This window comes from Dermacentor andersoni, chromosome 7, assembly GCF_023375885.2.
Source record: "Dermacentor andersoni chromosome 7, qqDerAnde1_hic_scaffold, whole genome shotgun sequence".
NCBI lineage: Eukaryota > Metazoa > Arthropoda > Arachnida > Ixodida > Ixodidae > Dermacentor > Dermacentor andersoni.
Window position 1 is genome coordinate 136,348,244 of NC_092820.1, and position 118,540 is coordinate 136,466,783.

A 118,540-nucleotide genomic window follows, 5' to 3' on the forward strand; every position below is an offset into this window, starting at 1 on the left:
GCAAAGCGGCTACCGTATCAACGCCAACTTCCACAAAGACCGGCAGTGCGAAAACGAAGACTGGGGCAATACTCTCACCTCCTGAAGAGTGGCCTACACTTCCACGAGCACAACCTGCCTCGGAGTCACATCAAATTGCGCCGCCCTCAATGACCTCACGAACCGCGGATGGGACGACGACTGAGAATCGCCAAGTCATAGTGATGCTGAAATCACTTATGGACGTCATGCGCATTCTACTGAGCAGCATAAAAACCCCGTCGGCACAGAGCGCACTGCAGGTGCTGGACACCTTGAGTCCGGTGCTTGCGGCTCTAGGGTAAAACCACGGCCCGAGAATTACCGTCGTTTCAAGAGGAGGTCAAGAATGCATCTGTATTTCAGTGGAACGCCAGAGGGCTTAAGTCACGCATGTCCGACTTCAGACAGTTTGTCTTTGCCCACCAGTTCCCAATTATCGTGATTTGCGAGCCCAACCTGTCAGCTCCCATCAGACTGTCCGGGTATGAGTGCTTCATGTCCTCTACCCACGGAGAGTGCAGCAAGGTTGTTGTGTTTATACGCCGTGACTTGACTTATATACATCACCCAGTGCCTCCTGACGAAGCAAATCAATACGTTTGCTTAACAGTGAAGAAGAAAAAGCTCGCGTTCACAATTCTTGGAGCCTATTTATCTCCAGCAAGCCGCCTAGATTGTGAGCGCCTTCGAGGAATTTTAACATTGACTCCACAGCCGTGGGTGCTCACTGGTGACTTTAACGCCCACCATTACCTATGGGGAAGCTCCAAAGTTAACTCTAGAGGCAGAACATTGGTGTCCTTTGCCTCTGAACGCGAATTTTGCTTGTCAAATGATGGAAGCCCTACTTATCTGCGTGGATCAGCGTATAGCAGCTGCTTGGACTTAACCTTCGTTTCACGTTCGCTTTCGAGAAGGGTGCACTGGTTTTGAAACACGGGGTAGCGACCACATCCCAACCTATTTGAAGATCGAAGTTTTGACTAGCTCCAAGTCCTTCAGAACCATCCAGTGCACCGATTGGCCTAAATACAAAATAATAATGGAAGACTGTTGTCGTGACGGCACCTCCTATAACCTACAGGGCGCCATAAAGGATGCCATACAAACAACCACGCATTTGCTTTCGAGGAGTTCTTCCCGCACCGATTTCGACATCGAACTAGCAAAAGTTCGAGCAATTCGCCGTCGTGCGGAGCGAAGATATAGACGCACGAAGTCCAATCATGACTTGAGATTGGCTAGACGAACACAAAAGAAAATACAGCGTCACATGAACAAGCTGGCTTCACGACAATGGGCATCCTTTTGCGAGTCCCTGGATCCGCGAAAACCTTTGTCGCTTATATGGAGGACTGTTCGTGGCCTTCGCACAACCTTTGGTCAGCGCCACCCGTTTAAATCTCTGGCACTTTATCTACAATGTAGAGATATTGATGTCGCTGAATCTTTCTGCAGAAAGATTGCTGGCGAGGCAAATTCCGATGAAACGGGTACAGGAACGCTCGACTACCCACTGTTCTCACGCGATCCCCGCATGGAATGCCCTTTGTCTATGGAAGAACTAGAAGCTGCGCTGGCTTCGTGCAGGCGTTCTTCAGCGCCAGGACCTGACAGCATTACATACCGTGCCCTGTGTAACCTAGGAGATCAAGCTCGGAAGGCACTCTTGCTCCTCTACAACGACTCCTGGCAGACGGGTACGGTTCCGCAAGAGTGGAAGTCAACTCGCCTCATTCCACTTCTCAAAGCTGGCAAGTCGCCTTTGGACATTTCCTCATACCGTCCGATCGCACTTGCCAGCTGTGTCGGAAAAACAATGGAAAGAATGATTTTAACACGTCTAGAATGGTACTTAGAGTACAATGAAATCTATCCACATGCCATGGCCGGATTCAGACGGGGCCGTTCGTCAACAGACAGCGTTGTTGACTTGATCACATTTGTGCAACACCAAAAGGCCTGTAAGCGACTATCTGCTGCTCTGTTTCTAGACGTTAAAGGAGCTTATGATAATGTCACCCATGAAGCCATCCTTAGCACGTTAGAAGCCGTCGGACTGGGTGGTAAGATGTATATGTGGGTGCGCAACTACTTACAGAGGAGACCATTCTACGTGCACACAGAAAATGGCCCGACGTCCGAGCATTACGGTAGCCGAGGAGTCCCTCAAGGAGGAGTGCTTAGCCCGACTCTTTTCAATCTCACCCTCAGTGGATTAGTTTACAACCTGCCAAGCACCGTACGACTTTCCATCTATGCGGACGACATCTGCATTTGGGCATCAGGTGTGACACGACTTCAGCTTCGTGCTCGGCTTCAGAAGGCAGCCACAATGACATCTTGCTACCTTCGTGAACAAGGACTTGAAATTTCATGCGGAAAGTGCGCAATGGTGGCATTCACGAGGAAGCCAATGTCTGGTTACGGCGTATCTATTAACGGACAAGCTATACCATACAGCAAATGTCACAGATTCTTGGGAGTCGTAATTGACAGAGACCTGTCTTGGACTCCGCACGTCAATTACGTGAAAAAGCGGCTAACTGCTATCTGTCACCTGTTCAGGTTCCTTGCAGGAAAAAGTTGGGGAGTATCTATACACGCTATGTTACAGCTGTACACGGCGTTGTTCGTTGGATTCCTGCGATACAGCCTGCCTGCAATATCCAACACCTGCAAGACTAACCTGCGTACGATTCAGAGTATTCAAGCCCAAGCCCTTAAGATATGTCTTGGCTTACCACGCAGTGCATCAACGGCTGAAACCATTGCCCTTGCGCAGGATTACCCAATCACGACGCACATTACCGTTGAGACAATGCGTATGCATCTCAGGCATTATGCTAGGACCCCTTCCCATCACTTGGCGAGCCTCACTGCTGCAAGGCCCTGCTCGAGATTTAGTGGCATTGTCAGTGCACATCGTGCGTCGTTTACTTCAGGGTACGCACCTGCGGCCAAGCCAGCATTTCCTCCGTGGTGTTTGAGCCGTCCACAAGTACGTATCATGATCCCGGGACTACAGAAGAAGATAGATCTACCGGCCCCTGCTCTAAAACAGCTGAGCTTACTTCTTCTGCATGAAAAGTACAGCAGCCACGTGCACATCTATACCGATGGATCGACTACGTTATGCAGTTCTTCTGGTGCCGTGGTTATACCAACGCGAGGAATGACACTGCAGTTCAAGACATCGCATGTCACGACCTCAACGGCGGCAGAACTAACGGCCCTGCGTCGAGCACTGGAATTCATTGATTCTGAAAGACCTAGAAAATGGGCTGTGTTCTGCGATTCGAAACCGGCATTACAGTGCACGCAGTCAGTTCTCCGACACGGATGTCATGACCAATTGACATACGAAGTCGTGAAACTTTACCATGATGTCCAACCATGATTTGAGAGAGCGGAACCCTATCAGGCTCTTCGAAGCCATTAAAGTACTGCTGGGATCTGCCCCGATTCGCAGCCGCTTCACAACGCAAGGTGCTCTTTATTTAGATATCGCAACGGAAGAGCAAGTTGACATTCTTCTCCGGTGCTCTCAAATTGGTGATATAAGAGTTAAAGCCCGGCTGCCCCACTCCTACATGACTAACACATGTGTTATTAGGGGAGTACCAGTGTGGTATTCGGAAAGCGACCTTCTGGACTACTTGAAACCGCAAGGTGTTCTGCACGTGAAACGTCTGATGCGCCGGGTGGAAACTCAAGAAAAAGAATGGGCAGCGAAACCTACTACTTCTGTTGTGATAACGTTTGCTCCCAACACCGAGCGCCCTGAAAAAATTGACCTCGGCTTTACCAAGCATGCAGTCAAAGAATTCGTTGAACCTCCTCCCCGATGCTTTAGGTGCCAACGCTTTGGGCATGTAGCCAAAGTTTGCATCAAAGATCAACGTTGCAAACGATGCGGTGGCGCCCACGATTACAAAGCCTGCAAGGCAGATTTTGCTTGCGCTAATTGTGGTGGTGACCATCCAGCGAGTTTCGGTGGCTGCCCCTTCCGTGTAAGCGCCTTACACCGCCGAGTGTCCTTCATTAGTGGTCCCAAACCACAACCTACTGAGAAGCGGATACCTGGAAGTGACGAGTTCCCGGCGTTAGATTCGGAAGTTGAGTTCCCTGCGTTAGAGTCGGAAGTTCGTTGCATGGTAACAAGCAACGTCAGTGAGCGACCTGAGCCTAGCAAGACGGCAAAATCATCTGTGGGTGAGTCGGTTGTTCGATCTGCTGCAGCAAAAAGTGCCCAAGTTCCTCAGCGACCAGATCACAGCCAGACTCGACAACATGGAGGACATTCCCTCGCCTCAAAAGGGATGAAGAAACCAGAGGCAATGGCCAAGAGTGGGTCCCCATCCGCAACTTTTGTTGAAGTTGTGAGGCAGTGCGTACAGCAAAATAAGGAGCTCAAAAATCAGGACCTGTCCGACCTTCTGCGAGTTTTGTTTGAAGTCCTGCGTTCATTGGTTCAGGCAATGCAGACTGGCCCCTTAAAGAACTTTCTACAGCTCGTTCTTTCCTTTGAGTCAATGATTACCACCTTCGCAGCGACCTTTACCTTATAATATGGCTAGTCTTCTTCAACCTCGTGCAACTAAAAATCACCGAAAAGTGCCGTTTGTTATGCAATGGAACTGCGCTGGGATTATAAGTCGATTAGCAGAACTTAAATTATTTCTGAAAGATACGTGTGTTCCAGTATTGGCCCTCTCGGAGGCTGGCCTACCAAGCGAGAGATCTCTGACTGGATATGTCGCCCATAAGAATTGCAGCAAAAAGTCATTTCCCGCGGGAAGTGCCGCCCTTTACATACGAAGAGAGATTCCTCATGTGGCTTTAAACGTCACCGATCTTTGCACCGATAGTATTGAGGTAGCGGCTGTGAGGATACGTCTTGGCTTCCGAACTCTTTCTGTTGCATCCGTATACGTGTCTCCGCGGAAGAAGGTAGCAATGGACTTGTTTCTGCAGCAGCTTTGTGACCGTTGTCCAGCGCCCCGAATTATCTGCGGGGACTTCAACGCCCACCACTCTCTCTGGGGTGACAGGAACACAGATTCCCGCGGACGCAAACTTGTAGAAGTTATTGATAGTTTGGACTTGTGCGTGGCCAATGACGGAAGTCCCACTTTCTTCCGGCCTCCAGCCTCAGCCGCATCTATAGACCTAACCTTGCATTCATCTGACGTCCGCGTGAAGTGGTCAACTGCAGCTGACCGCATGGGAAGTGATCACTATCCAATTTTTGTGTTTACTGCCGACTTCCACATGCGCGACTCTAAAATTAGCCATGTTGTTAATTGGGACAAATACAGGGAGAAACTTGCATATGTTTCTGGTGATGTGATTGACAAAATGATTTCTGGTAAGATGGCTGCTACCACAGCGGTCAAGTTGCCTAATCATTTTCCGACTCCGGATTTAAAACTCAGGAACCTTTGCGCAGCGCGCAGAAGGGCGGAGCGACAACTGATGCGGAAGAAGGACGACAGATCCTTGAAGACGACCTTCAATAGGCTTAACTCTGCCATTCGACGCCATACGAACAAGCTCTGTAGGTCGCAGTGGGCGTCCTTCTGCGCTAGCTTGACGGTTTTCTCACCGATGACGAGAATTTGGCGAGTCATTGGCAGTCTTGCTGGTGATTCTCGTCCTAGTAAACCTTTCGAAGCGCTTGCACTGCGCAAGCAGAAACCTCTCGTGTGCTTGGCAGAGGAATTTGCAGATGCATTCGTAAGTGCAAGTTCAGGAATTCATCCCTGCGCTCCACCTGCAACATCTACGTCGGTGATGGACGCCCCGTTTACACTTCGAGAGCTACAGACAGCACTCAGCAGCCTGCGGCGTCGATGTGCGCCAGGTCCTGACGGCATCACCAATCAGATGATGCAGAACCTACCTCTGGAACACCGGAAGATGCTCCTAAGCTATCTCAATCGAGTGTGGGAGACTGGCGACGTTCCTCCTTCATGGAAGGTGGCTTGTGTTGTGCCAGTGCTGAAGCCCGGCAAAGAAATGACAGACTTGACCTCGTATCGTCCTGTATCACTGACGTCGTGCGTGGCTAAACTCATGGAGAAGCTGGCAAGTAAGCGTTTATCTTGGTGGCTCGAAGATAGAAGGGCTCTACCAACATGCATGACTGGATTCCGAACAGGTTTAAGCGCGCAAGATAGCGTCTTGGACTTGATAAGCCATATTGAACATCATAGAGCTTTCGGTCTTTCAACACTAGTTATTTTCCTAGACGTATCAAAGGCTTATGATAGCGTCCTTCAGAGCTCAATACTAAATAGTTTGCAGGCCATGGGCGTACAGGGCTATCTTCTGCGATTCATTCACTCATTTATCAGTGATCGTAAAATTCAAGTGCGGTTAGGAAGTACCACAAGCACCGAAAGGGCGGTATCACGAGGTGTACCTCAGGGAAGTGTTCTTTCCTCAACGCTCTTTAACGTTGTAATGGCTAGTCTTCCCGCTGAAGTGCAAAAACATTGCAGGCATGTCCATATGTCGATATACGCGGACGACATTTGCCTTTGGTTAACCGGATATCAACACAAGCGTTTAGCTCTGATAGCTCGACAGGCATTACTTTTAGTTCAAAATTACCTTCAAGGTGTTGGGTCGACTCTCTCGGTGGAAAAATCTGGCTTCATCATGTTTCCAGGTAGAGGAAGAAGGTATGCGCGGCTGAAGATAGACCTTGATCAATCTTGCCTTCGACAATTGAAACACAAGCGCTTTTTGGGTGTCATTATTGATTACCGACTACAGTGGCGACGAGCTGTGGACTCGGTTGTGACATCGATATCTTCGCGTCTCAATGTGATCCGTAGAGTTGCGAGTGAGCAATGGGGAAATCACCCTTCCTCAATGATCAGGTTGCACGATGCACTAGTGACGAGTCGGATAATGTATCAGCTCCCTTTAATTTCCCCCTCGATATCACAGCTGGAACGACTTGAGGTTCTGCACAGAAAGGGCCTGAGAAGGGCTCTTGGCGTTCCGCAGACTGCTCCTAAGAAAGCAGTACTTTGTGAATCTCTATCGAGACCTCTTAGGCTAGTCGCTTCACAAAGGTTATTGATGCAAATTGGCCGCCTCAAACAGACGGCAGCCGGCCGAGCCCTTCTACAGCGCCTTCGAAAGAGATCTGAGTCCCGAGCGTACTTGGCACTAAATACTCTTGGTTACCTGGGTCTTGGCACTAGAGGTCGAACTAAGAGGTTGAAACCACCTTGGTCATTCGCGAGCCTCGATTGTTCGTTGACAATTCCTCACGTACGCGCTAAGCGGAATTCTCCTCTGGCGGCAACGCGTTCGCTGGTATTGGAACATCTTGAGTCTGAATATGCACGTCATCTTCAAATCTTTACTGATGGCTCTGTGGACAAGGTCAAACGATCTAGTGCAGCTGCTTTTCACATTCCCTCTTTGAAGTATGATTGGTCTGTTCGCTTCACTGCAGTCGTGTCCTCCACAACGGCCGAAAGCGTTGCCATTGAGGCAGCTCTAAAGAAACTACGGTTTTGTACGCCTCAACCTGTTGTTATTATGAAAGCAATGATATTGAAAATGCGTCGCGCAAATCTTGAAGCACTTCTGACTGAAAGTGTGATAGAAGTTTCAGTAACATGTGCAAAAATGATTCAATAAAACGAGTGGGAAGGTAGACGGTTGCGCTTTTTGCAAGGTATCAGTATGTTGCTATATGTAGCAGGCTCACTACTTTCATTGTTTTTCAGAATGGCTTGCACCAGGCATAAGCTTCAAGTGGCAGGATAGGCACTTTTCAAGTCTGCTAGCCACAAGATAGTTGATGTTCTCATGCATATTTTATGTTATTGCAGGGAATTTTTCTCGTGGAGTACACCTTCTGTAAACTTGGCAATTAAAGCTCACTGAACAATTGAAAATTTCTAATATATTCTTCAGTTTTAGGCTTGTTCTTCTCAATATGGGCGAAATGCGCTAAAAGCAAGTTTTCAATCAACAGAATAAATTGGCGCCTGAATGGGTTTAAAATTTTCCGCGCGTTGCGCGGAGTCGAAACCGCGTCATATATGTACAACTTCGTAGGATATATATTCAGATGGCACCAGGCTCAGAGTTCGCGGTGACGCCCAGGCTAGGCGACTATCTTCAAAGGCATAGAGTCTCTCACTACATTACCTAGAGGGAAATCTGGCGCTGCTGTGCTGAGGTATGCATGGGAATGCCGGTATATTGTGACTTCGGATTGGCATTGTTCTCGGAGAGACAGGACACCTTGAAGAAGCGCTTGGCAAGCACCGTTCCGTCTGTCAGAATGATTCATTTTCTACTAAAACACCACGTGAAAAGCTGTTTTGGCTAACTTTATTACGCAAAAATCTGTTTTGTTTGACTATGAGAACTTGTTATTGCGTGTACGATTATGTTACGTAAAATGTATCAGCGGGCCACTGGAGCGTCTGGAGGACAGACGACAAGGTTCGCGTTCGCTTTGAATCAGTTTGTCCTCTGTTCTTGCTTTTCTTCGCTTGGTCATGCATTGTAGGTGAGTAAAGATGTAATATGCGTAAATGGAAACAATTTATGAAGATTTTACTTAGAGAACGCGATATTTATGTAGCTATCTCCACGTTTTAGACGAAGCCTCTCACAACACCAGCCAACAAAAGCCTCGCAGACACATATACCGTCATTCCCTTGACGGCACGGTGCCCCATTAAGAAACTCTCATAGACGGTGGCGCCAGATTTCCCTCTAGGTGTTATAGTGAGAAACTCCATGTTCAAAGGGGAACGTCAATAAAGATCATAATCGTTGACAGTTGGGCCAGTTGACGCATCATGTTGTGTCGTTGAGCAGAATAAAGGCGGCAAGAAACGATGTGGACAGGGCAGTCTATCATGTACACATCGTTTCTTCCCGCCCTTATCTCGCTCAATGACACGACAAAATAAAAATAATCATCAATATCGGAACGCGAGAGGAGCTCCGTTGCATTACAAGCCTCATGCATGATGCGTTTCGGAGGCGGCGGCACAGTCTGTCGTTACATTGCTACAATGCTATTCGCGTTGCCGTCATCCTGAGATGGTTTCTGCTGGAATTTGTTTTCGCCTGCAACAAAACCGAGAGCGGACACGTAGAGTTTAAGGACAAGTTTTAAAGCAAGTAGCTTTATTGGGCTCTTTCGGCCGTTTTAATGGTTGTTCAGTGGTCGGTAGTTCATTGGTCGGCCGATGGTCGGTGGTCGGACTCGGCGAGAAATACCTTCGTTCGCTCTTTCGCTCTCTTCTCTCTCTCTCTCTCTCTGTTTCTCTCCCGCTCGTTCGTGCGGTTGCTCTGTCCCTAGCTAGCACTTTTGCTCGCTCTCTCGCTCAGCTTCACTTGTTCATTCGCTCGCACTCGTTCGTTCGTTCGTTCGTTCGTTCGTTCGTTCGTTCATTCGTTCGTTCGCGCTATTCGCTTACGTTGACAATCATAATCGATGGGTTTGGGAGGTCTTTTTCTCAGCGAAACTGGTAGGGCACATGTTTCGGCTGGTGTTGAACAGAGTGGCTGGTAACTACACTAATATCAAAAGCCGCAGCGTCGCTTACAGCCACACCTCCGCGAAATGCGAAGAAATGACGCAAGATGCGGACGGAAAGCCTTTCCGATTGACGTTATTCACACAGATTATTACATTGTGAAAGCGACGAGGACAGTTACACTGTGACGCAGTTCGGTAGATGTGTACCGGCCTCGCAACTTCCTCTTTCAAGAGTGTCAGGCTTGCCTCTGGTTCGAAAAAGAAAGCAGTCTGGCTTATTAGTAAACACCTTTAATCCGCACGATCTTCGAAAGTATGTGATTGTAATGGGCGCGCGCGCATGCACATGACGCACGGAAGTGATCTTATACAGCGTTTTTAGACCTCCGCGGGCCGAACGAAAGCGGGTCCGCAAGGTCATACCATGCGCGCCTTCCGCTCGCGCGAACCGGATGACGCAGGGCGTTCTCTTTATCGCCCTCCAGGCCGCCATTCCGTTCCGTCGGAGCACTGCGAAAACGAAAGTCAGCCGCCCGCAGGGTCCATACCCCTTCCACAGCCACCGTTGCTCGCCCTCGAAAACCGCACGCCACATTCCCTCTCACCGCTATTGCAACGGAATCTTCTTCCGAAACCCTCTTTCTCCGCACAGTCACCCCCTCGACCGCGCCGAAAGCTCCCCACTCTCGAGATACAGTGATTCCAGAATCGATTAAACGGCGCGTTACGCAAGCTCTTGAGGCGAGTGCGGGGCTGGTGGGCTGCGAGGTGACGCGCGTAGGTCACCCCCTTCCCGGGTAAAAAGGAAACCTTTCGCCTTTGTACTCCAACGACCAACCAATGCCAACCACACCTATACCCCTGTTGCACATCCGATACGGCTCGTTGACGTGACGTCTCCTTTATGCATTGGCTTTATTTTTTATTTCTCGTCGCGTCGCTCGGAGAGGGAAGGTACTGCCGAGAGAAGGAAACCGACAGGAAACCAGGCGGCTCGAGCGACGACTCGCAATAAACGAACCAGAATGGTCAAGGTGAACCGCAATAGCCGCAGCGCTCGCGCTAGACGAGAGCTAGCGTCTTCTCTGCGTCTCGCTCTTTCTCACGTTGTACTGCTTCGTGCTCGCCGCACGCCATCTACCGCCATTCTGCACACAAACACCACACACGCACAGACACACGCTGACACGCTCACACACTATCCTCTCTCTCACATTCTCTTTCTCTCGATCACTACTTGGTCTTCTCTCTCTGCTACGCTGCTGACTCTGTCGACTCCGCACGGCTTAGATGTTTCTTTTCAGTTATGCCTGTTATCGTTTCTTTTTCTTCCAATATTCGAGGGCAGAAAGGAAGCGCGCCGCTCTCCTTTTTTCCTCGTATGTAGGGGCGAGGTATTAAAATGAATCGCTCTTCCGGATCGGCACTCATTGAAAGTTGGATACAGCCGGCGACGAGGCGAAAAGAAAGGCGACAATGTCGGCGGCTACGAGCACCGTGATGACTTTTGTGTTCCTCCTGGCTTTATCGATCGGTAAGTACTGGGCCGAAATCAGCGTTTACGTATGCAACCACTGGCACACATTCATGCAGTGTAAACGAAGCACGAGGTGTAAGACAAGCTTAACTGACCAGTGCACTACTTTCCGGGGATTTGGGCTCAAAATCAACGTACATGTGCGTGTTTGAGTTTAGGTTCAATCTATGCGGGGCACCTGCCTCTGTGTGCCTTCGTTATGTTGACGCTTCCAAGCGCTCTAATTCGCGCTCGTGGTGCGGTTTAATATTTTTTTCTGGTCGCGAGATACTCCTTATTATAAAGGATGTGATGAAGGTAAGAAAATGCCTATAAGCGCATTAGGCACTGCGAGGCGTTTCGACTAGATTTAAAGCAAAATTGTTAAAGAAATACAAAAGGAGACGTGCTTGCTGTAGCCTACAGCCACAGACCGTCTAACGTGATGCGATAAGGTGATGCGGTAAGTTGACGCCGTAGCAGATTACTATAACGTAGGTTGATGTAGATTGATGTTGTGTGAAACGCGCTAAGGAACTGTGGTGTGATGACGCATGTGCACTTTTCGGTGTTCGTCGTACGTATCTTCCTTTATGTAGATACCGCTGTCCATATGCGTAGGAGCTATGATGTAGTTCTTGTTTCGGAAGGAGAATTGTTCTTCCTCGAAGACACGTGATCGTCAGACACAACGCGACCTAATATTCATTTTTTAAATTCTGTTTCTCCATTTACTTTACCTAGCAGGCATTCTTCGCATATCGAAACCTTGAGTTACTCGTAATAAAATCCTTCAGTTGCTAGTACAGGCTTGCGTTTTCCCCATCATTTCTTTGGCTTTTGTGTGGTGTCAGGTCCATGTCGGGTTTCTTTCGGATTCGAGACCACCTTCTGTGGTCTCGAACGAACGAGGATTTCTTGAAAAAAAGTTTTTGTGTAAATCACGGCACGAACGGCTCTCGTGCGGCTCTGAAAAAAAAATGGTTAATTTAATAGAAGTAAGTCATTGAAAGACACATGTCGAAACAAGATTGAAGCATTCAGTTACGCGAGCAACGCTCAGGTATTTGTTTACGGGACAAACCATTGTGCAGCTTGTATATGTGAAGCAGTACTACGTTGGTGCGCTAGCGATGCAAATGTACGTCACTCGTTTGCCTACTATCGTTTTCTACGTTTACCAACCTCTCCACCAAAGCATGCTGAACGACATGTTTAAAGTATTTAAAGAATAACATGGTTACAATGCTGACAGGAATGAAATCTGGGGCTATTTCTTTCTACTTGCATCAGGAATGGCAAAGCAACGAGTAAAATGGAAGGTAGTGTGTGCCTGCGTTTCTTACGCCTTTCTGTCGGGCAATTCTTTCCTGCTGCTTTACCATTCCTAACGTTCTTTTTAAATGTTTCCAAATGGCCTTTGTAACTTATTCTTGTTGTGCTGATAGTTAGCTTGTTCTGTTTATTTGCGGTTTCTAAACATGCAGTTCCTCCTCAATGAACGTCACAAAGAACTAAAGTGCGTGTCACAAACCTCAGCCTAATAATGAAATTCATTATGCGAAAACAAACATTTTCATTAAGCGCCTTGAAAAATTTATTAAACTGTGACCTTTATGTGAAGCTAGCCTAGAGGTTGTCTAAGATTCAAGTTAGCCGATGTCGTATAAGATTCAAGTTTGTGAATGACTTCAAAGAACGAAGACGGACAGTTGTAACAACTGCGTTCCGTCTGGCTCACAGTAGTGATACGATGTCCATGTGTCAAGCTAACTTAAAGTTTCGTGCTCAGATTTTGCGAGTGTTGGGTGTTTCTTGCAAGGCCGCTGCTTTTGTCAGCTTTGTGCACTACCATAGAGAACTGCAATCATTGCAGGAGAAGAGTGTGAAGATCTGCCACATTACACACGCAACTCCACTTCGTTTGAACCCGCCGTGGTTGCTCAGTGGCTATGGTGTTGGGGTGCTGAGCACAAGGTCGCGGGAGCACAAGGCCGCATTTCGATGGGGGCTAAATGAGAAGACACCCGTGTACTTAGATTTAGGTGCAGGTTAAAGATCCCCAGGTGGTCTAAATTTCCGTAGTCCTCCACTACGGCGTGCCTCATAATGAGAAAGTGGTTTTGGCACGTAAAACCTCATAATTTAATTTTTTTTCCATCTCGTTTGAGAAATATATAGAGCTTTGTTTAATGGCATATGCTTTGTATGGGTGCTTGAACTCATACGCTTCTGCTCGTAAAGCTCTGCATAGCAGTTACTCAATAAGCATTACCCAACTACCTTCGATTTCACGCATGGAGTACATTGTTTGGGCTTCTACCACATCCAACAGGAAAATTCAGAACATTCCGAATATGTTGGCAATAACATGGATTATTAGGCTGAGGTTGTTATTACACGAACGTTTGCTTGGGAAGGTTTATTTGCAGGCCGTCACAGACAGGACACAATGCTTGTCCTGTCATAATGTAGTGTTTGAGGCAATCTTATTCCCCTCAGTGCAGACATATGGAAGACTGAGTGAAAGGCGCTAGCCCGTTATAAAGCAAGCGCTTTGGAATATTGGTTTCGATTTCCAGTTTACGAAGTCCATGAGAAAACCACGCCGTGCCTCGCCTTTGCTTCTATCACTGCAGGTACCTCCCATGCACAGTTGAAATCCAGCTGCAAGATAGAGCAACTTCGTGACTGTGGCTCGGACTACGTGCCCTTCGTGACGCGCACATACCTCCACGAGGGAGGAGAAAAGTTCAAGGAGGCATGCGAGTGAGTACAAGCGGCTCTAATGTATCGTCCGCGTGCGCGTGGTTTGTTGTGTGACACTCGATTTCTGCCCGCGCTGCCGTGGTGTCTCGACGATTGTCTGCGCTTGTGACTGGTTTCTCGTATCGCACGGTTTTTCTTCGACGTGAGCGTTGCTCTTCGCCTCTACGGTGTGATTACCTCGCTGTGTGTCTAAACCCATCGACCACACTCGCACGGCATCTACCGCATCGATGTTTTATTTTTGTGTTCTTATTTGTTGTGTCACTTTTTTTCCCCATCTGACAATCGAGTATTGTGAGAAAGCCGCTGACAAAAGGGTACGCATTTGGGCTGGTTGGTTCATGATTGCGAGCAGTAAACATCGCTAAACAACAGGTCGAAGAGAGGAACAGCGCTGTGGTCTGTTGTTCTAGTGCTGTTTACGGCTCGTAATCGCTGTCAAAAGTTGTCAACGTTTAAATATCGTCAGATGTTTCAATCAGCCAATTAATCCAGCGTTCCTAGGCTTCTGCGCTGCTTTAATATCACCTCGTAGCGGCATTTGGGGAGCCTTAGCGCCAAGTTGATACCCTGCCCTACACACCCGAAGGCATGCCCTCGCGCTGCGCTGAAACTAAGCGCAATATGACTCGTATTATACGACGAGCTGTCCTGCTCCGCTTAGCCGCTGTCGCGAGTGTCTTGGCAGCCACATAGGGGTGAACAGATAATTTGGCATACATGTGTTTCGAAGTGTCGCGAAAACATAAGGGCGTTTCGCGGCTATCGGAAAACTAGGCGAAATATTTGAAAGAGAAGAACAAAGCGGAGAAAAAAAAGAAAAGAGTGCTACTACTGTACCAATGCAGTCTAGAGGAGCTTAAGTGTCAATTATCGCTAGTGTTACAGCCTTGGCTGCTTAACCGTGGAGATCGCAAATGGTTTGTCGTAAGTGATCGCTGTTAGTGTTGTTTGAAATGACCTCGAAATGCCCGTATGAAACAGTGATGACTTTCGAGCGCCTTTTGTTCCTAGTCAACTGACGCAAAGCAACTGACATCCCCGATAATTTAGTCTTGCCTCCCTTCGGTTTTCTCTCAAGTCCTCGTGCATATTATAGTACTGCTTTCTACATCGCACTTCGTCGATTTATATTTCGTGTCATGGTATTGCTGCGCATATGTGAGAAACTTCAGGCAGCAGGTGCACTAAGCACTTATTGAAACATCACTAGAGCCTCTGTGTATGAACGAGCAGCAACCCTTGTAGCACCGAGCTTGAAACAGGCGCCAGAACACTGTGTTTCGCGGATATTTTGTCATTGAGGCAATAAACTGAATTGTAGTCGCGAAACTGGCTTCTACGCGGGTACCTAGACGTCAGACATGCAGAAGCATTTTTTAAAAGACACAATTCTGTGAGGCGTTCCTGGAGTTTACAGAAATTCATATGTGGACAAGTCGATTCGAGGGCAAATCGCTGCAGCTTGATTCCGAAGGCAGTGACTTCAAATGAGGATAGTGACACTTGACTTGAATCTACATGTCTGCTTTATCACGTAAGTTTAAAGTGTCCGCCTTTATTTCCTTCATGCAGTACGCCTCCAAACTTTTTCCGCCGTCACAGGTTTGAAAGCATATTCTTGAGCTTTTCCGGAATCATTGCCTATCCGTGCTTAGAGATTTGAGCGCGCTCGGTGGCAAGGTGGTTCTGAATTGGCATTAGTTTTTAGTTAAAAAAAAAAAAAAACGTCCTTTTTATTTGAATTCAGACTCCTGCCTGAAACATACCCACCGCTTCAATGATGAAATTTCCTGATTCGTCGAATGTAGTAATCCGTACAACTGCTGTTTTATTAAAATGAAAATAAACACAGAAATTTTTGCTGCTTTCTTTGTCAATGGCTACTCCTTTTCACTTTGTTAATCATTTTATGAATTAAACAATAAATAGGACAGATATACCACTTCTTGCAGCGGGTATTATTCAGTAATGCAGAACATGGGTAATATTGGGTAATTTAATAATGACAAGAGGTTGCCAGACTAAGTATGAACGTCTGCCGCGAAAATTTTCAGTTGAAACAAAGTCCGCGGTTGTTGGAGGTCAACATAAATGTCTCACGCGAACGCACGAATGAGATACAATTTCACACGGTGCTGTGAAACCAACGTTCACACATGCGAGTGTCTTCTGAGAAGCATCGAAAAACTCTCATTGCTTTCTCATGTACTGCGGTTGGATGGACATGATCCTAGAGCTTTGGGAAGTGAGAAGTGCCGATGCAAATTGCACCAATGCTTGTGGTGCAATCCAGTCGAATGCTGAGCACATATTCTCCCAGGTTTCACAGCGAAAACTCTATATTCCGATGGTTACACGCCATTGCGAGAAAATTCGGCCTATAGGCTAAGTGCCTCTTTCAGAACTGACGGCCCAGCAACACTGTCGTCGACCATTTCATTATCTTCTCAGTTCTTCAACAAGTGATGAAACTGTCGTATCGTTGCAACCAAAATGTCCTCTCATTCAAACGAAAAACAATTCGTTGCTTCTATCCCGTTATCAATCACAGAAGTAATCAAGCAACATCAGTGCTCTTGAAGAAAGACAGGTAAAGAATATTATTACTTTGTCGTTCGTTGGAATTACCTGCCTCGGCCGCTATATTTTGTTGAGGGAGAAATGCACAAAATAAGAAAAACAAGCACTGGTTTGGCGCTAAAATTAGTACAGGCTGTCATGGTGAATGCGGAGCCCTATGGCGTCTCCATAGACCAGATGCCGCTTTCAGAAGTTTCAATCAATCAATCAATCAATCAATCAATCAATCAATCAATCAATCAATCAATCAATCAATCAATCAATCAATCAATCAATCAATCAATCAATCAATCAATCAATCGATCAATTGCACTCGAAAACACGGCAAAGCAGAATCAATAAAAAAAACTCAACAGAACATACAGAAAATAAGGGACGAAAACTTACATGATTGAAAAATTTGCGGCTACGTCCCAATTTGGAACCGACCTTTGCTTTGTTGTATTGGAATGTCGAAGCAGAAATTTTTGAGATGTTACGATATTGACTCATATGATGTTATTGACTCCATATGATGTTACGAAACTGCTCAAGTGCACTACGCGAAGGGATAGCTGTGTTAAGGTGATAAAAATAGAAATCTTAGGCCGCGAGAAGAATTTTACGACAGAGCTGTAACAGGAAATGACAAAATGGAACCACGTTTCATTCTTTGTTTCAGTAAGAGTGAATGAATGAACAAATCAGTAAATCAATCCACTGTTGATGAACTGTCTCGCGCAGGCTAGACAGCAAGCAGATCGCTTGCACGCTCAAGTTCGTCGAGGAATGCCTGGAGGGTCTGCCTCGGGTCGCCGCCCAGCTGGCCATCAAGGCGATGGAGGAGAGCTACGAGGCGACTTGCACCGAGGGCACCGACCAGAACAAACGTGAGTGCCGTCTTCGGCGCAAGCAACGCCACTCCCTATAACGAACGAAAATACTCGCAAACAAACGTTCACGGGCTTGACACCTCTCCGCCGCCAGCTCCTCGTACACGGCACCGCGTTTCGGCATTCCAATTTTTATATAATCATTAAACGCCCAATGCGAGGACCTTCCGCCCTCTTTAACCGAGCCTTAGGGTGTCAGGTCACAGTGCCGCAATATTTTTCGTCCAATTGACTTTTGTTTGGAAATCATGCGCCTTCGATTAGCATTGGATACCGGTAATATTTTACTTTTAATTAGTTTAAACCATCTTGAACTTCGTCGCTACGGGTTCTTTTCCGACGTTTATTTTCGCCTGTGGTCTCACTAATCAGGAAATGAAGCTTACCTTGGTTGACACCTGAGAAAGTCGGCGCTTTTCCGACCTTTATTTTCGCCTGTGGTCTCACTAATCTGGGAATGAAGCTTACCTTAGTTGACACCTGAGAAAGTCGGCGCTTTTCCGACCTTTATTTTCGCCTGTGGTCTCACTAATCTGGGAATGAAGCTTACCTTGGTTGACACCTGAGAAAGTCGGGGCAAGTACGTCGATACGAACTGCACGACAAGACGGTGCACAGGGAAAGAGGGGGAGCGATCGGACACCGAATCGCAACTCTGTTTATTAGAACAGAAAAGAAAACCCTGTTGTATGAAACGCCAAAATCCCAAGTGACAGTTTCTGCTAAACAAAAGTGCGAGTCAAGCGAGAACTGTAGCGGAAAAGAAAATAGTGACAGACGGCCCACTTATGCGAGTTGCTGCCCTTCCAATGTATGAACCTTATCCAGGGATCGAAGCGCCACCATCGCGAAGGCCGACTTAAATAAGCGTTTCGGTTAACCAGTGATAAGAAGACGGGCTAACTGATTGGCCAGCGGGTTGAACGTGCAAAGCTAGAGGGGGTCTGTGAAAGACGCCTTAGTGGAGGGTTGACCACTTTGTGCTGTTTAATATGCACGCAAACGTCAGTACACTAGCGTTTTTGGCTGCCGTGCCCAACCATGAACGGTCGCCTCCTATGTGATTCAATCTTGGGATTGAAAAGGAGCAAAGAACGAACCATGGTCGTAGGACCCCGCTTTCCGATCACACAACCCGAAGCCGCACAGAAGCGATAGTTATCAAAATATGCTTTTACACATTCGTTCCGTTTGTGTGACGCTCGTCGATTGTGAATAGTTCTGGCCACAAACTATCCCAGTTTTCCTCGTTGGCACAGGCCGACTGAGCCCGACACACTTGGCAAACTGCAGGTAAACACGCTCAGGGCTGTTCGGCGATGCGCAGCGAAAAAATAAGGCACTGGAACCTCGCTTTTTTTTTACGATCGATCGGCGCCCTCGGCTCGGTGCCCGGTATGCCGCTGCAACCTTGCCTGACCAGCAAACAAGTTGATGGAGACGCCATCGTGCTGGGTTACGTAAACCTGATTCCTGGCTCGACGCGTTCGCGTTAGGTACGTGTAAACGATCGCGCGGCACTGCAAAATGTGGCAAAGAAAATTTAATGCTAAGACTCTCGCTATGTAACTAGCGTAACGCGTATAAAAGTGTGGATAAAAAAGGAGAAACATTGAGCTGGCCTATGAGACTTAGCGAAATGATTGGCCACGCAAGCTGTTACGTTTTTTTCCGCCATGGAGGATGACGTAAGCGTGGCGTTATACCTCGCACTCAGCATACAATTATTTTCCTCGAGTACACGCGCTACTCCCATGATTTCTCGTCGCCCCCACCGCTGAAGCTACTCACCCTGAATCAACGCATCCAACTGTGTTACTTTTCCCGAAGCTGTTTTGAATTCCGACAGAGGTTCTCACAAATATTCAATCATGCCTGCAAACGTGTTATTTGGGTGTCCTACTCTCTTTATGGTCGAGCTACAGACAGTGAATATAGCTGGAATGCATGACAATCTACACATAATATAAGAGTGACACAACGCACGTGACATGTCGTAATGCGTTTTTAAAACTTGTTTCACATTTTTGTGACCAAAAATGAGAAGGTTTGAACGTTAAAAACCAGCCCTTTCTAGTGCTCAAACGCCACTGCTGACGCATGTAAATCCAAACAAGCCGTTATCTTCGGTCTATGTATGGGAAATGCATTACGTGTGCCTATAGACATACAGACATACAGCTTGCAGAAAGGAACTGCAGTGTGCTGAAGCCACTATTCGAAGAGGAGGTCTATTTTGCTCCAAATCGAGTGAGTTGACAAGATCTAAGTATCTGGCCACTTTCTTCCCGTCAATTTGGACAATTTAGGGCCTTCTAGCGCACACACAACGAAAAAGGCGTCAACATTAAGCTCGGCACGAGAAAGACGCACCCATTGAATGTAGAACTATGCACGGAGACGTAATAACGCCTAATTAGCTATAAAATGCCGAAATGACACCCAGTTGTACAGGGTCAAACTGCGTGCGCCTAAAATTGGAAACGGAATTGCGGCTTTATTCGACGTAAAATGCGGACCGATCCCAGCGATAGCAGTCTAAACAACAAACCACATTGTACACTAATTTGTCGAGTAGACGTTGTCTTTCTTCGATTTAAACCGCTGCTGACTCGCCTTTTAATTCTCAAGAGCTAGTTAGTTAAAAAAAAATCAAGTACGAAGTTTGAAACTGCGTAATCCTGCACCAAAAAGAGATTAAGCTGTCGTATAAACTGCAACATTTAGAACATCGAAGACTGACACCTTTTTAGCTGTAAATCTGCCAAAGCGCCGAGAGAAAGTCAATCACTGTCACAACTGTCCCTCTCGGTTTGATGTATCTGAGAACGACCGGGCACCCGGTCTGGTGTCTTCACTATCAGGGGCGAACTGCCATTTTTTGTAAACCGTGATAAACATCGGTCCACCGATCGAAACTGTTGAAATTAAATACTTGTTCTATTTACCTTGTGGCACCGCTCAAGTTCTATATATATATATATATATATATATATATATATATATATATATATATATATATATGCAACTGATGGTGGTCCAGATCGAAGTCAGCACACCGCTCCGTTGAGGCAGGACATGTGGCAAGTGAGCCTCTGAAGCGACCTTTGATTTCCTGAACGCGGTTTAAACCATGGATCGGGATCTCGAAGAAGTGCGACGTAACGTTAACGCGTTTCTCTTGCATCTATCGCAAAATCGCCACTGAAGTTTTTCCGTCGCATCGGTGATCAAGTTTATAGGCTGGCCAAACACGGAAACCTACGTGTATTGTCACGAAGATAACTCAGACGAGCTCGCCGAAACACAACAGCCTTCTTTAATGATGGCTGAAACCCCAAGAAACTCCAGCGTACAACTGCGCTTTTCGTCGTCTTCTCTCTGGCGATTGGTGCCCGTAGTGGGCAGCTGACTTCTCGCGATCAGGACTCGTTGTGGGCAGCTTACTTTGCGTCATTACTCCCCTTGTAAAAAGCGACCGTCCCCGTCGCTGACCGGAAGGAGTAAAGGGGGACAATGGGCGTGGGAGAATGTCTATCAGAGCGACACTTCTTCGCGGGCGTAGTACGGTTTGATCCGTACTACGCGGACAATATCGGGTCTTGGCCATCGTCGGCTCGAGCTCATAGTGGCACTCTGACGGAAGACCTCCTAGTTCATGTCGCTGAGTCTCCTGACGATCTTGTACGGGTCAAGGTATCTGTTCAATAATTTTTCCGACAGCCCCTGATGACGGATGGGTGTCCACAACCAAGCATAGTCGCCGGGACGTTCGTTCGGCCACTGTTGTAATGGAGGGCATTTGCGAACAAGCTGTTGAGCTTCTTCGCGTTCTGGACGATGTCGTCAGCACTGTTGCTTCTTGTTTCGTTGTCGACCGGGAGCATGGCATCTAAAGGTGTTGTTACGCAGCGCCCATAAACAAGTTCAAATGGTGTGAATCGGGTGGTTTCTTGAACAGCCGATTGTATGCGAATGTCAGGTATGGTAGAATTTGGTCCCATAACTTGTGCTTCACGTCAACGTACATCAATATGATATCTGCGATAGTTCTATTGAGGTGCTCTGTAAGTCCATTAGTTTGTGGTTGATAGGCCGTAGGTTTCCCATGATTGGTGTGGGTCAGTGTGACGATCTCATGGATTAAGTCAGCAGCAAATGCAGTACCTCGATCAGTTCTTAAGACGGAAGGGGCCCCGTGACGTAATAGGACGTAGAGGTTCCGCGGGGTAGAGCTTTTGTTTCTGCGAACTGCGTTAGGTACTTTCGTTGCGATGACTATCCATTTGTTGCCATCGGAGGACGTAATGAATGTACCGAGAAGATCCATTCCAACCTGTTGAAGCGGTGCTGGAGGAGAGTCTAGGGGCTGCAGAAGACCAGCACGTATCAAAGGTGGAGTCTTGCGCCGCTGGCAATCACGGCGGCTTCTCACGTAGCGCTGAACGGACGAGAACAACTGTGGCCAGTAATAATTCCGGCGTATGCGCGCTAACGTCCTGGCGAAGCATAAGGGTCCGGCACATGGGTCGTCATGACACGCTTGCAACACTTCTTTGTGCAGTGAAACTGGGACCACGAGAAGGAACGTTTCTTGGTGGTTTTCGAAGTTCGCTTCGTAGAGAACGTTTCTGCGGAGGCAGTAAGAAGTCAGTCCTCGTGACATCAGTCGTGGGACAACAACGTCGGCTCCCTGGAGATATAGCATGAGGGGAAGCAATGTGCTGTTTGCACATCTCGACAGTGTCTACTACACCAAGAAGCGGGAAGTCTTGCTGTAAATAACTTGGCTTCAAAAGAATAGATGCAAGCGAGAGGCACTCGGCGTCGCGGTGCTTCTGTCCGCATCGATAAACCACTGTGATGTCGTACTCTTTAAGGCGTAGGCTCCAACGAGCGCGGCGGCCTGAAGGGTCTCTAAGATTCTCCAGCTAGCACAGTGAGTGGTGGTCACTTACTACTCGAAAAGGTCGGCTGTACAAGTATAATCGGAACTTGCCGATGACCCAAACGACGGCGAGACACTCCTTTTCTGTCTTGGAATAGTTGACCTCCACCTTTTTCGGACTACGGCTTGCGTAGCCTACAGCCCGTTCGGCGACGTCTTGCCACTGGACGAGTGGCAATGGCACTGAACGCCACGTTAGTGGCGTCTTCGTGGATTTCTGTGCCAGTCTTGTCGTCGAAATGCGCGAGTAGGGGGGCTGTTTGCAGTCGCTTCCGCAATTCTGTAAATGCTGCTTGTTGCTCGTCAGTCCACTCGAAGGGTATTTCTTGGCGTGTTAATTTTGTTATTGGTTCGGCGATCCTTGAAAATCCTTCGACAAGACGACGGTAGCAAGCACAGAGACTTAAGCGTTGAACTGCCTTCTTGTCAGTTGGACGCGGGAACTCTGCGACGGCAGCTAGCTTCTCGGATCTGACCGAACACCGTGGGGGCTGACTACGCGTCCTAGAAACTTGAGCTTCTCAGAGACAAAATGACATTTCTCAGGCTTGATAGCGAGATTTGCTTTGCTGATTGCGATGAGTACGTATTTCAGTCGCTTTAGATGTTCATTAAACGTTCTCGAAAACACCACAACGTCGTTTAAGTAGACTGAGCACGCCTACCATTTTAGCCCAAAGAGAACAGCGTCCATCATCCGCTGAAATGTGGCAGGTGCGGAAAACAGGCCGAATGGGAGGACTTAAAATTCATATAATCCTTCAGGCGTCACAAATCGTGTTTTTTTGCGGTTACCCTCATCTGCTTCGATCTGCGAGTACTTCGACTTAAGATCCAAAGAGGTGAAAAACTGGGGGTAGCGTAGACGGTCCAGAGAGTCGTCGATCCGTAGCGGCGGATAAACGTCGTGGTTGGAGACATGGTTAAGCCGTCGGGCGCCCACCAGTCGACGAGGAGCACCTGGAGGGAACCCATGGAGACCCACGAGCCGATAAGGACACACCTTGTAGACGTGGCCAGCCTCTCCGCAATGAAAGCATAGGGGTGTAAGGTCAGACGCCTGCGAGACATCGCTTTTCCGAAGCCTCGACTCCTCGATGGACGATGGACTGTGATGCCTGAATGCTACTTCTGTCTGTACAGTGGGGAGCATGATTTTTTCGGGGCCGTACAGTGATGGTTGCCGTACCGCGTCCGCATAAGTCATTCGGACTGGCTCCCGCCGTTGTGGTACCCCGTATCGTTCAGGAGCTTGGATGACTTGCCTAATCTCGTCGCGCACTATCTCTTCCACAAAAATTCACGCAATCGGCGCGTCGGTTACCTCCAATTTCTGGAGCTCTTCTCGTACTACAGCCCTGATCTATTCGCGCAGGTCCTCGAGGTGGTTTCCCGAAGTCATGGTAGGGGGGTTGTTCGAAAGTTCCATCATGTTGGGGTCGTATTGTCTGGCACGCTGCCGAAGGGCCCTTTCCATTTCTGTCGCTTCAGCAAGGAAATCCGCAAGTGTAGTGGGCGGATTTCGAATACGCCTACTAAAGATCTCTTTCTTCACACCTCGCATCGGGTATCGGACCTTCTTGTCTTCGGCCACTGAGGCATCCGCAGGTCTGAAGAGCCGAGCCATGTCTTTGGTGTATGTGGTGACACTCTCGTTCGTGGCTTGGAATCTTGCCTGTATTGCCAACTCCGCTCTCTCCTTCCTGTCTATGAAGCAGTATGCGGCGCTCAGCTTCCGTCCAAATTCGTCCAACGAAGACAATGCCGCTTCGTGGTTATGGAACCACCTCCTCGCAGAGTCTTGGAGCGCGAAGTACACGTTGCGCAGTTTGCGGTCTTGTTCCATCAGTTGCATTCGGCGACCCACTCGAAATGGTCTAGCAATCTTCCACGTCTTCATTAGCATCTCATTGGAATGCCATCGGCGTCTACGGCTGGTTGATAATGAACTGTGCCACCAGAACAGCCGCAGCAGAAGGTTACGGGCTCAGGTTCATTGTTCGGATACGATCGGGCAAGAGGTCGTGCTCAGGTTGGTTGGAGCCCTTGCAGACGGCGGCTACTACGTACGTGTACAGGGGTAATCTCTCCCGGACTACTCACAGGAGACGTGTCAGGCGTAGGCTGCGTCTCCAGCAATGGTAGCATGTACCCAGCACCTCCATCAGTAAGATGTCACGAACATAACTAAGACTAATACGGGCTCACCGAAACAGAACGGCCTTCTTCAATTATGGCTGGCACCCTAAAAAAAAAAAAAAAAACCCCGATGCACAACTTGGCGGCCAGTGCCTATAATGGGCAGCTGACTACTGGCGATCGGGGCTCGTAGTGGACAGTTTTGTGTCAGCATAAGTACACGTAAATCGTAAATCACCGAAATGCCAAAATTACGCGTCTTAGATTAGTTACAGGGAAAATCGCGGTGTTCCGAGCCGCGGCAAAGGTCGAAAAGTGGCCGAAATGTTCAGAATCTTGCGCGTATAAGCTGACATATTTTCTAACTAGCCATTTTTGCGAGACGCTGCATCGCTAACCATCGTCCCTGCTCTCGTCTGCTTCGTTGCTTTTACAGTGTACAACAACGCCGTCAAGTGCCTTAACTCCGTCGGCACGAGGCTGAACAAGTGCATGGACACTCTCAGCAACACGTTGCATCGCGGCACGAGCAAGGCTCCTCCGAAGGAGGTCATCCACTACTCCTGCTGGTAAGTTGAGATTACGGTTGTTCTATATCAGCTCAGAGAACTGTGGTCATTGAAACTGCGCGATGTTATTAATGCTCCAGGTGGGACAGCGTTCTTTTTAAGTTATTCTGCTGGAGCCGAAGGTTCGCACCGTTGACATCAGCGCTGAAGCACTCAGCTTAGCGATTGCTGGGATCAAAATGGGAGAAATGGAGAGAGAGAGAGAGAGGCAGACAGAGAGAGAGAAAGAATAGGAAAGGCAGGGAGGGCAACCTGGCAAGCGTCCAGTGTGGCGTCCCGCATGAAGTTAAGAGAAAGGGGCAATAGAAAGAGCAAGAGAGGGAAAGAGTAAGCACTGCGCGTGGGTCGGTGCACACGAGGACCACAAGTGGTCACTCAGAGCGGTGCACTGCAAGAACTGTACGAATGCACGGGTAGCCGTTTCTACCAGCGACGGATGCGGTCAGGGACCGAAGTACCATCTAGGGACGCGGTAGGCATTCGATGTGGCATCTCCGATCGTGTGTCGTTCGGCAAGAGTAAAAGATTAGAAGCACGAACATTCTTTAACTTCTGTTCTGCAAAACTCGGTGCGTAGCGCTCAGGCAAACAATGAAGAGGACACGTGTACTTTTCGTTTGTGATGTCTTCTTTTTTTTTCAGCATTCCTAGGGGCTGGTGTCGGCCACGCTGGGGTCATAAATGAGGGCGTTGCAACTCCCCCTGGCCGGTGAAAGGTGCCTATATGCGTGGGCCGAACACTTACTGTCGACCCCATTTCTGGGACTGTATTTTGTAACGATTTGTTTCATTGTCTCTGGTTTTTCACATTTATCATTGACGTCGTGGTGTCACGCATCCGTGAGCTCTACAATCGTCCACAAGCCACGACGTGCGATAAAAGAATAGAATTATAAGAAAAGACGCCTTGCAAAACGCCCCCGCTTGCCCCTTTAGTGACGGCCAAACTCAAAACACTACCACCACATGGGCAAAAAGCAAAAGCAGACGACATCTGGGGGGGGGGGGGGGGTATTGTGTAGGAGTCTAGCTAGTGTACTGTCCATTTCGGCTGCTACTGAATTAATGCAGCTGTACGAGAGAGGAGGAGACTAGAAGCCCTAGCCAATCAGCAGCGGCCGAAATGGACTGTCCACTAGGTGGACTCTTAAAGAATACCCCCCCCCCTGCATTCACCCACCGCTCGTGCAGAAGGAATGCAGGGACCACAGCAGTCGCTATCCGAACAGTAATAATTATTATCTAAAATATGGCGGCGATGACGTATTTCCAGCATTAAAATTGCTTCCGGCACCAGCAGCATGGAGAAACGTGGCCTCCGATGTTTCATTCCACGTTTATGAAAGGTCCGTCACTGATGGGTGCCTTCTCTATACGACATACGCATTTCAAGCGAATCGGGTTCCCATAGCTAGCTGTTGCCATCAGCATGCAATTCGAGGCACGGGGCTGGTCAGAATAAAGAAAAATGCGCCGTGCGTGAATATATTAAAAGACGAACGGAGACTGGTTTGCTACGCATTGTCCTGAAATTGCTTCACCTGAGCCAGTTATGCCGGGTAGCAAAGACCAGGTAATAATCCTGTCAATATCGGACAGAAATAAGTAGACACAAATACTAAACTCCTGGCAATGTACTACTAATTATTGGGCCAAGAGACCAGTGGGTTCATCGCGCTATCCTTGGTACCACGGGAAACATTAGTTGTTGGACAGCCGCACATTTCCTGAAGAAATCAGAAGTGAATAAAGAAAGAAAGTGATGTGAAAATTTAATTTTCATGTTTTGACCAAGCATGCTGATCAAGATTGATCACCTCATCTGGAGCCTGCTTTCTAATAATCGAAGGAGGTCGGCAGGGAAGCCCTTGTGTACTTTAGTAGTGCCCCTGCCAGATCCCGAGACCCAGAATGCTCAGATAGACGGCCTCCGAACCGTAGACCCATAGGCACATGCTATCGTGTGAACCCGGGCTAGTACAGATGTGTGCAAAATTTTGGCAATACACGTGGCAAGACGCGAAACCATGACCACAGAGCCTAATTTATTAGGTAGGTTCTTACATTAGGAAAAAGAAGGTACATGTTCTGTTGCACTGGGCGAGGACACGGCAACTGGATCGCTCAAGAAGGAACACTTATCTATTGCATGGTAGAATGAGGACTCGGTGTTCTACGGTGGTCTCTTTCACAAGAACAGACGAAACCTAACATTCCTCAGCGTCGCTGATCCGACAAGAACTGGCTTATTCAGCACAATATTACCCAAGGACAGACGCGACCCGCTAGTCTAAAGTACGTGGCACGATATGCACACTATCACAAAGCTAATGACGACAATTTTGTCCATAGGTGAAGTTGCTCTAAGAACGATTGACAGCTATAATGTGTGCACATTTTCTTGATGCCTCTTTTTATGCATTGGACCTATGTAAATAACTATAACATTTTATTATCGACGCGTTCGCTGAAATCCGAATGATTGTTCCAATCGACAACATGAGCCACAAATGTCGCCTGTGGAATGGAAGTCTCTTTCTTTTCCCTTTCGCACCGATCCTCTAGTTTCCTGTGGTAAATCTCCCATGATTCAATTGTAGACTTGAACTAAAATTGATCACCACGCATTGCTTCTTCGCAGCGCGTACCATGACGCGCTGGAGTGCGTGGAAGACACCGTGTCCGGCTGCGACACGGACGCCGGCAAGGAGTTCATGGTCGGCAGCATGGAGAGCATCTTCGGCGAGACCCTCAGTTTGGTGTGCGGCCAGTACTCCCGCGGCTCGGCGGCCTGCAAGCAGTTGCCGGCGCTGCCCGAACTCGCGCCCGACGAGACCCAGATCACCAACGTCATTGAGCTTGCCATGAGAGTGGCCAGTTCGCTGGGCAAGAAGTAGGCTCCTGGTCCTTCGGTACACTCACTCCACGTGGACACATGCCTCGCCTTCAACTTACGTTATGTTACTGATTACTCTGTTCCCTTAGCGGAAGGACGCAGATGATGGCATAAGGCTAGAATTTTAGGCATGTTACTACAATCTTATCGTGTCATAGAGGCCAAAGGCCAGCTGATGGCGACGTAAGCCACCCTCCCGCTACCTGCTTAAATAGCAGCTGTTGCTGGCGCTGTGCGCGAACTCACGCCATCGAACTTTCATGAGCCATCACGGAATCCTTGGAAGTCACACTCTCATTTATCATCGCTAGACGAAAGAGAAGGGAAATAGATATCAACCAGGGTTGCACCTCTGAGCGAAAGCTTGCTTTTAAGCCAGCGTTTTATGGATTCGAATGATCCAACCGAAGTTTTTTTTTCACGCAAGAACAGGCTGCTTGCCCATGGTGAGGCCATGAGCTGTGGCGCGAAGAAGCAGTTGTTTATCTCCGCGACCAGCGGTCGCTTCCTCTGCCTTTACCATGCATGTTGCATGATTACCTTCGTATGGTTTAAAGTAACAACGGATCAATAAATGTCGACACAAACCTGGAGACAGCTGAAGGACCTATGTATATTCCCTTTTTGGAAGTCATAGTGACACCTTGTTAGCCGTAATCGTGGTGCCACTATCTTTATGACGTCGAGGCAATGCGCATTTTCGAGGAGACTTTTCCACATTTAAGTGCCACAACGCGCGCCCCTTCCCGCATTAGAGATTGAAAGCAGACTAAGGCAAGAAGGGAGATCAGCTAGACGAACGTCCGGTCTGCGGCCCTACACGGGAGAGGCGACTTGGTGCTGTAGCATTCGCTTTGACATTTGTCTAACTTCTTACTTTTGCTAGTCTACTCACAGCATCCTCGAATTGCCTGCGTTGAACGCATCTCCATGATATTCATGATGTATGAATGTGTCCTACTTAATGCAGAAACCTTCATGTAATGTGCACTTTTCGCGGCACGCTGTGTGCAATGCAGGAATGCTTATTCCTCGGAAACAGTTCGCCCAATTTTTCTGCGTGAGGAGAATGGATGATTGTTGGATGCCTGCTGCACATTGGCAGAATAAGGCACATTTATGTGGTGGAATAAAGAGTGATAGGTTAAGCGTGAAAGAATATATGTTTCTTTTTAGCCGAGAGATCCACAAAATAAAAATATTGACCATTCATTTTGTCTCGTTTGTCTTTAGCACGCCATGAACGCTGAACAGTGTATGTCACTCTGCTCCCAGCCTTCGAAGGCAACCTTAATATAGAACGCCTAGCGTTAGGACTACGCTACCAGAAGGTGATGTGGATCTGCTGAGGTGTTCTCACAGGTGATACTCCCTTTACGCTTTTGTACAGTGACACAGAAGTTTGTGTCTGTATTGCCTGCATCTGACGAATTTATAGACGATTGCACAACGTCTGAGTAAAATAAATATCTAGAACCTATAGTTACACATTGCAAATGTAACGTAACCTCGCCAGCAAACATTTCAAAACCTATGGTGCCACGACAAAAAAAAATATCTTCGCAGCCTTGGCATGAAGCCCAAAATCAACTATTAAATCCAACATTCGCATGTTGGACTATGCAATTGAAGCAGTAATTCCAGGTCAGAAAGCTGTGCTAGAAGAAATTTCTTTTTTATATTACAATATAAATCATATATATGGACAATACAGGCGCCTTTCTGTCGACGGTGTCGCTATCGCTGTGACGTTCCGTATAAATTTCTAGGGCGATAACACCATCGCCACGCCCTCCCTACTCCGCAGGTGCGAGCAAAAGCGTGGGAGGGGGGCCGACGATTGCGGTTCAATCTCGCACGCGAGAAAGAGGAAAGCGGGGAGAAAGCGCGCTGACTTCCGTCGCGCGCGAGGCTACCCAACGTTGCGAGGCACCGGGGGGAAAGGAGGGAGGGGGAGGGGCGGCGTTTTACTCCTGCAGCAACTGCGCATGTGGCCGCTGCGCGCGGTCGCGCGGCCGTATCTTGAGACTGATCTGCGTTGGGGTCAGAGTCCAGGTGCGTCGACGGCTCAGTTTTGTACGTGCTGTGTGTTCTCGGCGCTCAGTTTGCGTTGAAGCGATACACAGGACGACGGTCACTTCGCTCGCTGCTGCTGCCTCGCTTCCTCACGCCAGCGTTTTGAAAGCGAGTGTACGCGGTCATCGAGGGTATTGTTTGCTGTGTGTGCTGACGCCATGCTTGTTAATTTAGTTAGCAAGCCGATGCTTACAAGTTCATACGGTCAATAAAAGTACTATCCTTAGGACAGACTGGTACGCTAGTTGGTACGGCATTATTTGCACAGTAGCACAGAAGCGCGTGGACTAAAGAAATGGACGGGATACAGCGCTAACGGCGAACTTAGGACCATGGTTGAGTACTTAGCTTACTTGTTCTGGAAGACGGTGTCCCGAAAAAGCCCATCGGCAACCGAAATTCAATCTACATGGTGGGAGACGTCCGTCTTGCAGAACAAGTAAGCAAATTACCAAGCCAGGGTCCTAAGTTCGCCGTTAGCGCTGTATCCCGTCTATTTCTTCCTTCCGTGTGCTTCTGCGCTACTGTGTAAATACTATCCTTACTTTGTAAATCTGTCTGTAATTTGCTATCGCAATCGATTTCGCCTTTCGGGCTAAACAGCTACTTTTTTGTTGATGGTATACTTTCCAAAATTCTTCGTTGAGGCTTTGCCGGCATGATCAAGGCAGCAATGGAATAACAGAGAACATTCAGAGCATCTAATGAAGCGCTAGCTTACGAGAACAATCCACTGTCGCCGTAACACATGACCTGAACCCTGGAGCGAGCAGCCCGCGTGACCGGCAGCGCCACAAAGTGGCACAGGCTGTAATCGAGACGACAGTGCGTTCGGGAATGCGTTACCTGTAGACAGCATATGCAACTAGTTGTTGCTCAGCTGACCGAGAGACTGGCAACGGGTGAGTATCTGCTATTTCGCGTTGCGACGCCTCTTTTAGTGAAATTGCGATAATGGCGAGCCGCTCCGCTAGTGAGACTCTGATGGGTATTGTCTGAGCGGTTCGAACTGAAGGCGCTGATTAAACAGCATAACTTCTGTTTTAAAAGACGAAGCAGTATATTGGCACGATACCTAATCATCAGACACTATATTGTGTTGTCGCGACAGCAGTTGGGCCCCCCGTGGCCCAGCGCGGACGGACTGAGGCAGCGTGTTCATACCATCTCAATGATAGACCAGGCGGCTGCAGGCGAATGTGAATCCGAAATTGCGAAGCGCATCTGCCGCCCCTCTCTGGATCACCGAAGCGACAACTGGTTACATATACTGTCAACAGGTATCACGTGACCGGCCGCACTGCCGTCTCGATTTATGCAGGTGGCACTTGGGGATGCTGATGGTCCCGTATGCGTCAGCCGCTGGCTCCCGTGTTGGGGATAAGTGTGACGGCGGCAGTACAAGACATCCGCGAACGGGTGGCACTAACTACAGCTTGAAAACCTTGAGCAGTTTGGTGATGGGGATTTATTAGATATAACGTTGCGAAGCAACATATGCGCTATGTGGCAGGATGCAGACATACTCAGGATTATATTAAATATTAATACATTTTTCTTGGAATCGTTTGCTGGATTTCCTGGCCGTTCGGCTACTAACTGTAAATCTCTCATTGGCTGCGAGATGTGGAGAGGGCAATGGAGTGCTATGAGTCACGGAGTGAGGGTCGCCTAGCGGAGAGCAGTGAGAGGCGGACAGTGTAATCTAGAAAATGGTTGTTGTCAGTAGCAGAGCTGACAGGGATGAGAAGCGAAATGTGTAGGGACACGCCGCGGAGCTTAGAGGCCATTTTCACGGGGCGTCGCAAGGACCACAGGCGCGGCGCGGCCGAGTTCAGTGGCGTCAGACCTCAGCTGCGCCCGCGTGCGTCCGCTGTAGCGCCAGCTGTTTCCCGGATGTGTGGCTTGTGTCTCCTTTGCTTTGCCGGGAAACCGTTTTGTTACGCAGGAAGAGGCTCTAAACAAGTGTCTCGATGGCATACGGTACACATTTTTCAGCAGCCAGGGCGTCGATGGAGACACTGGAACGCTGAAGACGAAAGAATGCGAAATCTTGGCGCTTGTTTCTGGGCGATTCAGCTTGTCCCCTTTCTCCCCGTTAACGTCGAGCAACCCTTGTGACGGAACGCCGGCGGACGCCGGCTCCAAGATCTGGCAGGCCCAGTCCTGGGCGCTTCGGCTTATTTCCTTGCTCCGCGTCCACGCCCAATGATACAAGGCCAGCAGGCTCTCGTAAAAACGTTGAGTGTGGGTCAGTATTTGATGTATTGGTTGATGTGTTATAGGGCTTGCAGCGGAAATTGACATTGCAGCGAGATAGGAAGTGAGGTGGTACTGGAAAGGTATCGCTGACTTTGACAACAACAACAAAACATATGGTGTGGAACACCCATGACGACTTCCTCGCTAGAAAACTGTCGGAAGTCGAAGGCGCGGTGTACTGCGTCAAATATCTTCCACGCAAAATAAAAATACAAATTTACAATGCTTTATTTAAAAGTCATTTAAGTTACTGCTGTCTAGTATGGGGCACGGTATCAAAAACTAATAATGCCGTTGGTATGTAATAAGCCCTACGATGCCCCGCTCAGCTACTGTTCGCAACACTTAATCTGCTTAGAATTCAAAACCTCTTTTAACCCAGTTTGGCACTGACGTATCGCAAGGAACTCAAGCACACGGTAAACAGTATTCGAAATATAGCTAGTCTACTTAAACATGTTGCAGCCTATGTCACAAGGACGCCTGATCAACGGAACATCCCGCACTCAAGAACGAATTATGGTCAGGAAGTGCTTCGACACGCACTTGGAACAGACTTTACCGAAAAACCTCGCCTTCCATCGCCTTCCGAAAAATACATCGTCTGTCTTTATGGAGCTTGCAAAACTACTTCCATTCAAACTAATTCCTATTATTGTTTATTGCTTTTCTGCATATGCAACGCTGTATATCTCCTATTTCTTTTATTTTTCTGAGTTTGTGCTGCACTGAACATTGTGCTATCTTGCGGTTCTTTTTTTTTCTTTTTTTTCAGGTTTTGTTTCATAGCAATGCCTTAAACTAATGTAAATGCTGGTGTATAAATTAAATATTTTTCTTGTGCGCACAGACTGCTTGTTTCTGTAATTATTAAAATGCGTTACTTCCCGTTTCTATTCATACATTTTTGTATATTGACGCCTACCCACCTGTGCACTCACATGTGAGCGCCCGCTGCCTCCTGTTGCCTTTCATGTGTTTTTGGGCGCGTCAAATTGCCTGCGCGCAGCTTTTTACCCAGATCGCCAACATAGAAATCTTTTTTATGGGAAACAGTGATTATTAATTCATTATTATAATTAATTATTATTCTAGTATGGTTCCTGACCGAATTTTTGTCCACCTGGGGTTACATAAAACACACGCCAAGCTTGGCGCATGACGGAAATGATGCCAACTTCAGCGCCTTTCCTTAATGTCACATCACGGATGCAATATTTGCGTACAAAGTTCGCGCGCGCTTCTAACACCAGGGGGCAAAACACCGTTTGCGGCAGCGTTCTGCGTCCGATGTATCTCTGTGAGTGCATCCATTCTTCAGCGTAGGTGTTCTGTGGTCTGGCTGCGAAAACCAAAGCTGCCCGAAAAACAAGCCATACGGCGCGCGCGCCCACCAGCTGTCCGACAATGACGGACGGACGGACGGACGGACGGACGGACGGACGGACGGACGGACGGACGGACGGACGGACGGACAGACAGACAGACAGACAGACAGACAGACAGACAGACAGACAGACAGACAGACAGAGAACGAACTTTATCTGATCCTGAGGAGCTACTGTCAGGACACTTTAACGGGAGGCCATTGTAGCCGCTAACCGTTCCCTCGTAGAGGACAGAACAAGGAGAGAGAGAGAAAAAGAGCAGATCCAACGAGTTGGAATTTACGTACAGTGAAACTCTGTGTGAGTGCATAAAGAATCGAAACAGGAGTTTGTGCTTATTCTTTTCCCCGCACGGCCGCCGCCGCCGCGGTCGTGGCCGCGGAGACGCGGAGGCGGGCGCCATCTGGTGGTAGTGCAAAGAACGCAGCGGCGGTAACGTCACGCGCGTCATGCGCTGTGATTGGCTGGCCTATTAGGCAAGAGGACAGTCACGAAGCACCCACAGTCACGAAAACCCCGCGAGGTCGGCAAAAAAAAGTTTCGCTTTGACGTACAGTAAGTTTCTTGGTGCATAGTGACGTTTTACACAGAAGCTGGTCAAGTCAGTAGGCACTTAATAAGGTGTTTGACATACTTCGCACGGTGACATTTCGGTCGCGCACGCATTCGCACGATATGGTAGCCGTGCAATATGATCTGTCGGTTGCTTGAAACCGTGCAGCACGTGTAGTCATAGTGGCAGGAATAAAAGGTGAAAATTCCGCACGAATAAACTTGCATAGCATGCTCGTGCTGTTTATGCCATTCTATAATAACGTTATTCTATACGTTATTACTCGTACCTAGCATGGTACGCTCTGGAGCCTAGAAAGACTCCTTGGGTTAGTTGAGTTCGCAACCGAGAAATTGTTTGTTATTTTAGCCAGCTATTGTGAGAAACCGATCGTTATTTTGACTCAGTAATAAACGAAGAAAAAGGTTCAATATCTAAAAATGAACCAGCTGTGCTATTCAGCTGTTAGCACATTGTTCTATATTACTTTGTTTCTTGATGTTTCCGTTTCACGATTTTTAATTAGCAGCCTGATGCTGCAGCCTCACCTGCCAGCTCGTGCGACCCCGTCGGACCACAAGACTCGAGCACAAAATTTGCGGAGTGATACAGTTTGATGGCCGAACCTCCAGCGTAGCTTTCACAGCATTACAAGCTAAGTATGAAACAGAGTAAAGGAACGCATATCGGCGCAGCTCTAATGAGAACTGATTGTGTGGTGCTAACAAAATAGTATCGACAAGAAACGGAGGTGTAGAAAAGCCGTTCAATGCTCTTGTCGTAGCATTCTCTTCAAACACGGCTATTAGGAAGCTACCCTACATAACCAGCTTAGTATCTCAAAATATTTGCAATGATGTCTCCTAAATGCACTATATGTATTTCAAAAATGGGGCTACGAACGAGCACATATAAATCATTTCTTAAGTGCAGCGCACCTTTTAAGGTAATTCATGTAATATGAGAAAAAAGGTGTGCGGTTCCCACGCACTGTGGGAATCAGTTTAAGCGATTCTTTCATTGCCTTTCCGAGGTGTGCATGCGTGGCAGCAACAATAGCCATCGTGCATGACCCCCCAAACAATACTTACACTCCATCGCTTAATGTATCCTGCGCCACTTTTAGCTGTCCACGTCTTCTCGCGCAAAAAAAAAGAAAAATTATGTCGGAGCTTTAAGGATGCACATCAGACGCTTCACAGAACTTCCCTCGCATCACCTCGCCTCCCTTCCAACCGTAAGACTTCGTTCAGCGTTCAGTAGGACTATCACCGAGAACCATGGAACTTTGACGTCGAATTTCACGACTGCAGCATGACCATCCCTGCCTACAGCCGCTCCAAGCCCCCTTTATTCATCCCGGTATCAAAAAGAAAACGAAAATCCGAAGATTCGAACAAACCGTACGTTTATTCCTGCATGAGACGCCCAGTGAACGCCTCCACGCTTACACGGATGGATCTGTTGCCTCCAAAAGTTTAGCCGCAGCAGTGATGATACCCACGAAATCTATCATCATGCAAATCAAGACGTCTCACATTACATCACCGATGGCTGCAGAACTCGCAGCTATAACTGCTGCTCTGAAGTTTATTGCTCACTAATCGTCACAGTCATGGTCCATCTTTTGTGACCCGAAGGCAGCTCTCCAGTGTCTGCTGTCTTCGCTTAATCACATACCTAACGAACAGCTAGTCACTGACATCCGACCCCTTCAGCAGCACGTAATCGATAAGGGGCCCCAAATCATTTATCAGTGGATACCGAACCACTGAATGACTTCTGATAACGACAGTGCTAATGACGCTGCCCAATCGGGCCACGACGGTGTCCACTGTACATCCAACTGAGACGGGCCGACACTCCAGTATCAGAATAGCCGCGAAGTCCCTCAATATGGGTTGCTAAGGCAAGAATTTTTAAAATTCTTGTCTGATTGGGCTAGTCGGAAAACTATAAAGCTTCGTTCGCCGACGACATTTGAATTTGTACGTCGGGTGTGACACGGCTTGAGCTTCGCGCTGGGCTTCAAAAGGCCGCCTCCTTCTAAAGGCCGCGACGGACAAGCAATATAGTCTAGCAGAAGTCACAGGTTCTTGAAAGTTGTGATTGACAGAGACGTTTCCTGGGATGCCTCATGTTAACCACATGAAAAAGCGACTGATTGCCGTTTGTTATATGTTCAAGTTTCCTGCATAAAGTAACTGGGGCGTGTCCACACGCTCCATGTTACAGGTGTACAATGGGCTGTTTGTTGGATTCCTGCAGTACGTCTTACCTGTTCTATACGACACCTGCCAAACTAACATGCGTACAACTCTGAGCTTTCAGGCCTAAGTCTTGGGATATGCCTTGGAATACCACGCTTTGCGTGAACGGCTGAAACAATTGCCATTGCTCAGATCTGTTGAATAACGACGCACACGAAGCGTGTACGCGTGAGGCACTTTACGCGGATCTCTTCCGACAACCTCGCGAACCATAGAAAGGCTCCGCACGACACATAGCACTACTATCTGTGTGCGTGGCGCCTCGCTTACGAACCGGCGTCTAGGCCAGTGTTTCATACATGGTCATGCATGGTCACACATTTCATACAAGCCATATATACAACCATCTGGATTGGAACAGTTCAGCTTAATCCTGTTGTATGTGAACTACAGACACTGTACACGTGCACACCTATATTGATGGATCTCCTATATCGAGCAGTTCTGACGGCGCTTTCCTTGTACCGACACGAGAAGCAACGCTACGATTCAAGACGTCACATGTCACGATGCCGACGGCTGCACAACTCACGGCTCTGCTCATTGCACTTCAATTTATTCACGCAGCGAGTCCTGCTTAATGGGCCGTGTTTTGCGACTCAAGACCGGCTTTACACTATATGCAGTCATTTATCGGACATGGGTCTCACAAAGAGCTCACGTAAGCGATTGTCGGACTTACTTCAGCACCGCATCCACCATGGAATTATTTTCCAGAGGTTACCGGGCCATTGCGGGATCAGCTGAAATGATCACGATGACAAAGCTGCCCGAGCGTCACATCAAGAAGAAAGCGTTACCACTCCGTTTTCCAGGACAGATGCTACAAGGCAGATACGTCCCCTCACACGCACGTTCGCTACAGGAGAGTTTAACGCCCCAAATGCAAATCGCATCAGGTTACACGAACTGAACCCTTTGCTCCAGCTCCCTCCTACACCCGGGCTTCATCGACGTGGGACATCGCTTCTGTACCAACTGCGGTTGGGAGTGGCCTTTGCGAAGGCTTACGCAGCATTAATTGGAATAACCGACAGTACCCGACATCTGTGGCAGGGAAAAGAATTCCACTCAAGGAGAGAAAACAAAATCTATCTCATTGAGCCGATTGGACGAACAACCATTGTTTGCGCAGGCGCGGCTCGAGCGCCGGCCCCATCGGTCGTCGGCCCACAGGGCTGTGGAGGCACTTTGAGGGCGACTGGCCTGTGTGAACGCCTTTGACTTAGTGGTGCCCTCCACGCGTGTGCGCGAACTGACCGCGTCATTCCTTCCGCTTTTTTTCTCTCACATTTTCGTATGCCTCCTTTCCTTGACCCAGTGTAGGTAGCCAACCAGACACATTTCTGGCTAACATCATCCCTGCTTTCGCCCTTTCTTTCCTACACTTTCTCCACTGTACACCAATACCACTGTCGAGAACAGAAGCAGCAAACAGGGCTTCGCAAGCTCTCGCGCGAGCTTACAAAGACATTGTATTGTGGAGCACAAGTGAATTTACCAACGCACGTCTCCACGGATTGGATCCACGTCTGCAACTCTTCTATCATCAGGGGTACCACGAGCGAGAGCGACGCTTCTGTGCCGCTTGTGGCTCTGCCTGGAATTCGCGACCGCCTATTCCTTCCGAATCGGAATGGCCGAGAGCCCTGTTTGCGACAACTGCGGCTGCGAGGAGACGATCAAGCCCTTCCTCTATGACTGCCCTCTTTACAGTGTAGCAAAACAGTGCTCGATACCGCGATTAAGAGCTAGACGATCGTACCTTAACGGAGGAAAACGTCCTAGGACACAGACCTGGACTGGTTTCAGTACTCAAGGCCGGAGATGCACAGCTCATATTCACTAGGACTTGCGAATGTGCGAGTGACATTGAAAGTCGAAGCACGTCGTATCGCGCTAAATGTGTTCATTTTTCATCTCTTTATTTTTGTTCCGATGGCAATTTATGGACACTACAGGTGAATTTTCCCCGTCGTCGTCACCGTCGTCGTCACCGTCGTCGTCACCGTCGTCGTCACTATCGTCGTCGCTGCCGCGCGGTTCCGTATAAAGTCTAAGTTCGACAAGATCGTCGTCTGGTGCTTTATGCTGTAGGTGCGAGGGAAAGCATACGAGGACGAGCGGAAAAGTTGGTGCCGAGGCATCCTCTGGCGCGCGCAAGGGCAGAAAGCAGGGAGGGTGCGCGCCGACTTTTCGCACGCGTGAGGGCGGAGCGGGGAGATGTACGCTCGACAAAGGGGAAATGGGGGACCAGAGTAGCGTGCGTCTCTTCTAGCCCAGCCGCGGCCGCGCCATGCGCAGCCGCGCGCTTCATATTTTGCAGGTAATCCGCGGTTGGTTGGACGGCAACCGACCCGAGAGAGCTGTTGGCGTCGTGTGTGTTGTGCTCTCGCGTGACTCGTTGAAGCGAGACACATGACGGAGAGGAATTCAGTCGTAAATGCTGCCCCTCTTCGGACACTCGCTATTCCTCTTTAGACGCTCGCTGTCGGAACGCTAGTTTTCAGACAGCGAGTTTCCGCGGTCATGTTTGTCTGTGCGCGCGTGACACCATGCTTGTCAGTTTAGTTAGTAAGCAAATCTTTTGAAGCAGTTCATACGGCCGCTCGCACGACTAACCTTACTTCGTATAGCGGCTAGTAAATTTCACTATCGCAATCAGTGCTTCACCTTCCCGGAAGAACTGCCCGTTTCCATTTTTCTAACACCTTTTATTTACTTTGTTCCGTTCCCAAGCCCACGGTAGCCAGCCGGTGCTTGCACTGGTTAACCTCCCTGTCCTTTCCTCTCTTTTTTTAATGAGAAATCATTAGGTGACCCACTGAACGAAATTCCGTCGTAATCGGCGTGATCGAAAGATGGCACCAAAACCGGCCGATGGCGCAAAGAGTAAGAACCCGTCAGAAAATTTTCGGATTCACTTCAAATTTCTCAGGGAGGTTCCTGTAAATAAACTAACGCCCTAGAAAATTAAAAATATTGTTCGTTTAGGTCTGGGTGGAAATCGAACCTGGGCGTCTGGGCTGCAAGACGAGCACGCTTCCCTGACGCCACGGCGACTCCATGGTTCTGTGTGACTAAAGGGGTGCCTAGTTCGTGCGTCATTAGGCACGTGACGGCGCAGCCAATAGGGAAGAGGTGGCGCCACATCATTAGCGCATAACATGAGCGCATTCACAGCATTCCGAGGTTTACAAACAGTATAATGCTTTCCCACTCCCGCGCGTGAGCAGTCTTAAGTCTGCCAATACTTTTCCCCCCTCTTCTGCTTCAGTGGCGTTTGGGAAGAACGCTATTGCTGCTTACGAATCATTTGCAAGTAAGACCGCACGACCCAGATGGACATTTCCAATCGAACCGAGCTCAACATAAACTTGTTGCACTCGATCATGCACATGACACGAAGGAATGAGATGCCGGAACGACCACGACGAAATGAAGATGATGGTGATGCGGTGTCGACGCAACGATGGCGATGAAATGACGATGGAATAATGGCACGATGACACAGGAATCAAAGAGACAAAATGACCATGATGGAACCATCAGCACGACATGAAGACGTATGCATGACAACTAAGACGATGCTGGAGTGGCAACGTCGCTGAGGCGATGACAGTATGACGACCATGGTATAACGACCTTGGAATGGCGACAATGGTATGGCGATGATGCGCGAGGACGATGGTGGAGTAACGACAATGTTATGGAGACCACGCTTTCACAACGACGGGACGCCCGACGATGGAACTCATCCTCGACATCTGCTGCCCAATCGAAAATTGGTTGCAGGTGTTACAGGACGCCCAGAAGGCCAAAGAGATGTCGCTGTACAGCGACATCTCCCCCGGCGGTCCCAGCGTGCGACGGTGGACGCCATCATCGTTGGCTGACTGGGTACCGGGGATCCGGGCAACAACCATGTCCTCCGCAGGATCTGCAGCCGGCGGTACCTGAGGACCTTGTGCCAGTGGCAGGATCAGCTTCTCGACAGAAATCTACGAAGCCCATATAGGCCCTTCTTAATGCATTTTTTAGAGAAGCGATGTTATATACCTTTATAGTTTTAGCGTTTTATATTACTAACAACAATAACTAAACCTTTATGGCCATATTGTTTACATTTTGTTGTATACACCTTTTATACTGTTCTTTTTTCCGTTTTGCAACCCTATGTTATGATGTGTAAACAACACTATAAAAAATCATGTTCTTACTCATGTGCATGGGAGCTGTTTGGGTCCCAGGTGTGACAAGAGTAGTTGAAAGGCGCGTGATGGGCCACGGAGCACACTATCCAGAGTCCGCAGAGGTACGTAGCGTTGCCCTTGGAGTCTTTCGGCACTATCTTCGGAATCGGTAAAAACAGACATTTGGGCAAGTTGGCAAGCCATATTCGAAACGGAACAGCGCGGTTTTCACGGGGACAAGCAGGGAGAAACGACACGGACGAGCGCTGACTTGCAACAACTGCAGTAATCCTGAAAGTAATCAGTTGCAAGTCAGCGCTCGTCCGTGTCGTTTCTCCCTGCTTGTCCCCGTGAAAACCGCGCTGTTCTGCTTCGAATTCGGAGTCGGCCCACGGTTTTTGCACACGCACACGAGAAATGCACGGGAGCCCAGCCATAAACAGCTTCGCTGTAAAAGGTAAGCAAAAGCGTTCGGCTGCGTGACTTCCGCAGCGATTGCTCCATTACAGCAAATAAAGACTCCACTGAACGTGACGGTTTTCGCCCTGTGTTCATCATGTAAATTCTGAAATTTGAAGGGTTTGTGTGACTGTATACTTGACTTGAAGCGCAAAAGTCGAGTATGTCGTGTTCATCATGCCCATGAATGAACCGTATCCTAGTACTGGCGACCACGAAGAAAGAAAGCACGATGTGACTAGCGTGCACCGAAACAGGGCTGCGCCAGTCCTATCCTCAATTGCTTTCTTTCATTCATACAGTGAGTGGGTTCTTGAACTGCTATAATTGTGCAAAGCTCACACTCAGATACATGCTTCGCGTGTATCCGAGTGTGATAGTGTGAGTGTGTATCTGTACAAGTATCTACAAGCATCAAGTAACTAAATATTTTGCGCTAATGTTACTAATCTACTAATGTTGTTTGTAGAACTTTGCTTTTATACCAACAACTCGCCTTCAAAAGCATTCAGTTTGCCCATTGTACAATGTTAACACCCCATTATTCCTTCCGCATTGGAATGGCCGACAGCCCTGCATGCGACACCTGCGGCTGCAAGGAGACGATCGCGCACCTCCTCTGTGTCTGTTCACGTTAGAATGTGCCAAGAAAAGTGCTCGTGACCGCGCTCGAAACACTGGACAATCTCCCCTTCACTGAAGAGAAAGTTCTAGGACACTGGTCCAGACGGGTTACGGCACTCAAGGCCTTAAGGGCTTTGCTGAACTTCTTAAGGGCCTGTGAATTGTGCGACCGCCTTTGACTATTGTTGCGCGTAACATCGCGTTACTGCGTTAATGTTTCTTGTTTTTTATCTCTCTTCTTTCTCCTTTTATACCCTTTAACCCCTTTCCCAGCACAGGGTGGTCAGCCGGTATTTACACTGGCTAACCTCCCTGTTTTCAAAAAATGAAGCGCCAACGGTAAATGCACACAAAGAAGGAACAAAAGACAGGACAAGGCGCTGTCTTTTGTTCTCTCTTTGTTTCATTTCTTGAAAGCTATGCACCAACTAGCCCCACAACGTGTTCTACTGTAACCTCCCTGTCTTTCCTTCCATTTTGTCTCCCTCTCACACATTACTGTATGTTAGCGCATTTCTTACACTGTATTTTTTGTATATGTATTCACATACGTATTCTAATTATTGCATATTATAATCTTTGAGTGTACTCTCTCCCCTTGCACAATGCTTCTAGGGACCTGTAAGGTATCTTTAAATAAATAACTATATAAATAAATAAATAAATAAACAAATAAATAAACATATCTAATCAGCTTCTTTGGCACGTGAATGGCGCCGGCAGCTAAACATGTAAATAAAGAAATAACTTTTAATAAATAAACACGTTGAACATACTATTGCATCATGCCTTGAGGGACTACTCGTACAATACCATGAGCCATCAGTCAAGCGATAATGTGGTGTCATTAAAAAAATTTCAATACCTAAACATCCGGGCCAGTATCTTCATATCACTTTTCTAAATTATAGGAAAGAAAATGCGATTATAGGCTTCTCTAACGCCGATGACTCCGTCATACAATACAATATACAGCATCATGGGATAGCAGAAGGAATAACAACATAGTAATAATACACTATCGAAGAAAACAGTCCAATGGAGAACACTCTGTTACAGCCCATTATAAAAACGAAAAAAAAAAACTGATTCTCCAAGCGAACTGCAAGTTCTGCGATAGATTTATTTGTAGGGGTAACAAATGCTAAAAGCCATTTTCAATGAATTCAAGTGATGTTTCGCCGTGTACTACCTGTAGTACCCATCGAAACAGACCAAAATCACGCTTAAAATGTTCTACACGGCTGAAGGAAATGCATAAACCATACAAAAAGAGCTGCGTTTGTCTGATCCCGACTCCGTTCTCTAATATCTTCATTTATATTCTTGCCTCATTTCTTTCACTTTCCTTCTACTATGCGCCGGCAAGGGAAAATGCACATTGAAAGCTCGCACTTCTTGAATCCTGTTAACCGCGGGGACAATCTTTCACTTACGCAACGTGTGAACGGCGATCACACGGAGACCGCAACATTGACGATGGTATTACGCAAGCAGCCACAAAGGTGGGCCGTGCCGAACGTGAGTGAGCCGGTTATGCCGTGAACCCAGAGCGTCAGCCATCGTCGCCAAGCGGAATGTAGTCGAGGTCTGCGTTATGTTCTCAAGTCTGGGTGTCGCCTGTTTTCCACGATGTCACTGGACTGTGTGAATGTTTGCTCGTCGCCTGTGTGGGCACGGCTTGTAAAAGAAGCTGGGAAACGAGAGAAAGAGATAGAAAAGTAAAGGAAAGGTAGCGAGGTCAAAATAGGAGGAGAACCGACGTACGCAGCATGGTATAGCCCATGGCTAGGGGGTCAAACCAGACTCTCTGCTTTTCCTTCAGGTGTCACCATCATATTTTACGAACTAGGCTTCTCCGACAGGGATCCTGTACGAATGATGGCATGGTTGGAGCGTGTTGCGCCGTCCAGAGGGCACTATAATGCTTTCATTCATTCATTTAACGAAGTGAGAAATACAAGGAAGAAATGGTCAAAATACCAGTCTAGTAAGCATACATACTGCAATACCTAATTAGCTCGAGCAGGCTCGGTGACTATTTATCGCCATCCCGTTTGGAAGGGGATGCCAGAAGAAATCAACGATTTCCTCAACGTCGCCGACAATGGGCGTTGGGAGTGCGAAGAAGATGAGACAAACATTAAATCCAAGAGCCCACGTTTCATGGTTTGTCTGAGCGCTACGCACCGAGCTGAATCAGAGGCTGAAGCTCGGTAAATAGCGCTTCTAATCACGATCGCAAGCATGCCAGAGTCATGGGGAACATGTTCACTTGGGTGCTGCTTTCAGATTACGGAAACACATGCCGTGTGACAAGCGATTGGACATGTCACTGCGAATGTTTGTCGCTTTCCAGTCATTTTGCTTTGACAGCTCACTAGGCTGCGTGTTCTGGCAGCGCCCTCAATTGGGGAAAGATTTAGCACAAGTTGCTCATATATTTGTGAATTTGTGATAAATCTCCCTCCATTCCTTTTACTGGACTTCAGTATATTATCGTTGCTCTGATTTTGTTTATGCTATCATGTGCCATACCCGATCTACTCACCTATCCTGATGCACATGTAAGAGTGTGTAGTATACCGAGACCGTCGATGCCGCGAAACATGTTTTATTGCCAAGCTTTGTTGTCGAAGGCAGACCAGCTTTTACTGCCGGGAACCTCACCATTTTTGGGTTCCGATCGCGCAGGCAATGCAGTGTGACACAGCGTCTCGAACCGTGGCCTAGAACTGCAATTGGAGTGCACCGCTGTTATCAAACGCGCACATAGCGCTCAATGTGGCTTTCAGACACCGTAGAGCGCCGATGAAAAAATGTGCAATTACTCTTCGCTTGGCACGTCCCCTCTCGGATTCTAGGCATAGTGAACCTGAATTATTCAACAAGTGCGCATTGACGTGACCAATGGCAGACATTCAGCTTGCGCGGCCCTAACTGGTTATTCAGCAGTGGTCGAAAACCTAATCAATGAACCGATGAATCATAATTTTATATAATTTACATATCTATAACTTTATCGACTCTAACGACGTAAAATTCTAAAATTTACATAATCATGAGTTGCTGATTATGTAAATTTAGAATTTTAGAATTTTTCGGGAGTGCCCTTCTGCTACAAAACTACAATGTTTTGCATTACTTAGCGCTGGAGTTGAGGCTCCAAAATATTTTTTGGTTTCTTTTAAAGCGATAACTTTCTTTTGGATCTTTCTTTGGCCGTAGTCTCCGGACTTGTCCCCGAAGGTACGACCCCCTTTTTTTCAAGAGCTCGATAACAACGCCCTGAGAATTGTCTTCTTACATTCTGCAGCATGCCATCGGTTCGACGTCGCGTGATTTTGAGCACGCGTCACAAAAATCAGCCAATCACCGCGAATACTGCTTCGCGCCACGCAGAAAAGGGTCGCACGATTGCATTTCGCCAACAAAGCCGCCCCACGCCGGCGACACCCGAGCCATAGCCAAGTTGCGAAGTGAAGAAGCGCCTGACGACAGCGCGAGATCTGTCGGTCAATACTGCAGGTGTCTCTTGCTGAGAAGGTAGCAGGACCAGTCACATAGTCGCGGGCCGCCAATAAGTCACATATAGCTGAAAAGCAGATTGCTTCTGCCCAGAGGACCCCGACACACGGCGTAAACCTACACTGTGAACTAGCGTACTGGGTATCGTGCATGCAGACTGCGTGCCAAGAGTGCGAGCAACATGCGGAACGGACTGCCTTCGCCTTTCAGACTGTACTCAAACGCCAAGATAAGAGAACAAGCTCTAATCTAAGGTTCACGTGTACGTGTCAGTGTAGCGCCGTAATAGGGTACTGAGCCATCTTCTTAAGGTGTGACTCCAACTGCCAATGAAATGCTGATGACTCCATCGCAGTTGGGTGAAGCTATTCTCCGGAAGAAAAAAAAATATATTGCATTCTTTCTTGAGGTGTCCCGCAAAAGTCTTGTATGCATTGTCGACTGTGTGAATGAGTGCATTTATTCAGAGTGCAGAAGTATTATAACGCGTATACAAAAAACCTGCAGGGTATTGTAAACATGCTTGGTTAGACATTTGCACAGGGTATTTTAATCCCTCGTCATTGTGGTGGTAGTGGTGTTGCCAGAAGGTGCCGGCAGGCTTAGCCTGGCGATCTAGGGAAGGCTGTACCTGTCTCATGCTGCGCGAAAAAAATTATAAAGGTGACAGTACTAACAACTATGCGCACAATTATTACTTAAAATGTAGCCTATGCGCAGCCATATGCGTGATGGTGGTGGAATGGCAGGCGTGAGACGAAGTGAATTAGTGTGAACTTGTGAAACACTGATAATGTTGTGATACGGTAGCAGTATAAAAGGGTGTCGAAACCAGATTATGGTTTTAATGAGGACCAGCTGGTATCATACGGTTATACTGTGTGAATAAACCTGACGCTGCGATTCTGTATGGATTCTGGTGCGTCGATGAGGTAGTTTTGGTGAGGATTCCCCATGGACGATGCATTTTCGCATTTCGGCCTGAGGAGTGCCTCATAGGCTAGAAGCTTTAGATGTTGAGGAGCATTAAAAGAAGGGAAATTTTTCGAAATCCTAAGGCTTTATTAGCAGATAATCTAAAGTTAGCTATATTGTTGCGTTTTGTAGAAAAAAGAAATAGAAAAAGCGTACAGTTTTTGACATATATTTTTTCTGTTGTCTGCGGCTTTCGGTTAACTTGTCTTTCTGTGACCGCGGATATAGCCTGTTTATAATTTTCCCGTAACCTTTCAGAACAAAGCACTTAGATAGGTTACTTCATTCAGGAAGCAGCTGTTTTACTCTATTCATGTATGTCCCTTATGTAATACCCCTCGTGGGTCTTTAAGGTAATAAAATGAAATGACGGCAGTTTCACGCAGCACAAAAGAGTCAAATGCTGAGATGCGGCTGTAACAGGTGTTGTAGTAGTGTTGCTAATACTGACGGACTGTGCGCGGTTGCTAAGAAATGCTTTTATACATATCAAAGATCAACTTCAAAGAAATTTTGGACAGCGTAAACTGCGCTATTTAAAATATTGTACATATTGGGAAGCGTCGGTGCAAGATTTGACATTTGAAATACGAACGGAAGTGTCACAAAGAGCATTTTGTTTTAATTTGCTCTCTCCCACAATTGAGAGTAGATGTAAGCATGAAAGGGCTACAGGAAAAGCAGAGTGGTTGGAGACGATATCAGCCACAATCTTAAAATGGGCTTAGTGAATGTTCGCAATGGCACACCCCAAAACACCACACAACAGCAAACAAACCTGTTTTGAACTGAACCTCATTGCTAGTGTCGCCTCGGCCAAACAGTCATCCACAGCGCTCCAGACGCTGCCGGCTTGGTCACGCAGCGTGAGGTCATCTATCGAGCCGTGGAACTCACGGACCATTGGCGTTGAACAGGTAACCCTATCTCAGCGCCAAAAGATGACAATTAAGTGTGTTGTGCCCTGCATCTGCCTTCTGAACGTCGCCATTCGATATGAAAAATTAAACTTCAGCGTACTAGAAGTCACAGCTTGATGCGTGAAGAAACATTAGGAAGAAGTGGGCAATGTTTCTTTAACTTGTTTGGACAGTAACTAGCCTATGCAATGCGGTTTTGTACTAAGGGTTGGAAGCCACAGACAGCATTTTCGTAAGGTTTGATTGGTTACCTAGATGATCTCGTTTTCTCCTCGCAACTTGCCCGGATAGCGACTCTGCCTTTTGACTCAAGGTCACTTGAAGGTCGCCGGCAGCGAAAGCTGAAAGCATTTCATGCTTAAAATATGCTTGATCCCTCTTTCATAGAAATCGGTAGAAGAAGAAAGTGAAACTTGTCTTCAGAGAAGCTGTTGCATGTTTATTGTACGTGAAAAATTAGGTTGCAAGCAGCCATCAGCGGCTTCCTACCACTGCACAACGATACTTGACAAGTGCCACTGAAGCAAAGGGTGTTGAAGGACTCGCAACAGGGGAACATCCCCCGGAGAAACTGCATTGCACGCACCGGAACACTGCGCAAATACGCCAGAAACCACAGATGTTCGCAAACCATACAAGCAAAACCGAATGGGCTCTTAGAAAATGGCTTCTTGAACTCACGGTCAGCTGCAGCGAAATGCGCGCGATTTGAGGGTCGGTGACCGTGTTGCAGGTTTGCTTGGCCCGCGGCGTCCTGTTGGCGAGTGGCGTCCTGCTGCCGAGTCGCTTCGGCGAAGGTACGAGCATTTTGATCCTGCTCCGCAGCCGCCAGCTTAGTTGGGACGCGCTCAGCTCCAGGAATGTGAGTGGCAGAGATCGCAGCGTGCGAAGGCATTCTGCTTCACGCTGGCGTGTATCCCACCTGACTAAAGCGAGATTCGCCCATCGACGTTGTTTCCCTTCTGTGCCGCTTAGCGTAGCAGTTTTGTTAGTTGGTGCCATCGCAAGCGCAGCAGCAGGTGGCGTGGAAGCACTGCTGATTCATGTTGCAGCGGCACTCCGTAGGTGACGAGGCGTCAGGGGCTAATCTGCCGCGAAAGACAAACTGTGTGCGGAAACTGCGTCGTCACCTCATCAGAAGGCCTACACCGCTTACACCAGGCTACACCACGTTGGAGCCTCCACTGTGTTGAGACTAACGAAGCGCTCATTGTCGGCGCTCGTTAGTGTCACGATGCAGTACTTCGCTTCAGCGCTCCTAGATGGCGGCACCATTCCTGCCAAGAAAGCGTATCTGATGTGGTCGCGCCGAGGTCATGTCCGTTGCAGGAAGTTGATCGTGGACACCGGCATAAAACACTTTCCTGTTAAAATTGCGGTTTTTGATACTGAAAGTGCAAAAAGGAAACGCTGCCATTACCGCTAGCACGACGTGAGGCATGCCCTTGAACACGCAGCAACTCGCTTCTAGGAACGATAAGGCGGCGCCCGTGGTGGCCCATCCCGCGCTGATAAAATGTTTCAGGTGGCTGACTGGGCCTTGTATCATAGCTGCCACCACCAGGAGCACGCGTTGTCTGCTTAGGCAGAAAACTATAAAATTACGAGCCCTGTGTTTCTGTCAAGATATAGTACTGATCTCTAACAAATTTCGCCAGAGCGAAATTGGAGTGCAGGTTATGAAGAAAGATAGACAATGAGTGTCACATGACAGACCTTTGCGAAAGCCATGCTGTGATGAATGGAAAACGTAATTGCTATCTAGGAAGTCCTTCACGTGTTGACATGAGATGATGCCTGACTTTTCATGTATGCTAGGCATGAAAATTGGACGATAGTTCTGGGGTGAATCACGGTTACCTGATTTGCAGATTGGAACGACTTTGCCCATTTTCCAAACGTCTGGTAGGTTGCCTTATGATAGTGTTCGTGAAACCAACTTAGTTGGACAAATCACGTAGATACGTTTTATCGTTTTTTAAAAGATTTGATGTGGTTTCATCAACACCGGCTGGTGAAGATAATTTGAGATCACCAATGAGTGCGAGTATTCAAGCTGATAAAAATAAAATCCCAGTCATTGAAGACATGGCAGGTGGAGGGAAAATTGTTACTGGCCGAATGACGGCTTGAAGCAATGAACTCACCCGGCAGGCTTCGTCAGCAAACGAAATCAAACTACCTCGAGCAAATACATGCAGTATATATGCAACATGAAAAAAATGCTTTCCAATTCATGAGTGTACCTGGAGCAGTAATAAAAAAATTAGGTTTGCATGCTCCATTAATGTTTTGTACTGTACATCCCAACTCCGAGCTTCGCGGTAGCGTTAGGAGAAACGTTAAACATTTCGTTGCTGCTATGGTCTTCAAGTTTCTGCTTACGATTACAGAATAGTGGTAAAATACTTACATGAAATTTGCTACGGCCAGCAAATGTTTCATTCCATCAGCCAAGGACCCCATATTCCAAAGCTTCAGCAATGAAGTCCATCATGTACCTGTGGCCTCAGTAGGCTGGTCGCCTGAGTCAGCCACTCAGCGGTCGGTATGAAAGAGAGTAATGTAGCACGGGTAGGAGCAGCCGTCCCAACCCTGTAGATTTACGTAGAAAGAATACACTGAGTATGCGCGGGGTGTTTGCATACCGCCACAGTAGCATGGGGAAGGATCATCTCTGGCTCCACCGCGAAGGAAGTGGACGGGCACACGGGCGAGTAAAGAGAAAGCTTATTTTCGCACGACGCGTATGAGTCATGCGTCACAATAAGGCACCCTAACATCATCGCACGCTGAGAACAAGAGAAGCTGCTTTATTCCTAAATTTCGCTCTTGAAGGTACGTCCTTCAAAACTCGCTTGGCGTGCGTGTGCAGTCTGAGAACGGGATTCGGAACTCCTTAAGAAGCCAGGACGTTTAGAGCCGTTCGCTAAGCGAAGTAGATACAGAGAGCGCAGCAGGCGGCATGGATAGGCTAAACGTCTGCATGGAGGGCCCTTCACCGACAACCATGCATTTTGATGCCCGTCATAATGACATCTTAGTTGAAATCAAGAAAAAGAAATGGGCATGGGAAGGACATGTAATGAGAAGGGAAGGTAACCGATGGTCATTAAGGGTTACGGAGTGGATTCCAAGGGAAAGGAAGCGTAGCATGGGGTGGCAGAAAGTTAGGTGGGCGGATGACATTAAGAAGTTTGCAGGGACAGCATGGCCACAATTAGTACATGACCGGGGTAGTTGGAGAAGTATGGGAGAGGCCTTTTGCCCTGCAGTGGGCGTAACCAGGCTGCTGCTGCTGCTGATGATGATGATGATGCTGATACCCTCCTTGTAGCGTCGTCGGTGCCTCGTCCCTGTGGAATCCCATGCTACTACTCGAGAGGCTTTGTCATTACCCATATTTACCGCACCTCGTCGGCTACTCTTCAGAAGTCACGCGGTAAGATGGACGCTAAGCGAAATGTCTGGCCATTTATCTACAGAGTGCCTATAATGCTACACGAGGCGCCGCAGTAACTGTGGCGTTTGTTCGTATCAGTCGTAATCAGAGGAGCTGTCCTATTGTGACACAGTACTTCCGCATGTCCATAGAGCTTTTTTCTTTCTCTCTTTCAATATTGTACAAGAATGCAGCACTCACGGCGTTCTCAAACAGCAAGTCAGACACGTAAGTAAGCCTAGAGGAAGCCTAGTTTTCTTTCTTTTTAAATGGCTCTGTTTTTAGTGGTTCCCACATGGTGTGAGACATGGGTTGCCCAATATCATTTTCCCTCCAGAAAAAAAGAGCTACGTAAGGGATTGTTCTGTAATGACGTAAACGGGCAGCCACAGCGATTTGTCGATGCACCCACAATAACGTTTCACCGCTATTTCACGTCCCTTCTATACGGTGCGCGAACAGGAGACATTCAGGGCTGAGAACGCACGTGGGAGCTTCACTAGGTCGACCGACGAATTCGTTCCCAGACCTGCAGCAGCGAGGTGTCGAAACAAGGTACGCGTGACATGGGTACAAGGGCACTGAGATCACGGTGGCAAGGCGGATCAGCACAACCAATGCGCATTGCGTACGCCAGAAACTGCGAGGGGCGTCGCGCATTCTGATCACACTCTTCGTACACGCTAGACAGCACGTTGCCCTACAATCGCTGAAGCCGCTGGCCTTCACAAATTTCAGTAGCTCCCCACCCCCATATGTCTCTATACCGAGCCTGCGCCGTAAAAGAAGCACGCAAATGTGTCAGCGGATAGACGACATGAATATCTGGCACCAGCCTCGCAGTCTTGTCATGTTCGCCTGTGTTATTCTCCCTTCCTTTTCGAGGTTTATCGCTACAAAATTTACACGAGGGCAAAACTACCCACGATCTGCTGGTGTCCCACAGCGTGTGAAACGGAGAAGCAGCAGTGGCAGGCGGGCACTCGCGAATTTCCTTCGTTTCGATATTGCTTTTGTTTCAGCCGTGCTTCCTTGTTTGCTTTTCTTTTAAGGGAGAGGACGAGATAATAAGCCGTCCCAGCGTACATTGTTTTACATCAGTTGGAGGCGCTCACTTCGTGAGGACGCTCACACCTGGATAATGCCGTTTCGTAGTTGCATCTTCGCCCTTGTTTTACTGGTAGCATCACCGACAGGTGAGCCCTCTCTGTGCTCTGCGTCTTGTATTTCGTCCCACCTGCTGGGACTTCATATGCCGTGCTGGTTTGCGCAATGTTTCCGCTGCCTCACCGATTTTCGGTGATGGAACGTACCGTACCGACAGAACACGTGAAAACACACGAAAAACGCAGTAGCACGAGGCTCTGGATTTATTAATGATTTTGACCACTTTGTGTTCTTTAACGCTTACCACAATTGATGCACTAGAGAATTTTTGCACCCTGCCTCCCTTGCAACGCGACCGCCATGACTGGAAAACGATAGTCAGGACAACTTAACCGGTAGGCAAGTTAATTATGAACGTACAGGCCGCCTTTTCCTCCTCGTTTTCCTCTTCCTTTTCTCCTCCTCCTACAGACCGCCTAGCGTCGGAAGTCTTCAGCTTTTTTCGGGTTTTCTCGCTTCGACAATGTATTCCATGCCAGACTGAAGCACACTCTTTTAAGACTGTAGAATGTCCGAAAATGTGTCTATTAATATCTATTAAGCATGTGTACTTCTTGCGATGACAACATTACATAGTAAGTGCAGTAGTTGATAGTAGAGAGGCCAACCCCAAAACGTTTGAGGCCACTCATGCAGTTACAATAATGTTATTGACGGCACCAAAGCTCGTCAATTACTACGTGTTGAACGCGACGAAGAAATCACACAGCGAGCGAATACGGGAGCCCAATCCTTAATTTTTCCATAGAAATTATGTCTCCGTACCATCTAAGTAATCCCACATGTGAAATCAGCTTTTGCGAAAGGATATCGGGCTAACTAAGAGCTTTACAAGAGCAGCCAACGTGAGGTCAGATCTTGCACTGCCAAAAAGAAACTGTTTCATCTAAGAATAGCTTGGCGTCTCTGCGTGCGTGGAGCGCATAATTATCCACACGGCGAACTAGCCCAGGACGTGATTGATACAAAAACAAAACATTACGTTAGAGTTGTTTGTAAGAGCAGATGACACTCAATATTGATCACAGACTTACTCGCTTTAATGAAACTATTAACGCGTCAGAGAGGTCGGCGCGTGCCTCGAAATCTGACGGCGTCGAGAGCATCACTTTTTAAGGGTGACCACGACGTCTCACCCAGTTGTCTCAATACTCCCATTTCCTGTTTCGTCTGGGGGCACTGCTTCGATGAAGCGTCATGAGATTCGGGCAACGGGGACATTTGAGGACCATGGCTCTACAGCTGTCTGCCGCATGGGGTTCTGCACAATATGAGCAAAATATCGAGTTCCCACACAGCGCAATGACATGCCCTAGCTTCATGCAATAGCTTGGCAGTGAAGTTGTCTTGTGATCAATGGTTGTATCGTATGTGTAAAGTGGTACATCTTGACGTGTAAAATAAATGACTCTCTCTGGAATATTTTCTTCACCAACGGGGCGTACCGTGGCGCTTTACCATGAGTGATGATGGCACCAACAGTGGCTGGCTTCATTAGAATGAACAAGTCGGTGCTGGGCATGAACTAGTCGACCTCAAAGATGACCACAGAAGTGAAACCACTGCCCAAAGAGATTCATGAGCGAACCTTCATGCCATCGAAGTTCGTAACTCCACTCAAAGTGCACAACGCGGCCTCACGTGCTGCGTCGACGGGTAGGATATTTAATGGGGTTGACCCTGATGTGCCTGGTAAGATTAGGTACCACCGCACCCAGAAACCCTTGGACCAATGGCCTGGTGAGTCGTCTCAAGTCATCGGTGGATAGTTCTGGCACATAAATGACGGTATTGGTTTCCGTACTCCGCATGGACCGTGTAGTCGACGTGCTTGAGGACAGGGACCCTGGTGTTTCCTCGCTCGACCTTGTGGTTTTGCACGAGCTCAAAGTCGTCCTTACAGAAATACTCAATGCTGAGCGAGTAGGCGCGAGCGTCTTTGCTGTCAGTGTCACACTGGAGGCCAGTTAGTTTCTTGGAGGCGGCCGCCTCTGAAGTTACTATCCCCGGCAGTGCCACGGATGGGTCCACTTGCATCCACGTGGCAAACCAGGCTGCTATCGAAGCAAAAATATACGCTTAAATTACAAGGGAACAGCTAAGCTAGAGAAAAGATTGTTCAGTTGTTGGTCTGACCTCAAAACATGGCTCGCCCCTACGAGCGGGATTGGCCGCACTGGGTTGATTAAAAGGTACACCCAACAAAATACCAAGCGGGATAAAGGCAAACATTTAAAACGAATCTTTAGGCAACTAAATGACAGCGCAAATTTGGAGAGGGCCTATACATAAATATAGGGAAAATAATGGGCTCCAACCCACGCTGTGAAGGTGGTTGGCCAGCGAAGCTGTGGTGTCACCTGATCCGGTTGACCATTGTGACGTAGCCTTGAACTGCGTCCTGCCAAGCCTTAGCATGACGCCATTGTGCATGTTGACGTCCTTGTTCCCGTCGCCGCTCATCGTATTCACGCTGCTCTCCGGGAGTCCTAACTATGCGTGGGCTTTCCATAGCGCTGTCAGAACAGAAACGAAATCAGTTGCTCGGCGGGCTTTTCTTTTACATATAAAAGTGCAGTTACGTCACTCCATGCTTCGTATGCTGCAGTTGCCGGGAAGCGGCAACTGCAGATTATGCAACCGTAATGTTTACCTAGAAACGGTTGCGGCGAGCATTATGCACGAAGGCGAGCTTTCTGGTTCTTTCTTTCTCGTCACCCCGCACGGCTCACGCCACCGCTGCCGCGGACGCATAGAAGAGAGCGCCATCTGGTGGTGCAGCAAGGAGCCCAGGGGTGCTCACGGCGCTTGCCTCCTGCTGTGATTGGTTGAGTTTTTGGGGCGCGGAGATGAAGAAATCTTGGGATCCAGTCATATACAGCCTCACTGTAAAACATAGTGCCTCGCAGACACTTCGTCTTCCTTTCCCGTTCCAAATGACTTCTTGGCCAATCTCATATAGTGGGTACGCGCCACTGTCTGGGACACAAGACAAGACAAGACTTTGTTACAACGAAACCGCAATTTTTATGCAGAGGACCAACTTCTATACGAAGGCATCGAGCAAATGACTTTTTTAGTATTTTGCAATAATTCGGATAACGATGCCTTGGCTTTAAACAGCCTGGAGCTTGGCCGTCTGAATTTAGGCTAAGTAATTTATTATTTTATCAGTACCTGACCACGCTTACTGGCGCGCTTTTAAAGTGGTGTGGACTGCTGTTGTATTACACTTACCTCCCTCAACGAATGCAACGCTCTAGGTACATCTGGTAACGCGTTCCTTTGTCTCATTACTGTCACTGCCATAGTGCGCCAGATAACCTTTCATTTGTACTCAGTCAGGGCATTCACTACGATGGGGGACCCATTATAATAATCATTACCCTATTATGACGTAACCCCTTATATTATAGTTGGCAAATTGAGGCGGGGGGCTTTTTATTACATAGCATGTTGGATTCAGAAGATGTTTGGCTAGTCAATGGATAGGAACTAAGTGGGGAACACAGTAGGAACGTAACAATGCGTCATTACTCATTGGGTTGCGGCCGCTATAGCGACCTCTACCTAAGACCTCCACCCCCTATACTATTGGGCTACTCGACGGCCGCTTCGCTCCCCTTGGCAGGGGTCCTCCATGTCAGGTGTGGTGGTGAAGCACAGGACAAAAGAATAGGTACGCCAGAAGTCTAACGAGAGAAAAAAAAATAAGTTGCAACTTGAAAAGAAATTGCAAGGACACCTACTCACTTGTTGTGAATGCAGGACCCCATAAATCACCATCCTGACGTTTTTCCTCGGAGCAATGAACGCAAACGGAGAGGTTCGCTATGACACAGGTTCTGCATCTGCTGCTATTGTCCGTCAAATAGCCTCATGGCTGTAGTGAGGAGCCCCTTCACTATAGTCAATTCCTTCATTCAAAGCTTCCCAGTTTGCCGTACGTCTGACTCTGAATGACATAAAACATGTATAGAGTAATGTAAATTAACATTAACGCACTCCACCTATTCCGTATTTGCGGATTTGTTTGAAGTTAGAACATATTTGGTATTCGATTTGACATTCGAAATTCATCTTTCTATAATATTTTTGGCCGTCCCATTTCGGAAATTTCTCTTTTCGGACACTCCTAAATTAGGTTATTAGTGACTAATAATCTCCAACAGTCCCGCGTACTTTCTCACGCATGGGCGTGCGTTTACGATTTAGTAGGCATAATAGTCTTTAGGAAAATTACACACTATATATGGGAAATTTACGCACTACGCGATATGTTTGTTTGTCCGCATCTAATCTCTTTCACTTATCCAGCGACTCAGGTTGCATTTTAGCTTGCCCCACTAGGCATGCGCTGGCTGCCGTCTTCCCGAGCAGACAGTAAGGGACACTAGGTATTTTTCGAATACACAACTTGCTGCTGTCTGGCCTGGTAGACAACTTGGCTACTGCCACTTGGTATCTATTCATATAGAACAATTAAAGGCAGCACCTCAAGCTCTTAATTAAGCACTTTGTAGTTGTACGTCGCAACACTGTCTCGTTCTGATCATCATAATGATCACAATACTGGTCATGTTAATTATCATACCATATAAAACATATCATCACCAATTACACACCCATTATTAGATTGCTAACCTCAGAGGCGTCACCTATGATCTCCAAATAAGGAATGCACCACAATTTATTTTCGTGGTGTGCTTGTTCTTCTCTCTAATTTTTTTGTCCCCCCTTCTTTCTACCTTCCCCAGAGCAGGATAGTAAACTGGATGTTTCTCTTCTGGTTAACCTCCAGGCTCTTCACATCTCATTTCTCTACGTTGTTCTTCCTAAATTGTTGATAGAAGGTAGGATGGTGTAGTTCAGACAAATCTATCATGGTCAGGCTTAATAAAGCGCTACAGATGCGAGGTAAGGCACATTATCGCAGAATTTCCCCTTTAGATGAAAATGTGGGTGCTTAAAGGGACACTAAAGGCAAATATTAAGTCGATATGGACTGTTTAAATACAATTCCAGAAGCCTCGCAACGCTTGTTTCGTGCCAAGAAAAGACTAAGTTTACGAGAAAATTGCATTTGAAGGGTCCGAATAACTTTTTCTAAATTCAAATCTCCCGCCACCCAACCGAGGTAGTGGTGACCTTGCGGACGCCATCACCACCCTTTGCTGCCGCCGGTGACTAAAACGATGTCCGACAGACGGCGGCACCAAGTCCAGGATTCGCCGCTGCAGCTTCTTTTTGGTCAAGTGGCGTAGACCGTTCCAGCACCCAGCGACATCACATGGAAGTTGAATTCTCTGCCACTTGTAGTTGGTGCGATCTCCGCGAGCCAGCAAAACCAGCGCAGCATTACGCGATTAAGAAAGTACGGAAACGCGAAAGCGTGGGCGGCGCGGTGTCGAGCGAAAACGAAACCTCTCGACCGCCCGAGTTGTTGTGAAAGGTAATTTCAATGAGTTCTGTTTTCTAAACATGAAATGGAACTCGACAAGCGGCATTTTATTATATATTATAATACAATAAGAGGATGCTTTTTGCAACGAGTAGCTCGGTACTAGCGACAATTTACCTGAGGAGTGCATTCGTCATCGGGCAAGTGCTTGAATGTCCCGGGGGGAGTCTCTAATCATGTCCGGCATTTGCCTCGATTTTTAGGTTACTAAGGCTGTGTTCGCGACAATATTTACACCTTAAAGATTCTCGAGTACTAACCTATTACTTCAGTTGGACTTGGTATTTGCCTTTAGTGTCCCTCTAAGGGCAACTTTGTTCGCACATCCTGATTCGTCAATTGCAGGTGCTAATCGGGCACAGCTTAGGGATGGCTGCAAGATGGAGGACCTGAAGAAGTGCGGCGATGACTATATTCCATACGCCAAGCGTGGACCTCTGCAGGTACCCAACATAGGATTCCGGGAAGGGTGCAGGTGTGTACTTTCTTATACGAAAAAAGATGCGCCCCATACCAAATAATTCCGCATGAGCATAGGCGGAATATCCCACATGAATAGCCCCGTGTTCCAAGATATCATATTGGCACATGCACTGTATGATATACGGGAACGTGCGGATTTTTTATGAGGGCACCACCATACGCTCATATACTTGATCTTGGAGTTATGAGGCCATAAGAATTATTTTTGTTTGATTTAGGCCAACGAACTGGTTTTATAATATCCTCATTTGTTAATATGCGTATGCTGTGTATATGGGACCTATAGACTTTCGACGGGGTTGTCACTAGTAAAGCTCTAATTAAAGTTCGCAAAAGCAGACTAGGAGATCCGTATTTTCCGGATTATAGTCCGGCCCCCGTATATAGCCTGCAGGGGCCAATTCGGTTCAATTTACATAACTGTGTTGTTCGTCATTGTTGAGTTGTCGAGTCGTCGAGTTGCAGATTTGATAGTATCATTTATTGAAGTTAAGAAATATTTGACAATTTGTAAAATGTTGATCACCTAAATAAAGATATATTTATATTTTAAAGTATCTTTTAATCCAACAAACTTCATCAAGTTCTATGCAGTGTTGCCGAGAAACACAATTTCTACCTTACAATGCATTTATATAGGAGCCCCTTAGCTAAAGCTTTCTTTAACTTCCCTGCCTTTCCTCTCTCTCCCTCTCTCTCTCTCTCTTTGAGGACCCATTGTCACTGTGTCATTCACTTTCCCACGTAATTGCCTATGCTTTGCCTTCAGGATTGCCAAAGAACAGATCATCTGCAGCATACAATTCATGAAGAACTGCACGCAAGGTCCAGCCGAAGCTGCGGCGCTGGTGGTGCTGCAGGCGTTGGAAGAAAACATCGAAGACGTCTGCACCGTGGGTTCGAAATCATACAAAAGTGCGTCTCTCGCGTCTGCTATTGCGAACATGCATGGTTAAATTCCTACAATGATTCGTCAAGCAGTAGATAACAAAACTTAAGCAGTGTTTGCGCTAATAGGGTTGGATTTAGTGGAAATGTTTGTACGCAAGGCAGGCCTCGTGAAGCAACAACGCCTTAACGAAAAACATGATAGCAGACTTGTACGACCTTGCAGAATGCCAACCCAATTAATTCCCAGTAAGAGTGTTTCGTTCGCGCAGTTGTCAGAATTTCAGTTGTGTGTAACTATATACAGGGTGTCCCAAATATCACGCACCAAAATTTAAATATATGCAAATGCCACGTAGCTGGACAGAACCAAGGTAATACTGTTTGCTGTCGCTTGGAGATGAATAGTTCTTTTTTGCATTCAGCCTAAGTGCATAAGCAGTCCTAAGTAATTAATCAAGTTCCCAAATTACATTAATTACACGAAAAGTGTAAACGACAGCATTGTAGAGCAACATGAAAAACTACCGACACAGCTTTCTGTTGTTCAATACGTGCTACGCAAGTGCTTTTTTCCGAGCGTGAAAGAAGCCCGCGAATACACGCAAAGTGCCTCGAGCGACCAGTCACACTTTGAAACACTTGCACCAGAAATGCCTTGCAATATATGTGTTTTATACATACGCACTTGACCTCACACACACATTTACCATAGTGAACCGCCTTTTTTTTTGCTAACTTTGTTCTTGTTGGCAGTTATGGTCAATCTTGCACCGCTTGCAAAATCTAGTCATAACACACCGTGGAGCACTTCAATGCGCAGTTTATGGCGCGAGCTTTCACCGATTCAAGAGCTTTGAATTTTGACCTACACGGAACCCATAACCTGCCTCTTATTTTTGTCAAATATAAGCTTCGTATAATAGAGGGTGCCCACTAGTGACTGGAGCCCAGAACGGCCATATAACGCTTTCAAGAACATGAAAAAGGAATGTTTTACAAAGGCTCTATTTAATCCCCATGCATCCAAGTTGCACAAGAACTTTTCATTGCGTTCCTCCATGTCGGCTGCTTTGATCTCGGTGGCGTGTCTAGCTATACTTTGCGATGCTCGTAAAGCCTACTCATAAAGCCCCAGAGCACATAAATACATAAATAATTTCAAAGGTAACAATTAAGCCCCACGCTTTGAACTTTGTGCACAAATAACCTATAGCTAACTCCATGCTTGCGCTAATTATAAGCTTTGTCTAACGTAAAGTTAACTCAGGACGGTGAAACAGCGCAAAAGGGCCATATAACGCTTTGGGGCACTTCATGAAGGAATGCTTTACAAAAGCTGCATTTGATCCACATTCGCTTAAGTGCCCTCACCATTTGCCATATTTGCCATATTTCCCACATGTTTCCAAAATTTTATGTTGGTGGCCGTTGCAGTCGCGCCAGGACAGCGGGCAAATTTTTTTTGCCGCTCAGAAAACACACTCATAACCCTCAGGAGGTCTTAAATACGCAATTTATTGCAAAAGCGACAATTAAGCTACCCATTCTGAATTTTAGCTGCACATTACACATAACGTGCCTCTTAAATTCGCCATGTATAAACAAGGTGCTTTCTCCAGTTCACCGAGGACACCAGAAAAACCAACTACGGAGCTCGTAGGACGCATAAAAATAAGGAAATAACGAGGGTTATTTATTGATTTGCTAAGTTCCTAATTGCGTAAAGAACGAGAAAGTATAACCACACATTAAGGTTAACATTGAGGTTGATGGTTGTGCGTCGTCCATGTAATTTAGGAGTGTGAGAAACATTGCGCATAATGCCAGTATGACACAGTAGAACGCTTGAATATGTCACTTTCAGCAAAGGCTGCGATAAACTGCACACATTATGCCTTTATCTTTCGTCAATCAAAACGTACTTACTACTTCAACAAAATATAAACAGCATGCCTCACATAGCACATCGAGAAGATCAGGAAAAAGCAACGACATGGCTGGTATATCGCATAAAATTTGGGAGGAGAGTATTTAGTAAATATATTTAGAACACATAATCAACGTACAGACTTCGTACTTTAGGTACGCTGCACAAGTAATCTGATGCTTATATAATTATGCCGTTCGTGGCCCGCGCAGGTGAACAGAGAAACATTATACGCGTTCCATAGAACGTCTCTAAACGCGTCGAAATGGAAGGGGCAGCAATTTTTTATTTAATCTCTAATACACAAACGCAATTAGAGATTCCCTACCTGTCGCCCTTAATGTTAGCTACAGTTTCTCAGAATAGATGCTTCGTGATTGATTGAGGTTTTTTTTTGCCAGAAAGCTATCAAAAGAGCCATAGCAAGCTTATTGAGAGTTTCTAGTCGCACTAACACCTGCGCTGTAAAATTTTCGAAGGAAATCGTTGTTTGTCACACTGGCCGTCATCATCGTTAGTTGTCATCCTCGGTTTTATTTACCCAGAACGATGCGCAAATGCTAGGGATGCAGTTTCAAAGTGCGTCTTAGCTCGATAACGATGCAGCGATAGAGGTGAAATCTATGATAGCATTTAGATACCAGAACACTGTAGGGATAATGAATTAAGATAATGCTCAATTTCAACAAATCCAACTTTATAGTCCGCTTCCGAGGTAAGCTCCCGTTCATGTTTTTGCGCTTTTCTTTGCATAATCACTTCATTGCATTTATTTATATGGCCTCTGATAGGGTACCAGAAATCCATCAAGTGTATGGAATCTGTTGGCCACGGGATGCACAAGTGCATGACACACTTCCACGAGCATCTAGAACGGGCTGTGGTTAAGGCAGCTGTCAAAGACGTTATTCACCACAGCTGCTGGTAAGTACAATGTCTGCTGCATCTTGCGATTGTGACTGCTTGCAAGTTCTTAGAGCAAGTTTTACGTGCTCAATAACAGTGCTTACTTTATCTTCTCACTTATCACGTTCTAAAGCTGAATTTTACTTGCTTTCGTGTCCTTACAAACTGCTTGACACTTGTCATGCCGGATCAAGAAAGCCTCTGCAAGTAAAAGTGTTTCAATTCTTCTAGGACTTTGCTCCTCAATCGGCATTCATGAGAAGTGCTCAATTTACTTCAAAGCATTACCTATTGAAAGGCCTTCAGTAAGCTGACGCCAGTAATAGAGCACAGCGAACATGCATGGTTTTTTGCAGGAACTGCGAAGATGTTGTCACTTATATAAAGTTTCGACTTGACGAGTTATTGTGATCCCTGCATTCGACGCCTTCGCTTCATTGTAATTCATTCAGGCTCAAACCAAGTTCGTGAGATGCCATCCACTAGTTGCATGAACGGGAAACAGGTGTCAAAACATTTAGTTCGAGACACTGATAGATTCCTTCGCAAAATTTACTAGAGCATCGTGTAGCGCTGTGATTGCTCAGATGCCGTAATGATGATGGATAGCATATGGACTTAGGTAACCTTCGAGCCAGTCCCTTCAAGCGCTCTTCTGGCGCCATTAGTTAGGATAGAATTCTAAACCTAGGAGTTTGATTATTCTCTGCGAACATGCATAATGGCGGCGAATTGTTCCATTTATTAGAAATATTTGCGAACTTGCAACACCGCTTGGGCAAATCTTGCACAGGCCTTCTGTGGAGTTTAGTCTCAAATCTCACTGGTCATCATTCCCACGCTTGCTGAACCACCATTCTTGCTGCTCCCATAGAGCCTAGCACCAGTGGGCCGCCTAGTAAATTTTGTAGAAAATGCTATGCGTGGCATATGTCTTCCTGCCAGATCTACTTGACTCAGCACTAACAGTTCGCGCTTCTCGTCTAAGTTTGCAGCCGAAGTTATTCCGCCGCACCGCCTACTGCAACATTGACTTCAATGTGATGGTGCAGACGCAGCAGCAGGCGGCGCGGACTGTAGCAAACCCTACGCTTGAGCCAGTGACGGGTGTGGCCACGGTCCGAGTATCTTTGACTCGGTGAACGGTCTCGAGTCCAGTCGGCGTAAAGTTGTCCGCAGAGAGAGGCGTTGGACACAGTCCTCCACGCGCTGTTTCCGCGGCTTAGTTAGCGTTGATGCGGCACGCAGCACGAAGGTCAATTCGCTCGCTGCTGCTGCGACGCTTCCGCACTCCAGCTTTTTGTCAGCGAATTTCCGCGATCATCGAGTGAGATTTGTTCATGTTTGCTTGTGCGAGCGTCACATCATGCTCTTTAATTTAGATACTATGCCCATGTTTACAAGTTTAAATGGCTGATAAGTATACTATCCTTACTTCGTATAGCTGTTTACTAATTTGTTATCGCAATCGATGATTCGCCTATCGGTAGAAACTGCGACTTTTTTAAAATGCAAAGTATTCTCCGAGCGCTGCCACTTTTTTTCCGAGAGAACGACAAGGCAGGCGGTCAGGCCGGAGGGTGGTGTATCTCGCCGTTTAAGTGGGCCAATCTCGGTGTTAGTGAAAATTAAAGGTACACGTGACAGGGCCGACTCTGCCACTGGTATGAGCAGTTATGTGCCACTCATATTTAGTTTGACTTAAGTCTTGTGTGCTGCCATTACAAACATTCTGTCTAATTTATAAAAAATATACACCCCCACAGTTTATATTGTCTGCTTAACAAACATTTGAATTGCTCATGTAACCGTTCTATACACATCAGGAATGCTTCACATTGCGAGGAGGTCAACTATAGTTTAGTCTGCCAATTTTTTTTCTCCACAGTATCTATAACGACTTATTGGACTGCTGCTCCAAGGCCCTTGCACCCTGCGAGAGAGTTCACGCCAAAGACTTCGTTGTCGGGATCCTGGAGGACATCTTCGGCGAGATAGTCCACCTCGTATGCGGCCGGTACATCAAGAGCACGGATGCCTGCAGTGCTCTGCCACCTTTGGCTAGCTTGGACGAGGATGACGAAAGGTTCAGCACTTACATCGAGCTCATCATGGAAGCAGCCGCTACCTATGGCCACAGGAACTAGCGCCTCGGTCTTTGCGCAGCCTTTGTTGCACCAATTTATTAGCCTTCGTTCTTTTCACATCTTCACTACGTTCTTTCCATTTCGCTAGAACTCAGGAGAGAAAGACAAAAGAAAAAAGATGTTTGTCAGGAACACTTTCATTGCCCATTCACGTCTAGGGTTCATGTGTTACCGCCATGCTGACTTTATAGGTGGTGTTAAAATACGCGTCGCAGTGGCGATTGTCTACGAGTAACAGAAAGAGATCTTAAGGCTGTGCGGTGCCAGGCTGCATATGCCGGGAACAATTGCAGGGCGAGAAACACATGATGGCTGCAATCAATTACACGTTATGGATTCTGGCAACTACATTGTGCATGGAAGGACCTTGCGAAACTGCTGTGACCACGAAAATGTCAAGTTTAGTACATTTGTTAACCGTGACACCCCCGCAGTGGCACTGAAAAGCAAAAAGGCTTTTTGTAAATTTGCTTGGTAGTTATTCTGCGCCAATTAGCACTTTTTTAGCTGCGTTCTTTCAGGAAACGTTATCGGTCTTCGCAATCATGGATTGGGACGTCTGAAGTCGCGAAGCTAGGAAATGACACCAAAGAGTTCAGCAATGTATGCACGTTCACGGAAGCGTGCCCTGTTCGTATTTCCTGCTTATACTGCAGGAAGAGTGGGTTTTATGCTGCGCAATGCGCATTTATCAGGTGCTTTAGCTTCTCAAATATAATGCTTAGACATGTGTGTACTGTTTTATAAGATCATACTTTATTTAAGATGCTCTGACTGCTGCATACCGAGATAAAGCGAAAGAGAAATGATGTGTGAGCAATCAGGGGCTGTAACAAAATGCAGCTCTGGTTCGGTGCCCTGCACCGGGTGAAGAGGCAAAGAGACAAGAATAACGGAGCGCTGAGATGCTCGAAAAGCTCAACGATCGCATGCACTACAGGACTAGCACCACATTGCTCTAAAAGAAATATATCACTTAGGTTCATAGGCCTCACAAACTGGAGACGTAGAGGGACGGCATTCTGCGTGGACTTATGTTGGGAGCAGTGAAGTTACATTTTTGCTCCTTTTAGTCAACCAGTTTTCAGTTGGTCAAACATATGGCATATCTCATGCCTCTCCGCGCAATGAGATGGAGAGACACTGAGAAGGGGCGCAAAGGTTTTGTCAACGCAGCACGTGTCACTTCATGGTGTGCAACGTGTTGTCATGTGAAGTGTTGTGGGAGGAGAACAGGGTAACTTTGCTAAACTGACGTAATATTACTTGTCCTCACTAAATAGCACTTTTGGGTATCGTAATGAGATATCCCACTGCATAGAGCATGATGGCTTTGAAACTGGAATATGTGTATGGATTGTGTTGCTTATTAAGGAAGGTTTTGCGTTTGAAGTATGCAATAAAGTACTTTCTTTTTGTATACTCGAGTAACAATGTTTGCCTACGGGCGCTGATTAAGCTTGCGCAGTCATAACCTATTTACTGAGTAGCGATGATGACTCGTGATGTTTGGATAAGACCTCCAATCCTAATATTTACCAGACACATTGCCCGTTGAACATTAACTCTCATTGAGAAGTCTTATGCACACCATGTGAATAGAACCATACTGTCTCTTGACGACAATTTGTGTGTTTCTTTTATTATTCCGAAACGTGGTACGTCACTATCGAGAAAGTTTCCCAGAGAGAGAGAGAGAGAGAAGTTTAATGATACGAAATGCTGAGAGGTCGGCCTGAGGTATATTCCTCTAGCCAGCTACTCGGCATTGGGGGAAGGGGAAGAGGGAAAGAAAGAGGGAAGAGGTGCATGATGGGTGACGATGACGATAGAAGGAAGATGTAGAACATATCGCAAGCAATTTGGCATGCTCAAAGTCTGCAATCCAAGCCCGTAGTTTTTAAAAAGTTCAGTAATGCCTGAATGGCCTTGAAACTCGATTGAGCATCTGGCCAAGGGCCTAAAATAACGTCCTCCGACAACGGTGCGCTGTCGAGACGCGTAAGGTCGTTGTCCAACCTTTCACGCTCTTCCACGTACTTAGGGCAGTCACAAAGCACATGACCTATAGTCTCAGTCACATTGCACACCTCACAGTGTGGAGACTCGCTGCGTCGCATGAGGTGCACGTATCCGCGCGTAAACGCTACCCCCAGCCTTAGTCTGTGCAGAAGACTGGCACAGCTTCGTTGAATTTTCGGTGGTAGCCTAAAATTCATGGCAGGGTCCAATCTCTGGAGTCGTCTGTGGCGATTATCCGGATTGTCCCAGTGCTGTGCTGTCAATTTTCGGATGACACTGGAGAGGAGACAGTTGGCGTCCGCTCTTGAAAAAGGAATTGAAAGCAGTGACTCTCGTTCTTCGAGTGCTTTCTTCGCTTCGGCGTTGGCCAGTTCGTTGCCCTGTATACCACAGTGACTGGGAATCCACTGAAATGTGATGTGGTGGCCGTTTTCTTGTGCTAAAGTGTAGAGCTCGGCAGTTTGAAGAGCCAACACTCTGTAAGCGCTTTCTTTCAACACCACTCTAAGTAGTTGAAGAGCCGATTTTGCGTCGCTGAAGACTGTCCATATTTGAGGAGGCTGTCGCGAAATATATTGAACTGCCTCTCTGATTGCCACTAGTTCCGTAGATGTTGAAGTCGTCTTGTTATGCAGACGAAACCGTCGAATGACTTGATGCGCAGGCACGACGAAAGCCGCACCAGACGCATACGACGATACCGATCCGTCTGTATACACGCTCACCGAGGAGTCATATTCTTTCGATATATTTTCAAGTGTTAAATGTCTGAGGCCGACGGCAGGTATTCGCGACTTTTTAGAAATTCCCGGAATAGATAGACGTACCGGTATTTTGGACATTACCCATGGGGGCATATGTGGAAGGTCAGCCGGGGCAAAGTATGCTGGTATGGCAGATTCTTGCCATTTAACGGCTCTTGAAAAAGTGGAGTCCGGCCGTATATCGGGTAATGTCGATAAGTGATGGCGCCCATGACGACAAAGCAGTCGCAGGAATACTCGAAGAGGTTCGCATCGTAGATAGACAGGTAAAGGGGTGACGCGAGCCTCCTCAATTGTTCCGTGGGTTGAGGTGCAACGTGGAACACCGAGACATGTTTTCAGTATCTGTGCCTGGGCACTTTCCAGCGTGCGTAAACATGACGGGCTCATACCTGATAAAACTGGCAGGCTATACCTAATGTATCCGACGTAGAGAGCCTGGTACAGCCGGAGTAGCGAACGCTCATATGGACCCCACTTCATACCGGCCAGAAAGCGAAAAACTTGAGCAAGCCCAGTTAATTTTTTCTTTAACATTGCCACATGTTTCGACCATGAAACACCGCGGTCAATGACAACGCCGAGGTACTTGTGGTGGGTGACATATGGGATGGCATTTCCATTGATCATAATTGGATACCAACACATAAGCTTCCGTGTGAACGCTATCGCAGCGCACTTGTCTGGGGCCAGTTGCAGTCCTTGGCACTGCAGGTACTGAGACGTTAAAGAAACAGCACGCTGCAATCTGGCACGAATTTGCGGTCGCGTGACTGCGGATGCCCATATGCATATGTCGTCTGCGTATGTACTGATGTGTACTGTATCAGGAATTATTTCCGCAAGGCCAATAAGGGCAACATTGAAAAGAGTCGGGCTGAGAACTCCTCCTTGAGGCACTCCACGGACCACAGCGTGTCTTGTCGTTTCGCCATCATTCGTGGACATGAAGACTGTACGACCATTTAGGTAATTATCAATCCACATGTAGAGACGGCCGCCGATGCCTAAATTACTGAGGGCATCAAGAATGGCTTCGTGCAGTACATTGTCATAAGCTCCTTTTATGTCTAAGAAAACTGCTCCTACAAGGCGGTGTCGCTTCTTTTCGTGTTCGATCGTGGACACGAGATCAATGACCCCATCTATTGCAGACCGGCCACGTCTAAATCCGGTCATCATTTCAGGATAAAGCTCATTCTTTTCCATGAACCATTCTAATCTAGTGAGCACCATCCGCTCCATCACCTTACCGACACAGCTAGCTAAAGCTACTGGCCGGTAAGATGACATTTCGTAAGGCGATTTTCCTGGCTTTAGGAGGGCGACCAAACGGCTGGTTTTCCACTGCTTCGGGACTGTACTGGATGACCACGTGGCGTTATAGTATGACAGCAGGGCTTTCCGACCTTCCATCCCAAGGTGGCACAGAGCAGTATACGAAATACCGTCAGGTCCAGGGGCAGAAGATCGTCTCGACGCAGCAAGTGCAGCTTCCAATTCCGGCATCGTGAAAGGAAGGTCAAGACGATCATCTTTAGGAGGTAGCACGGGTCGATCCAATGTTGGACATGCTGAAGCATCGGTACGGGTGACTCTCTTACAGAAGTCTTCGGCAACCTGCACTTCCGTCAGAGATTGGTGAAGTGCTAGAGCACGGAAAGGATGTTTTTGCTGAGGAGGGGCACGAAGGCTTCGTACTATCTGCCAGATCCTAGAAAGTGGCTTTCGAGGATCTAGAGACGAACAGAAGGTCCTCCACCGTTGTTTTCCCATTTTTTGAAGGTGACGCCGTATTTTTCGTTGAGCTCGTCGGCATAAAGCAAGGTCTAATGACGATTGAGTTCGCCTAACCTTCCTTTCCGCTCTCCGATGGATCGCTCGGAAACGTTCATATTCAATATCGATCGCCGTTCTGGATGTAGGTGCACTGATGAACTTAGTTGTCTTCTGCACTGATGATACAATAATGTCTTCTATATCAGATGGTGAAGTGATGTCTCCACAGTACTCTTCGACAGATGTAGTGAATGTGGACCAATCAGTGCAGCGTACAGCAGATGCAGTTGATTGCACAAACCACTTCATCTGCACATATGTTGGTTTCTATATGCGTTTCTATGTCCAAGCACCAGTTGACTAAGGGCAGGAGGCTCTGAGATACAATAGTGAGGTCTAAGCAATTTCCGTAGGTAGTGCCGCGGATGTAAGTTGGAGATCCATCGTTGATGACAGCCAGACCTTCAGTGTCTATGAAGTCCATCAAGTGCCTACCCCGACAGTTCATTGCGGCACTTCCCCAGTAAGGATGATGAGCGTTGAAGTCTCCAATAACAACATGAGGGCCTGGGGAACTTTGTAATACAGTGGATAGATAAGAGAGTTCAAGTCTTTGTCTAGGAGGTATGTAGGCGCCGATGATCGAAAACACATGTAGTTTATGTTTTAGTGTCACACACACATATTCATTGCTGTCATGTGGAGCGATCGTGTTCCGCACAAACGTCATGTCACTGCGTATACACATTAACACTTTGCTCTTGTGTCCATCTTCACGTGACCAGAGCTTAACGTATCCGGAAAGGCGAAATTCCGACGTGAGATTTGGCTCGCATATCACGATCACTGGGAAGCGGTATTTGAAGACTCGTTGCCTAAAGTCAGACATGCAGCCGCATAAACCTCGAGCATTCCATTGCATTATAACAGAATGATGCATCTTTTGTTCCAATGTCCAGTGTTTTATCGTGAGAGCCATGATTAACACCCTTATTTTAGAGCCGCTAATAGCGACTCCATAGCATCTAACGCCTTCACGACCGATAGTGCAGTTGGCGTTGTCATTCCGGAGAGTAATATACGCATAGTGTTTACTAGCTGTTTGAGCATGTCTATCACCTTTTCATTTCCAAGCCTTTCATTACCTTCCCGGCACTTGGGGAGAGCCGAAGGAGTATCTCCTCCGGAAGCCCTTAGTGGTAGCGAAGGCCACTCAATAGCCGAAGAGGTTGGACGCACGTAGGATGACGCCTCATTCCTTGACGGGCACGGTGGTACTGGGGGAGGCGCATCTTGTGTGTCCCGGCCGTGCACTGTCTGTGGCACGTTTTGCATCCAAGTACTCAAAGGAAGTGCCTCTTTCCCTCCGGGCTTGCTCTGGGAGCGGCGACGCCTTTGCCGCAACCGGCGCCTTTTCTTGCGGACGGAATCGGCAGCCTCCTTGTGCGTGGAGTTCTCTCTCACCATTTTTCTCAGGATTTGCCTCTCCTCTGCCATTTTGGGGCAGTCCTTGGATGTCGCTTCATGGGCTCCGGAGCAATTTGCACATTTCATGGCGTCAGTCTCACAGGAGTCTACATGATGAGCACCACCACATCTTCGGCACGACGTAGGATTCTTACACACCGCACTCACGTGGCCCAGTTTGAAGCACTTGTGACACTGTAGCGGTCGTGGTACATATGGACGCACTGAGTGCCTCACATAACCTACTTTGACCGATGCTGGCAAAGAGTCTGACTCGAACACCAACTTGATGCACCGGGAGCGGCCGAATCAGTGGATGTCGAGGATTCGCACTGTCGACGATAAAAGAGATCACAGGTCTTCATCCTTTATGTCAATGTCCACATCTGATATCACACCAGAGCAGGTATCTTTGCCGTACGCTAGGAATGAGCGAACTGGGATGTTACCAACCACTTGAATGCCTTTCAAAGCCTCCAATACTGCCTGAGAATTAACGTCCACTGTCAGAATGTTCTTCCGAGCATTAATGCGGATCTCTCTCACATGTCCTGAGGCTATTCGATCGAAGTATTTGGTCAGCGATTGTCTGTTCAACGAATTCATATTCGTACCTTCCGTAGTTGGGGTGTAGCCCACGGAGAAGACCCGTTCGTCACATCTGCTTTTATGAGTAGAATCACTGCCTGCTGACGTCCGGCGAAGCTTGCGCTTCAAGTGGCGCGATTGGACTAGCGTGTAATCACTGTCCGATTCCATCTCTGCCGCTGTTGAGCTGTCAGATGAATCGGGAAGCCTATAGTCGGTGATGCCGCGGTTTCCCACGGACAGGGCTACCGCCGCGGGACTCGCCTTGCCATGAGGGCACGGAGGTCCTCCGTCCTCCATTCCGGAGGATGATGTCTTCGAGGAAGCTCCTGATATGCAGAAGTCGCACAACTTTGAAGAACCACAGAACAAGGTCTACCGTTCCGCACTTCTTCGTCTTCGTCTTCCACCAAGTTTCCCAGAATAATTAGTAGAGAGAAATGTTGTGCAGCCATCGTTCAGATAACATGACGATTTTTATTGATTCGGGTGATTTGCCGCAAGGCATCAGCATTGAAAAAATAAAGAAAAGGATATTAAACGAACGCTAGAGGCAAATATTAAGTCAAGCTAAAGTGATAGATTAATGCTCGAGTACGCCAAAGTCGTCAATATAATAGCGAAGAAAGTTTTAGTAATCCATAAATTGAGGTAAATGCAAGACACTCTGCGAGTTAGTAGGGGTATTATAGCACAAGCCCGATGACGAAAGCACTCGTTATTTTATTTCTGTCGCTAGGACGCAACTTCTCGTAGTAAAAAGATAGTTGCACTGCATCATGCGACGGAAGAATATGCCGCTTGCCAAGTTCTATTCAATGTTTAGGAAGAGCAACTCATTAACGTTACCCTTGACAACGACGCGGGCAGGCAGAAAGGTTTCGTTTTTGCTCGACTCTGCGCCGCCCGCGTCTTCGCGTTTCAGTAGCTTCGTTATCGCGTAGCGCTGCGCTGATTTTGCTGGCTCGCAAAACTCTCCCAAAATGCAAGTAGCATAGATTGTCACGTCTATGTGATGTGGCGGGATTCCGAACGGTCCACGTCACTTAAGCAAAAGCAGCTGCAACGGCTTATCCAACGTTCTGTCTTGGCTCGGTTTCACGCGCGCGCACGCACACACACAAACACACACACAAACCGTGGCGCCGTCTGTTGGTCGCCGCTTTACCCACAGACGGCTGTAAAGGGCGCAGAAAGCGTATGCCACGTCACCACTCCCCCGCTCGAGGGCAGGCGATTTGAGTTGCGCAAAGCTATCTGCACACTTCTGGCGCAATTTTCTCTTGAAGTCTTTCCTTGGCACGAAACAAGTACTGCGAGTATTCTTTAAATGGTACTTTAACAGTCCACTTTAATTTAACATTTGCCTTTAGTGTCACTTTGAATAAACGCATACTTTCCCATGTGATGTAGATATTTGGTCAATGAGATGGCACATGTGTTTGTCGTTCTCCAACGTGCAAAGTCATCTAGGACATTCGGTATTTGTTTGGTCTCCCTGATTATCATGCGCCTAAGATCCCGAGTACACGTGTACAGCCACAGAAGTTGACTAACGCCCACCGTAGAGGCAAGTAACGGGCACTGACGGCTTGTTATAGGGTTGTCACCCGGAAATAACGTGTACTACGTCAATCATCCTTTACTATGAGGATAACTTTGACTCTGGTGTATGGCTGCGCTGCAAGGGTGGTGCACACATGAACACCAACACGAAAAACCAGAGACGAACAGGGACTTGCGCAAGGTCCGTGCACCTTTGCAAAGGAACCATTGGCCATACAGTCTAAATCCACGCCATAACATCGGATAATTCATGCCCCACTGGTGATTCTCAAGGTACAATCCTACAACGTATACTAAATGCCCGACACCTACGTCTGCGGCGGACGTGTGTACCACCTGTGCAGTACGACCATACACCATACAGTCGTACCAAACAAACTATCCCCCGTCGATGCAGTTCTAAATAGGTGTGAGTTTGTTGAGAAAGCACGTGTAAACTCTAATTAGTTGGCGCATTGCAGCTCTAGTGTTAGAAAGCTTCTTTATATCAGATAGAATGTTTACATTCGCATATATTTTGACCAATAATTTATTTTCAATGCCTAAACAAATCGCGACCCTTTCGAACGTGCCTGAACGCTAAACCAAGATGATTTGGATGCAGCACTCACCATATGTGATGCTGCGCCGTTATCGAAAATTTTACAGCGTAAGCTGTTAAGGGCGCATTCCAATAGCCGTTTCGATTGGCGATAGTGTTTGCCGCTGCCGGTGTCCGGTCCGTAGCAGCTATCGCCGGGAGTAAGAAAAATAGAAACTCGTTGTTCACGTAGGGATCGAACCCGGGCCCGCTGCGAGGGAGTCAGCTACTCTACCAGTGAGCCACTAGATCTTTTGGACGCAATTGTAAGGAATTATGCGTAGTGTCATGCAAAAATTAGTTACATTACATTTAGACTCACATGAAAAAGAAATGCACACATGCTACGCAGTCCAATGAAAGTTCGCAAATTGGGCAAACAATGACAAGCATCCAGATTAGAAATCGATGCAGAAAGGGGGTCAGAGGTTGCAACCACACTACCTCACTTGAGCAGCCTCTTCTCGAAACACAGACCTTGTCGAGTGAGGTGGCACGGCATATAGAAAGCCAATAGCATAGAAAGGTAATACGAGGGGAAGAATGCAAACAACAAAAATCGGCAAAGCTTTTAAACCATGACGCATGTACTATGATAAACGTGTACGAAGGAATCCGAAAGACGACGCCACCCAGATACACCGTGAACGCTCATATCTATAGATAGCGATACATATGCAAGCTCGTTATCAGAAAGGTGCAAAGACACGTTCAAGCAAGCGTGGACCAAGCGCACAATTTATTCCACTTCTATTATTTGACTCATTCTGTACAGCTCTGTGCAGGAACTGAACGAAGCACTTGCCCGCTCAAGCGCCAGTGAAAAAACTTCGGCAAACGTCCAGTCCGCGATGCCCGATATTGAACCAGGAGACATAGGGCTGGTCCTAAAGGGGTTGGGTTTAAAGTGCCCCTTTATAGGCCCATATGCAATATTGAAATAGCAAATCACCCAGGGATTCTGAAGGCCGTACATTGTCAAGGACTCCGAGGAAAAACAGAACAGTCGTCGATAGCTAATACTCTTTAGTATTATCTAGTAGAGATGATAATAGAAGGTCGAGAGGATCTAGTGATCCGGAGTGAACTGATAACAAAGACGAAAAAGATGGAGAAGAAGAGAAGAACGAAGGCACGGAAGATCGTAATGGCAGCTGACTAGCATAATTAAACTATTGAAGGCTTTCACCGTGTGTAGGAACCTCCCTCGAGCGGAAAAAGAATGCGTTTTTGTTTGAAAGTTTCTTCTTATACTTACCACAAATGGCACACCATTCGAATTTACTTTGGCAACACTTGCTTCCTACCGTCATCTCCTTCACGAAACTCCACTGCTTTTGCACTGCACGCTAAAACTGGCTTGTCAATGTTAATACATTATGCCTATTCGCTCGTTTGCTTACTTGTGTCGTGAACCTACAGGCACCGAACCACTTGAGATTAAGAGAAACAAGTGAGGTGAGCCATTCCTAGTATTGCACAGAATAGATACCGGTGACGGTTTTATGCAGTTACAAAACGAAAGCTAGGGGGAGAAAGGACGGGGAGTGGACGGTGCATAAAGATAGCATGGCGTCAGATAGCTGGGAACCCGCAGGTACAGGCTGGAGCCGACTGACACACCCGAGGTGTGAGTGGAGATCGCCGGGAGAGGCCTTCCTCCTGCGCCTGTCCGTAATTAGGCTGACGAAGATGATGACTCTACTGCGACAGCATTGCCACCTTGGCTGGCTGTCTCCATCTGCTGCGTAGTAGCTGCCTTTCTCTTTTTCTTCATTTCTTCATCGCCTGGATTGTCGCATGGCACAACGTGGGAATGAAATTACGCGTAAGCGCCGAGACTGACTTCCTGCAGATAGCGCAGCAGCAGCTGATGAAATGTATTGTTCACAGCCGTCATGCTCTGCATTCTTAAGTTCGCATTCGGCTCTTTGTCTTTGTCGCCGTAAGCGTCAATACGGATACTCCTGCCAAACTTGGCACAACGAGCATTTGTCGTCCTGCCTTTGTGTGTCAACACGACTAAAAGGACCGCTTCTGGGAATAGCGTCTTCTCTTAACCTTGGCACGTGCACCCCGGCCTCGCCCGAAAGAGGAAATAAAAATATCTCTCTCGAATCTATCTGCTGCATGTTTTTATTGCAACATCAGTGAACGCCGACAGACCATCCGAAGTATATGGACAAGGTTGGCTGCGGGTCAGCCGCCATCTTTCCCTTGGAACGGGCCCAAGTAATGTTTGGTGCAGGCCACGGAGGTGGTGCAGGCTTCGAGGAAACTGTCCGCTGTTGGTGTATGTACTCAGCCATCTGTGATCCGCGGGTCACTGTCGGTTCGCTGCGTAAACACGTGTTGTGCGAATTAGACTTCTGGTTCTGCGCGCCGCATCATGCACGGCGACGGTCGTAAATGCGCCGCTACAGGCGCGTTTTGCTGGGTGGCGTTAAATTTAACGATACATTTTATGTTCTTACGGCCTTGTTTCTTACCATCCGTCGCGTTGAGCACCGGAACCCGCTGTAAACGGCCGCACGACTGCGTTCGAGTCAGGAGCGAAAGGCGAAAATAACCTATTCGAAAAAGTGCTTGCAATCCATTCACGATGACTGACGATCAAAGCGAATAGCCAAATGCTTTTAAAAAGCTATTCGATTTATCAAGTCAGTGATGCACCTGATGGAGTTCTTTTTCTGCAGTAAGGACATTTAGGTAGCCTTCGTTATTTTATTGTGCAATGCCGTGCAGAACCGAGCCGGAACACCAGTAGCGGTGGTACAGGTGGCTCTACATATAAGCCGATCACTCACATTCGTGGTGCTTCAAGTGGCGGAAGCACAGGCGCGCAGCGCGACTGTCATCCTCCTCTCCCGCCACAAGAGCCCTCCCCGCAGCAGCCAGAAGGCGGCTCCGGAAAACTTTCGGAAAATTCGAATCTCTCGCACTCGCCGTGGTTGCTCAGCGGCTTTGGTGCTGTGCTGCTAAGCACGAGGTCGTGGCATTGAATCCCGGCCGCGGCAGCCGCATTTAAATGGAGGCGAAATGCGCAAGCGCCCGTGTCTCTGTGCAATGGGGGCACGTTAAAGATTCCCAGGTGCATGGTCAAAATTGATGCGGAGTACCCCACTGCGGCCCACTGCGGCCTGTCTCATAATCAAAGCGTGGTTTTGGCACGTCAACACCCCGGAATTCAGTCAAAGCTCTCGCGCGACAGCAGGTGTGTTTCAATGAGGTAATCTAGTCGGCGTTCGGCGATGAACGCGCCCGTCAACTAAGTTGCGATCCAGAGTATACGCGCCCTTTACTTACGGTGCGCTTCTGTATCGACAGTGTGAGTGCGACCGCCGCGAAAACGGGCAAAGAGCGAACGAAAGATATTCACTTTAAATATAACAATTAATGGAAATAAGGTAGTTTGGTGAAGGGTACCTCACGGATTCTGTACTCAATGTTTTTGAGTCTTTCTTTTTGTTGCGTATACATTTTATGATTTGATGAAGGAGGAACGAACCACAGAAATATGCTGAAGAATGATTATTGCTGCAAACACGAACTAGACAATGTCTTTAGTTCACCGCGGTAATTATACAAGCATCAACAGTTGATCGGAGGTGTCCCGCGTACTCTGTCAGGTCTTTGATTTTGTACTGATGTAGCTGTTATTGGCTCTTCTAGGGGCGGATTTAGTGTGCAGCGGTCTGTTGACCATGAAAGCTACACGCGCGGTTGGCTGCACGTGAGAAAAGGCGACAAATGGCCAAACCGACTTATATATATTGCTGTGAGTCATCCTCCTGTATATTCTCATATGCAACTACATAAATGCCAAATAATAAATTGATCATGATTCTCATCGACGGGGTGAAGGAAGAAAGAGCACTTAAGAACACGGCAACAACATAGGCGAGCGCCAAGGTCGCGTGTGCCGTACGCTGGGGCCCTGTTCTGAAGCGCGGTTTCTTCCGTCCTCCATATGGGCCACCAACCGGCCCAAATCAACACTCTGCTGACGCATACTGTATGTTGTCATTGTATGCGCACGAAAACTAAATTGATGGAGGTGCCGACAGAAAAACGAACACAAAAAATTAGCTTAAGCTGGGGCGAGACTGTACTTAGCGAATAACGTTCGGCAAGAACAGAAGCAAAGCAGAAAATATAATAATAAAGTAAACTGATATCAACAGGTTTCCGCCCGCCCAGTGCCCTCCACTACCAGCGTTGGCGCACCGAGCCCGACAGATTATTTAGAGGGAAAATGAACATGTTTGGGCCAGCTAACGGCCGTTCGTGTGGCCCTTCACGGGCCCCTAGGCCATTCAATTGTGATAAAAAAAAAAAAAACGCTTGGAAACAATTGTGCGCTCCTCGACGGACTTTTCCAGCATTATGTTCACAGTTGATCACAGTGATCCATTGCCAACGTTTGTTTCTCTTTGCTTTTTCTTTACAGGAAAAATATGTGAGAAAGAAAGAACACAGTGAAAACAATCGCGATTCAGTCAATAACGCAGCAAAACATTTCTACATTTGGTTCAAAACAACTTTTATTCTGGGATAGTGTGCACGAGATAGACAGTGTAAGGAACACGGATGAACAGTTACCACGTATTTTGAAAGCAATTTACGAGTGCAGTTTTCCTTTCCTACATAGTAAACACTACAGAAAAGCACGTAAAGCCTGGGTGAGCCCATACTTATCAAGAATAATTAAAAGAAAGAAGGGCTGTCGCAAAGAGTTCGTACCAACTAAGGACTAGAACGATTTGAAAGAATTTAAAAATTAAAACAAATACTTAAAGAAAGGAATCGTAAGTAAGCAAATATAGCTTGCCGCGTGAGTGCTCAGATACATTATGAAAAAAAAAACACCTAAGTTCCTGTTCCAGTGAAACTTTGCAAATAATTAAGCTGTTTAGTAGTTTGATTTGCTGGGCCATTTGATGCATGGTGAACGTATAGGGCGTCCCAGCAAGTACAGTGCGAGCCCAAATAAATGGAACGGAGAAGACAACGCTTAAAGCTATAGCTTTCGAAATTAATAATATTGCGTCTTCAGATGAAAAACGACTGCTGCCATTTTAGCGAATTCGCCGGTAGATTTAGCAAACTTCCTGTCCGTTTAGCAACCAGCGACTTTTCTTCAGCCACATGATAGAACAATTCGCGATAATTTAGTGATTTTGCAGTTGGGAGAGTTACTTTGCCTTCATAAACGCGCTTCATTTGTTTATTAAGCTAAATGTAAGCCACTAGAACTGGCTTCGCGATGCGTGGTCTCCCTGACCATGACGAAGCAGCTGTTGTCTTTACATCCGGGGCCTTCACATTGTGCTTGTGCTTCACAGCCCAGTATTCTTACTTAATTCTTATTTGCATGCTCACAAACTGCACGCTCACAAAATGCATGCTAAGAAATGCGTAGTTCTTGTTCTTTACAAAACGGATAGAATAGGTCTTAGCGCTACGGCTTATGCGGCATACCTAAATACGCTTTATTGTAGGACGCTTGCAAGCGTAGAAGTGCAATAATTTACCGAATCCTATTGCGGGGAATTTCACTGTGAGAGTTATAACAAAACAGGTGAACAATAATATATATAAAGTGTATAAATATAAAGCTTGTCGTTGGCTAGTTGGTTCAATGCGCTTACGAAAAAGATACTGCCCAAAAACGGGCAAGTACGAGAGGGACAGAGACATGGACAAGCACGAACACGTGCCTGTTTTTGCGCAGTAGCTCTTTTATAGACAACTGTTAAGGTGTGGTGTGCGTATCAGTGTGGCCATTTGGCGAATCTGAACACACCGCTTCTGTTTCTCAAGGCTTTTGAGCGATCCACTCATGAGCAGAACTTTCAAGTAGATCAAGGCACGGAAAGACTATTCGAATCGCATAAATTGCTGAGGTAATTGTCATCGCCTCGTTAACCTCCTGCAACCAAGTGCGCGTCGCAGGGTTTAGTTCTTTCATGAGAACCGACCACTGGAAAATGCACAGGAATTATGTGGGGACAAGTGCACTTTTGTGCTAGAGGAGGAGGAAAAACTTTTACTTTCATCAGGCCTTCGAATTACGTGATTAGTGGGTCATTTCTTCTACCAGGCCGCGTTAAGTGTCCGTAAGCCCTTGACTTTCTGCGATCTCCAAAGCCCAGTTAACGGTTCTAGAAAAATAATTGTGCTGTTCTTTCTAACCGTGCTGTAATTTGAATGCAACAATCTGAAGGTAGGCGCCGGATTTCAGCTGTCAACCTCTGTGGTCATGGAAGCACATCAATAAACTGAAATACATCTATAAGCTGTGGTAAATGTACCCTTTATTGGTCAACTTCATGGTCACTAGACAAACTTGAAAATATTTTGGTGGATGATTGACGCCATATTACGAGTTTATTACGAGCCATATTACTCGTATATTATTTTAAAATGTTGCAAAACGCCTACATTATTTTAGGTTCACGCAGTAGTTTAGCAAACTTGCAGCATAATAATTTAGCGATAATTTAGCGCCTTTGTTGCCTCACTTTGGTGACACGTTGCAGAAAGAATAGGTAACACTGTTAAATTAGATGCCAATGTTTTAATCAGTGCTTTGTAAATATTAGTAACCGAAGAACACTTCAAATGGGACTCTACAATCTCCCTATATAATGTACTGTATATGTTTGGCACTAATTAGCAAAAAGTATCCAATAAATACAATTGGAAGCCTCAACAACAGTGCCTGCCAAGAGATTGATGCAATTCGAGCATAGTTGCGCTGCTAATCTTCTAACGCTATGCCTTTTACTCATTTCTGACCTTTGTCGCAATCAGCGTATCTCTCCCGTAAAATGCAAGCGGTGGGACCTATTTCAGTGCTTCCACTTTTTTTTTTTCAAAAATACTTGAGGAAGTAATTCTTAAGCCACTTACTGAACTTTGCAACGGTCACACCGTATTGGTTCAATCTCAGCACAAGTTGATCAAGAGATTAAGCACGAAATGTGCTTGATTTGCTCAAGAAGAGTACATTCTCAATCTTACGACGCAGTAAAGTTGGTATTCGGTCTTTTTTATCATGTTCAGAAAGTACTTCGACCATGCATTATCGTGAACTCTTGCTCGGAAAACTGGAATCATATGGTTAATGTGGAAAGGCTGCATAATTTTTCAATAGCTATCTAAAAGATCACTATCGCAGTGTCAGCTTAGATGGGTCCCTTACAGAGAGGCTTCCAGTTCATTGCAGTGTGCCCCAGAGTAGTATTCTTGACGCTTTTGTTTTGAATAGAGAGCTTTAGTGTAGCACATTACAAGTGGCAGCAGTTAAGCCTAAAATTAAACAAACTGCGCCATATTGATTTGTATTACCTAGATTGCAACGTAAATTTGCGCTATTTGCTTATTGTGTGCCCGCAATTTCTATTGCTGCTCATCGTCAAATGTGTACATTTAGATATTGCACCCGTAATTGTTCGTCTTTTTCCAGTGAGCGTTTATTACGGGCTTAAAAATGTTACGAAGCCGTCGCTCAGCGTAAGATCCACAATATGGCAATCTTCAATTTGTTTAACACCTCTTACACGTATTTCAGTGCCACATTAATCGCTGCTAGCTCCGCTGTGGTTGGCGAGGCTGGATGGGGCATAAGAAATATACGCAGGGTATATTCGAAGGGTAGAAAAAAAAAGAAGCTGCAAAGGTGCCTTGGCAGTCGCTGTGTACAGACGCCATCAGTGGATACTTTAAGATGATCTGGAAATATTTCTAACATGTGCAACTGGCCCAATTGGAATATTGCCGAAACTGGCATACCAGTCTTTTTCGGTATGTCAGAGATTGGGAGACAAATGGGGAATACGTGTTTGGCGATATATTTCGAAGGCGGAGGCGTAACTGAAGCCGCATGCTCAGAAATACCAGCAATGTTCGTAAGTAATGCCGCCATTGTCTCACATGCGAGAAAACGGTCGGTGAATCAGACGACGAAGGAGCGATTGACCATTCGATGAGCGGTGCAAACGTTCAATATGACATAGAGCTCGCTGATCTGCTTGAAACCTCATGGATAACTGATGCGCTTCAGCGAGTAATGCAACAGAATGCGCCTCAGGTGGTAGTTGAAGCATCAGTTATGAAATGAGGACGAACGCAGCCCGGCCACTGACCGGTTCATTTGCATGTCGCTTCATACTTTGCAACTGATTGCGCCCAACGAGAGCACTTTTCAAGTCTCATTTACGACAGCGCTTGTCTGCATCTTAGCGAAACGAGTAAGGGATGTAATGGTCATAACGTGGCGATCACGCGCCAAAGAGACGAGCGTGACAGGAACATGCCTAATCTGACGCAACGGCGTCCCTGCTTCAAATACGTTTCGCCGAGCAGTCGCAGTCTCGCGCCTCCGCTAACCACACGCTACTTCCTAGCACGCATGCGCATTTTTCATTCGACTACAGGTATAAACAGGATTGTCGCCTTCCTTTACTATCTTGTTTTTCCTTCTCACTCCTTTCCTCTGTTAGCGCGCCTCCTAAGGGGAAATACTGTCACTGCCTGAAAACCTGTCGCGTCCTATAATAGTACCAACGAAGGGAACGCTGATACAGGTCTTGAAACGACATTGACCTTTTCTCGAGATTCCTTTCTCAGCGCTCTTTTTTTTTTCTGTGTCTGTGTGTGTTTATCGTGTGGACTATGCGATAACTCTCCGGAGACATACGACGACCGGTCATTTGGCATCGAAAACTGCACGAGGCCGCAGCTGTCCCGTCATGGCTTCAGGACATGGTTACAGCCTTTTCATTCTTCTGGCGGCACCGCTGCTTGGTGAGATTTCTTCTTCGAGTGCGTGGCGGGTTCCTTCACTGAATTTCGGTGCCTAACCGCTGTTGCAGTTCATCAGTGGCTGCGGAGTTTCTCTGCCGAGCACGAAGTCGCGGGTTCGATCAGCGCCCGCCACGGCTGCATTTCGATAGAGGCGAGTTTAATTAAAGTAAAAGACAGTGGGCGTGTTACCTATATTTAGATGGACTTTGAAACAAAAATAAAAAAAAGACATTTTGATAAAATAATCGGAAGCCTTTAATTACGGCGTCTCTTAAGGCTCCCTTGTCCCTTTGGGACGTTAGATTGCCCGAATCGATCGTTTTTCCTGGCTATACTGCTGTCTTTCTCAACAAGAGCTTTATTATTTTCTTCCATATTTATGCCACGTTTATTCATTGTAAAGGCTAAGGCTTGCATTTACAGGAATATTTATGTTCCAGAGTACGTACTGATCTCAACAACAATGCTTTGAATTTCTATACTGTATCTTTTGGCATTCATCACTCTATCGCATCGTAACGACGTCGTCGTCGGTTGTCTCTGCTACAAAAGAGACGACTCTCAAAATGTCTTTGTAGAAGACCTTAGTGGCTTTTTTCCTGACCTTTCAGTAAATGAACAGTCGTTCAACCACTTCTTCCAGTAAAAGCCATCGTAAGAATCCCTGATACATCGTGCCCCAATAAACCTGCGTTAAGAGATTTTTGCACTTTCTTTCATCCCCTTTCAATACACTTTAGGTGTCATGTCGGTGCGTGGGGGTCTTTTCGATATTTTAGCTGCAAGCCGCGTTGTAGTAATTGCCTGCACGTCCACCTTTCTACGTCACCGGTAAGTGGGTCCAACTTGAATCAACAGTTCAACTTAACCTACTTGGAATAGATCAAAGGTACAAAAGAAAATTATGATCTAGGACAATTTACAAAGGAGTGGAGAATACGAGTGCTGTCTCCAAACTGAAAATTTATTCGGATTTATTAAGGATTTGTACATATACAGCAAAAAACAATTCACAACGCAGGGAAAAGGGTCGCAAAATCACACGTGACAGTCTCAAGCTGTACATTCCGATTACAGCTAGTTATCAACGCGCAGATATTATGTATGATGTAAAGTTGGTAATTCTTGGATGACGCATGCACAATTCTCTTTTCGAACGAAAAATTATCGGTCAGCTAACCTTTAGTTTGGTCCCTAGCTGCTCTTATACAAAATTGTGAATTACTAAATGTTGGTGTGCAGAATCATTCGTTACAGTGTGAAGACACGGGCAAGTTAGAAGTTCCTTTTAAGGAAGCGCAGTATACTGCCATAAGCTCACGCCAACACAACTTCTTGTTTGTTTCATGTGCACGTTCACCTCCCGTAATACGTATGTTATTACCAGCAGGAGACTACTTATCACAACTCGTATTTCCGCGTAGTGACAATACATTGTGATGACAGTCATGATGATAAAGAGTGACCACATTTCAACTAAGCACATTTGCCTTACTATGTTGTTCCGAGCACAGTTATAAAAAAAAAAGTGCTTTTTTCCATAACTGGCAGCATTTACACTGAAGCGCAAAACAAGAAGGCCCGTTTGGAGCAGAATTTTAAGTTCTTTTAGCTTTCTTGCATTCGAATGACTGATTCTGTGACAGCGTACCTACAAAAGGGGCGAACCGTTATGTGTATATATATAGCTCTGACTGCTGTAGTTTATGCATTTTTAGTAACTTTCAGTTCTTGCATCTTCAAGAGAAATTATGGTCGCGACAGGTACTGAAAAGAACAGAAGTACACTTTAATGGCACTGAAAACAGTATTATCGACAAATTGCTTGCACATGATCTCCGCCACAAACAAGCACGCAGTTCTGAAGGAGTAAAAGGTATGTGCTGCTACGTGAGAACAGTGTAATCGGGTATCGCTTCATCGGAGGACACGCATGTGTCGACTTGGAGTTTTCGCTCACCGCGATAGGGCTAACAAAAGGCCATCTGTTCGATTATTACCAGTATTTCGCTTCCGCCTGCTTTTTCGGTGAAAAGCGCTGCATTCGTGGCAAATAATAATACACCCAGAAAACAAGAAGAGGTTATTTCGTTATTTACTGAGCACATCGCCGTTATCGGGAAGGGGAAGCCAGAAGGCGCTCATTGATTGCGCCGTCACGTGTCAAAGATAGTCGCGCCCATGAAGCGGCGCTGCAAAGCGATCTATGCCAGGGTGACATAGAAGCTGGTGCAGTTGGAGCCCATTGCGATCGCCTCTGTTCAACAGCGGGCAGGGTGGAATTCTCAGATATGATAATTATGATCCCGACTCGCGGCCTGCGCTTGACCCTATATTTTCTCGCAGCCACGTGCCAGCTACGGCTAAACGCCGGCTGCAAGGTGGAGACCCTGCACGCGTGCGACGAAGACTACATTCCATACACCAAAGGCCCATACCTGCACGAGTCCGGGAATGAGTTCGACGACGGATGCAAGTGAGTGAAGCGTATCTGTTCATTGAGAGGCACTTGAGGCCGTATTGACCAAGTTTGTCGATGGTAAGAGCTCTTTGTAATTGGCTAGCCACGTTCCCTAACGCGGCACCTGTTAGTATCGGCCGGCAAATCTATTTACGAGCTGTTCAGTGTGCGAATGGCTTTGCAGTATGGTAGTACTCGATGTTGAGCCAAGGAATTGGACGCTAATTACGACACAGCTTTCTCCTGAGAGTACAAAATCATTGCCAAGGTTGTCCAAAGAATGCTTCCTTTTGCACAAATACGGTGACAGCGGGTGGCTGATAACTCAACAATGATTCTGCCAAGTGCGAGTGGCTTGAACGCATTCATTATTATTGTGAAAATTTTGAGAGTACTTAGCCTTCACGTGACGCGCCTTTCAGAGCAGTTACGATGTATTTTATCTTTTGTACCCTTCAATTGAAACATGAAAATGCCTATGTTCTCCGGTGATCTAATAATAGTAGTAATAATAATAGTCAATCAAAAGTTTATTATAGTGTCAAGGAATAGCTACGGGGCCTTCGCACTAGTGCGCTTGAAAAGTAGTACGCAAATCAAAATGTACAAAGAAGACATATGCGTACAAAACAATTATACATGGAGAAACAAATTGGTAAACAGAAAACGAAGAGGCGGGTGTAAAAGGGAGTCAATCATACAGCATGATTTTCTATATTTATAGAAAACACAAGAAATGAACTATGAAACATGTGAGTACAGGCAGCATACTTATTACATGTTCTTTGGAGTGGAGCCATACGACAGTCTTTACTGCAATAAGGCCGGACAGAAAATGCGCGTTGCTTCCTGGTGTACATTTCTGGAGCGGAAAATTGCACGTGATTGAGAGGTTATGGGCAATGTGTAATGCGATAGACCACCTTAACAAGGAACAATTGGTCTGTCTTATTGCGTCTTGATTTTAGAGTCTGAGTTGAGGTAAATTTGAGAGGGCTGACCTCTGGTCACCAGAATAGCAAAGGCGGTGTCTGAAAATAGATATCAGTTTATTTCGGACGCGTTCAGTGAGGTCAGAATTAGATTTGCTCGTTCCACCCCACAGTACAGAGGCATAGTCTAGTAGGGGAAGGCGCAAAGTAGAATACAATTTCAGAAAGGCAACACTAGGGCGGAAGTCATGTGACATACGGCAAACAATACCAAGAGCGCGAATGGCCTGTTGTTTCTCATATTTAGCATGTGAAGAGAAACTTAGCGTTTTGTCGAAATACACAGCAATAGTTTGGGCAGTGGAGCATGCCGGAGATTGTATGGTAATTGCACATGGCGTTTTTTCCGGGCACGTACTTTTCGAAGCATTTAAGACTAGCTTATTGTATCTACGCCTGTTTGAGAGTGAAAAAAACAGTCTTTTTGGAGGTCATCGCAGTCCAGAACCATATTGACAGTTTTACACAGCTTGAACTTGTCAACATATAGAAGGAAGGAAGAGTGTAGAATTGCTGACGAAATGTCATTCATGAACAGTAGGAACAGAAGAGGCTCAAGAACAAATGCTTGAGGAGCTCCGCTAGGGACCTTCTAGCTAATAGAATTCTGTCCATTAAAGCCAACAACGCACTATCTATTGCTCAGGTAATTTGATACCGGGGCAGTGATGGAAGAAGGTATGTCTATTCGCGTGAGATTTGTAGTAAGGAGATCATGGCAAACTGCAGCAAACGGTTTACTCATATCAAAGAGTATTTAATTGGTCCCTATTATGCACCGCATTGAAATCATGGGTCATAAATCTGACCAAGATCATTTTTGTGGACGCCCCGCTACAAGGCCATGTTTTCATCTATTAAAGTGTTTTTAGAACTGACATTGTAAGCATTGTAAGGACAAGCGTCCCACGATTTTGATTGCAATGCTTCCAAGATCAGCCCGCATTACAAATGACACTAAAAGCTTCGGGAGCACTTTAAATCGTGCAGTGGCAAAAATATCGGCCCACCGAGAAACATACTTCAGCACTCTGTATTCAGTATCGGCCTAATTAACTCGTCGAGACAGCGGCGACGTCAGACTGCGGCGAATCATTCAGAGTAGGTTTCCCTCGAAAGGGGGACCACGTTGATGTGAATGTAGCGCGAATTGGAGCGAATAGGTGAATGTTACGGCCATTTAAATTGCCCAAAGAGTAACCACCGCATCCATAAATGCATCTTAACTTGAAGTCAATGATGGACGATTTAAATGAAACCTGTCGTGAACGCACCGAAGGATACGCAATGAGCGTATTGAGCACGTTCATGCCAGGAGCAATCTAGATCAAGTCAAGCATGGGCTTCAAGTTAAGAGGCATTTCTTAATGTGGGGGTAAGAGTCCGCAAGGCAATCTTCCGAATGAAGAAAAGAAAAAAAAAGAAAGAATAGTAACAGAAGTGTTCAAAAGACAAATCACAAGTGATCAGTGGGTCTTTCATTGCGATAGCAAATGTATGGACACTCCAAGCCAACTTTTGTCATCGTCATCGCCATCGCAGTGGGGCTCCATGCTTATCCATGACTATGTGCAGGAGTTTATTGCTACACAATTAAATCTGTTAAGTTTCTCGTATAAAGACTTACATATACGTGTTCGACAAAATCATTCCTCGAAATTTCGAGAACGGCAGCGCACAAACAAACCTCATGACAAATAACACCCACAACACACGCTTGTTATCTTGAATGTTCTCACACTATTAAATATGAAAAGTACAAAACTGTGCCAGTGCTCAAACTTGAAAGTGACGTAATGTTACTGGGGCAGCTCTTTACAGGCAGCATGTAGTGGCACCTGCGTGATGTCATTACAGGCTCTACCTGGTTTGTTAAAGCCTTCAAGGCGCCCAGTAATTTTGGAACACACACGTACGTCGCGTTCGCGTTAGTCACACGCGCCTATAGTCAGCATCACAGCCCTGAAATTAAAGCGCGACGCTAGAACTTTCTATCGCAGTGAGTGCTTCGTTTTTTTTGTTTTTTTTTGATGTTTACGACAAAAGTAATCGCGAGCTGAAACCAAGCTTCGCAAATCTCATGTATATGGCAACCTCCATTCTACGGAGCACACAAATAGGTCTTTATATAAAGATATATCCAGGCTGTGTTTGAATTGATGAGTTCTCTTCCCGTGACCATGTCGTTTGCTCATGCCGTTGAGCGAGAATTCCTCATTCCTGTGAAATTCCCCTCCTCATCCTCCCCTCTCCATTTGTCATTGTCCTTCTTCCAAAATTCTTTCCCGAGCAGGCGAAAAGCACGCGACTCAATCCGAAACCTCAACTTTCTCCCAACGAAGGTTTTCTTTGTTTTTTTTTTTCTTTTCGAATTGGGCTACATATTTTAATTACTGCGCCATGACATCTAACTTCAAGTGAAGGAATGGTAGAGGCATTCCGTTCACCCCTATGCAACGTTCAGTGAGGAAAATAAATCCTAAGCTTTGTGCGTGCATTGCAGAGGACTAGAACCTGGAGTTGCGAGTATGCACGAGTACGCGCACGCTACGCGTCACAGTGAAAAGGTGGATTTGTTTCGGGTACGCGAGTGGAGTTTATCAATACATTTATAATTGGCCCATGCAAACCATGACAGCAGTGACACCTCAAATTCATGACGTTATGTTCTGCAGCCTGTCCATTGTTTAACAAACTTGTGTTCATGTAAGCAACGGTGGTTCAATAAGGGGTGTGTTGAGCTGGATCAAAAAGGTGTCAGTTTACATTAGTTGCTACTGCGTTTTCGTTGTATTTCGAAGCAGCAAACAAAAAAGGTACATGGCCAATCGATTGGCGGTGCCTCAGATTTCGAGCTGTTATGCAGGCCCTAGTGTGTATCGTATAAAAAGTCAATAGTCGAGTCAACATGACTCGCAGGTTTCGTAAAATTTGTACACGATGTCAGGTTGTGCTATTTGATTTATTTTTCACTTCTGCCCTTTCTCTTGGATATTTCGCTTTCTCTTCGCCCTCCATTGCAGTGCAACATGAAGGCGAATAATTTTACGCCGGTAAACCGCTCTATATTTAAATAAAGGGCTACATGGTATATCCATAAGATATACCATCATCCAGTTTTGAAATCTCAATTCGTTACGACCCCATCTTATCGTTCAGTCCACTTAGAGCATCACCACAAGGTACACGCTACTACTTGCCGCGCAAACACTTGTCTTCATTCTTTCGTCCCATGCACGTTTAATGACTGGAACCAGCTTCCCTCCGCTATCATTTTCATTTCGGACCATGACTTATTTTGCGCAGCCATACAGAATCATTTATTTGATTACGAGTGAAATGTGTGCGTGTGTGCGTGCGTTAATTTTTTTATATACGATGTTTCTCGCGTTGTACCTTTACTCCAACTTTTTGTTGTGTTAGCCTAACATTGATTGCCCATCTGTATTGTAGATGCTACTATATTTGATATTTTGTATTGTTATTTCATGCGCGCCACTCCCCTCTGTAAAGATTTGTGCACTTGCGGGTAAAATAAATAAATAAATGAATAAATCCCTCAACATGTATTTGTCCTCTTCGTTGAGTGCGCTGACATACAGTCAAACAAGAGCCAATGTTTCGAAGAATAGACTTGTCTCTGCCGCAACGCAGAATAATACCTTTGTCGAAACGTTGTTTTCAGTCTGCGATTTACTTTGATTCGCTACTGTTCATCACTTAGTCTCAATCTTCCTGTGAAGCTCTCTTCTTTAGGGATTCTTTGTGTTCATAAGACCTCGTTCCTCTGCTTTGTCACTCTATTTTTTTATGTGTGACTTTCAGCATCTCCCACATTTGGCAGAGAAGAATGAACACGACAACTGAAAGCATATGCCAGGGTGTAAGGTATAATTAGCCTTTTTCTTCACTGAGGATGGAAGGAAGAGGTGAGCCGGACTCCTACAGATTAATATTGGCATTGGCTACATTTCGTGACGCCAGAGAACTCATGCGTCGGACGGCAGCTCTCTTACCTGCCTCGCTCCCGCCACATCCCTGTTAGTCGATATTGATACCGATATTGATAACTACGTGTGGCGCGCTCGTAGGACGAACAAGGGGCAGATCGCGTGCGCGCTGAAGTTCATCACTAACTGCACGGAGGGCCTCGCCCGTGCCGCGGCACTGGTAGCAGTGGAGGCGCTGGAAGAGCACATCGAGGCTATCTGCAACGTGGGCTCGGATCCATACAAAGGTGTGTGTCTCTCTCGCTCTGAACCCCTTCTCTCTCTCTCTCTCTCTCTCTCGCTTTTTTTTATTCAGCACGTACAGCGCTCAGCGATGCAAATGCGACAACCAACCCGCATGACGGCCGGCGCTTTTCGCGCCAGCGGTGGGCACTGTATGATCGCAGGGGGGAGGGGAGGGGTGGAACCAACCGCGGCCACCACCTGGCGCAAAGACCATTGATTTCAGTGCATACCGCAATGCATCAGCATGGCGTCCTCAGCACCCACCGGTGGTGCAAAAAGCACGCGGTACGCAGTGCGGCCCGACTACAGTGTTCGAGTTGCGTGAGTGGTGCACAGTACACCGCATGCGCATCTCTAATAAATGTCACTTCTAGGAACCAAGGTCCGCATTCTACTGAGCATAAATCACCTCACTTTGACAGCGGAAGCCAGTCATTAAGTCGAAAACTCAGTTAACAGCAGCGGCACAATGGGAAACCAATCAATGATTATTCGAACATCAACGTTCGTCGCCCGGTCGAATAGCATCTAGCATATCGCTACGAGGTCGTGATTTCGAGTGTACTAAATCTGCAGACATTGTAGCACATAGACATAAGAGCGAAGTGCGCCTGATGATTGACGCCTGGCCTGCCATTATCAGCGGTAGAGCGTGCATAAGCCAATCCACTAACCTTGCACAAGGAGAAATTGTCATGCCCATAAGCAGTTATCTTTCGCGACTACCCGCACGTGTCCGTCATACACTGGTACGCGCTGCCTTTCCATGAGCATACGCAGATACGCTTAGTGCTTTCTTTTTTATCCGACACTGCGTAACCTTTCGGATGAAAATACGCGTTTGTTTCATTGAATGAAACTTTTCAATGCAATTCAATTAAATTAGACAAGCAAACTGTTCATTCAATTAAGCTTATTGTGTCCATGTCAGCACGCTTTTTTTTTTAGTAATAGGAGACCTTACCAACTTCAACTTTCAGTCGATCAAAAATATCCGCCTTGGTGGTCTAGTGGCTACAGCGTTGCACGGTGCTACGGGTCACTTCGCGCCGCAATGAATGGAACGGATGTCAAACGCGTGGGACACGGCGTGCCTAATCGTCACGCTCGTCAACACGAAAAGACTTGTCCGTCGGGTGTGGGCGACGGGATTATGCGCCAGTGCAAATCCTACTCTCCTTTGTCGTACGTTCAAGCCCTCTACGCCAGGGAGTGGTTTCTCTCCGTATACCTCTGTGCGAGTTGATCCGACCTGGCCTGACAAGGCCATCTGCTAGGGGGCGAGAGAAAACGAGGTTGTCCGAGTGGTGGAGGGTACAAGAAAACCAGCGACCCGTCACGTGGAGAGATCTCAGCCTTAGCGTGCAGGAGCACGCACGCGGAACGTTTCTGCACTTTCTTTTGGAGCGCACTGCACATCCGTAATGATGTACTAAACTTGCGTTATTGTTTTTACATCACCTCGTCTTCCCTGCCAAGCCCTATCCGATGGTCAACCTGGTCCGAGCTCCAAGCAGACGCTGCTGAAGGTCGCCGAAGCTCAGTCGCCGTAACAATTGGTGGCAGCCCTAACAACGGCTAAGCACGAGGTCGCGGGGTCAAATCTCAACCGCGGCAGCCGTATTTCGATCGGGGCGAAGTGCAACAACGCCCGTCTTCCATGCATTGGGTGCACAATAAAGAACTCCAGGTGGTCAAAATCAATTCGGACTACCCCATTACGACGCGCCTCCTAATCAAATGGTAGTTGCGGCATGTGGAAACTAAGAATTATTTTTTTTTTTCGTTCAAGAACAGAAATAGCAATGTTCACACTTCACTGCTCTGCTTCCTCATCCCCGATTGAAGAACCATACAAACTGACGCCCGATATGTTCGTGGCACACTGAACGTAAAACTTCCCTGTTCTTCGTTTGATTCAATTGACTGCACACGCATGATTGCGAAAACTGGTTAATTGAGAAGGCATTAATTTCACTCCATATTATCATTAATTAACAGATTACTAACGCACAATGGTTGCTTAGTGTCTATGGTGTTGGGCTGCTACGCGCGAGGTCACAGGACCGAATCCTGGCCACGGCGGCCGCATTTGGATGGGGTCGAAATGAGAAAACATCCGTGTACTTGGATTTAGGTGCGCGTTCAATAACCCCACGTAGTCCAAATTTCCGGAATCGCCCCCCCCCCTGCCTCCTACGGCGTGTCTCATAATCAGAAAGTAGTTTTCGCACGTAAAACCAACCCCATAAAAAAAACGATAACATTTTTATAGTTTCTGGAGAAATAGGCGACGAAATCGTTGCTAACATTTCTATCTTGGTAACATTGGTAACCTTTTCAAAATGTTAAAGAATTCTGTGTTCGCACCATCAAAACGTACACGATGTACCTAAGTACTAGCTCGCCTGTCAAGGCAACATGGCATGCGGAAGTTGCACATCACGTCATAAGCGCGAACAAGTACTTTTCGCACAGCTTACTTTGTAAAGGGTGCGACATAACACTCTCTCGCTCGCTGTCAGCATGACGGATTCTTATGGATGTAGTTGGTGATGTAACCAACGATGTAAATAAATATTTTCCTGAAAATACGGCAGCCATGATTGAAACTGTATCCTTAGTACGGTGTACGGACGGATTTAGATAGCCTAATTGGCTCAAGGCTGGAACCTTGCAGTTCTTCAGCACCACTCTTATGTATGCAATAAATCTACCTTGTGGATCTTTCATTGAGCAGAGAGACATTTTTGAACCAGCGCAACTTCTGTGTCCTGCGCTACGAAGATAATTTTCGATTACCTGAAGTTTTTTGCACTCACTGAGATATTGCAATTCACTTTGATATTCAGAGTGAAGTTTTGTGTGCCTTTGTGTGTGTTCGTTTGATTGTATGTGTGTGTGTGTTTGTGTGTCTCTGCGTCGTACGTACTTGACATTCTTACTATATTGTGTGTGTGTTCACATAGGTGTGTATCATTTCATAGCCCATTTTCTTCGTTTGTGGTAGCCTAGCATAATTTTAGGGAAACCTACCTAGATTTCTTGCACAATCTTCAATAACGAACTCGATCTACATTGCCAGTGATAAAATAGTCCGTAAAACCGCTAAACAATGCAGGGTAATTGTACCTTCGACATTAGCCAAAATTCTGTCAAATAAAGCTCAAGGCTGCAACGCAGCATAGCTGTAGTTTATGTTCCAATGTATGAGAAGTAAAAGCTCGTCTGGCTGTCATGCGGTTGAATACGAGATGCTTTGGAATGTTCGACCATCGGATCATGCAGCATATACAATCGCGCCCAGGGATGTGACACACTTCCGATAACTTGGAAGACCTGTAATGCTGCGCCTTTCCAGAATCCTGGAAAGCTGAGCTTGCTGTTACATTTCAGGCGAATAATTTTGTCTGTTTATCTGTTTCGTCATCCTCTATGCCATGAGCATTAACAGCCTACTTGGCGATTTCCCAAGCTGCGAACATTTACAAGAGATAATCTCTTGATCCCTTGGAAGCAAAATGTCTAACACTTCTTCAAATGAACCGTCAGCAGGACTTTGCATTTGTTTTCGTAAAGGGGTCACGAACAGATGATTTTTTGACGGCGCCATTTATCGTCGCTCTGAGTCATGTGAGCCACAGTTACCGAATGTTCGCCAGATGTCTTCTGCGGCAGCCGAAATTGTCGCTTTTCTGCAAGCTGCGAAGTTAGCGCTGGAAAGTGTTTCCGTTAGCAGATGAATACTCTGTTCTCAGTTGAGGTCGCCTCTGTAGACGCTAAGTAAAACGCACATACTGCCATAGTAGTTGTTTATTACCTAACGAAATCTCAAAAAGCCTACAGATTGATTCTGCCTAGCCACCAAGTCACTTTTCGGTGGATTTGATGTCATGTAAGTACTGAAGGAAGTCAGGGAGCTGACAGATTGGCCGACGCGGCACATACACGTTGGATGCGTTGACCCCTGTGTGTTATTCAACGTCAAAGGAAAAGCACTTTTTATGCAGACTGTGATGCATTGCGGTTCCACGGCGAGACAAAACCATCTCTGCTATTCCGGATTGAGTCTCTTTGGCGCTCAAGGAAATAACAACGTACCGATCCCTCTTGCAACACGCTCATTTATCGTTGACGCTTAGAAGTGGCCTACGCGGCTTCATGCGCAGGATAATGAATAGACTATCAGATGCTTGCATGCACTGTAACGTAACAAATGCGTCTGTGGAATTTCTTGCAATATGGCCGGCTGCGAGGTTCCCCACGTAGCTAAGTGAACCGGCTGGGCAAGGTTATTGGCCTCGAGCCATGCGTGGACATAGTGTGACAGTATTTCGTTACTTTCTAATAGACAGCGACATTATACAGTCTGCTGCCATGACAATTGTTTATGCATGCTTTCATATCTGACTTACTTCGTGGACGATCAAGCGAATGTGCACTAATATTTCCTATTTTACTTTGTGGAATGTACTGTATACAAGTAGCATACGTAATTCCACTTTAATCCTTGCGGTTGCAATGTTCTCTTTTTTTGTTTGTCACGTAGTGGCTGTACAATTAGCGACTATTCTGGCAACGAACGCTGTAACTGCGCTGTAACGGCCACAAACTAACTGCAATTTAGTTTATTGCCGATCCATCTCAACTCTCACTATACATACAGTATAGCTGGCTATGCGCGATGCGCGATGGCGCGATGGCTATGCGCGATTTATTTTATGGTCATGTCTTTCACCATTTTTTTTTATCTGCGTTTGTTTCTTTCCCCTTTTGTTCATTTTGACATTCCTAAGTCACTGGAGTTTAAGGTAGAAGACTGGATAGCTGGTCCTTTCGAGGGTTATGTGCCTAGAGTTACATTATTTAGTAAATAACAGCAAAATTACGCCAAAACAAAGAATTTTAGGCTGTAAGATTTTTTTTTATTCAGCTGCGCTTTTATATTTCTAGTAGATGAAGTTACGTAACTTCATCTACTAGAAATCTACTTCATCTACTTCATGTATTAAGTTTGATTTTCCTGGCACCTGGCTGCCGAGCTGTTTTCCCATGTCTTTCTTTTTTCTGTCGCATACTCATGAGAACATGCAAGCCGTGTATGTTTTTTTCTGTAGCAGACGGTAACATCACTAGTTAGTAGGCCACTACTATTCATTAAACAAGGTAACCATCTATGAAGGCTCACATTACCAAAATTGTAGCTGACAGGCATGCACCTCTCGAATAACTGTAAGCGCAGCGCGGGCTTGGATATTCTGATTATTTCTTAGTAGGTGAACAGCTTGTATTCATGTTATTAACAGTTGCCAAGGCAATACGCACTTAACCACAATTACATGTGTCACGTTACACATGTTGTTACATGACGCCCGGCGCCGCAATTATCCATGTTTAACTATAGTTCCTTTTACACGAGATAATTACAAATTTGGGCTTGACCAAAGATATCTAAAACCTGCAAACCCGCACTGATACTATTGATATACTTATGAGTACTGGTTATCTTTATGATGTCGGCGCTAGGAAACTTACGTGTCCAGAGTGTACGTCTACTTGTATTACTACACTTACAATGTTAGTATTAATATCTATAACAAGTAAAATAGAGACGCCACATGCATTTGTATCTATAAATAAGCAAAACCCTGGTGCCTACGTAAATGCATTAGTAATTTGGTTTTCTTTGTTTTATTCAATTCTCACACCAGAGTACCAAAGAGACATCAAATGCCTGAATGCTCATGGTGAAAACATCCACAAGTGCTTCAAGGCCTTCCACAGTCTTCTGGAACGGGCCATCGTCAAGGGTCCAGCCAGTGAAGTTATTCATTACGCGTGCTGGTCAGAATTTTTTTCATCCACTAAACGCAATTGCTTTGAATAGCTTGGAGTGAGACTCCCCGTTGATACGCCGACACAATCTCTGTTGACGCCAAAATGCTTTGACTTTTTTTTTTAGGTTACGCGTAAAACGTTCATAAGTGTTTACTCAATCTGCGACGAAATTTCTGCGACGAAATTACTCACTCTGATTTAGATGTCGGAAAAACCTCATCGCAGAAGACAGGCTTGGATGTTTCACGTACGTCATTTTTTACGCATCAAGATGAAAAGCCGCAATTGAAAGTTGAGCGCAGAAATGCTGAACCGACGAAGAAAGACACAAAAGGAAAATTAGTTATTCTATAGAATGTGCGGAATGTATCTCTAAAAATTAGGTACCACACAGGTGAATGTTCCATCGGCTAACTAAATTGATACAAAAGCTGTTTTTGCTAATGGTTTTCAAGATATTACTATACCATGTGTTAAGCGGCATATATACCTGAATAGCTGACGGGGCAAACGAAATATCCGCCTGGAACGACACCAAAGATTGGTTTGGAACCGCTACAAATACCCATCCGAAAAAAAAATTCAGCGGTGACCAAACTGAGGACACAATGAAATTTGTGGAAAGAGAGATCCAGAAGGCTCCAGGCCCTCTTTTCGGCCCTACAAAGATTTCGTAGGGCCCAAAAGATACCCTCATGATGAACCTTAAAACTAGCTCTTTGGTATGGTATAGGTGCAGTTTGAGAACGTGGGATGCCACGTCCTATTGTTTGCGGTAATTTTTTACCTCTAAGCCACCACGCGTGCAGTGTACTGAACTCCTCTCTAGACTATTCGTCATGTCAACAGAAGGCGACAGTTTAATTCCGCATTTACTGATGCAGCGAAAGGTCATTATTGAGCCATGATTCACTCCAAAACGTTTTGGCTGTTGTGTACATTTCTGAAAAGAAAAAAAGCATACGCACCAAAGTTTGTCTCTGTTGTGCTTTAGGAAAAGATTCACAGCAATACAGGTCTTTCAACGCCGGTTTCCGCGTACGTGTCGAGTTCGGGTGCAGCGCTGCCCATTCCCCGTGGAATCTTTTTTTTGCGTATTTTTGCAGTTATTTCACACAGAATCTCAGAATCTCCTTATTTCTGCCTTTCTTCCTGTTTCTTTTTGGTGCCCTTACTTTAAAATGACATGACATTGTATAATGTTCTTTCCCTATTTTTGTGCACAAGTCCGTGCCATTTGTTCTCGTTTTTTTTTTTCGGCGAAAGTGATTTATGAACCAATGTTTTCGTTTTCCTCTCCATGTTCCTCTGATGTAACCAGTCCAGAAAGTGCACTGATGGAGATGTTGAATCTCAGAATCAATTTATTTCTCTCTCACTTCTTCTTTCCTTTTTGTACCCTTACTTTAAAATAACATTATATCGGCTAACCTCCGCATATTTTTGTATGCAAGTCTATGCCGTTCCTTTTCTTTTTTTTTCAGTGAGTAGGATTTATCCATCAATGTTTTCGTGTTGCTCTCTAAGTTTCTCGGATGTTATCAGTCAAGATCGTGCACCGATGAAGTATGATGAACCACTACTTTAGTCAACTTCTTCTCGATTTGCTCATCGTCTTGAATTTCCATCTTCCGACTTTCCCGCGTTTTACTTTAGCTCATGTAATTGCTCGTAAACAAACGCGACTCACTGAGTTCACGTGAGAAAGCGACGGTCGCCAATAGTGGCACGTGGTCACCTTGGACAAAAAAAAATCGCAGTTCTCTCCGAAAGGCGAAGCACCGATTTCGATAGCAAATTAGTAGATCGCTGTACGAAGTAAACACACTAGCTTTATCAGCCGTATAAACTTGTAAACATTCGCTTACCAACTAAATTAAGAATGGTAGAGTGTGTGAGCGTGACTCAACGAGGACGTAGGGAGAAACAGACACACATAGACAGCGCTGTGTTTGTTATTGCCTCTACAATGCCTGCTGGGCCTTTAGGGTATTTGAATAAATAAATAAATACATTAGTGCTTATTCTGTCCTATAACGTAGACGAACACACGCAACCCCTCATAATATCTTCATGGCCCTCCGCAACTCACCATAAAATTTCGAAGAACGGTAATCACGCCACAGCTCAGTGCTTAGAACCTTAGGCATGAGTGGAATTACCCAGTGGTTGTAGTAGGTTAACTTTCATTTTGTTGACCATACGGTGAGGGTTAAGCAAAGTATGAGGAGACAACGGAGTGACAATGGTAAAAGAGAACGCACAGTAGATCCACTAGAAAGCGTTTCGTTCTTAAGCGCACTTTCTCATTTGCTGACGGCTTTCATTAATAATATATAGAACATCAGGGTTGGTACGGAGTTCCCTTTCGAAGCAATTGGCACTTAAGAGTTTTTTGGCAATAGACGCTCAGACGTTTATCCGCAGACCTTGAGATCATTGCGCGTTTCAGTCCGAATCTGTCACGCGCAAAACATCGCAAGCAGTTTTCCCTGACAAGTTTTCACACATGCTCGCATCACTTCATGCGCTGCGCGAGATTTACCTATAAGAACCTTGGCTGAATAGCTTTCTTTATGCGAATATTTTTTACTGAGTCTGAAGAAACCGCCCCCTTATGAAGTAGGGTAGAGACGAACTTTAAAAAGATTTTAAATATAATCACGCAACAACTATTCCCGCGTATAAGTATCCAATGTCTTGCTGGTATTTTTTATTCTGAAAATGCTTGACCGAGGATTAGTACATGCAGGTTTTTTTTTCAGCCGCATAGTGGCAATTCTGGAAGGAAAAAAATTAAGTGTTGTGGTAATACTGGAATTACATGGGTACCGTCATGGCTTTAGTACCATCATGAGCCATTGCGGTCTACCTGAATGATCTTCAAATGTGGAAAAAATGCATTTCTAGGTATCCCCCCTCAGATAAACACCTTGAAGAATGCTTAGGTACTGCATTATGCGTTTTCTACACGCAATGAGAAGCTCGGGGCATGGGCGGTGCTATCACACCTCACCCCAACATGATCTCGGAAACCGCAACTAGAACAAAGCGATAAAGTGTCATGAATATCTAAAGCAGCAGGAGCTTGCTGTGAAAAATTTTCACTAAGATTAGCTGCAGCTTATCTCGATGAAAAATTATTTCTAATTTTATCAGTTGAAATACACTTCCGATGGTTTAACTGCAACCAGCAATTCTACAGCATATTATCTACAACAAATAGTCATGTTGTGCCTATTTTTCTGTACTCACATTTCTCAGCATGGTGACTAGTTAGTTGCTTTGTTTATAAAATCGAAGTTTAAACCTGTTCAGTTTACTGTACGCTACATTACTCTCTGCAGCTGATTACTTTACTCTACGTTGTGTTATTTTCTACAAAAGAAGTTGGTTTCTGTTAATGTAAAACGCTCCTTATTATGTCATATCTTTACCTTTTCCTACTGACAGACATTATGAAGGGCCAGCAGCACTCCGGAGATAAATAAATCGCCATCAAATAAACTACTAACAAAACAACGAAAGCACGAACACGGAAATTTAAGAAGTTGAGCAACCAACTTCATATAAAAGTGCAATTAATATGTTCAAACAAGGAACACCTATTGCATCTCAAATTCTTATCGTTTACTAATCATGTCTTCAAATGCAAACTTCCGCAATATATTTTGTTTACTTCAGTGTTCCCATTATGTGCTAACTTATTTTTGCTCGCTAGCTCTTGTCAGACGCCGAAAAACTAAAGCTACTCTCTCCGATTATTCTTTTACGTGGTTTTACGTGCCAAAAGCAGTTTCTGATTATGAGGCACGCCGTAGTGGACTCCGGAAATTTCGACCACCTGGGGTTCTTTGACGTGCGCCTAAATCTAAGTGCACGGGTGTTATCGCATTTCGCCCCCATCGAAATGCGGCCGCCGTGGCCGGGATTCGATCCCGCGACCTCGTGCTCAGCAGCCCAACACCATAGCCACTGAGCAACCACGGCGGGTTCTCTCCAATTGAAACTAGGCGTCATTTACTGTGTTTAATAGTTCTAGAATACTCAGCGTTCTAATTTTCCCAAATAAGATAGACGCAACCCATGTGTGTTTGCTTTTCATTTTGGGGATCAGGAGCAGAGACTAACCGAATCCACTGAACCATATTTGCACCTATTACGCAAAGCATCTGCGAGCGCACCTCAATTTCCATTCGTACCATACGGAAAAGCTCATCACGAAGTCGAACATTTATCGCTCGCTCTAGTCGATCAGGCATTCACTGATATGTTGTACCACAATGCTCTCTTGCATCGCAGCTCGCACTATGACGCGATCGACTGCGTATCAAACGCCCTGGCCTCGTGCGAGAGCGTCGACTCCAAGGATTTTATGATCGGAGTCATCCAGCAGATGTTCGGTGAAACGCTCAACCTGGTCTGCGGCCGCTACACGAAGGGTTCGGAAGGCTGCAGGTCCTTGCCGCAGTTGCCAGAGCTTGATGCCAAAGATCGGCGGATCGGCAACCTCGTCGAGCTCCTCTTGGAAGCAGCTGGCAGCATTGGACGCAAAAGCTAGCCAACGTGCAACAACAACTACAACGGACTACAACGTGCAAATGGAAACGAATAATAACATCCTACTATAACATCCCTTACACGACATACGTACAAAACAAATGCTGGTCATACACGTCGATTTCTAACGTCAGAGTTAACGCCAGAGATCCAACCTTGTTTAGGAAAGCTGTTCTCACTCCTTCATTAAAGAAACCATTCTGGTTTTGTGATCATGTGAACTCATCCCACGTATTACACTTTGATCTTAGCGAAAATGAAGTCGAAAATGTCTGCTTTGGAAGTTCTGCGGGCATTAGAGTCACAAGAGTCTCGGAAAGTCTGCCACACTGACCGCTGATTTGACAAAAGTAGCCCTGGTCAGCAGTAACGAGAAGGACATGCCAAGTTCTGGTGTCGGTCTGCGAGTGGCCATAAAACGCAAGAAGATTCGTGATGGCGTAGACATCTCGTCACACCGAGGCTGCGGACTACAACGTGCAAATGGAAACGAATAATAACATCCTACTATATAAGCAATGAGTATTTCGGAAGCAAACGAGACGAAATATTTAGGTGTAACATAGTCTTCTGACTTAACAAGGAATACTCACATGGACGCTATAACATTAAAAGCCAACCACACCTTGAATTTCACAAGAAGAAATTTTAAACATCCTCCTCAAGCACTAAATGATATTCTTTACATAGCTTACATTCGACCGGTACTTAGATATGCGTCCATAATGTGGGATCCGCATATGCGATCTTTGGAAATATGTGTGGAACAAATACACAACCACACAGCCTAATCGATGGCTAAAATATAAAGACCTTGAAATAGTGAGACTGAGATAAAGAAGCACCTTAATTGGCCTGACCTGTCCACAGGACGCGCATTTCATTGACTTTCTTGCGGGGCACAGCGTTAAAATGCAGCACGATCAACAGAGATCATTGTCCTCTCACTCCAACGTATGTCCCCCTACGCCGTGCCTGCCCACTAAAAATAAAGGTTGATGAACCTCTGCTTATCAAAATTCATTTTTCCGTGTACAGTAAATCAGTGCAAGAAATTACCCATCGAAGTCGTTCAAGCTACACATGACTAACTTTTGTGATGTTCTCAATCGTCCTCTGCAGTTATTGTCATATAACAGCGCATGTCTGTACGTTATTTTCAGTGTTGTTTATGTACATAGTGTGCTGTTCTGTATGTGCAAATTGTCTGTGATTTCTAATTCTCTTTTCCCTCTTTATATTTCTTTTCTGTTTCTTTAGAGTGGTCCGTAATATTCAGACTGCGTATTACGTTCCACAAACAATGTGTTTAGGTCTGTACCACTTCGTTGCAAGATGCTGTCTTACTTGGCGCAGACGGAATGTAGTTATTGTTGTTCTAACCCTCTACTGTGATGCATTCGGGTGAAATATAATAAATAAATAAATAAATAAATAAATAATAAATAAATAAATAAATAAATAGATAAATAAATAAACAAATAAACAAGCAAACAAATAAATAAATAAGTAAGTTACAAGCCTGCGCGGCACACCCAGCAAAGTAACAACATAAGCTAGAGCAGCGGCTCCTACTCGTTCCATTTTCGGCAGCACGCACTACAGGGTCTTAGCGATGAAGTCTGTCTCTTTGCGTCGTTTTCCCGAGAACGATTTGAACTGCCCGGCCGGCGTCGACGGCGAGCAACGGCTTGTGCTGCTGTCTGCACAGCTCTCATCCGCAAAGTAGTCAAAAGGGCTCTCGGGCTACCCATCAGGACCGTTACCGAGGATCTGAAGGTGGGGGCACATAGCGCCGCCGAGGAGATTGCCGAAGCCCAAGAACGTGCGCAACTCACTCGCCTGGCCACCACAGCGACAGGTAAACGCATGCTCGAGGAGCTGGGTTACCACCCTGCGGGATTCCCGATAGTCGGTACCCCGATTTTTAGGTGCATTCTAGACAAGTTCGAAGTGGCCCCCGTGCCCCGAAAATGTCCTTCCTGTCCACAACGAAGGAAGACGCAAGGTCAGAGCAGCAGCGATCCTCAGACAGGTCAAGCGACAGGACATCAAAGCAAGCTTCGTCGACGCCGCGGCGTAGAGTGATGGGAAGACCTTTGCCGTCCTCGTGGTCGACTCCAGCGGCAAGATTTCTAATAGCGCCTGGATTCACAATTCAGACCTTGAAGACGCCGAGCAAGCCGCCATCGCCCTCGCCCCGCTATAGGCGGTCGTGGGTCCGAGATTTATAGAAATTCCTAAATGGCAGTTTACCCCGACGTATATCGCGATGACGCCTGCACGTCCTGCGGGCCGACCTCCACTCCAGCACACATGCTCTGGGAGGGCGGGTCGAGATACCCAAAGTTGAGCAAGGAAGAGTGGGACTCGTTTCTGCGTAGCGGTGCTACGGTCGGCTCATTTTCGTCAAGCGCATTGTTTAGGGCGACACGCTACTGCAGTCGACTTAGCAAGTGATACGTGCAGACCAAGTTCCCCTCAGTATTACGAAGTCGCGTTTAGAGCTCTTTGCAAGCTTGTACGAAGCCGCGGACCAAGGTGCGAAGGGCCACTTCTCCACAGAGCAATGTCATCTGCGTAGACAGCTATGCTCACAGGGAAGTCACTGTCCCGAGGTGGAAGCGCGGCGAGCGCGGTGTTAATCAAAAGCGGCGATGAAACGCTGCCCTGTACTTCAAATTTCGGGATTGACTTCTTATTCCTCCGACACGCACTTTCACCGGGCGCTCCGACAGAAAATTGCTCACAAAGTGGAGCAGACGACCCGAAATTCCCGCGGTTGCAAGACCGAAAATAATTGCCTTATCCGGAACTGAGGTGAAAGCTTGCTGTATGTTTAGGAAGAGCATGTAGGAGCATGAATGCTTGTCCAGAGCTGTCCCGTCCAGAGATTCTATCCAGAGCTGAACCGCGGCGAGGAAAGCCGCTCATGACTTCAGGGAAAAAATTCAGCTTCTCTAGCCTGACATCTAGGCAAACGAACACCATTCGGTCCATTAAATTGATGACATTTGAAGTTAGGGATATTGGCCGGTAGGACTCGAGGGCGCCTGCAGGGCGCCCGGGCTTTAAATTTGGTATCACCACGGACGATTTCCTTTCAGCAGGTATTACACCGATTCTCCATACTTCATTATTCTTGTCCAATATAGGGTCATGAAAATTCTTATCAACGTTCCGCAATGCTTGATACATGACACCATCTTCAATTGAAGCAGTGCGGCGTTGGGAGAGACTGAGCGCGTGTCGCAGCTCCTCAAGAGTGAAATCTGCCTCATCCATCTGGCAGGTTGGACCGTAGGAAGCGGTTATGGTACTGTGACTTGCCAAAGAAGGAAGGTCGCCATTTCTGGTGTCACTGGATGCAGAAGAGATGAAAAAGTCTGCAAATGCCTTCGCTAGAATTTTTAGGGACTGGCCAGTCGCTATGCGCAATGTAGCCATAGGGTTCTTGCAGATTTTGGGAGTACGGAGAGCCGTATGCGCCATACACTTCCAAAACCACTGCCAGTATACAGCGAACTGCATAAGGCTGCCCAGCTTTTGCGATGAAGCTGTTTTGTATGCCGCCGAATGACTGCATCAATGCGAATATACGTAGTCCAGTCAGTGTGTCGTTGAGAGCGCTGTTACCGCCTATAAGCGCGGCGCCGAGATGCACAGAGCAGCAAAAGCTTTAGATCGGGGTTTGGTTTGCCGATACTGGGTCGTCATTGTTCTGTAGCTTCTCGTAAACACTCACTCATCAGTTTGAACGGGGTGTCTCGAGATGGTGCCTCTGAGAGAGACTCTTGTCCCAGTTTGTCACCGTATACACGGCAGTCTGACGGCCCGCATTATGTGTTGGTGTCAAGCAAATGGGTAGGTGATCTGAGCCCCACGGGTAAGGTTCACATGGCCAGGCTAAGTACACATCCCGTTGGTATCACAAGGTCTACAGTAGGATGATCAGTTCCTCTACCTATAAATGCAGGTAAACCGTCATTCAGTATTTGCAGAGCATTCTTGAGAATCTCGTTAATCTCTGCTCCACGATTGTCTTGGGGACGGCTACACCATCGCGGGTGCTGGGGATTAAAATGTCTGCATAACACAAACGATGCACCACACCGAGACACTAAGCATTCATGCAGTGAGACACCTGAAGAACCTGTAGGACTGTTGTATATGTTTGCCACCGTCGTATACACACCCCTGAAGCTCACAGTAACAGCTCCACACTCAAACTCATTGTCACAGATGCCGTCTGTGTCAAGAGCCACGAAATCCAAGTCAGCGCGTACGTGCAGCGATGCTTTTCAAGCATTGTGCGTATGCGCCGCGTCCGCACACTGGAAAGAGCCACCAGCTGGTTCCGCGCATCGAGTGTTACTGTGGACACCCACGAAGCCTGGCAATCGATATTCGTCTTTCCTTACGTTAGTTTCCTGAAGCGCTATAATGTCTGGTGGAGTCTTCATAGCGTTCAGTCGAAGAACTAGATCAGCTCGACGAGGTCGCATCGACCTCACATTCAATTGCAGCACAAATGGGCGAGGCTGCTGACAACTGTTCAAATTGTTTCCGCTAAAACGTATAGTGAAGGCCGTCGAGGACTGGAACGAGGGTCTCCAAATGTTGCTCTGCTGCTGACGCTGCTGGTGCCTGACTACCGGCGATTAGAGATCTGATGACGCTGACAAACACCTTAAGAAGATTGGCAAGCTTCACATCATCGTTGGCCGAGACCGGTTTAGGTACTGTGTTTGCAGTGCTTTCCACTGTGGTCAAAGCTTTTGTAGAGACTTGTTCCGACGATTTCTATGGCAGAGCTGGCCACGTTGTGTCTGAGAGGCAGAAGGTCCACCCCCTTAGAACGACAGAAAGCTGAGCTAGTTGGTAAGGATTAATTATGCAATAAGGTAAGGCGTGCAGACAGGACACAAGAGAACAGAAGTGGACAACACGAACGCCGACTATCAACTGAAGGGAGCACTTAGGCGAAAAGAAGAAAGAAGGCACAAAACTCATCTGCGCAAGCTCTGGAATGGCATCCCCACGTGTCAGTAAGGTACATGTACCGGTCTGATAGCTGCCAAGGCCTTAACAGCTATCTCTCACTAAGACCGGCACATGTACCCGACTGACACGTGGTGATACCATTCCAGAGCTAGCGCAGATGAGTTTTGTGTCTTCTTTCTTCTTTTCGCCTAAGTGCTTCCTTCAATTGATAGTTGGCGTTCGTGTTGACCATTTCTATTGCGTCCTGTCTGCACGCCTTACCTTTTTGCATAATGAATCTTTACCAACTAGCTCAGCTTTCTGTCGTTGTAGGAGGGCGGACCTTTCCGATGCATTGTCTTTTCCATTCTTTGAACGTGCTGCTTTTCCAGCCACTAGAGCAGCACTACGGTGATGGAAGCGTTCATCTCCTGCTGCCTTCTTTTTGGCTTTGTATTTTAGTGCCTTTAGTTCATTCATCAATGAGGGACGTCCTTTGTGCGTTGCCAAATGTTCACCACTACAGTTAGGGCACCGTTATGCCTGATTTTCACAGGAATCTACATGCCGTTTCCCACTGCATTAGACACAGACCAGATCTCTGGTGGAAACGCCCTGAACATTACCAACCTCAAAACAATCATGACATTGTAAAGGTCGTGATACGAAAGGTCGAACAGGGTAATACACAAGTCCAGCCTTTATATGACTATGCAGCTTTCCACAGGCAAAAAGTGTCTTCATGCATTTTGACGCGTCCAGGGGCCCTATAACGTAAAACTATTCCAAGATGTTTTTATTCCATCTTCCTGACGTCAAATTTGCGTAATCGCCGACGTAAGCATCGGGCGGTGACCCGCAGCGTTGTCTGCACAGACCAATCAAACGCTCTCCTCATTCGTAGGAGGTCACTTTTGTTTGCATGAAAAAATGAATAACATCTCCAACACTGAGCGACTTGTCTTATCTAATTGGCTGACAATAGGCGAAGAGCACGCTCAAGCGGAGAGGGATTCGATAGGGCCGAGTCAGTGCACTGAAAATCGATAACCGGATGAAGAGAAAGGTGCCGGCGTCTTGTATCGGTCCGCTTTCCCTGACTTAGCTTGCGGTGGCTGGTCGAAAATCGCTGCGGCATGCAACGGGAGCTTAAGAATGACAATATAGCGGATCCTCTGCAAAGAAGAGTTGAAAGAACGAGGTTGTAAACGTGCCGAAGGTGCTTGAAAACGTTGTACGGTCATGGAAGAAGTTTCATAATACGCAAAGAAAGCCATGCTTTCCGGCAGGTGCAAGTAGCCAGTGCCTTAGCGATCGGCAGCAGCCATCTTTTATTTCTTTGTGAATGGGGCAGCGTGCGGCTATTCAGAAGAAAATTCAGTTTTGCTCGGCATATAATTGCATCTTTAATGCGTACACGTCACTTTGACGCGGGGAGTTTTCGTGGTTTTGTGACGTAGCGTGACCGGCAGGTGAAGTGGGTGCAGCCCGAAAACTTTCGACCAATAGCCTAGAGCTAATCGCGAAAAGGCCTCGAATCAGAAATAACTATTTCTATTTTGTTCAGTCAAATCATGCATAATCAGTGTGTACGCGTCCTATCAGATGGGGAGCTATCGCGGTTTTCGTGACGTCGCGTGACAGACAGGTGAAGTGGAGGTGGTCCGAAAAAGTTTTTGACCAATTGCTGAGGGTTGAGTGCAGAATTGGAATAGAAAAGTTTGGAATAGTTTTACGTTATAGCGCCCCAGTCCTCGAACGCAAATTATTTTGCACGGTGGCGTGCAAACGATCATGCTCTTAGAATCGCCGTCTTTTAGATCCAAGTCGACATCAGATACGACACCAGCTGCTATATGTGTGCCCTGTGATATGTAGGGCCGCCTGTGGACCCCACAGATTTCAGACAAACTAAGCAGAGTTTACACCATCCTATCATCTGCTGTGTCAACAGCAATGACATTTTTTCCGGGGGTTCACGCGAACCTCTTGGATTAGCCCAGGGGCAAGTTTGAAGAAGAAATCATTCAGCTTTTGTCGGGAGATAGTATTCGGGCTTACCATTGCGTCGACGGGCTTTAATGCTACTGTCGTAGTCTTAATGCTGCTGTATATGATAGTTGCTTTACTTGAGGAAGATGCCGGAGACGTCCGTCTTGGACGACGGTGCTTGACAGGTATGAAAGCACCCGAATTTTCCGATCTTGAGTCAGAAAGATCAGAATCAGGAGTGTGAGATCCTAATGCCGAAGTGAGCCGCTTCCGAGCCGCGGGCGGTGTGTGCTGACCACCAGACGAGTCCAAGACCGTATTTTCCATGGCAACCTCCGCGGGGATGATCTCCCAGCAGAGTAGGAGTGTGCAGGGTTCAGCACAAACGTTGTTGCCTCTTACTGATGCACGAAAAGAACATAAATAGAGAAAAGCTGCAGCACCAGACGAAAACGACCAACCGAACACAAAAAACTTCGTTGTCGTCGTTTTCCTACTGTTGCCTCTAGCAGCTGTTACAATGCGTACAAGATATCACCACCGCTACAACCATGATGGGTGCGACAAAATTAGGATAGACATCCCTTCCCACTCATTGCCGTCTCATTGCGGTCTGATCGCGAGTAAGTCACCTCTCACCATAGGGCATTCTGTTGCCGCCTTTGTAAAGCAAAGAACAGCGACTCGTCCAGCGACAACTCAACGAGACTGGTCGCCTTTCGGTAAGTGATTCTTGTTAATGGTGCTGCTGGGTTATTATGTGAGCAGGCCTCACACGTACTACTGTACAGGTAATGAGGTGCGCAGTCACTGGACTACGAAAAAAAGAACAAATTACAATAAGGAGAGAAATCCCGATGATGCTCCTGACCACAGCATACTAGCAATGTCGAGAGCCGCTTTGCGCGATTCTGCCTCGCGCCAGGAGAACGGGCGTATACCGAAAACGCCTAGGATTCTTTGGGGACTGCTGTTCTAGCTGCTACGAATGTTTGCATAATAGGAGAGGTCAAATGGCTTAGGCAATTGATAGCGGTCGGATTATGTGTAGCACTATGCCTCTATAGGCGCTTGCTGTGCGTATGTATGCTTCGGCGGCGGCACGTGCGACAGGTATTCACAGGTGCACCGTCCATGGCGGCTGCGGGTCCGCACGTTGAGCACCGAAGTTCCAGACTCCTGACCTTCATGAACCGGCCTTGATCAGCGCATAAAATAGTTCTGATTTCCTACTCTCCGAAAACGGAACTGCTAGAGCTCGCTGCGATGCCTGCTGGCGCTGATCGCAATTTTTAATGCACGTGGTAAATAAGCTACCCAGCATCAAGCGATGAATCACCTAGCGATGGTGCCACTATTGGTGGGGTGCTACGTGATTCCTGATCCTTGGTGCATTCCCTATAGAGCCAAAGTATAAAGAGGGCTAACAAACGAAGTCCCATTAGGATCTCGGAAAAACTTTAGTCTAAACGCGAAGACTTTGTAACCGTGAACCACACTGCAGAAGTCTCCGCCAGAGTTTCAACAAAAGATAGCCCTTTGGGTTTGACACGTGTCTCGATTTCCACAATAGGCTACGACGCAGAACATAACTTTACTGAGCGACACAGCAGATTACACCAACTTATTTACCTTTCTTGCACATAGCTGGATATAAAAAGCACTGCATTCTTTCCCATGCTTCATCTGGTTTCTTTTGGCAATCACCCTATAACGTCACGCATCGCTTCCTAATTACTTAGCAGTCAAACCTTATGCATTCATTCATCGCGACGAAGTAGTACATTTATGGGATATTTTGAATGTATTCCCTGACACGTCAAAAGATAACAATGTTGATCTCGCAGTTTACCTACGGGCTGCTTTGCAATTCAACAGTGCGGTCATATCATTTCCGTGAATCTCAAGCAGCGCTTGCCAGCATTTCCTAGTGACACCGCAAATGGCGCAAGCCTGAATCGCGATATTGCCGTGGACTTGAAATACGTTATAGAACATGAAGAAATTATAGGAGACGTCTGTTAATCTCCATGGTTTTACTTGACCATAGTGGTGCGTAGCAAATATTCGTTTTGGTTGTGACATAACAGCTGTGGCAGATTCAGTGTCATGCTTGCGCCTGGCAGCTGCACTGTATTCTGCCTTCCCGGCACAGGTACAAGTGCTGTCGTTGTGAACTTTATTGGTCTCCTCGAAATTCCTAACACGTTACTGTACGGTCAAGAATATAGCGAACTCCGAAGTGAGCAAACGATACTGTAAACTGTAAACATGAAAATGAAACAAAACAAAAACATAACAAAATCAAGATAGAGAAGGGTACATTTTTTTACGTAGCTGCCTCTAACAGAATTAGCCCATTTTCTAAAGTTCTACTACTAATTGAGTGGGCGTGCAAAGTTTGTGCATTGCATGGGCGCATACATATTTCACCATCTAATACTCCAGCTCACTGAACAGTACTTAAACGTGGCACCAGCGGTTAAGACCGGCCATCAGCTAGGAACTCGAAGAATAGCTTTGGTGCGGCAGGACTCAAAGCACGGACACCAGTTGGGAAGTTTTCCTCAGAGGACCACACTCTCTTGAAGCGAAGCATTAGTCGAGCTTAAGAGAACGAATTTGTTCGAAATACATTCAATGATGAGTCTCTCCAATCACACTTTTGAAAACCTATAAAGTCTTTAAATAATTGATTATACGACAGCAGTCATTTAACTTATGCGTTTCTTGCTTGAAGGATTGACCTCTTCATTCCACGATTTCAATGCCCGTGGAGCATGTTGGAGCTGCTGGCAGATAGTACTCTCGCATACGATTAAGTTTATCAGAGAAACCTACAGTGACACGTCAACCGGTTGACACACGGCGCTACCTCTCATTTCTCCACCGACGTTTAGTAGCACATCGTTCTTTTCAATCCTACATTCTCTCCGCAAACATGTACAACCGCTGTCATTGCCTCGCCCACCCGCCTTGCCGTCTCCGCCCTTCAGAAGAACCGTACCTATATGTACTGTGCCGAGGAGAGCATATGTCGCCTTGAGGAAGACAAGTCCACTTGCCGAAACGTTGGCTCCTGCTTTAACCTTGTTCTCGCTTTGCTCGTCCTCTTGAATTTCCCATCTTCCGCATTCCCCGTGTTTTCCCTGGATGCTTATAAAAATTTATTTGAGAGAAAGGCCTATTTAATTGTAAAAACACTACGCATATATAAATGGCAGCTCCGAACACGTAATGATCAAAATATTCTACGCACTAGTTACCACGATTGCTCCCCCTCTTCACAACCGAACAATATGAAAATTGTTGCGCTTGAGCTAGCACCAAAGTGAGCCAACAGAGCCAGTACCACTTAATAGAAAACCTGCCTCGAACACAAAAAGTATCCAGTTTTTTGTGAAAGTGTCTTGTTATACTTACCGCAAATGGCACACCATTCAAAGTTACTTTGATAACACATGCTTCCTATTGCCGCCTTTTTACGAAATGCCGATACTTTTTCACTGCACGCTACAGCTGGCTTCTCAATATTGATACATTATGCCGATTCGATCGTTTACTTACTTGTTTCGTGAACCTGAAAGCACCGAACCACTTGAATTCAAAAGAAACACGTGAGGTCAGCCGTGCCGTGTATTGCGCAGAATAGATGACCGGCGGTTTTACGGAAATCACAGAACGAGAGCTATGGGGTGAAAGGAAATCAAGTGGACGGTGTATGAAGGTAGCGAGGCGTCAGATAGCTGGGAACCCGCAGGTACAGGCTGGTGCCGACTGACACACGCGATGTGTGAATGGAGATCGCCGGGAGAGGTCTTCGTCATTCGTCTATCCTTCAGTATACGCTGATGATGATGATGACTACACTGCGACAGCGTTGCCACCTTGGCTGGCCGCCCCCATGTGCTGCGTAGTAGCCGCCTTCTTTCTTTCTTCATATTTCTTCGCCTAGATTGCCACGTGGCACATTGTGGGGATGAAATTACGCCCAAGATCCGAGACTCGCTTCCTGCATGTAGTGCAATAGCGGCTAACGAAATGTATTGTATCAGTCGACCGTCTGCATATTAACAAAAATACCTACATATATGATATCAACACTGACTCAGTTGTTTTAGCTAGCAGATAGCTAAAGTCTAACACGTGCATGCAAGATCTGAATAAAGCTGAGTCACATCAAGCCACTTGCACATTATCGATATCATCTTGTAATATCCGCAGCCTACTACCGAAACGCGATTTGGTCTGTTCTTTCCTTGACGACAGTGACTGCGACATACTTGCCCTTACCGAAACGTGGCTATACCCTGACATCACCGATAGCGAAATTCTGCCTGATCGTAACAATTTTCACATATACCGAAATGAACGTACAAATAGGCGAGGCGGAGGTGTTCTTCTCGCAATAAAAAATAATCTACAATCATACGTTATCAATGCACACTCTAACATAGAAATTATCTGGGTAGCCTGCAAAACCAAGTTTTCCACTCTGCTCATCGGCAATTGTTACCGACCTCCTGACTGTAGCCATTCATTTGTGAACGAACTGCGCAGTAGCATCACTGAGGCTATCAAGATATGTCGCACCGACGCCATTTACATTTTCGGCGACTTTAATTTTCCTACAATAGACTGGAACCAGTCGTCTTCCCCCTGCCGCATGTCCACCGAATTTATCTACCTAACCTTAGATTTTAACTTGTTTCAAATAGTGAAACAACCCACACGCGGTTCAAATATCCTCGACCTAATCCTTACGACGGCTCCTGAAACAGTAGGTGCCCTAGTACACATGGATGGTTTTAGTGATCACAAACTCCTTCAAGTTTCCCTTAACATTCCGCCACCATTCTCCGGCACCGACAGCAAAAAAATTCGCGATTACAGTAAAGCCAACTACAGCAAAATTAACGCCGAACTCGAAACCTTCTACACTGACACATTCCTACCATCCTTCGACAGTCGTCCCATCGAAGACAACTGGGTACTTTACCGAGACAAATTGTGTGCGCTAGCAAATCAGTACGTCCCGCTATAACAGTGAAAAATGATAAATCAAACCCCTAGTTTACAAAATCCCTCCGGCATCTTAGAAACAAAAAGAAACGTTTATACCGCACAGCTAAACGACATAGCGACATAGTGCCTGTGTTTAAAGCCGGTGATAAACATACTCCCGAAAGCTACCGTCCAATTTCTTTAACTTGCATCTGCTTCAAACTTCTTGAACACATAATCGCTTCTCATGTTTACCGACACTTAGAATCTAACAATTTCTTTTTTAACAACCAACACGGATTCAGGAAAGGTTTCTCTTGCGAAACCCAGCCTCTAGAATTAAGTACAGAACTACACTGCCACATGAACAATAACCTCCAGACTGACTGTATTTTTCTTGATTTCTCTAAAGCCTTTGACCGCGTCGCCCATTGCCGTCTGATTTCTAAATTATCTGCCCTTCGATTAGACTCGCTAACCTTATCCTGGCTCCGTAACTTCCTTTCACTCCGCCAGCAGTTCACGGTTATTAACAATTTCCAATCCTCCCTTTCTCACGTAACTTCGGGCGTACCACAAGGGTGCGTCCTCGGCCTCCTATTGTTTTTCATCTACATAAACGACTTACCAGAAAACATTTCTTCCTGCATGCGAATCTTCTCTGACGATAATATCGTCAATAACATGTGCCGACGACCACTTAACGTTGCAAAACGACCTTTACCGCCTTAACAACTGGTGTAAAAAATGGCTTATGTCGCTGAATACAGAAAACTGCAAAATAATCTCCTTCACACGCAAGCAAAACATTTCCAACTACTGCTACACCATTAACAATTACCAACTGTCGCAGGCATCATCTTATAAGTACCTTGGTATTCATTTCACACCGAACCTCTCCTGGTCTCACCATATTACCACCATATGCGCAAAAGCTTCAAAATCTTTAGGATATTTACGTCGAAATTTACATAACTGTCCCACTCACGTTCGTCATCTAGCTTATCAGACCTTCGTTCTCCCACAGCTTGAATACGCCGCATCTATCTGGTCCCCGTACCAAAATTATTTAATTAACATGCTTGAAGCGGTTCAGAATAGGGCTGCCCGTTTAATTTCACGCAATTATGACAACCATAACAGCATAACGCAAATTAAGCTCAATCTTTCACTTGAACCCCTTAGTGCTCGTCGCGACATTGCCCTTTTATGCCTTTTTCACAAATACGCATACAGCAACAGACCACTCCCACTTCACCTTCATGCTCCTTCCATCACATCACGTCGGTTGCATAATCACTTAAGTTTCACGCGATTATATGGGTCAACTCACACCTTCAACGCATCTGCTCTTCCTCGCGCCATACGTTTGCGGAATGGTCTTCCAGACAACATTGCATCCGAACCAGACCACGATAATTTCCGTCAACTCCTGCACCTTTTCTTTTCACAATAAAAACTTGCCACTAGTATTTCCAGTTTTATTTTACTTCCGGTGCCATGTTCTGTATACCACCCATGTATTTATTTATTTGTTATTTTGACAGCTTTAAGACCAAAGACGTCCGTCATTTTTTGTACCCCTGCACGTGTTTTTTTTTTTCAGTATCCCACTTTGTGCCCGACTGCATTCCGTACACTGATAAATGTTTTTACTGTGCACGCCATTAGTTCCTGAGTTTTTATCATGCCCTACCATTATGCGAATTTTAAACCCTGTCAACTGTTCATGCGCCTAGATTCCGCATATTTGTCAGTCTATCTTTGGTTGTAGTTTCTTTTCTTGTTACTGTTGTCATTGTAATCGGTATACTTTATAGTTCTGGTATCCAGTTTTGCCATATGTATAATGCCAGCCAATATTTTTTTTCTCACTTCGTGTTATCCTTTTTCCCGCCCTACCTTGTACTTGCCGCCATACCACATTATCATCGATTCCTTTCCTTTATGTTAAACTGCAAAATTGAGCCGTACGTTGTACGCCAACAAGTTACTTTGTACTTTTTTTATTACCCCCCTTACTCAATGCCCTGTCAAGGGGCCTGTAAGGTATGTTCAATAAATAAATAAATATTATTTACAGTAGTCATGTTTGGGGTTCTAAATTTTGGGTTCCGTTCTTTGTCTTCGTCGCCGTCAGTGGCAATATAGATAGTCCTGCCAAAGTTGGCACAAATGGCATTTGCCTTCTTGTCCTTCTGCGTCGAGATAACTAAAAGGACCACACCGCTTCGGGAAATAGCGCCTGCTCTTAACCTTCGCACGTGCCGTAGCGCTTCGTTCCAAAGAGGAAAGAAAAATATCCTTCCTTAATAGCGTTTTTTTATTTCCGACGTCAGCCAGCGCCGACAACGATGCAAAGTATATGCATATAAGGCTTATTGCGAGTCAGCCCTGAACTTGGAACGGGACCAAGTAATGTTTTGCGTCGACTTTGAGGAAACCGTCCACATTTGTTGTATGTATTCAGGCAATCTGTGATCTACGGGACACTGCCGGTTCGCTCCGCAAACACGTGCTGCCCGAATTAGACTCGGTGTTCCGCGCGCCGCTTCATGCATTGCGACGGTGGTGAACGGGCCGCTACACGACCACTTGTGTAGGGTGGTGTTGATTCTTCCTGCAATGAAAAAAAAAAACGTTATGTTCTTTCCAGCTTTGTTTCTTACCGTCAATGGCGTGGAGCACCGGAACCCGCCGTTAACGGTCACGTGGCAGCGTTCGAGTCAAAAGTGAAAGGCGAAAGCAACTTTATTCAAAAAAAGAATTTAGAATCAATTGGCGATGATTGACAATCAATGCGACTGATTTTCAAAAGGCATTCGGCTATTGGCACTGATTGTTAAGCATTGTCAATCGATTCTAAACACAATCAATGCGAATAGCCGAATGCTTTTACAAAGCTATTCGAGTTATCAGATAGGTGATGCTTGTGCAGGTTTTTTTTTTTTTCAGTCATGACATTTAGGTAGCCTTTCTTGCTCTATTACCCATTTTCATAGGGAACTGAGCCAGAACCCCAGCAGCAGTAGTATAGGTGGCTATACATTTAAGCCGATTAGTAATATGTTATGTATGTTATGTGTGTTGCCTCAAGTGCCGCAAGCAGAGGCGTGAAAGGCGACTGCCATCCTCCTCTCCTGAGCACAGAGCCTTCCCTGCAGAAGCCAGTGGGCGACGGGGAAGCAAGAAGGCAGTCCTCCCCGATCACTCCACCACACGATACAAACCTTCAGACAGCCCACAGCTCTCGGACCCGCCGCGGTGGCTTAGCGGCTTTGGTGTGGCGCTGCTGAGCACGAGGTCGTGGGACCGAATCCCTGCGGTGGCAGCTGTATTTCGATGGGAGGCGAAGTGCAAAAGCGCCCGCGCCCCGGGCATTCGGGGCACGTTAAAGATCCCCAGGTGGTGAAAATTGATCCATAATCCCCCACTACGGCATGTCTCATAATAAAAGCGTGGTTTTGGCCCGCCAAACCACCGAATTCATTCATCCCTTCAAAGCTATCGCGCGACAGCATGTGTGTTTCAAAGAAGTGAAATGCTTGGCGTTCGGCGATCAACGTGCCCCTCAACTAGAGAGTGAGAGAGAGAGAGAGAGAAATTTATTTACAGAAAGGCAGAGAGGTCGGCCTGAGCTATAACTTGATCTGGCCTGCTACTCTACACTGGGGAAAAGGGACGGGAAGGCAAAGGACTGATGAATGATGATGGTTTAAGGAAGAGATGCGTATATACAAATTCCCAGAGTTCTGGCCGTGCGTTCGGACGGCCGGACTGACCGGACGCAAAGCCGTGCGTCCAGCCCAGTGGCTTGGAGAAAAGCTATAGCAGCACTTGTTACCAGGGCTGCGCTGTTTGCATTAGGCCAAGGACCTAAAAGAAACTCTACTGATAGCGGTCTCTTATGGATCTTTCCAATGGTAGAGACAAGTTGCTGTCGTTCTTGCGCGTACGCTGCACACACGCGAAATATATGTTCAAGAGTTTCTGGCTCCCCACAGTATTCACAGCTTGGGCTTGTATCACTGGCACCTATCATATGTCTATACCGGTTGGTGAATGCGACACCAAGGCCAATCCGGTGCACCATGCTCGTGTGCCTTCTTTTGAACTTGTGAGGCATACGAAATTTCATTTATTGGTCCCATTTTTGTAATAGCTTGTGTCGTCGATCTGGTTAGGTCCAGTGTTCCAACGTAGAGTTGCGTTTTACGCGACGAAGAAGGGCGCTTGTGTCGGTTCGTGCAAACGGAATACGTACTTCACAAGCATTATCTAAGGCAGTTTTCGCTTGAGTGTCTGCCTGTTCGTTCCCGATCACGCCACAGTGTGAGGGTATCCACTGAAAGGTGACATTGTGGCCATTTCTAGTTGCGTGATCGAGGCGCTCTGTAATTTCTATAGCCATGGAATAATACGGCCCCCGTCTGAGGACACAGTCAATTGTTTGAAGAGCTGGCTTGCAATCGCTGAATATCGCCCATGCGTGAGGAAGCTCCTCGGAGAGAAATCGAAGTGCCTCCCGGATGGCAACAAGTTCTGCGGCCGTTGATGTTGAGCTATGGTCTAGTTTAAACCGCCGAACGATGATCAGATGTGGAATGACGAAGGCTACAGTGGAGGCATATGGTTTGTCAGAGCCATGGGTATACACGTGTACAGTATCTCCGTACTCTGCAGAAATGTGCATCAGGGTGAGTTGCCTGAGGCCAATAGATGCAACGGATGACTTTTTAGTAATTCCAGGGATCTGCAAATTAACGATAGGTTTAGGCAGAACCCACGGGGGTATTCTCGGAATACAGGCGGGAGAATATCTTGACGGCAGAACACTCTGATGGCGCGATATAGTCCTTAAAAACCTGGATCCTGGGTGGGTGGCAGGGAGCGATGACAGAGGATGGTGCCTATCTCGGGTCAACACGCGAAGGTACATTCGAAGAGGCTCGCAGAGCAACTATACCCAATAGGCCAAGCACTCAACCAGGTTGCGCTATAGAGCATACGAGGCCTTTACTTCGGTGCGCCCCTGTATCGACAGTGAAAACGGGATTACTACGAAAACGGTGAAAAGAGCGAATGAAAGACCATCATCGTCATCATCATCATCATCATCATCATCATCATCAGCCTGGTGACGCCCACTGCAGGGCAAAGGCCTCTCCCATACTTCTCCAACTACGCCGGTTATGTGCTAATTGTGGTCATGCTGTCCCTGCAAACATCTTAATCTCCTCCGCCCACCTACCTTTCTGCCACACCCTGCTACGCTTCCCTTCCCTCGGAATCCAGTCCGTAACCCTTAATGACCATCGGTTATCTTCCCTCTTCATTACATGTCTTGCCCATGCCCATTTCTGTTTCTTGATTTCAACTAAGATGTTATTACCTCGCGTTTGTTCCCTCACCTAATCTGCTCTTTCCTTATGCCTTAACGTTACACCCATCAATCTTCTTTCCATAGCTCGTTCGTCGACCCCAATTTATGTAGAACCCCTTTCGTAAGCCTCCAGGTTTCTGCCCCGTAGGTGAGTACTGGTAAGACACAGTTGTTATACACTTTTCTATTGAGGGATAATGGCAACCCGCTGTTCATGATCTGAGAGTGCCTACCATACGCACCCCAGCCCATTCTTGTTCTTCTGATTATTTTAGTCTCATGATCCGGATCCGCGGTCACTACCTGGCCTAAGTAGATCTATTCCCTTACCACTTCCAGTGCCTCGCCAGCTATCCTAAACTGCTGTTTTCTTCCGAGAATGGTAATCACTACTTTAGTTTTCTGAAGATTAATTTTTAGACCCACGCTTCTACTTTGCCTCTCCAGGTCAGTGAGTATCCATTGCAATTGGTCCCCTGAGTTACTAAGTAAGGCAATATCATCAGCGAATCGCGAGTTACTAAGGTATTCTCCGATAACTTTTATCCCCAATTCTTCCCAATCCAGGTCTCTGAATACCTCCTGTAAAGACGTTGTGAATAGCATTGGCGAAATCGTATCTCCCGGCCTGACGCCCTTGTTTATTGTGATTTTGTTACTTTCTTTATGGAGGGCTACGGTGGCGGTGGAGCCGCTATAGATATCTTTCAGTATATTTACTTACGGCTCGTCTACACCCTGATTCCGTAATGTCTGCATGACTACTGAGGTTTCGACGGAATCAAACGCTTTCTCGTAATCAATGAAAGCTATATATAAGGGTTTGGTTATATTCCGCACATTTCTCTATCACCTGATGATAGTGTTCCAAAAGTAAGTTGCGTCACTTAGTTTCACACAGAAACTTTATTGTAAAAAAAATCATGAGCCTTTCCACTCTGTGAAGGCGGTTAACCAGCGAAGTTGTTTAGCACACGACACGGAGGTGACACGTAATTTTGAACAGAGGTACGAACTCATTTATTGCCTTGATCAGTGATCATGAACTTCCCCGCAACTGCAATCACATTTTTTGATAATGTCAAATCGACGCACGCGCGGCGCAGGGTGGTCAGTTGGGCCGGATCGGTGTGGAATCACAAGGAATATGTCTGGAAAATGGAACGCGTAAACCGCTCCCTTCTCGGTACCGACATGTCCACATTGAACTCACCAATAACGAAAACAGGGGTAGTGCCATCACAGCAAATTCACGCAAAGCCCCAAAGTAGTATTGTTAACACTTTTGATTTGAATAGGTAGTTTAGTATAGTTAAGCCTAAAGTTAAACAAAGTGTGCCATATTGATTTTGTATTACCTACATTACGATGTAAATTTGCGCTATTTTCTTATTGTGTGCCCGCAATTTCTATTTCTACTGATCGTTTTTTGTGTGCGTTTAGATACTGGCACGCGTAATTGTTCGTCTTTCTCCAGTGACACCATTTATTACCGGCTTATAAATGTTACCAAGCTGTCGCCCAGAGTAAGATGCGCAAGTGGCGTAAGATGGTAGTCTTCGACGCGGTTAACTCCTCTTGCACGTATTTCAGTACAACATCAATCGCTGCTAGCACCGCAGTTGTTAACGAGGCTGGATGGGCTGTGTGAAATATATGTCGTACATTTAGCCGAAGGATGGAAGAAAAGCTGTAAAGGTGCCGTGACCGTCCCTGTATGGAGACGCATCTGCGGATTCTTGAAGATAATCTGGAAATCTTTCGAACATGTGCAACTGAGCCAATTGGAATATTGCCAAAACAGGCAAAACAGGCATAGTTTTTCGTTATGTCAGAAATTGTGAGATAAATGGTGAATGCGTGTTCGGTGATATATTTCCGAGGTGGAGGCGTAACTGAAGCAGCATGTTCAGAAATACCAGCAATGTTCGTAAACAAAGCCGCCATTTTTTCCATGAGAGAAAATGGCCGGTGAATATGACGACCAAGGAGAGATTA

At 46.5% G+C, this 118,540-nt stretch overlaps 3 protein-coding genes across 3 annotated transcripts; all 3 read left to right on the plus strand.

Annotated features, from left to right (window-relative positions):
• The first annotated feature begins 10,871 nt into the window (after nucleotides 1-10,871).
• Nucleotides 10,872-29,057, plus strand: LOC126534598 (uncharacterized). Its single transcript, XM_050181868.3, has 5 exons — nucleotides 10,872-11,087; nucleotides 13,709-13,838; nucleotides 17,145-17,290; nucleotides 24,817-24,949; nucleotides 27,591-29,057. The coding sequence occupies exons 1-5, from the start codon at nucleotides 11,030-11,032 to the stop codon at nucleotides 27,844-27,846; spliced, it is 723 nt and encodes a 240-aa protein (XP_050037825.1). The 5' UTR covers nucleotides 10,872-11,029; the 3' UTR covers nucleotides 27,847-29,057.
• Nucleotides 29,058-56,988: 27,931 nt separating this feature from the next.
• On the plus strand, nucleotides 56,989-64,937 carry LOC126534613 (uncharacterized). Its single transcript, XM_050181885.2, has 5 exons — nucleotides 56,989-57,154; nucleotides 57,509-57,638; nucleotides 58,416-58,561; nucleotides 61,256-61,388; nucleotides 63,259-64,937. The coding sequence occupies exons 2-5, from the start codon at nucleotides 57,544-57,546 to the stop codon at nucleotides 63,515-63,517; spliced, it is 633 nt and encodes a 210-aa protein (XP_050037842.2). The 5' UTR covers nucleotides 56,989-57,154; nucleotides 57,509-57,543; the 3' UTR covers nucleotides 63,518-64,937.
• A 16,041-nt stretch (nucleotides 64,938-80,978) lies between these two features.
• On the plus strand, nucleotides 80,979-100,267 carry LOC129380113 (uncharacterized). The gene is made up of 5 exons (XM_055072340.2): nucleotides 80,979-81,094; nucleotides 83,441-83,570; nucleotides 88,639-88,784; nucleotides 94,494-94,626; nucleotides 98,923-100,267. The coding sequence occupies exons 1-5, from the start codon at nucleotides 81,040-81,042 to the stop codon at nucleotides 99,179-99,181; spliced, it is 723 nt and encodes a 240-aa protein (XP_054928315.1). The 5' UTR covers nucleotides 80,979-81,039; the 3' UTR covers nucleotides 99,182-100,267.
• The last annotated feature ends 18,273 nt before the right edge of the window (nucleotides 100,268-118,540 follow it).

Excerpts from the sequence above, each read along its gene's own strand:
- LOC126534598 (XM_050181868.3), top strand. The coding sequence starts at position 11,030 with ATGTCGGCGGCTACGAGCACCGTGATGACTTTTGTGTTCCTCCTGGCT. Across the intron at positions 13,839-17,144 it reads AAGTTCAAGGAGGCATGCGA|GCTAGACAGCAAGCAGATCG; the intron begins GTGAGTACAAGC and ends TGTCTCGCGCAG. Across the intron at positions 17,291-24,816 it reads GGGCACCGACCAGAACAAAC|TGTACAACAACGCCGTCAAG; the intron begins GTGAGTGCCGTC and ends TTGCTTTTACAG.
- LOC126534613 (XM_050181885.2), top strand. The coding sequence starts at position 57,544 with ATGGAGGACCTGAAGAAGTGCGGCGATGACTATATTCCATACGCCAAG. Across the intron at positions 58,562-61,255 it reads GGGTTCGAAATCATACAAAA|GGTACCAGAAATCCATCAAG; the intron begins GTGCGTCTCTCG and ends GGCCTCTGATAG. Across the intron at positions 61,389-63,258 it reads GTTATTCACCACAGCTGCTG|TATCTATAACGACTTATTGG; the intron begins GTAAGTACAATG and ends TTTTCTCCACAG.
- LOC129380113 (XM_055072340.2), top strand. The coding sequence starts at position 81,040 with ATGGCTTCAGGACATGGTTACAGCCTTTTCATTCTTCTGGCGGCACCG. Across the intron at positions 88,785-94,493 it reads GGGCTCGGATCCATACAAAG|AGTACCAAAGAGACATCAAA; the intron begins GTGTGTGTCTCT and ends TTCTCACACCAG. Across the intron at positions 94,627-98,922 it reads GTTATTCATTACGCGTGCTG|CTCGCACTATGACGCGATCG; the intron begins GTCAGAATTTTT and ends CTTGCATCGCAG.